The sequence below is a fragment of the Cupressus sempervirens genome, chromosome 6 (genome assembly GCF_028749045.1).
Source record: "Cupressus sempervirens isolate cs-2001-9-10 chromosome 6, ASM2874904v1, whole genome shotgun sequence".
In the NCBI taxonomy this organism is placed as follows: domain Eukaryota; kingdom Viridiplantae; phylum Streptophyta; class Pinopsida; order Cupressales; family Cupressaceae; genus Cupressus; species Cupressus sempervirens.
In genome coordinates, this window is record NC_143123.1 from 289,345,779 (window position 1) to 289,469,339 (window position 123,561).

A 123,561-nucleotide genomic window follows, 5' to 3' on the forward strand; every position below is an offset into this window, starting at 1 on the left:
GATGGGTGTGCGATGACAATGTTGTTGGAGTGACACCCAACCATCGATGGTTTCTGTCATAGTGGCAATGATAATTTTGTCAGGGTGATAGCTACTGTCGGACAAGTCATCACAATTATTTACAAATTTTTGCATGGATTAGTTTTCATGTAATCATAGGTTAATATTGAGCTTCACTTGGTTTCGAGAATAGTTTAATATTCTCCATTAATCAAGGCCAATCATGTGAAGGTGGAAGCTCATCCCCCTCCCCCCCCCCCCCCCCCCCCCCAACATCTAAAATCTTTCAGAAATGATCAATCTTTAAAGTACAAAAAAAATTCCAGACCTGCAAAATTGACATCATTTTCCCATCTTTTGGTGCATGTAATTTTTTTGTCGCATCCAAAATAAGTTTTTGCCACTTAGAATCGAGAATGCACATGTAGCTACATTATGTATGCATGGACAATAGAAGGAGCTAAAAAAACCTAGCATGTTTACATTTTTTTAATAGGTCTATACAAACTTCTAACAAAAATGCAAACTTGTTGTGTTTTGTCAGCTCCACCTGATGTTGTATGCATATGAATTGAGATTGCATATTGAACTATGGTGTCCTTCTGCATTTCTTGAAATCAATAGATCCACAAAATTAGTTGTCATATAACCATAGGTTAATGTTGAGCTTCACTTGGTTTCAAGAATAGTTTAATATTCTCTACTAAGTAGGGCCAACCACGTGAAGGTGGAAGATCATTTGACCCCACCCCCCCACCCCCCAAATCTAAATTCCCCATTAACATAAAAAAATCTTTAAGAAATGATGAATCTTTAAAGTACAAAAAAAGATTGCAAACCTAAAAAAGTGACATCATTTTCCCATCTTCTGGTGCATGTCATTTTTCTATCACATCCAAAATAAGAATATGCCACTCTAAATTGAGAATGCACGTGTACCTATATGCATGGACAATAGGCACAACTGAAAAAATGCAGCATGATTATGTTTATTTAATAGGTGTATTAAGTTTTTAAAATTATAGACCATCATGAACATTAGAACTCTAGTTTCTATTGTTGGAATATTCAAATGGGAAGAGTACTTCTAAGAGGGGGGTGAATCAGAAGTACCACACTTTCAATCTTTTCTAATCCTTTAAAACAAATAACTGAAAGTAAAATGCATACATGTAAACATATCAAATAAACATAAAGTAAACACATACATCAACACACATAACACCAGATTTGGTAACCTGGAAACCCTCTGGGAATAAGAAGGTAAAACTGGGGTGGGGGTGATACCCACAAAATCACTGCAGTAATAATTGTTTGACCACTTTTGATGGTCTGCCCTGTGAAAGGCCTGCCTTGTTAAAGGCTTTACACTGTGTCAATAGTGACCTGATTAAAGGATTTACAAAAACTTTACATGAAGTGTTACCCTGTTAAAATATTTAGTCACCTCTTCAAAGGATCTACAAAATAGCTATTAAGCTAACCTATCAACATAGGGTTTTCCACTATCTAATACAATGGCTAGAGAGTATTGGAAATATTTGACCTGATTGCTTACAATCTTCAATTGCTAATTTCAAGCACTTGATCTGCTCATTCTGATCTTGATCCTTTGAGATCTTATATGTGTTTATATCCCTTGTACTGTTATGATCAACTAGATATGTAATTGTTGCTCAATTCACTAAGTCTTTGATGCCCCTATTGCTTGCCCTGTTTAGTAGTTTTGCTATTTGCTTAGCAACTTCCCTAACTTCTATTTAGCAACATAAAATTGTGGGGTCTAAGCCTTCTTATAAAGACTTTGTAGACTTAGGGTTAGGTATGGATCTACGATCCATATTAAATCTTGAATTCCTACTCATTCCTTGCACTTTTCTCATTGGTTACATGTCTTCTCTCCATTTTTCTGATTGGTTGCATGTTGATTGCATAGGAAATGTAAAATATTCATTCTTATCCTTGTTATCCTTTGAAATCCTTCTATGTCAACTCAAAAAATGGTTTACATCTGAGTTTGTGAAGCCACAAACACATATGTTGATTCTATGTTACTTGGCACATACTGGACTACTGGTTCTCAACACATATACTCTCTTGCTTTACTTAGCACCTATTGCACTTTGTCTTGCTCAGTACATGTATGACTCTAGCGCACTCGACATATGAAGCATTATGACTTGCTCAACATCAACTATGACTCGACACCTATATATCACTCAGCACCTATATAATTCTCGACACCTATTGGAATTTTGGCTCGGCACATACTGTAGCTTAGCATACATAGTGTACTCAGCTTCTATGTAAAAAGTGGTTAAGTGTGTTGACACTCAAATGTCAAACCCAAACTGAGACCAACAATCTCCCCCTTTTACATGAGTGTCAAAAACACTTAACTAGACATTATTCATCTATCCTTATGAGTACCCTATCCAATTTGCTTTGCATATGTACAAAATTTCAAAATTTGTTCAAAATTTTGTAAGGATCAAAATACCTTAAAATTCTTATAACTCCCCCTGAGTTGATTGTGCCATTTTCATTCTTGCAACCAAAATTCTTGTGCTAATGTACTTGATACTCTTTTCCTTTGCCTTGTATCTATAATCTATACCTGTGTGTTGACCTATTATGTCTACTCTAACTCTACTTATACATTTTATTCATATCTCCCTCAAAACATTATTTCTCTCCCATACTATTTACACATTGACTCTTATCTCCCCCTTAGTCATATCTTCCATATTATTATTTCTCCCCCTTTTTGACACTTATGTCAAAGGATTCTAAGGAGTAATACCATATTTAGCCAAAAATGTGATGTTTACCTCCATTATCATTTTCAGAGTTGCATCCCAATTCTCCAAAGCAATGTCTAGTGACTTATGTTGGATGGCAATCTCTGCAGCAAGATGTACAAGTCCATCAAGTGTAGAAAGATTAGGATCTTTCTTTAAGACAGTTTTAGCATGGACTTGCTCTTTGTGGAGGACCTCCAAATGTGGGGTTATGGAGGATTGAATCTGCATTAATTTGGCCTTTATATTGGCCTCTTCACTTGTAAGTGTAGCTAATTCTCTTTGAGTGTGAAGCGATTAGGAAAAATGCTTCTCACTTTGAGCTGGATCTCTTGGTAATTGCATGCTAGAAATCTTCAAATTTCTCTCCAAGCTCATTATCCTTTGGCTTGTCTCTTGTGTGAAGTTGGAAAAGTCACACAACTTTTTGTATAGTGAGAAAATGTTCTCAAGTATAGTTTTGACCTTGTCAGTTTTCTTGGCCAATTCTACTTGTTCAAGTGTTATACCACTTGATATTTTCTCATTCACCTTCCCCTAAAATTTCCTCTCAAACCACTCCATAAGTTTAACATTTGTATCCTAGTCTTCACTAGTCACCTAGTCAACTATATCTAATAATTGTTCAATTATGGGCTTTGACTCATTTGGTGACTGCAAGCTAAAGGCATCCATAAAGATGTCCTTAATTTATATAGTGCTTGCTTTTTTTTATACTCAGTTTCTGAGTATTTCTTGCCTCTTTCTCCTATTTAATGCATCTTGCATTTCTATAATCTGCTCCATTGTGATAGTCTTTGCGTCATAAGTAGGTATTACTATCTCTTCATCTAGCTCAGGGTCTCCATAGTGAAGTACCCTGGTCACCTTTGTAGAGCTCGAGCCTGGTGTTGAGATTTGCAAAGGTATGGCTTCAATGCTCGACTTCTAAAGGGTTTTTGTAGAAGTGCCAATTTTTTGTAGTTCTACCAATGTTTATATAGTGGCCTACTCCTTTTCCTTTGATGTATCCTCATTCTCATCAGACTTCCCTTCCTCTTCAGTTGACTTCTGTGTGGTGTCACCTATTACTATAGGTGGTGGAACATTAAAATTTGAGTGCAAGTAGCTATATAAGAGAAAGGTGGTTCTTGTGGTTTCACCTTGTCTCTTTTTGGTTCTGCTACTACCTTTTGTAGCTCATCTACACTCACCAATACAAGATTTGTGAATAATTGTGCCTATAGAGTGGATTGGTGAAGGATCTTGGAAATATCCTCTGCAGTTAAGGAATTAATGTTCTGAGCAAAAGTGTCAGGAAAATCCTTGATATTTATTTTGTCTATAGGTGTGATGTTTAGATGAGGAGGGCTAGCAAGTGGCATTTGTATGACTTGCACACTCTGTTGCTCTTCTTGTTGTTGTTGTATCTTCTCCCTTTTGTGTCTCTTCCTCCTCACCTTTTTCCTTATCTTCTTCCTCTTTCTTTTCTTCTTCTCCATTCTTTTCCTCATCTCCTTTTGTTGTTGCTTCCTCCTTCTTCTCTTCTACTTGCTTCTCTTCCACTTTCTTTTCGTGTATCTTCTCCTAAGCACTAGCCTCTGCCTTATTTGTTTCTTCATCCTTGTCATCAATTATCTTGTAGATTGTCTTCCACAATTGTGTGGACTTATTCACTACATCCTCAATCTTACTTTTTAGGATGCTGAAGGCTCTATATTTAGGTGCAAATTTTCCACCATGTTTCTTATTAGCCTTTTTTATTTGACCTCTTGTCAATTCATGCATCACTTGTGCTAAGGTAGATTCTTTGATCTCATTTTCCATTTTCAAACAATAATGCCATTTGTTTTCTATTATCTCATATAGCTCTCTAGACAAGAGGTGTATTCCTAAATTCATCCATCATGGCATATATAGATTCTCTATTTTATTTTTCTCTTCTCTATTTAACTTGTTGAAATCAAGTCTTTTCAAATCATTCAAATCTGCATTCCTAACATTTTCATAAATTTTGTCTATAGCAGATTTGGGAGGATGACTTACCACTCTAAATTGGTTGATATCCTCTGAATCTATTCTCTCCTCATCATTATTGTTTGTTTGTGCCACATACTTTCTTCTTTTCTTTGGCACTTCATCAGTTTTTTCACTGGCCTTCTTCTTCTCTTTTGTTTGTTCCTTGGCCTTTTGTGTAGATGCCCTTGTGCTAGCTCTTGTTGCTGGTGATGGCTTGGCTTGTGTAGGCTTGGTTACCTTCTTGGTTTTCGGCTGAGTTGGAGGCTGAGTTTTAGCCTTTCTCTTCTTTTGCTCGGCTTGTGTAGGTGCTTCCTTGGCTTCTTCTTCCTCAGCACCTTCCTCCTTGTCTTCTCCTAAGCCCTGGGTTAACTCCATTGGGCCTTGCCCTTGCTCTTCTTCTTCTTCACTCTCTCCTTCTTCTTCTTCTTCTTCTTCTTCTTCTTCAGCTCCTACTTCTCCTTCAACATTTGCACCAAATTTCTTCTTTATCTTCTTCACTAATTTATCTTTCATCTTAATTACAAAGGTTATCTTCAATTATGTTTCAACTTTGGATTTGACAACATCATATGTGCCAAAATGAGGAGCCTCCTTATCAATCTCTTCTACAAGAAATTTTGTGATTGTTGCTAAGGCTTCATTTACATCAAGTTCATATCCCAATGGCCTTAGCCATCTCACCCTTGGAAATGTTGCTCGGATATCGGTATAGTCAATGTCAACCAAAAAGCATATGTCATTGATATGTTTTTCCACTAGGGAAATTGGTATTCTAACCCTTTGCTTCATGGATTTCTTAAAATCCTCAAAATAGCTTATCATTCGAGCCATCAAATTATCACCCATCTGATCAATGAACTCATTGATTTGTGTGATTGTAGTTTTGTTTGGGTTCCAATTCACCTTTTCAATAGAAAGAAACTCTTCCATGACATAAAAGAAGATACACAAAAGAACTGGACCAAACTTGCATTGAGCACCTTTTGATCTTCTTATTGCTCCTAGGTTCTCATTTATTTGTTCCAAAATTAGTTCTGCTAGATCATATGTATGATCTTTCTTCACAATTTTGTAAGCTACATCAATTGTTGTGCAAGGTATGTTGTTCAATCTGCTGGATTGGTAGAATCTGTGAGATTTTATTCTCACTACAAAATTTAGAAGAGGATCTGTTACAGTATCAATAGTCATACCCCTCTTATTCCACTTAGCTCCTGTATTCTTAGGCCAATCTAGGGTTGGAAAACTTGTAACCCTATGTACTATTCTCTTGGTTATCTTAATTGGTTCTATTTCCAACCATAGACATCCATTGTGAATTCTGCTTAAAAAAACATGTATCCATTATGTTTTGAAGCTTGTAGGGTAAACTAGGGCATGGGTCAAACCCTTCTTCTCAACTATCTAAAATACATCCTTTAGAATTTTATTTTCACATAGTTTGTCACAGGCTTGAAATATTTTAAGGTCTCCTATAGCTCCTATTTTATAGTTATAACACTTTTTCACATCCTGTACCATGACAAATTTTGGTGGAATAATGGACAATGTGCCAGCAAGATCATTTTTATAGGCGACTTCAAGGATTGGCCTAAAATCAGGTTGTTTGACTTCATTACTGACTAGCTGGACCTCATAACTTTCCTTTCCTTTGTGATTTCTTGAACTAGAAGCCATTATACCAAACTAGGGTTTCAAATATATTAAAAACTTCAACATTGCATAGCTCGCTACTTGATAAATGCCTTAGATCGTTGAACTGTACATTGAATCACTATTGAAATTGATGCAAATGGCTTCAAGGTTGTTGTATGATCGCTTCTGCACTCTTCTCATCTTTGATCTATCTTTGAATGGCATAAAAATGATCAAAATTTAACCTTATACCTTTCAAAACCTAGCATTAAATGTTTAGTGCATACAACTATAAATTCGGCACTTGAAGGTTTCAACATGACTCGGCTTCCATTGGATTTTGTTCACTCAGCTTCCACTAGACTTCCACTTCACTCGGCTTCTATTAACATTTCTCAACTCGGCATCAACCATCTCAACTCGGCATCAACCATCTCAACTCAGTATCAACCATCAATTTGATTGCTATTAGCAACTCGGCATCCATTGGAGCTTTACTTGGCATTTGAGAACAGTTTGGCAGTATTTGTAAAAGCTTCAAATTTTGACTTGGCATCTTTGCTCATGTTGATTTCTTCTTTGTAGTACTTCTTTGTCTTGGAACTGATGTATGATATAAATTTGTATACCAGTCTCATACACCTATTCTTGCTTAGTTGGATAAGGTATGATCACTTGACCTCTTGGGTGAAGTGATCCCTCCATTTGATGTGTTGCATTCACCTTTCTTCTTCCAAGTCTTGTTCATTTTCCCTTTGATTTGTTCAATATCAACCTTCTCTTTTCCTTTGTTGACTTCTACCTTGGGTGCTTTTGACTTTGTTGGGTAATTCCTGTTGATGTGACTAGTCTTCAAGCAACTAAAACATGTGGTTTGACTTAACCATCTACTATAGTTCCCTCTAAAATGTGTCCTTATGCAATTTTCAACAATGTGTCCATACTTCTAACAATAGTGATAGCTATACTTGGTATTGTGATCGCAGTTGTAGTGATGTGCATGGTTGTTTCCCTTTGTAGGCTGATTAGGTGTCCACATAGGCTTTGATCTGCACTCAAATGCTATGTCCATACTTCTTGCAGTTGTAGTAGTGACCCTCAAATCTTGGTGTCCTCATGGTCTTGGTTCTACATTCATGTGCTTGATGTCCTTGTTTCTTGTGCTTGTGACAAAAGCTTGCATTTTTAGGCTTATCATGTTGATGACCATCCTTACTCCTACATATATTAGAGGTATGTCCCTTTTTACCATAGAAATGACAAGTAGGTTCAGTGTTCTTACCGTTATTACTCCTTTCTTCTACAGTCTTGGATGATTCTCCTTGTTCAGTGATGGTGTAACCAAGTCCTAAAGTGTCATTACTAGCCCTTGGTGATTTCAATAGCTACTCAAAGTACTTGATAGCCTCATTGGGTTTTTTGAAGCTTGCTACTATCTCCTTCTCTCTTTTCAGGTCATTTTGTAGTTGATCATTTTGTAACTTCAATGTAGAGATCTCAATGTCTTTCATAATCAGCTCATGATGAGCATTCATCATCTAGCTTAAGGTGTCAAGCTACATGTTTGAGATTCTTTCAAACTTAATTGTCTTCTCCTCTAGTCTATTGGTAAGATTCCTCTTGTCATCTTCTATCATGTCCTTGTCTTAAATGGCTTTCTTCTTTTGTTCAGTCACTTCACAAAGCAGTATGGCTTGTGACTCTTGTTCAAGCTTGAGTATTCTTATTTCTTCAGCTTGAGCTCTATTTTTCTCCATCAGCTCTACTATTCCTGCATCAAATTCCTTGAAATCTCCATTTGAAAACACTTGTGTGGTATCAATCTCCTTGTAGTGTATGTCATTTTCAGCTATGGCTATATCCTTCCTTCTTTTTAAGGATTTTCTCAGTTCCTCTTTGGCTTCCTCTAATTTGCGTAGAGCGAGATGCACATCAATCACCTAATTGTCTATGATCTTCCAAAGTTTAAAGACTTCCATCTTTAGATCTTTTCACTAATTTTTTAGGCTTCTCCTTGTGAGAACCTTTTCTCTGATACCAATTTTTGGAATATTCAAATGGGAAGAGTACATTTGAGAGGGGGGGTGAATTAGAAGTACCACAATTTCAATCTTTTCTAATCCTTTAAAACAAATAACTAAAAGTAAAATGTATGCATGTAAAAATATCAAATAAACATAAAGTAAACACATACATCAACACACATAACACTAGATTTGGTAACCTAGAAACCCTCTGAGAATAAGAAGGTAAAAATAGGGTGGGGATGATAGCCACAAAATCACTGTAGCAATAATTGTTTGACCATTTCTGATGATCTGCCTTGTGAAAGTCTTGCCCTATTAAAGGCTTTACACTATGTCAATAGTGACCTAATTAAAGGATTTACAAACACTTTACGTGAAGTGTCACCCTATTAAAGGATTTAGTCACCTCTTCAAATTTACAAAATAGTTGTTAAGCTAACCTATCAACATAGGGTTTTCCACTATCTAATACAATGGCTAGAGAGTATTAGAAATATTTGACCTAATTGCTTAAAATCTTCAATTTTTGATTTTAGGCACTTGATCTACTCATTCTGATCTTGATCCTCTAAGATCTGATATATGTTTGTATCCCTTATACTATTATGATCAACTGGATATTTAATTGTGGCTCAATTCACTAAGTCTTTGATGCCCCTCCTGCTTGCCCTGTTCAGTAGTTTTGTTATCTACTTAGCAACTTCCCTAACTTCTATTTAGCAACATAAAATTGTGGGGTCTAAGCCTTCTTATAAAGACTTCATAGACTTAGGGTTAGGTATGGATCTACTATCCATATTGAATCTTGAATTCCCACTCATTCCTTGCACTTTTCTCATTGGTTGCATGCCTTCTCCATTTTTTTGATTGGTTGCATCTTGATTGCGTAGAAAATGTAAAAGATTCATTCTTATCCTTGTTATCCTTTGAAACCCTTCTATGTCGGCTCAGAAAATAGTTTACGTCTGAGTTTTTGAAGCCACAAACTCATATGTTGATTCTGTATTACTCGAAACATACTGAACTACTGGTGCTCGACACATATACTATCCTGCTTTGCTCGACACCTATACTTTGTCTTGCTTGGCACATGTATGACTCTGGCTCATTTGACATATGAAGTGTTCTAATGTGCTCAACATCAATTGTGACTTAGCACCTGTATATCACTTAGTTCCTGAAGTCACTCGACACCTATTGGAATTCTGGCTCGGCACACACTATAGCTTGGCATACATAGTGTACTCAACTTCTATGTAAAAAGTGGTTAAGTGTGTTGACACTCAAATGTCAAAATCAAACTAAGACCAATAGCTATGGCCAAGAGAATGTTCGTGATGGTATATAACTTGAAATATCTAATTAAGGTCCTCTAAGAAAAATGCAAACCTATTGCATTTTTCAGCTATACCTGATGTCATATGCATATGAATTGAGATTTCATATTTAACTATGGCCTCCTTCTACATTGTTTGAAACCAAGAGATTCACACAGTTAGTTTTCATGCAATCATATAAGGGTAATGTTGAGCTTCACTTGGTTTCAAGAATAGTTTAATATTCTCTACTAAGAAGGGCCAATCTCATAAAAGGGGATATTCATTTGGCCCCACCCCACCACACTCAACATCTAAATTCATCGTTAACATCTAAAATGTTTAAGAAATTATCAATCTTTAAAGTACTTGGAATATCCTCATCGCCTCCTGCTGCTCTCAAGGGAAGTTCATCTTCATTTCTCACAAGCAATTCATCACAATTATTTATTAATTATTGTACATCCAAGAATTTCCTCATTACCTCCTACATAAAATGAATCCAATATTACAAAATACTGCCTAAGAAATAATAGCTCAAGTGAAATAAACACAAGATAAATGAGAGAAAAAAAAAATGAATATACTTACCAATAGACGTTTCCATCACACCTGTGGCCATGCTATGTGTTGAGTGAGTTTTATTGTTCTTTTTTGAGCCAAGATCTCTTTGTTTATATACATACATAGACACACACATATGTGTGTGTATATATATACATATACATATACATATGTATATATATGTATGTATATACATACATACATACATATACAGAGATCACAAGGGCACATACATAGATACATATATATACATACATATATATAAATACATCCATACATACATGTATTATAGAGAGATCATTTTTAAGGTGCTAAGTGACTTACCTCAAGATCCTCCACAAAAATAATGCAAACCAAGAAAAATGGGAAAAGTTCACAAGAAATTTTATAAAAACGTTTCATAGCAGATATTTTTAGAAAGAAACAAGCCATAACCCAGTCAAATGGGTCTAGTTGTTGATTATATAGGTTGATATATACATATATTTTGTTGGCTTATGGCTTCTACAAGGGAATGAGCCTCGTGATTATGGCATTTACATAGAAGTAAAACATGCTTCTTGAACTCCTTACACTCAACTCTTCACTGAAGTTATTCTTCCAACAGTGAGAATAGTTACTACAAATTCCTAGGAGCCAAGGGACCCTAAACCTATGATACTTTTTATGGAGACATGAGAAAAGTTACTACCGGCTTCAATACTTCATAACATTTTGGATCATATAGTGATGCCAAAATTAACAACAGTAGATACTTGGGATCCTTGTAGGGAGAGTGTATTGATACATGCATGGTCACATCCTTGGCTTCCATTGTTGGGCCAATGTATGAGCCTTTATATCCAACCATTCATTGTAAGTTGGGGAATGTGATTCATGTGTTGCATTCAAGTGATGCATTTGCATATGCAATTTTATCACCTTGGAAAATTGTATTTGATCCTACTAGTTGGGAACAACTAATTGTTCATTTTATTGTACCTAATCTGATGATAGTTCTACAAGAATTTTTAATCAACCCAACTAATAAGAAAGTAGACTAATTTAACTCGGTTATGGCTTGGGCATCTATTATTCCCATTTATCATATGGTTTCAATGTTGGAGGCAAAAAAGATTTGCAAAGTGGTAGCAAATTCTATTAAACAAGTGCTTGCACAATCTAGTGATAGATGGGTGATTGCATCATTGGAGTAGCTAGTTGAGATGCACCTTAATCAAATTGGAGGAAATCAATCATAAACCAAACATATAATGAAGAGAAAAACTTGAAAACTTGAATGCTAAAATGTTGAAATGAAAGCTTGAAATAACGAATTTTAATCATCTATCATTATTAGATAAATATAATCCTCTCATTGAATACTCTTCATTCATAAAGCACATGAAAAAAATTCTCTCATCAGTTTTAGTGCATTTCTATCCACTTGTTGGTCAATTGAAGGGAGAATCTCATGGAAAAACACAAGCAATATTCCCTTGTAGGATGCAAACTATGGGCAATGACTAGTAATAATTAAGGTTATTACTAGAGGCAATCCATAGAAATAATGCCAAAATATCTATATTTAAGTATACAAATGATTTCCAGTAGAGATCCAACATATGTTAAAGAGTGACCCATAATAAGACCACACAAAAAAAAATCTACAAGATAATTGACAACATACACATCAAATCATAAAACAAAATCTCTATCTACCTCACCGTACCAAAAGATTTATAATTTACATATGAACCATTTCAACTTGTATGAAACTCATCTCCATTGTTAGATCATCTAGAACTTCTAATCCTTTCATAACCTACACATATGTACCAATTAAAGTTACAATTAAGAAACCCATTGCCATTAGCAAATCATAAACATGAAATCCCTTTACAACCCACACTACCAAAAGCTCTATTGAACCAACAAAATAAATACAATGTACCCACCAATTCAAAATCAGTAAATTAGACAATAAAGAGATTTATGTTTATAACCCACAAAACCAAATGATAATACTCCCATTTTCTAAACATATAATTGTACCCATAGGTTTCATCACCTAATACAAAATGCAATAGGTTCTTATAATAAAATTAATAAAGAATAATGATAACAAGCAAAATGTATATGAAAATTTAATAATGAAAGTCACCTTGAGGAACTTGTGTATGCTCTTGGCAAACATGTTGTCAAAAATGTTCATGACCTTTTTTGCTTCTACATATTTTGCATGGAGCCTTCACACACTTAGTGCTCACAAATATCTACTTAAGAATGTTTTATTATTTGGATTCTGGAATATATATGCTGCTAGATCAATTTTTCTATTGTGCCAAGATCTCTTGGCCTACACACACACACACACACACACACACACACACACATACATAAATATACATAAATAATAGTAATATGTGTATTGTATCTGCATTTTCTTTTCCATTGCTAATAAGAGTATTTCAAGGTTGGGAATAATTTCAACATCCTTTGCATGGTTTAGAGGTAATGTCATTGTGGTAGAGGCTTTTGCAAGGGAATGAGCCTCGTGAGTTAACATATAATGTCTTAAAATAGTTAAGTGCTACCTAACTATGTCCAAGGCATCTGCAAACTAGAGGCATACTCTGCCTACCAAGTTGCCTGCATACCCATATTTACAGGATCAAGACCCTTGAACTACTCACTCTAATGAATATGTAGTTTTGGTTTCTAATTAATTTGATGTAGCTATATTCCTATAACCACTAGTGAGCTTTACTCACCTAATACAACTCTTCGCCATCATACACCCATGTGAGTGAATCGGGTGGTTTTCTATAATTACAATACTGTAATACCCTGGTGCAACCTTTGTGTTGTATTTTACAATCAATGTAAGGTTAACCTATACATGTCCTAATTCACTCCTTATATAGTTATGTTTAAAAGTTGTTTTTGAAGCACACATTCCTTTTATTAAATGTAAGATTGATTACCTGAACATCCATATGTGTATAAGCATAATAAGTTGCCTAGAATATCATGAGATCAATCTTTAAAGTACCTAGAATGTCCTCATTGCCTCTTGCTACTCTCAGGGGAAGTCCATCTTCATTGCTCACGGGCGATTCATCACACGGGTAAATCTAGGAATCTCCTCATCCCCTCCTACATAAAATGAATCCAATATTATAAAATTCCTCCTAAGAAATAATAGTTCAATTGAAATAAACACATGAAAAATGAGAGAGAGAAAGAGGGATCTACTTACCATTAGGCATTGCATTGCATCTGTGGCCATGCTACTTGTTGAGTGAGTTTTATTATTATTTTTTTGTGCCAAGATCTCTCTGTTTATATACATACATACATACATATACACATATATACATATACATATGTATATAAATATATAAATACATATGTACAAACATCACAAGGGAACGACAACAAGATGCATAGATCACATGGGCATGACAACCTATTGAGTGAGTTTTATTGTTTTTATGCTGTGCCAAGATCTCTCCATTTAGCAACATACAAATGGGGAATGATTAATGTCATGTTTTATTTATTTTTTTATTATAATTCGTAATCCACAATCTACAAGATCTCTATAGTGATGCCCAAATTAACTTCAATACCCAGCTAATCAAAAAATAGACCAATTTAATTGGGTTATGGCTTGGGCATGTGCTATTCTCATTTATCATATGGTTGCAATGTTGGAGGAAACATTTTTTCAAAAGTGGCAACAGTTTTTGTATCATTGGCCTAGTTTTAATTAACAAAGTGGTTTTAGGGTGGAAAGGACTGTTTCTCCTCGAGCTTCTTACTAATGAGAGGATTAGAAGTCAGCTAAATGTAGCCCTTGAAATGATAAATCAAGTTGTAGCGTATACGACTATGGAACAACATGGGGCTAGAGAGAATGTAAGCTATCTTAGAGTGATGAAGCAACGCTAATTTGAAGCACTTTGACAAGAACAAGTAGCAGTGGCATATGTTCAACAACAAGGCTCAGCTTCCATGGGCAGTGGCATTCACCTAAATAATTCCATGGGTGCACCTCAGTTGAGTTTGAAGGAAGTGATTGTAATATATGCACAAGAACATGACATCCAATTTTTCCCTACAATGGGATGCACACATGATGGTCTTTAGTTTTATGGCTTTGGAACTCTCAGTATCTATCTAGATTTTGTAAATTAACAAGTGTTTGCATAATTTGGAGATAGATGGGTGATTGCATCATTGGAGTAGCTAGTTGAGATGCATTCTAATCGAACTGGAGGAAATAATTGATAAACCAAACATATAATGAAGAGGAAACTTGAAACCTAAATTTTGAAATGTTGAAATGAAAGCTATCAAAGATCAAACACCTATTGTCAGTGCTATAACACAATGCAAAGTTGATTTTAGATATAAAAAAGAAAAAAGAAAACATGACATAAATCATTCCCAATTTTATGTTCACAACTCAAACATTCTCCCATGGCCTGAGCTAAAACCCTCATTACTGCATCCAAAATTAATGAATAAAATATGATTATGTCCCCAACAGAGAATTGAAATGCAATTTTTTAATATTTCATTTAGCACTATGTCGATAAATTCAAGAAATTCTACTACCATGCAAATTAGCTTACATTGATTCCAAAGCTTAGGCCCTAACAACAGTCGAAAGGTAAATTATTGTCAAAGAATGTGCTAAAATCAAGCAAGAGTACATATTTAGAATGAACATAGATATTGGAAATAATGAAGAAACATATAATCCTCTTATACACAATTAGAATTATGTTAGAGATGAACTTGGGAAATTGAGCAATATAGGAGCTGCTCAATCAGATATTCTAGCCATTTTGGGTGATTTGGCGAGAGGCTTCTGCAAGGGAATGAGCCTCGTGAGTTAACATATAATGTCTTAAAATAGTTAAGTGCTACCTAACTATGTCTAAGGTGTCTGCACACTAGAGGCATACTATGCCTACCAGGCTACCTACATACTCGTATCCACGAGATCAAGACCCTTGAACTACTCACTCTAACAAATATGTAGTTTTAGTTTCTAATTTTTTTGATGTAGTTGTATTCCTATAACCACTAGTGAACTTTACTCACCTAATACAACTCTTTCCCATAATACACCCACTCGGGTGAATCAAATAGTTTTCTATAATTGCAAGACTATAATACCCTCATGCAACCTTTGTTTATAGTTTACAATTAATGTAAGGTTAACCTATATACATCCTAACTCACTCCTTTTATAGTTCAAGTGAAATAAACACATGAAAAATGAGAAAGAAAAAGAGGAATCTACTTACTAATAGGTGTTTCCATTGCATCTATGGTCATGCCACCTATTGAGTGAGCTTTATTACTTTTTTGTTGTGCCAAGATCTCTTTGTTTATATACATACATATAAACATATATATACATATGTATATATATGTATATACATACATACATATATAGAGATCACAAGGGCACATGCATACATACATGCATGCATGCATGCATGCATGTATGTATATACTAAGAGATCCTTTTTAAGGTGCTAAGTGACTTACCTCAACATCCTCCACAAAAATAATGCAGACCAGTAAAAATGGGTAGAGTTCGCAAGAAATTTTACAAAAACATATCATAGCAGATATTTTTAGAGAAAAGCAAGTCATAACCCAATCAAATGGGCCTAGTTGTTAATTATTTGGGTTGATATATACGTATATTTAATTGGGTTATATCTTCTGTAAGGGAATGAGCCTTGTATTTGTGGCATTTACACAAAAGAAGATCTTGCTTCTTCAACTTGTTACACTCAAATCTTCACTGAAGTTATTCTTCCAGGAGTGAGAATAGCTGCTACAAATTCCTAGGAGCCAAGGGACCTTGAACCTATGCTACATTTTTTGGAGACATGGGAGAAGTTATTATCTGCTTCAATACTTTATAACATTCTGGATCATATAATGATGCCCAAATTAACAACAATAGTAGATACTTGGAATGCAGAGATCACAAGGGCACAGCAATGAAATCCTTGATCTCCACATGATACATACATACATACATACATATATGTGTATGCCTAAAATGTGGGCACACTTCTATGAGTCATTATGTCCAAGATTGCTCAAGAATGAGGTCTCGAATGGTGAATCATAGCTCTCTATTCATGGAGTGCAAGGGTTTGTAATGGAGGCCCTCATTTTGACCTAGTTTGTGCCCATGCAAGTACACCATGAAACAAGAGATTCAAGGATTCAATATGCATGCAAATGGAGATGAAAACCAATCTAAATGATAACAATGCAAAACAATGCAAGAAAGGAAATGTAATAACAATGCAATACTAATCTATGAAAATAAATATGGATCTAAACTAATATGAAAATACAAGGATGAAACTCATTATGGAAGCCATGGATGCATGAGAGAAGAAGACAAGAAGATAGAAGTTCTCCACAAAAAAATTTAGTATTCTAACTCCTCCAAAAATTGCTCTTCAAACCTGTAGCATAATAATAGCATAATAATGGATGTCCAAAATGAGGAGAGGGCTCTCCCTTATAAAGGAAAATATGGAGGTGAGAGGCTTCTCACAACCAATATGAGATAATAGAGTTTGATTGATGTGAGACAAAATTTCACCAATGAGAAAAAAGGAATGTTGGAGAGCAAAGTGGAAAGAGAAAAATGATAACTCCCACATTAAGTGTAGAGAAAATAAAAAATAGATTTATTTAATTTTTTATTTGTTTTATTTCCTTTTTCATGTGGGAGAAAAGAGAAGGAAAATTAAATGGAATCCCACTTAGAAAATTTTAAAAATTTTATTTAATTTTTTATTTGTTTTATTTCCTTTTTCATCAAAAAGAGATATTTAAGTGGGATTTTTATTTAATTAAAAGGGAGCAATTTCTTTTAATTAAATAGAAAATATTTAATTAAATTAAAAGAGGGGTTTTTCTCTTAATTAATTAAATGTGGATGAATTATTTAATTAAAAGAGAGGTTTTCTTTTATATTAAATGGGGACTTATTTTATTTAATTAAAAAGGAGATTTTCTTTTAATTAAATAAGACTTAGGATAAAATGATCAACCTTAAAAATAAAAACAATCGAATTTGATCAAGGAAATTGATTTAAATTGATTTAATAAAATATTACAAACAATTGATTTAGGAAATTTGATAAATTGAATAATGGGGGCTCATAGTCTAGGTGACCATTTTAGGGTGCATACAATATGCATACATACATATACATGTATGTGTCTATGTATGTATAAAGAGAGATCTTTTTTATGGTGCTTATTACATATTAGCTACGCACACAAAAAAAATGATCCAACTGCATATATATTCTAGAATCTAAATAATAAAATAATAAAACTCACTCAATCCGTGCTAAGTGACTTAGCTCGAGATCCTGCACAAAAATAATGTTGATTGTTTCTTTTATTGTACCTAATTTGATGACGGTTTTGCAGGGATTTGTAATCAACCCACCTAATCAGCAACTAGACCAAATTAACAGAAGTAGTAGATACTTGGGATTCTCGTTGAGAGAGTGTGCCAATACAATTCAAAACCCACATAATTTAAATCAAGTTATTTAACTGCAATTCTTTTAAACTTTTAATAAGATAGGCATAAAATACCAAGTATGCTAGATCTAGACATTCCAATTAAATTTACTGGGAAACATAGAACAAATAATAACATAGTCCACTAAGTTTCCCAACATGTTCCTACATTGTTAATACCTTGTCTTAGTAATTTTTCCTGAATCTAATTCAAGTCAAATTGGAATTTCAAAAACTCATATTTCTTGAGCACATAGAAAACATAGTTATAATTAAGAGGCGCAAACAAGCAAACATATTTCAAACACCATTGCAAAATAAAACAATCATTAAATACAAATACTCTTTAAAAAGATGAAAAAATTTGCCCTTAACAAAATTAGATATATTCTATGATTCTATACGATATTTCAGCCAAATTTTCTCGTTAGAAATCATGAAATTTGAAAAAAAAAAAAAAAAAACATAGATTTGAAATAAAATTTTGTATTAGCCAAAACCAAATAAAAATAAACTCAATTAGATGCATTCTAGGATTTCTATTAAATAAAGAAACAAGTCTCATCACAAGGCACGGGTCTTATCACCTACCTGATTAGTTTCAAATTTTGTTCTCACCAAACATCATAAATTATAAGAACAATTGTGCCAAAAAGAATCTAAAAAGATTATTATTGTGCACAATCATTTTTTTAGCTCTTTTAGCACAAATGTTGTTACAATTTTTTGGCTCAATCTCTAATTGTTTAGTATGTGTTTTGAAAAATTATTCATGGAGTGTGAGTTAGGAAAAAGAGAAATGTCAAACTTAGAAAAGATGTACATAAATGAAATTAACTTTTCAACTTCAATTTTATAAATTTACAAAAAGAACCATAGAATTATAAGAAACTATTCTGGTTTGTACTATTTCAGAATTATAGTTACAAGTGATAAAGTTAAATACCTTTGATTCAGAGAGCGCAAATATGGAAATGAGTATTGTTGAAGGTGTAAGCTCAACTTCCCCTGCCCCACACCCCCCCCCAACATGTGGATGGCACTGTTAAGTAGAGAATAGTTACATACATGGTCAAGTTCTACCTAACTATGTCCAAGATGTCTGCACACTAGAGGCATACTCTGCCTACCAGGTTACCTGCATACCCATATCCATGGGATCAAGACCCTTGAACTACTCACTCTAATGAATATGTAGTTTTGGTTTCTAATTTTTTTGATTTAGTTGTAATCCTATAAACACTAGTGAGCTTTACTCACTTAATACAGCTCTTCACAATCATACACCCACTCAGGTGAATCAGGCAGTTTTCTATAATTAAAATATTGTAATACCTTGGTGCAACCTCTGTGTTGTAGTTTATAGTTAATGTAAGGTTCACTTATATACGTCCTAACTCGCTTCCTGATATAGTTATATGTAAAAGCTTATGACAATATCCGTGACCATCCTAACTATTTAGTGAGTTTTATTGTTTTTCTATTGTGCCAAGATCTCTTTGTTTATATACATACATACATACATACATACATACATACATGTACACATATATACACACATATGTGTATAGATATGTATTATATACATACATACATATACAAAGATCACAAAGGCATGAAAACGAGATGTAGAGATCACAAAGGCACGATAATGAAATGCAGCAATCATAAGGGCATGACGACAAAATCCTAGATCTACACTGATCTCCACAATCCACAAGATCTCTTTGCATATACATACATACATATATATACACATACATACATGCATACATCTCCATATGAAATTTTATCACCTTGGAAAATTGTATTTGATCCTGCTAGTTGAGAACAAATGATTGTACTTAATTTGATGATAGTTCTACAAGAATTTGTAATCAACCCAATAATCAGCAACTAGAAAAATCTAACAAGGTTATGGCTTTTTTTCTAACAGTATATACTATGATATGTTTTTCTAAAATTTCTTGCCCATTTTTCCTAGTTTGCATTATTTTTGTGCGAGATCTTGAGCTAAGTCAGTTAGCATGGGTTGAGTGAGTTTTATTGTTTTATTATTTGGATTCTAGAATATATATGTTGTTGGATAAAAAAAATTGTTGGAAAGGACTATATAATGAAGAGGAAATTTGAAATTTTGAATGTTGAAATGAAAGCTATCGAGAATCAAACACCTATGGCAGAGTTACAACGCAATGTAAAGTGGATTTTAGATATAAACAAACAAAAAACATGACATAAATCATTCCCCATTTGATTTGATTGTTGAGAGTTGCATGCAAAGAGGGTGGAGAGCTCCAAACATTGGTGGAGATTTCTTTGCTATGCCCTTATGATCTTTGTATTCAATTGTCGTGCCCTTGATGGAGATCAGTGGAGATCAAGGATTTTGTTGTCGTGTGCTTGTGATCTTTGCATTTCATTGTTGTGCCCTTGTGATCTCTGTGCCCTTGCTCTATGATTTCATTGTTGTGTCATGCCCTTGTGATCTTTGTGCCATTTACAACTCACTACAATATTTGGGGTCAAATTGCAATGACAATTTGTGACGGCAGGGTAATTTGTGATGTTCAAAATCAAATGTAGTAGTGCTTTCTATGTGATTTTCTTCAAGAGGAGAAGAGATACCTATGTAAATGTTCTTATCTTTTCCTTCTAAACATGTATCTCTTTGTATTCCCCCCAATAGGTGATTAGAGAAGCTTCTCTTTATGTATATGTATGTGTATATACATACATACATAGACATATGTTTATGTATGTATATATATACATATACATATGAATATATATGTGTGTATGTATGTATACAGAGATCAAAAAGGCATGACAATGAATGCAGAGATACATACATACATACATTCATTCATTCACACATGCATACATCTACATATGCAATTTTATCACCTTGGAAAACTATATTTGATCTTTACTCAATTACCAAGAGATAATATAATTTGTAAGTACAAATTTCTCCATGCTTAGTTTGGTAGGAATTTTTTCAATTGAATTTTTCTAAAGAGAGTGAGTCTACTCATAATGATAATAGGTCCATGTATTGGGTCTTTAGAGGAGAGAGACTTATAGAAGATTAGATGTTTTTTATGGATATGGAATAATTCGTTTGTGTGAATGGCTGATTAGGCAAGTTGTAAAAAATTAGGGTGTTAAATTCAAGTAGTTTCACTAATCAGATAAGGGAATCAACTTTGAAAGTGGGATGATCAAAATTGGCATGTTCGTCCTTATGATAGATGTCTCTTTCTCATAATAAAAAATTACCTCAAATGAGAAGTGACAAATTATTAAATATATAGAAAATCAAAAGAACATTCACCTATAGTATTTTTGAAGGACAAAAATATAATAAAAATATAATTTGGTGGAAAAAGCCATGAGCTATGTGGCTCCACATTGTGGCTATTCCACTGTCCAATATTGGAAACTCTTCAAGTTAAATATGAAGATCTTGAAATTAAAAAAGATAATTATTAGAGATCTATATTTGTGTTTTAGTGATAAAAAATATACAATCTAATTTAAAGAAAAATAATAGTCTTAAATGTATATGATAAAATAAAATAAACAAGAGTACTAGCTTTAGTTATATAATTCTACTATTACTAATTATATTAAACAAAATGTTCAATAAAACAAGTATAAAGTAACATAAATGGATCATCTACTCAATCCTATTATGACTTAATGTGAATGCATCCGATCATTACTTGGACAATATTATGCATGAGATCTTTACTCAATCACCAAGAGATAATATAATATGTAAGTACAAATTTCTGCATACTTAGTTTGGTATGAATAATTTTGATTGAATGCAAGGATAATTGCTTGTGTGATGAATGATTAATTTAATTTAGCACAAGTAATATGCAATTGTGTATGTATGCATGTAAAGTAGTTCACTAGTGAATTGATTTACATACATACATGCACATATGCATACAATCATCATAATCAATTATCCTTGAATCTGACCAAAGCTATTATATAAGAACAAAAGATACATATTTAGAAAGAAAAGAAAATAGCATTTACATAGGTACCTCTTCTCTCCTTGAAGAAAATTGCAGAGCAAGGGCACGAAGATCACAAGTAAACGACAATAAAATTTAGATCTCCACTAATCCCCACTAACATTTAGAGCTCTCCACCCTCATTTGGAGCTTTCCACCCTCTTTCACATGCAACTCTCCATAATAAATCAAAACAAATGGAGAATGATTAATGTCATGTTTTCTTTTCATTTTTATTTATAATCCATAATCCACAATCCACAATCTCTCTCTCTCTCTCTCTCTCTCTCTCTCTCTCTCTCTCTCTCTCTCTCTATATATATATATATATATATATATATACATACATGAAAACATTAATGTACTTTCTAAAAGTTTACAATTGTTCAACAAAATTAATGTTTTACAAGAAAATGCATCTAAAGAAGTGTTAGCCTAGAAGCAAGAACATGGTGTTGAGATAATACAAAAATTGTTTCACATGAGAGGTCCACAAGTGAGGGTGTTGACCAATCTTAAAATGAAAGCTATCGATGATCAAACACCTATGCTAGAATTACAACACACTGTGAAGTTGATTTTAAATAAGGTAGTGACTAAAGGAGAAAGAGAGGTTGTAGAAAGAGAATGAGAAGGAGCAGCTTTAGAAAGAGATTACATGATAGAAACAACAGCTAGACAACATAGAGGATATTATGAGAGCCATTGGATAGAATCTAAGAAAGTGTTGCAGTAGATACTATGAAATTGAAATCGCTTGCAAGTGTCTTTGAGATTTTACAGTCCAAATATCAAATGCTTATAAGAGTGTTTCTAAGTATTGGCACAATCTCCTTGCAATGATCCCAAGTATCAAATGCTTATAAGAGTGTTTCAAGGTTGGGAACCACTTTAACATCCTTTGCAAGGTTTAGAGGTAATGTCATTATGGAAAAGGCTTCTGCAAGGGAATAATCCTCATGATTATGGCTAGTTTCTTTCTCAAAATATCTTCTATGATATGTTTTTGTAAAAAAATTTACAAACTCTGCTCATTTTTCCTAGTTTGCATTATTTTTGTGGAGGATCTTGAGGTAATTCAGTTAGCAAGGGTTGAGTGAGCTTTTTTTTTGTTTTTGGATTCTGGAATATGTATGCAACTAGATCAATTTTTCTGTTGTGTAGCTAATATATAATAAGGACCTTAAAAAATATCTCTAGATATGCATGTTCAAAAGGAGATATAAAGAGATAACTATTTAGAAGGAAAAGAAACCAACATTTACATACCCTTGAAGCAAATCACAGAGCTAGGGCATGGCAACAAAATCATAGAGCAAGGGCACAATACGGCAACAAAATCGCAAAGCAAGGGCATAACAATGAAACATAGAGATCACAAGGGCATGACACCCAAATCATAGAGCAAGGGCACAAAAATGAAATGCAGAGATAAATCACAGGAAACAAATGCACCAAACACATATGCATAATCAAGAGGCTCATTCCCTTGCAGATGCCATAACCCAATTAAATATATGCATATATCAACTGAACTAATCAACAACTAGACCCATTTAATTGGTTATGGCTTATTTCTTTCTACAAATATTTGCTATGATGTGTTTTTGTAAAATTTATTACAAACTCAGCCCATTTTTCATGGTTTGCATTATTTTTGTGCAGGATCTTGAGGTAAGTCACTTAGCACGGGTTGAGTGAGTTTTATTGTTTATTATTTGAATTATGGAATATGTATGTAGCCAGATCATATATGTAATAAGCACTCTCTCTAAATATATAAAGAGATACATGTTTAATTAGAAGGAAATATAAAGACACATCTTTACAAGGAAAAGACAAAAAAATTTACATATGTACCCCTTCTCACCCTTGAAAAAAATTGCAGAGCTAGAGCATGTAGATCACAAGGACACAACATGGCAATGAAATCACAAAGCAAGGGCATGACACGACAATGAAATCACAAAGCAAGGGCATGACACGATAATGAAATCACAAAGCAAGGGAATGACAATGAAATATAGAGATCACGAGAGCAGAACAACCAAATGCACCGATCACAAGAGCGCCATGACAATGTTCATACCTCTCCACTTCTTTTGCACATAGCCTCTCCAAAATCAAAACAAATAGAAAATAATTGTCGTGTTTCTTTTTTTCTATTTTATGCTTGTGAGGGTGTCGCAATTACAATGCCAACATCAATATTACGACATCATCGGAGACAATTGCAAAAAAAAAAAAAAAAACCATAAAAATGACCACAAATTACACTGTCATCGCAAATTGTTGTCATAATTTGACCCCAAATGTTGTAGTGAGAGTAGTTTACATAGTGAACTGATATGCATACATGCATGCACATATGCATACAATCATCATAATCAGTTATCCTTGAATGTGACCAAAGCTATTATATGTGAACAAGAGATACATGTTTAGAAGGGAAAAAAATAGAACATTTACATAGGTATCTCTTCTCCCCTTGAAGAAAATTGCAAAGCAAGGACATGGAGATCACAAGGGCACAACACGACAACGAAATACAGCGATCACAATGGAATGACAACAAAATCCTATATCTCCACTGATCTCCACCAAAATTTAGAGCTCTTCACCCTCATTTGAAGCTCTCTGCCCTCTTTTGCTCGCAGCTCTCCACAATCAATCAAAATAAATGACAAATGATCAATTTTATATTTTCTTTTATTTTTTGTTTATAATCCATAATCTATAATCCACAAGATCTCTCTATATATACAAAAATACACATATATACATACACACATATACACATACATACAAGAAAACAACAATGCACTTTCTAAGAGTTTACAATTGTTCAACAAAATTAATGTTTTACAAGATAATGAACCTAAAGAACTATTAGCTTAGAACAAAGAACATGGTGTTGAAATAGTACAAAAAGTGCTTGACTTATCAAAGAGCAGATATTCAGAAGTTTGATAATCAAAATTTAAGGTAGGAGAGCGAAAGAGAAGGAGTGGCTTTAGAAAGAGAAGGAAAAAGGAGCGGCTTTAGAAAGATACTACACGACAAAAACAACAAGTAGACAACATAGAAAATATTATGGGAGCCACTGGATGGAATCCAGGAAAGTTTTGCAGTAGATGTTATGACATTGGAAACATCAATTGATTACTTCATTACTATATGATCTAATGGTAATGTTAGTTATTATTTTGACATACATGAAAACATTATTATTCATTATTATATATACATAGATACATGAAAGCAACAATGCACTTTCTAAGAGTTTACAATTATTCAACGAAATTAATGTTTTATAAGAAAATGCACCTCAAGAACTATTAGCTCAAAAGTAAGAACATGGTGTTGAAATAGTACAGAAAGTGCTTGACATGAGAGGTCCGCAAGTGAGGATGTTAACCTAATCTAATGACAGTTCTACAAGAATTTGTAATCAACCCATATAATCAACAACTAGACCCATTTAACTGGGTTGTGGCTAGTTTCCTTCTAAAAATGTCTACTACGATATGTTTTTGTAAAATTTCTTGTGAACTCTACCCATTTTTCCTAGTTTGCATTATTTTTGTGAAGGATCTTGAGGTAAGTCACTTAGCACGGGTTGAGTGAGTTTTATTGTTTTATTATTTGGATTCTGGAATATGGATGCAGTTGGATGAATTTTTCTATTGTGCTAAGATGTAATAAAAACCTTTTAAAAGATCTCTAAATATACATGTTTAGAAGGAAATACAAAGAGATGTCTATTTAGAAGGAAAAGAAACCAACATTTGCATAGCTCCCTTGAAGAAAATTGCAGAGCTAGAGCACAACAACAAAATCACAGAGCAAGGGCATGACATGGCAACAAAATTGCAAAGAAAAGGCACGACGACAAAATTGCAAAGCAAGGGTACGACAACCAAATCATAGAGAAAGGGTACAACAATGAAATTGAAAAGCAAGGGAAGGGAAATGAAATGCAAGGATACACAAAAACAAAATGCACCAATGACAAGGGCATGACAACATTCAGAGCTCTCCAACCTCATTTGAAGCTCTTCACCCTCTTTCGCATGCAACTCTCCACAATCAAAACAAATGGGAAATGGTTTATGTCGTGTTTTCTTCTTTTTTTATATGCTCACATGGACATTGCAATTATGACATAGAAATTGGTTTTGCAATGGCATTGAGGATAATTACGAAAAACAAAAAATGAAAATCACCATAAATTACACTGTTGTCACAAATTGTCATTACAATTTGATCCCAAATGTTGTAGTGGAATGCTCCAAGTCTTTAAAGCTCCAAAAGGATCTAGAACTTTTGTAGCATAACGTTAGTATAAAGTATAAATTTGGAGAATGAGGAGAGAATGTCATGTCCCCTTTTCAAATAATTAAAAAATAATAATCTTTGCTAAGGCAGGCAGGCCCAAGAAAGTGAAGTTTCGGAAAAAGGGGGTTAATCTTTGGAAACTGTTGGACTAATAAATGAAAATTATTATTAAAATATGTTTCATTAACCTCTCTTGGACATGATTTACAGTTATGCCCTCTTTTAAGGGGTTTTGGAGGCATTTTGGGCTCATTCCAGAACTTGATTTTTGCTCATTCTTTGTTATTCTTCAGAGGCTACCAAACCTGTGGAGAAGGAGACCCAAGAATGGGAGTTTGCAGGTTTCCAGGGAGACCCAAGAATGGGAGTTTGCAAGTTTCCAGGAAGGCTAAGGATGGGATTTTGAAGCCATTCCATGTGCATGCTCATACAGAGTTTGCCTTTGTGCTGAATAGTGCAGATTTGTGAGTTTTCGGGTGTATTTTTGTATGAGTTTGGTGTTTACAGTTGAGTATTTCATATCAGTTTGGGTTGCTGCTGTATATCAAACTTTTAAATGTTAAAATAGAGCTGAATATATATATTGGGACGTGATTAAACTTCTGAGATAGATTATTAGTGTTTTTGTGGTGTTTCCGGGCATATTTTGTGCTATTTCGGGAGCCCGATGAGCATAGTTTTGGTCCTACATTTTTGAGCTGTTGTGTAAAGGCTATACGGATCTAGAAATGTCAATTTTTAGGATTTTATGCTGCTGAAGGTTCTTTAAAAATTTCCATTTTCAGATTTATTAATAATTTGTGAAGTTGTGAAGCTTTTAGCACTATTTTCAGCATACCCAATTTGGGGTTTCTTGAGGAATTTGGTGGATCTTTGGGATATTAGTTGTTTGATCTTAAAGATATGATTAAAGGTTGAAAATATCATATAAAATCAGAGAAAGGGACATTTCAGAGAACCCTCTTTTTTAAAGATAAATGGACTATTGAGATTAAAAGGAAAGAAAGGTCTAATCAAGGGTGGAGAATGCATCTTGAGTGATCCATGTGGGCAAGAATCTCACCTAATTAAGATCAATGGTTGACTTCAAGAGACAAAATATTTGTGAAGGAGAATTAAAGTTATTTTAAAAATAGAAGATTCATCTCACATAGAAAAGTGTGCCACTTATTTGAAACTTTTTCTTTTATTTTTAAAGTAGGAATAATTCTTTATGTGTGCACACTTAGGATAAGGGAATTTTGGGGACTTTATTTAATTAAAAGGGTGAAAGTTATTTCAATTAAATAAAAAGACTTAGGATAAGGTGCTCAAATCATAGGTTATAATCAAATAAATAGAAAAGTAATAATTTGATCAAGAATAAGAAATAGATAGACTATGCAAAATTGTTAAGGGGGGACTTGTAGTCTAAATGACCATTTTTTGGGTGATTACATTTGCACCTCTTTGAGTAATGTGTGATCAGTTTGGGAACACATTACATCAAAGAATGAAGAAGCCAAACAAGAAATAGATAGAGAAATATGACTCTGAAGAAAGAATCATAGAGAGATAGTAGATCTTGAATGCACAGTTAGTTAGCAGCGAAACTGGGCATTAGGAGAGAGCAGTAAACAACAACAATACCCAATATGGGCACTAATATATGAATCCAAGTAGCCAAAGCAAGTAGATAAATAAAGAGAAAATAGATAGCCATAGAAAAAAAGTAATTACCAACAATGATAGAATATTACTGCCCCCTCGAAATCAAAATCAAAATGAGATAAAAGAGATGCAGCAATGAGTTGGATTTGATCAAATTGAGATAAAGAAAAGTCAAAGATGCCAGATAAGTGATTAAGACCATAGATTGACCACCAAGAAATGAATGCATGCCCCAATTTGACTAAGTTTGACCAAAAGATAAAGCATGAGCATTAGGTCAAAGCATGAAGAAAGGTGAAATGAAATGGAATGGAATGAATAAGAAGATATATGGAAGAGAGAAGAAATGATGAATACATGAAGAAATTATGAATGCCATAGAAGGATTTGAAGATTCAATCCTTAGAAAGTCATCCCATTGCATAGAATTAGAAAGAAACATTTTAAAATGCAATTTTGACTAGCAAGATGAACCCCGATTTTGATTTTGATCCCAAAAATGGATCCTAGACATCTAAATTAGGTATTAGTGCAATTTTTGCACAAATCTAAGGAGTTCAAGAATTAGGTCAAAAATGGGTCAAGAGGAGTCCAAAAGGGTAGATAGATGTGATGATAAGACTAAACCATTTTTATGACAAGGAAAGAAGAGAGTGATGAGATAAAAATACCAAAAGAAGATGAAGTGATGATCAAGAAAAATCAGGGAGATGAATGCGGTTGACTGACATGTCCATACAAGATAAAGAAGACCCTCTCAACATTCAAATGGAAAGCTAAGCTAAAATGAACCCTAAGATGCAAACTAGTATTTATGTAAGTAGGTCCGAGTTTTTATCATTGATCCTTATTAGGGACATTGTAAGATCATACAATCATTACTAGCATAAACTATGAGGATATGAATATGATCTATATCAAATAGGAATGCGAGAATCCAACATATGAATCAAATCCATAAAGGTCAAGGTGATTAGTGCAGTTAGTTTTGATAGTTTTAATGTAGCAAGATTATACTTGCATCGAGACACAAAATGTCAAGATGACCATAAACACACACTTGCATAAAAGAGACAAGGATGATATATCGAAGAGCCTAAGTGTCAAGTGGGACAAGCAAGATGCTCAAGTCACCTAAGATCAACAACGTATACCCATAGGCAAAAAACCAAGAAAACATGCCCCATGCCCCCAGTCTTCTAGTCTGTGACATCCTCAAGAGACTATTAGGGAGGGAACACTCAACAAAGAAATCATCATAGACAACACACAAAAAAATAAGTCAACAAGTCTCAACAAGTTTTAGTGTTTAAGTGGGTGTGTGTAAGTCACACGACTATCTCTTTAGGACTCAAGTTTGTCGATGAGAAGCATCACAACATACTAGACTATGGCCAAAGAATCTGATAAGCATTGAGAAAGACTCTATGTCAAGTGGAAAGTGTTGAAAAAATTTGTTTAAGAGCTACCAAAGAAACACCAATGCAAGAAGGTGACCCTAATAAGAATAAGCGCTATGTTCCCCCTAAACATAGAAAAGAGTTAGTTCCAAGCTAGGCAAGGCAAAGCAATATAGGATGAATGGTTCAGAGCGCAAAGAGAGATGTTGATAGATGTAAGTGCAAGAGTCTCAGGTAGTGCCAGTTTCTAGGTTTTCACCACTTGGAAGGATTAAATAGCTCATAAGAAAGATCATAGCATTTATTCTAGTGTTAAGCAAGGTATAAGATATGATGGAGTAGCAAGTTGATGAATAAGAAAAGATGGATGAAGCAAGATGAATGCAACAAGTAAAAGTGATCCTCAAGAGTACCCATGCTAGGGAAAGAGTAAAATAGCCATATGAAGCGTGTTTTGGACAAGTTAAGAAAGCTAAGAAAGGAGATAGCATGTAGAATAAGCAGTGAAAGTCAATAAGATAGATACCATTTAGGATAAGCAATGGAAGCTAATAAGTGAGATAGAAGATAGGATAAGTAGTGGGGGCCACTAAGAGAGATAGCATATAAGATAAGTAAAGAAAGTTAATAAGTGAGATAACATAAGGATAAATGACTTGATTCCAAAAAAGTGTATATCCCAAAAGAGTGGGTATGTCAAGAGGCTTATCAGAACCATGTTTTTCTTTGTGTGATCAAGACCAAGAGGTCAACTATAGGGATAATAATTAGATAGATCAATAAGGATGAATCTAAGTATGAAAGCTATGAGTGAATGAGAAAGATTATGATAGGGAAGTTGATGGATAAGATAGAAAATGCTCGAGGATGGCTCAATATTGTCAAGATCAAAGAGAGAAGAGGAAATAAATGGATGATGGAAAATTACACATGACGCTTGTTTTCCATCTTTTCACCATGGTACTTATCCAAGGCGCCACAAGAAGTGGTTTTCACCATAGGAAAAAATTATTTCTCTTTAATTTTTCTACCAAGGTGCATGTTTACTAGGTTTTCACCAAGACATTTTTTCTTTTTCTTTTTTCTTCTTTTTTGAATTTTCTTTTCTATTTGGGATTTTAGAGAGAGTTCAAGCCTTTTTTCTCTTTTTATAAGGCTCCTCTTGGAAGGATAAAGCATGATAAACCAAGACCATAAAAAGGTATGCCCAAAGATGGTGATAGGGTGATGGAAGAGAGGTGATAGTGGAAAATGTATATGGAGGATAAGATTCATGCCTTGGAAAGCTAGAAGAAGTATGGATAGAAGGCAAGTGTAGGCTTAGAATAGTTGCATAAGGGTAGGTGCAAAAGTGGGAAAGATTAACATTAACACATATCTTGAAGGGTGATGTAATGATATAGTAATAATGGATGAAATTGCTTGAGGTTTTGATATATAAGATGGCAGGAGACTTTTGGAAGAAAATGGAGTGGAATCCTTTAGAATATTTTGAGGAAGATGTTTGGAAGAAAATGAAGTGGAAGCTTTTGGAAGCTTGAATGTCAACTTTGATTTGTTTTCAAGATTCAAGTCTTTTAAAAGAGACTTGGGAATCCATATAGATTTTGACTTTTCATTTCCTTTGGATGCTTTCACTACAACATTTCGAGTCAAATTAAAATGGTAATTTGCAATGACAGTGTAATTTGTGGTGATTTTCTTCTTCTTTTTTTTGCAATTTTCCCCAACACCATCGCAATACTAATGCAAGTGTCGTAATTGCAATGCCCACATAAGTATAAACAAAAAGAAAGAAAACATGACATAAATCATTCTCCATTTGTTTTGATTGTGGAGAGATATGTGTGAAAGAAGTTGGAGGAGCTTTGAACATCATCATTTCCTTGTCCTTAGTGCATTTCATTCTTGTGATATATCTTTGCATTTCATTGTCGTGTACTTGCTCTACAATTTCGTTGTTGTGATCTCTGCATTTCGTTGTCATGCCTTTGCTCTGTGATTCATTTCTCATGCCCTTTTGATCTATTTTTTTCATTGTCGTGCCATTTCTCTGTGATTTTGATGTCATTCCCTTACTCTACGATTTTTTTGGCATGTTGTGTCCTTGCTCTGTGATTTTGTTGTCATGTTGTGCCCTTACTCTATGATTTCATTGCCATGCCCTACCTCTACAATTTTCTTCAAGGGTATGTAAATGTTGGCTTATTTTCCTTCTAAATAGGCATATATTTATATCTCCTTCTGAACATGTATATTTAGAGATCTTTTTTAAGGTGCTTATTACATCTTACCTATACAACAGAAAATTAATCTTACTCCATACACATTCTAGAATCCAAATAATAATAATAAAACTCACTCAACCTGTGTTAAGTGACTTACCTCAAGATCCTCCACAAAAATAATGTAGACAAGGAAAAATGGGCAGAGTTGACAAGAAGTTTTACAAAAACATATCATAGCAGATATTTTAAGAAAGAACCAAGCCATAACCAGTTAAATGGGTCTGGTTGTTGATTAGTTGGGTTGATATATATGTATATTTAACTAGGTTATGGCTTCTACAAGGTTATGAGCCTCGTGATTATGCATATCTGCTTGGCGCATTTCATTCTTGTGATATATCTTTCCATTTCATTGTCATGCCCTTGCTCTGCAATTTTTCTTTGTGATTTGGTTGTAATGCCCTTGTGATCTCTGTGTTTTATTGTCAAGCCCTTGCTCTGTGATTTTGGTGTCATGCCCTTGCTCTGCGATTTTTTTGCCATTTCATGCCCTTGCTCTACGATTTTTTTGTCATGTTGTGCACTTGCTCTACAATTTCATTTCCATGCCCTAGCTCTGTGATTTCTTCAAGGGTATGTAAATATTGGTTTCTTTTCCTTCTAAATAGGTATCTCTTTATATCTCCTTTTGAACATGTATATTTAGAGATCTTTTTTAAGGTGCTTATTGCATCTTAGCTACACAACATAAAAATTGATTTAGTTGCATACATATTTCAGAATCCAAATAATAATGAAATAAAACTCACTCAACCCGTGCTAAGTGATTTACCTCAAGATCCTCCACAAAAATATTGCACACTAGGAAAAATGGGTAGAGTTCACAAGAAAATTTACAAAAACATATCATAGCATATATTTCTAGAAAGAAAATTATCCATAACCAGTTAAATGGATCTAGTTGTTGATTAGTTGGGTTGATTACTGTTAGTGTAGTTTTTTATTTTTCTTATTTTGCGAAGTTTTTCCTACACTTTTAATAATCTCACTTAGGTTAATAAAGCATCTCTTATTTTTGCATCCTCTTAATGTTATTTTTCTTCCAACATTTACATTACTCTCTTGGAGACTAACTCTATGATGCTATTTTGATTTTGTATCATTTGCATTCATAGTTTAGATATTTACTCTTTGCACTAGTTTTTTGGGTTATTAATCTTTTCAGATTCTAACATGGTATCAGAGCTTTTCTATGTGCAAGAGTAGATTTTAGTTTCCTTATTTGAGAGATTCCGGGGGGGGGGGGGGGGGGGGCACTAATAAACTTTATTGTAGTTTTTTGAAAAATGAATTATGCTCTTCTCTTGCATCTTTGGATGATCCTGAGAATCAGAAAAGTTTTGACAAAAATAATTTTTCTCTGGGGTTTCAATCTCAAATCTGACAACCAACTTGCATATTTGGAATTTTCAAACAATATTGTAGGTTCCAGCATGCCATTGATGGACTTAGGAAGCTGATCCAGCATTTGCATGTCATATTTTGGTTGCTGGGGTCAGTTTTTGATTGTTAGAGCTATTTTTTACTGTTAAAAGTGTCTAATTTACACTACAGCAACATCTTTTGTACATCAGAAAGAAAAATGCTTTTTGAGTTTTGTTCGCAGCCCCGAAAAACCATTTGGGTATCTTTTAGATTTTGCATGCAAGCTATATATTTTGTAGAATCGAGCATGCAAAGCTACAGCCATACCCCTCTCCATTGGCAATCGCAGATTTGAATGCAGTTTTCAAATGCCTCGTTCTTGCTCATACGGACTCCAATTTTGATGATTCTTGTTATGAACTTGGCTATTTTTTTGTGCTCTATCCACTAGTGGAGTTGTTTTTTGATTTTCATGCATTAATTCTTCAAAAATTGTAGATTCTCGTCCATGACTGTGTACGGTTCTCATTTTGGAAACTTCGAAGGATCATAACTTTCTCATATGACCTCGTATCAAGGCGATTTTTTTTTTTGAAAGTGCATGATTTTTCGAGTAGATCATAGTGGTGCTATTTGTTTCCTTGATTATTGTGCCTAAATTTTACTTTCAAGATATGCTCTTCATGAGAGTTTGTAATGCATTGAAATCAAGACCACTAAGTATTTCTTTTTAGTGGTAGTTGTAAACGCACTAAAATAAAGTGCCAAATCATATTTCTTTGGGGGGGTTTCTTTGATTGAGTAAAAAGGGGGGGCATTGTCGTGGTTGGGTTCTCTTCTTTTTAGCATTTCTTTGCATTTCTTCATCATGGATCAAAAAAATATGCCCATCCTAACTCCATACAATTACTTTGAGTGGAAATCACACATGACAATTCACTTAAGGAAAGTTGGATTAAATAGGATAACTATGGGACTTGAAACTGAACCTGCTAAAGATGAAGACAAGCCTAAGTGGTTTAACAAATGTGATGAGGCATATGGAACATTATGTTTGTCTGTTTCTCCTAACTTTTTATTTCACATTGAGTCTTTGGATACACCAAATGAAGTATGGACAAAGCTAGAAACACTATTTGGCACACAAGATTCAATGAGGGGTCATATGTTGGAAAATGAATTAATTAGTTTGAGTCCAGGCGATTTCAACACAATCCAAGATTTCTTCACCAAATTAAAATCACTAAGGTTGTAGTTAAAACAATGTGGAATTGAAAAGAAAGATGAACAACTGATTCTTAGCATTCTCTCTAAGCTAAGTTCAGAATATTTTGTGTTTGTCTCCACCTTCTATGCTACTAAGGGTGCACTTGGTACTCAATTCACCATGCCATCTTTAGATGATTTTACTGTCAATCTCACTCGAGAATAGGACAAGCTAATCTAGATGGGCATTCTTAAGTCCTCTAAGTCACATGCCTTGGCTGCCAACCAAGGCACAAAAGAACAACAAGGACAAAGTAGTAACAACAATAGTAAGGACAAGAAACAAAAGAATAGCGAGGAGAAGAAAGATCAGATACCAGTTTCTTCAAAAGAAACTAATGATACACCATCTCCCAAGGAAAATAAGCCTAAGAAAGAAAAGGTCAAATGTGCCTATTGTAAAAGACCTGGTCATGATGAACATAAATGTTTGCAGAAACAACTTGATCACTTGACATACATTCTTGAGAAGAATAATATCAGTGTTCCTGAGTCTATCAAACAAAGTTCTAATGAAGGGTCTAACAAAGAAAAAGAAAATAGCAAGGGGAAAGGAAAGGGAAAGGCTCTTTTTGCAGTTGCTTCCTCACCATCCACTTGGGTTCTTGATTCAGCTACTTCACACAACATGGCTTCATCTAAGGAAGAAATTGCATCCTTAGAGCCATGTACTATGCCTTCTATGTTGATGGGTGATAAGACTCCTGTTGAGGTGTGTGGGAGAGGGTCTATTGATGTGGGGGATGGGACATTCCATGATGTTCCTTGTGTACCCTCAATGTCAACTAATCTCCTATCGGTATACCAAATCACTCACACAAGTTTAAGCAAGCATGTTGAGTTCACTCCTAGTTCAGTGGAGATATGTGAGGTTCACAATGATTCTACAGTTGTAGTTGGGAGAGCAGATCATCAGTCATGACTCTATATATTTTCTCACTTTGTTCTTGATCCTCCTTTGACTAATTTTCTCACTCACTTTAATGATATGAGCAGATTATGGCATGAGTGGTTTGGCCATCTTAACTTCCACTACTTGCATCAGCTTAACCAGCAAAGCATGGTCACAGGGTTGCCTTCTACTTTGACATTGGAGTCACTTGAAAAACATGATAGATCTAATGGGTCAGATTCACTTGAGCAGTATTCTACTTCCACTTCTGATGCACAGAGTGATTCAGAGGACTCACCTCCTTTCTCTCCTAGTCATCATTCACAGGTTGATGATTCTCCTCTAGATTCTCCATCTTCTGGTCCACTTTGGGCTAGATAGACCTTGAAGTTTGCAGGTGATTGGGTTGGGGATCCATCAGACACCAAGCAGACTCGTTCACAATTCTAGGATGCTCTGCATATCTTCATTGCTACTGCCTCAAATCCACAGTCCTTTCATGAGGCTTCTGATATTTCTAAGTGGGATACAGCTATGCAGGAAGAGTATAGTTTCTTGATGAGGAACCACACTTGGGATCTTGTCCCTTTTCCTAAGGGAACAAAACTTGTTTGATGTAAGTGGATCTACCAGAGAAAATTTGCAAGCTTTGTTGGGGGTGCGGGATGCTTCATCTTTTGGGGGGGCCTCTTCCTCTCACTTGGAGTCCTAATTTTCTTTGGGGAGTCTCTTTTCTCTCTCTTTTGGGGGAATTTTATGTACATGGGTACCTCATCAGGCTTGACTTTTCGGGACCCATTTCTACATCCACCTAAGCTTCGCTTATGGGGGGGTGTTAGTGTAGTTTTTTATTTTTCCTATTTTGCTAGGTTTTTCCTACACTTTTAATAATCTCACTTAGGTTAATAAAGCATCTCTTATTTTTACATCCTCTTAATGCTATTTTGCTTCCAGCATTTGCATTACTCTCTTGGAGACTAACTCTATGATGCTATTTTGATTTTGTATCATTTGCATTCATAGTTTAGATATTTACTCTTTGCACTAGTTTTTTGGGTTATCAATCTTTTCAGATTCTAACAATTACAAATTCCTATAGAACTGTCATTGGATTAGGTACAATAAAATGAAAAATTAGTTGTTCCCAACTAGCGGGATCAAATACAGTTTTCCAAGGTGATAAAATTGCATATGCAAGAAATTGAAGAATAACTTCAGTGAAGAGTTGAGTAAAAGGAGTTAAAGAAGCAAGTTCTACTTTTGTGTAAATGCTATAATCACGAAGCTCATTCCCTTGAAGAAGCCTCTACCACAATGACATTACATCTAAGCCATGCAAAGGATGTTGAAGTGGTTCCCAACCTTGAAACACTCTTATAAGCATTGGATACTTGGGATCATTGCAAGGAGACTGTTCCAATACTTGAAACACTCTTATAAGTATTTAATATTTGGACTATAAATTCTCAAATACACTTGCAAGTGATTCCAATTTCATAGTACCTACCGCAACACTTTTCTAGATTTTATCCATTGGCTCCCATAATATCCTCTATGTTGTCTAGCTATTGTTTCTGTCATGTAGTCTCTTTCTAAGGCCGCTCCTTCTCATTCTCTTTCTAAACCCACTCCTTCTCCTTTGCTCTTGTGCCTTAAATTTTGATTATCAAATTTCTAAATATTTGTCTCTATCTTATCTAAAATCAACTTCACAGTCTGTTGTTACTCTAGCACAGGTGCTTGATCATCAATAGCTTTCATTTCAGCATTCAAATTTTCAAGATTGGTCAACACCCTCACTTACGGACCTCTCATGTCAAGTAATTTTTTTACTGTTTCAACACCATGTTCTTGCTTCTAAGCAAACAGTTCTTCAGTTGCATTTTCTTGTAAAACATTAATTTTCTTGAAAAATTGTAAACTCTTAGAAAGTACATTATTGTTTTCGTGTGTGTATGTATGTATGTATGTATGTCTATGTGTGTGTATGTATATTTATGTATGTATGTATATATGTGTGTACATGTATGTATGTATTTATACAGAGAGATCTTGTGGATTCTGGATTATGGATTATAAACAAAAAAGAAAATAAAACATGACATTAATCATTCCACATTTGTTTTGATTGATTGTGGAGAGTTGTGCATGAAAGAGGGTGGAAAGCTTTGAATGAGGGTGGAGAACTTTCAACGTTGGTGGAGATCAGTGGATATATAGGATTTTGTTCTTATTCCCTTGTGATCTTTGTTCCCTTACTCTTTGATTTTCTTCAAGGGGAGAAGAGGTACCTATTTAAATGTTCTTTTCTTTTCCTTCTAAACATGTATCTCTTGTTCATATATTATAGCTTTGGTCAAGTTCAAGGATAACTGATTATGATGATTGTATGCATCTGTGCATGTATGGATGTAAATTAGTTCACTATGTGAATTGTTTTACATGCATACATACACATTTTCATAGTACTTGTGCTAAATTAAATTAATCATTCATGTCTTGAATTCACACAAGCAATTATCCTTGCATTCAATTGAATGTATTCATACCAAACTAAGTATGCATAAATCGATCTTACTAATTATATTATCTCTTGGTGGTTGAGTAAAGATCTTGTGCATAATATTGTCCAGGTAATGATCAAATGCATTCACATTAAGTCATAATAGGATCAAGCAGATGGTCCATTTATGTTACTTCATACTTGTTTGATTGAACATTTTGTTTAGCATAATTAGTAATACTAGAATTATACAGCTACAACTAGTACTCTTGTTTATTTTATTTTATCATATACATTTAAGACTATTATTTTTCTTAAAAATTAGACTGGATATTTGTTATCACTAAGACACAAATATAAATCTCTGATAGTTATCTTTTTTAATTTCAAGATCTTCATATTTAACATGAAGAGTTTCCACTACTGGACAGTGGAATAGCCACATAGCTCATGGCTTTTTCCACAAAATTATATTTTTGTCCTTCAAAAATGTTATAGGTGAATGTTCCTCTAATTTTTCATATATTTAATAATTTGTCGCTTGTTGCTTGAGGCAATTTTCTATTATGAGATAGAGACATCTATAATAAGGATGGACATGACAATTTTGATCATCCTGCTTTCAAAGTTGATTCCCTTATCAAATTAATGAAACTACTTGTAATTGACACCCTAGTTTCCTACAACTTGCCCGATTAGCCATTCACACAAACGAATCATCCCATATCCATAAACAACATATAATCTTATGTAAGTCTCTCTCCTCTAAAGACCCAATACTTGGAGCCATTATCATCATGAATAGACTCACTCTCCTCAGACGAATTCAATCGAAATTATTCATACCGAACTAAGTATGCAAAAATCTGTAATCACAAATTATATTATCTCTTGGTGATTGAATAAAGATCAAATATAGTTTTCCAAGGTGATAAAATTACATATGCAGATGTATGCATACATGCATGTATGTATGTGTGTATGTATATATGTATGTATGCATCTATGTATGTATGTATCTCTGCATCTAATTATCATGCCCTTGTGATCTCTGTATAAGTATGTATATGCATATATATACATATGTATATATATATATATATGTGTGTGTGTATATATACATACACACACACATGTGTGTGTGTGTGTATATATACACATGTATATACATGAAAAGAAGCTTCTCTAATCACCTGTTGGGGGGAATATAAAGTGTTAGTGTAGTTTTTTATTTTTTCTATTTTGCTAGGTTTTTCCTACACTTTTAATAGTCTCGCTTAGGTTAATAAAGCATGTCTTATTAGGTGAATGGTTGTGAGGTGTCACCTTCCTACATGTGAGCATCCATTAGCTATCTTGGGAAGATACTTTGCTATCTTTAGTCCGATAGATGGTTGCTCCTCATTGGTTGGTGTTGCCACCTCCTCCCTCTTCTTAGCCTATATAAGCATGTTGCCTGGCTTGTATTTGTATCTCTTGTTTTTGCATCCTCTTAATGCTATTTTGCTTCCAGCATTTGCATTACTCTCTTGGAGACTAACTCTATGATGCTATTTTGATTTTGTATCATTTGCATTCATAGTTTAGATATTTACTCTTTGCACTAGTTTTCTGGGTTATTAATCTTTTCAGATTCTAACATGGTATTAGAGCTTTTCTATGTGCAAGAGTAGATTTTAGTTTCCTTATTTGAGAGATTCGGGGGGGGCAAATAAACTTTATTGTAGTTTTTTGAAAAAAGAAGTATGCTCTTCTCTTGCATCTTTGGATGATCCTGAGAATCAAAAAATTTTTGACAAAAAACACTTTTTGGGTTTTGTTCGCAGCCCCGAAAAATCATCTGGGTATCTTTTAGATTTTTCATGCAAGCTGTATATTTTTCAGAATCAAGCATGCAAAGCTATAGCCATACCCCTCTCCGTTGGCGGTCGCAGATTTGAATGCAATTTTTCTTCAAATCAGAGGATCAGCAAATTTTTGGAGCACTTTCAGCCCAAACGGACATCACCATTGGATCCGGAAGGTCGTTTGCAGTCAAGATTCATATAAAACTTGTCATTTTTGGAGACAGAGCTCCACGAGGCAAATTTTTTTTACCCGCAGGCCCTTCCGTACGGTCGTACGGACGATCTCGGCATTTTTTTTTTAAATATTTATTTATTTTCGACGCTTCGCCGGGCGGCCACCGGCGCACCACCCAGCGGCCGTCGCCGCGCAGCTCGCCGGCCGCTGCGGCTCGGCACCGCCCGCGGGCCACTCCGATGCCACCTTTCCGCCCTCCTCCACCGGTTCCGCCGCCTCCGCTCCGACAGTCTGCAGCATTCTGCCGCATCAGCGCCACTGCCAGCGTGACATGTGGCAGGCGTGCCACATGGCACATTGCCACGTGGCCCCTGCCACGTCATCTGCCCGCCACGTGGTGTCCACGTGGCACTGCCACATGGCCTTTTTTGCTGCAATGGCTGACGGGCCGTCAAATTTTTTCCCGTCAAATGCTGATGTCAACGATCTGTCATCATCCTTGCTTGCACTCTCCTTCTATTTGGTTTTGGACCTACTTGTGGTTTTTTGGCCATAACTTTTGCATACGGAGGTATTTTTCCAATCTGAAAGAAGCGCCAAAAAACTGGTTCTAAGACGGAGATGCTGGTATAGGTGTGTTTGATTTTTGATGCAATTTGGTTGCCTGTTATGGCAGTCAAAGCTGAATGTTCTATTTTGCACTCCGGGAGGCATATCTTGAGCTTCCGATCTCTGATTTTGGACTTCTTTATATCGTTGGAAAGCTCTTTCTGTGCTCTTTCCAGTGATGCTGGTTGTTATTCCAAATTCTATTCCAGACACATCCTATTCAGTCTTTTGCATTTTAGCATTCTGGTAGATATTCTGTTTGTTTCAGGTCCGAAGATCGATTTTGTTGCTTCAGTTGCTTCGTTTTGGGCTTTACCTTCTGTTGTTTTAGCCTTATGTTTTTTTTTATCATTGTTGATATTCACTGTAAGCATCTTTATGCAACGCACTGAGATAAAGTGCCACTCTTGCGATTCGGGATCCTTTTCATCATTGTGATTCATTGTACTCGCACTATTATATAAAGTGCCATGGGGGGGATAGTTTTTTGCCACTTATAGGCCCTCTTTCTCTAATTCCTCATGTAGTGTCGATGACACATGCCTTTATTTGTGTTTGTACCTCAGTCTCGATGTGTTTGGCTCCTGTGTTGTAGGAGATTTTTGGCCCATCTTTTCAGTTGCCTGTCACCTCACCTACCTTAAGGGGAGGTTATATTGTTGTTCTATGCTTCTTTGGTTGATGGTTCGTGCCTTCTATTTCCATGGAGGTTCCTTTGGTTGATGGTTTGTGCCTTCTATTTCCATGGGGGTTCTACAGATCAGCATTTTGACAGAGTTTTGCGGTTCTTCATGCTTCAGTGATGCTGCTTCTTCATGATCACTCCTTGTTCCTGTTTTAGGGGACAATTTCCCTAGTGGGAGACTTCTTCAGTTCTTCACTAGGTTCTTACCTCTTTTTGGGGGAGGGTTTTTCCCTTGTGGTTTTCTCTCTTTTCCCACTTTCAGAGGTTGCATCTTCTTGCATTGTACTTGGGTACCTAACATGGCCTCGTTGTCGGGACCCATTTCTACATCCACCTAAGCTTCGCTTATGGGGGGGTGTTAGTGTAGGTTTTTATTTTTTCTATTTTGCTAGGTTTTTTCTACACTTTTAATAATCTCGCTTAGGTTAATAAAGCATGTCTTATTAGGTGAATGGTTGTGAGGTGTCACCTTCCTACATGTGAGCATCCATTAGCTATCTTGGGAAGATACTTTGCTATCTTTAGTCCAATAGATGGTTGCTCCTCATTGGTTGGTGTTGCCACCTCCTCCCTCTTCTTAGCCTATATAAGCATGTTTCCTGGCTTGTATTTGTATCTCTTGTTTTTGCATCCTCTTAATGCTATTTTGCTTTCAGCATTTGCATTACTCTCTTGGAGACTAACTCTATGATGCTATTTTGATTTTGTATCATTTGCATTCATAGTTTAGATATTTACTCTTTGCACTAGTTTTCTGGGTTATTAATCTTTTCAGATTCTAACATAAAGAGATACATGTTTAGAAGGAAAAGAAAAAAATATTTACATAAGCACCTCTTCCCCCCTTGAAGAAAATTACAGAGAAAGCACTACTACATTTGGGCCCAAACACCACAAGTTACACCGTCGTCGCAAATTGCTTTCACAATTTAACCCCAAATGTTGTAGTGTTGCAAAGGGCACAAAGATCATAAGAGCACAAAACGACAATGAAATCATAGAGCAAGGGCATAGAGATCACAAGGGCACGACAATGAAATGCAAAGATCACAAGGGCATGGCAACAAAATCCTAAATCTCCACTGATCTCCACCAAGGACATGGCAATGAAATTCAAAGATCATAAAGGCACGGCAACAAAATGCGGTGATCACAAGGGCACAGAAATGAAATCTCCACCCATGTTTGGAGCTCTCCACCCTCTGTCACACGTAGCTCTCCACAATCAAAACAAATGGGGAATGATTTATGTCGTGTTTTCTTTTTTTGTTTATATCTAAAACTATCTTCATATTGTGTTGTAACTTTTCCATAGGTGTTTAATCCTCGATAGCTTTCATTTTAACATTTCAACATTCAATTTTTCAAGTTTCCTCTTCATTATATATTCCTTTCCACCCTAAAAACCAATTTCTTCATTAAAATTAGGACTTGAATAAAGCCAATGATAAAACAAAGCCCATATTCCATAATCCAAATAATAAAACAATAAAACTCACTCAACCCATGCTAAGTGACTTAGCTCAAGATCATTCACAAAAATAATGTAGATCAAGAAAAATGGGCAAGAAATTTTAGAAAAATATATCATAGCAGATATTTTTAGAAAGAAACAAGCCATAATCTAGTTAAATTTGTCTAGTTGTTGATTAGTTGGATTGATTACAAATTCGTGTAGAATTGTCATTAGATTGGGTACAATAAAACGAACTATTAGTTGTTCCCAATTAACAAAATCAAATACAGTTTTCCAAAGTGATAAAATTGCATATGCAGATGTATGTATGTATGTATGTATGTATGTATGTATGTATGTGTATATATATGTATGTATGTATATGTATGTTTGTATGTATGTATGTATGTATGTATAAAGAGAGATCTTGTGGATTGTGGAGATTAGTAGAGATCTAGGATTTCATTTTCGTGCCCTTGTGATCGTTGCATTTCATGATGAGCACACCAAGAAAAAGACCTTGTGATGAAGGATTATATGATTTTCTACATATTTCACCACATAGCAGTGCATTGTAGGTTCACATACATTCTTAAGTAGACATTTGTGAACACTAGGTGTGCAAAGGCTCCATGCAAAAACATGTAGAAGCAAAAAAGGTCATGGTGAACATTTTCGATGACATGTTTGCCAAGAGCATACACAAGTTCCTCGAGGTGACTTCACATTATTAAATTTTCATGTTTGCCAACACCATTGCTCTTCCTCCATATCCTGCACAAATAAAATATGTTGCATCCAACATTCCAACCATATGCTAAATGCAAATAGCACATCCTTGAGCCATAACCTAGTTAAATTGGTCTAGTTGCTAATTACTTGGGGTTGATTACAAATTCTTGTAGAATTGTCATCAAATTAGGTACAATAAAACAAACAATCAATTGTTCCTAGCTAGCAAGATCAAATACATCTTTGCAAGGTGATAAAATTGCATATGTAGATGCATCACATGAATGCTAGGCATGAAGTGCATTCCCCAATTTATAGTGAATGGTTGGATATAAAGGCTCCATACTTTGGCCCAACAATGGAATCTAAGGATGTAACCATGCATGTATTAGCACGCTCTCCCTACAAAGATTCCAGGTATCTATTGTTGTTAATTTGGGCATCACTATATGATCTAGAATGTAATGAAGTATTCAAGCCGATAGTAACTTCTCCCATGTCTCCAAAAAATGTAGCATAGGTTCAAGGTCCCTTGGCTCCTAGGAATTTGTAGCAGCTATTCTCACTGTTAGAAGAATAACTTCAGTTAAGAGTTGAGTGTAAGGAGTAGAAGAAGCAAGTTTTTCTTTTGTGTAAATGTCATAATCGTGGGGCTTGTTCCCTTGTAGAAGCCATAACCCAGTTAAATATACATATATAAACAAGCCATAACCCAATTAAATGGGTCTAGTTGCTAATTACCTGGGTTGATTACAAATTCTTGTAGAATTGTCATCATATTAGATACAATATAAGGAACAATCGACATTATTTTTGTACGGGATCTTGAGCTAAGTCACTTAGCATGGGTTGAGTGAGTTTTATTATTTAGTTATTTGGATTCTAGAATATGTATGCAATTAAATCAATTTTTTTGTTGTGCTAAGATGTAATAAACACATTAAAAAATATCTCTCTATATACATACATACATACATGTATATGTATGTACTTATATATGTATGTATGTATGTATGTATGTATGTGTATGTATGTATATGCATGTATATGTATGTACATATGTATCTATGTGTGTTGTATGTATATATCATGTGGAGATCTAGGATTTCATTGTCATGCCCTTGTGATTGTTGCATTTCATTGTCGTGCCCTTGTGGTCTTTGCATCTTGTTGTCGTGCCCTTCTAATCTCTGCATCTCATTTATTTTATTGTACCTAATATGATGAGAGTTCTATAGGGATTTTTTGTTGTGTCATTAATCTCTACATCCCAAGTATCTACTATTGTTGTTAATTTGGGCATCACTATATGATCCAGAATGTTATGAAGTATTGAAGTCGATAGTAACTTCTCCCATGTTACCAAAAAATGTAGCATAGATTCAGGGTCCCTTGGCTCCTTGGAATTTGTAGTAGCTATTCTCACTGCTAGAAGAATAACTTCAGTGAAGAGTTGAGTGTAAGGAGTTGAAGAAGCAAGTTTTACTTCTGTGTAAATGCCATAATCATGAGTCTCGTTCTCTTGCAGGAGTCATAACCCAGTTAAATATATGTATATATCAACACAGCTAACCAATAACTAGACCCATTTAACTGGGTTATGGCTAGTTTCTTTCGAAAAATATCTGCTATGATATGTTTTTGTAAAATTTCTTGCGAACTCTGCCAAGTTTTCCTAGTTTGCATTATTTTTGTGGAGGATCTTGAGGTAAGTCACTTAGCACCTTAAAAAAGATCTCTCTCTCTCTCTCTCTCTCTCTCTCTCTCTCTCTCTCTACATATATATATATATATATATATATATGTATGTATGTATGTATGTATGTATGTATGTATGTATGTATGTACCCTTGTGATCTTTGTATATGTATGTATGTATGTATGTATATGTGTATACATATGTGTGTGTGTGTGTGTGTGTATTCATATAAATAGAGAGATATTGGCACAATAGAAAGAAAACAAAACAAAAAAACTCACTAAACAAGTAGCATGGCCATAGATGCGATGGCAACACCTATTGATAAGTAGATTCCTCTTTTCCTCTCTCATTTTTCATGTGTTTATTTCACTTGCACTATTATTTCTTAGGGGGCATTTTCTAATATTGGGTTCATTTAATGCAAGAGGTGATGAGGACATTCCTAGATGTACCTGTGTGATAAATTTCTCATGAGCAATGAAGATAGACTTCCCCTGAGAGTAGCATGAGGCGATGAAGATATTCCAAGTAATTTAAAGATTCATCCTTTCTTAAAGATGTTAGATGTTAACAAGGAATTTAGATATTCAAGGGGGGCAAATGAGCTTCCACCTTCACGTAGTTGGCCATGATTAGTAGAGAATATTAAACTATTCTCAAAACCAAGTGAAGCTCAAAAATAACCTATGACTGTATGACAACTAATTGTGTGAATCTCTTGGTTTCAAGCAATGCAAGAGGACACCATAGTTCAATATGCAATGTCAATTTATATGCATATGACATCAAGCAGATCTAAAAAATACAGTAGGTTTGCATTTTTTTTAGAGGTCTTTAATTAGGTATTTTAAGTTATAGACCATCATGAACATTGTTCATGATGATGGTCTATAATTTTAAAAACTTAATAGACCTATTAAATAAATGTAATTGTGTTTTTTTTTATCAACTACACCTATTGTTCATGCATTTGAACTCAGTTGTGAGTGCATTCTCGATTCAGAGTGACAGAATCTTATTTTGGATGCGATGGAAAAATGACATGCACCAGAAGATGGAAAAATGATGTCACTTTTGCAGGTCTTGAACCTTTTTCTGTACATTAAAGATTGATCCTTTCTTAAATATTTTAGATGTTAATGGGAAATTTAGATTTTAAGGGGGAGAAAATGAGCTTCCACCTTCATGTGGTTGGCCCTACTTAGTAGAGAATATTAAACTATTCTCGAAACCAAGTGAAGTTCAACACTAAACTATGATTGTATGACAACTAACTGTGTGAATCTATTGGTTTCAGGGAATGCAGAAGGATGCCATAGTTCAATATGCAATCTGAATTCATATGCATATGGCATCAGGTGGAGCTAAAAAAACCAAACAAGTTTGCATTTTTGTTAGAGGTTTGCATAGACCTATTAAATAAATATAAATGTGTTGGTTTTTTTCATCTCCTATTTTCCATGCATATAGAATTCAGTTGCACGTGCATTCTCAATTCAGAGTGGCAGAATCTTATTTTGGATGTGACGAAAAAATGACATGCACTAGGAGATGGGAAAATGATGTCAATTTTGTAGGTTTGGAACTTTTTTTTGTACTTTAAACACTGATCATTTCTTAAAGATTTTAGATGTTAATGGGAAATTTAAATGTTTGGGGGGGAGGGTGGGCCAAATGAGCTTCCACATTCACATGGTTGGCCCTGATTAGTAGAGACTATTAAACTATTCTCAAAACCAAGTAAAGCTCAATATTAACCTATGATTGCATTATATCTATTTAATGTTTTCTACCAATTTTTTTAAATTAATACAGCACATTGTCGCGATTGCTACAGTTGGTCATTGATCCCACAACATTCCTACCACATGCTCGTCCCAATTGTGACAGATGTTTTGGACGGCTTGCCATGGGGCCCATAGCATTTATGTCCCATAGACATAAATGCGACAGTGTATTCAAAAAAAATTTGTCGCAATTGTTATGGTAAAAGTTAACAGTTTGCTAGAATAGTAGCTCAATTTACGACACTTTTGGTCATCGCAATTGCAACGGTAACCCTTTCCGTTGCAACTTGCGACAGAAAAAGTTTGATGCCCGTCCAATAGGAGCCAATTTCGATTGATGTCGATTGGGCAACGGGTTACCGTTGTAAATGCGATGGCCTGCCATCGCAATTCGAGCCCAAATGTAGTAGTGTTTAGAACATATTTCTTCAATAATGGATTTAGGAACCCATATTTTCTTTGATTTAGCTCTTTTGATAGTGGACCTTTGTGGTCTCTTGAATATTTTTTATTTCTTTGCATTCATATGGGGATCTTAGTTTTTCAATGGATTCTTACATTTATTCTTATGTTGATCATCCAAATTGATTACAAAAGACTTGAGATTTGTAGATCAATAAGACTGATATGACTGGTTGAGATGGAAAGGTGGATAAATATTTTTCAAGGACAAGTGCCTTTGTTGATCTTGAGGTATTATGGGATAAGTAGGTGATGAGCAAGGAGGAGAAGTAGGAGATGGAGGAACATAAGGTCCAAATATGGATGGAAGGTTTGAAGCCTTTAGCTTAGATAGATAAGGAGAAATAATAGATTCAGAAGATGCAAAAGGATAGTGAGTAGGGATATCAACATCTTTAGAGTGAGCAATGTGATCAAGGCCATCAATAAACTTATGAGTAACTATGATTGGATCAACACTTTTGATAGGAGCATTTGAAGCTTGCGCATAGTTTGGACTAGATATGGAGAAGTAGAACAAGATGGGATACTTTGATCTTGACAAGTTTCTTTGGATAGCATTAACAATGTTCTTTTCTTGATCTTCAAAAGCTCGATGAAAGTGGTACTTCATCATTCTCGGGAGGTGGAAAAGACATAGGATATTGAAAGGTGATATCTTGAATGAGAGGAAAGGGTTACTAGTCTTGATCTTTCTTGAAATGTATATCTTTTAGCTTTTTGAGAGTCCTCTTCACATGGAGCCACTTTTAAGGACAAGGGAGAATGTGAGGTTTGCATGATAGGATCTTGAAGAGATAGTCAAGGACTAGTTAAAGTAGGCATAACATTGCATGAAGGTTGAGAATCTTTAGCCTTAGTAGTATGGAAAAGGTTTGCAACCAAGTGAAGATTAGCTTGAGTTTCTTTTAGAGGTAGCCCTTGACGGTAAGTAGAGTCCATACGAAAAGCATTAGGTTCTTTGTTTGATGGAGGCATGTTGGAGAGATTTGAAGTTTTTGGGAGACACATGAGTGTGGGAAGAAGTGGAGGTTCCAAGAAGACCATCACTAGACATAGGTTCATCAATATGATCTTGCTCAAGATAAGTATTCTCACTACATGGATCTGTAGAGTTTTCAATGTCAACTATCTTGTCATCAATAAAATCTTGGACTTATATGTTTTAGCACCATGCAATCTGACGTACTATGATCATTATGTCTATGATAAGCACAATACACTTTTAAATGGGTTTCCATATTACCTAAATTTAGAAAATGTGAGAACCTTGTTATCAAGAAGTATTTGCAAAATGGCATCATAAGAACCTTCCAAGGGAGTAAAAGTTCTCTTAATAGTATGCCTAGGCTCTTCAAGTGCATAGTGTGCGTCCATGTCTTCATCATAGCGGTCAAATATAGGTTTATCATGAAATTTTGACATAGATTCTTGATCAAAGGTTAGACCACTTTTTTTCTCTCTAAAGATGTCTTTGAATCTAGAAAATTAAGATAATTGATGTCTTCAAGTAGAATATGTAGACCTTGAAGAAGATGACTCACATGCATGTAAAGGTCTTAAAAGGAAGATTCATGTGAGAATGTGACTCTTTCCTCTAACCTTTTCCCAAGTTTAAACTTCATTTCTATTATGTTCCTAGTGAGACGAAGGTAAGCAAGACTATGTCTTTTCTAGCTCTTTGCATTGAGCATATAAGTCTTGAAACTCCTTAACAACATAGAGGAAATCACAATCATCTATACTTGGTTGAGGTTTGGTAGAAGATGGTTTGAAGCCCTAGTGGTAGATAGAAATTAGTCAAGCATAAGGAAGACTATAGAAAGCTGATAAGGTGACACAAGATAACCTGATGTCCAAACTAGAGAGGTTGCAATGAAAGAGTGACTTGTCAAGCGAAGTATCCAAGAAAATTACAACACCAATGACTCAAGTAAAGAGCTAGGCAAGAAGCCAAATAGCCAAATAGATAGAGAAATCAAGTTGACAAGTGAAGAACCTTCCAAATCAAAGAGTGTAGCCAAGAGATCAAAATAACCATTTCAGCAAAAAGAAGGCCCTACTATGTTGACATATATGAAAAAGATGGAAAAGATCATGAGTGCTAAGACCAAAGAGTTATTTTAAGCAAGTTCAAGCACTAGAGACATAGCAAAGAAAAGTCAAATGATGAAACTCTCCCTAGCAAGGGACATAAGAAAAATGTTTTGACTTGGGGCAAAATATTTTTTGATTTTTTTTTTGAAGTTTTATGATTTTTTTGGGAATTTTGAATAAAAACACACAATAAAAGCATGAAAAAGAGAAAAGCTTCCTAAGGTTCAATTTGGTTGATGTCTTCCTTTTTTATTCCAAGTGGGGAAGGTTATAAACATTCAAGCACATCAAACACACCAACCTATTCAAATTTCTACAAGGATGTACAAGCTCAACTAGGGGATGTCCTTGATATACACAAGGTACATAAGGCCCAAATCTATAGATGAAAGAGAATACTACCAAATTGTCAAAAGGAAACGGTTACCCAATGTCCACCTTCACTTTCCAAAGGTATAAAGTTCTTTGGGGCTTAGCCAAGATTGAAAATATTGCTACTTCCAAGAGGCTCATCTTTCGATTCAAGCCCCACTATTTAGAGTCCACCGGAACATGGAAGTTGAGGTCATTCCCTAGAGTAATCACTTCTTTAGGTCAACCCCTAAAATATAAAAAGTCAATCCCTTATTTATGTTCCCCTCAAACCCCTTAACAAGGATGTAAGAAGAAAACATAAATAAGAAAAATTGGGGATTAAAAGACAAAGGAGTTTATTTTAAGCCCAAATCCAAGTGTGAATGATTGATTTTAAGCCATTTTTTCAATATTGGGAATACACACCAAACAAGTTGACCAAAAGAAAGAAATGATTTTACAATGAAAAATGAATAAAATGATCACTTTTTACAAATTCAAATAAGAAGGTTTGGAACAATGCACCTTGATTTCACGCTTTCCAATTTTTTTTTCATTTTTTTTGCTTCTTTGACCTCCAAGTTGCCTTCACAAACTTTAATCAAGTGCATTAAATCATGAAGAAATAGGAAAATTCAAATAAAATACATTGAAATAGTTGATTCCATACAACATGACAACTCATATCATGCATTGAACCATGTGCAAATAAAGTGCAAGCTAATCACCAAATGTCCTTTTTTTTTTGTTTTTTGTTTATTTTAAACTGGTCAACAAGAGTGTATCTTTATGCTATGATTTCAACCCCAAAAAAGAAAGTGCAAAGAAGAGACATATAGTAAAAATTAGAGAGCTTTCCAAAAATGCAAGAATTTTAGTAATATCTCTTAAAATTGTCCCCTAGGGACCAATTTTCTCAAAACAGATTAGTTTTTACAAAGCAAGTTGTTGAGTCATAATATGACATCTAAATTCAAAACACAAAGAACTAACCCCCTTTATTATTCAGCAACCTTTCCAAAAGTGTATTTTTTCCAAAAAAAATTGTTGTTTTGCGACAAAAAAAACATTTTTCCATGAAAGACAGAGAAAAATTATAACTCGTGCAAATCGGCTCAAAAAACTCCGAATTTCAGATTGAGTCGTCTCTTATCCATCACCAACCTGCAAAATACATTCAGATCTGAATACCAAGTCATTTAGAATATATGATTAAATCTTTCAAAAGGTAGGGTTTTGGTCTTCAACTCAACTTGCACAAGGGTTAGCCTTAAAAATCAAAGTGAAAACGTTGCAAACCACTTGATTAGATCCAATAAGTGGTTGTGAAAAACTAGAAGTGAGAAATACAACTAAAATGCAAACTTAAATTACTAAACTAAAAAAATGCAAGAAAATGGAGCTACAGACTTGGTTCTAGCTACGCGGTGGGCACCAAAAAAATGTATACCAAAAATGTAGCACACTTCTATAAACTCTTATTCTCAAGAATACTCATGAAAGAGAGCATCTCAAGAGGCATCTTATAGCTCTCTATCTATGATGTGCAAATGTGAAAATAGAAGTATGGTGACTCTTAAATGAACCTAGCCATGCAACCCTTACAAGGTGCACCATAGAACGAGAGTTTCAAACATGGGAGCAAGAATGCTAGCATCCAAGAATCACAATGCAAGTGCAATGCAATGCAAGCTATACTAATATGAAATGCAAGATGCATGCTAAGTTAATCAAAATATGAAGAATTATAAGTCTTCGTACTTAAGCTACATGAGCTACTCTAGAACATAAAGAAAGCTAAGCTAAGAATGTCATAATCCAAGTAGAATGAGAGCTAGGCTAAAATGCAAGAGTGCATGAATCCTCCAAGTCTTCAAAGCTCCAAAAGCACCTAGGAATCATGCAGCATAACGTTAGTATAAAACATAAAGTTGGGGAATGAGGAGTGAGCCATCCTTTTCAAAGATAAATGGATGGTCGAGATTAAGAAGCAAGAGAGGTCTAATCAAGGGTGAAGAATGCATCTTGAGTGATCCATGCGCATAAGCATCTCATCCAATCAAATCAACAATTGACTTTAAAATGAAAGATTTGTGGATGAGAATTAAAGCTATTTTGAAAATAAAAGACTCCTCTCACATAGAAAAGTGTCTCTCATGTGAGACCAAAAAAAAACTTTTATTTTTAAAATAGGAATAATCTTTTATGTGTATGCACTTAGGATAAGGGAATTTTGGGGACTATTTAATTAAAAGATGGCAAGTTCTTTTAATTAAATACAAAGACTAAGTTGGTCAAATCATAGGTTATAATCGACTAAATGGTGAAGTGATGATTTGATCAAGAATAAGCAATAGATAAATTATGCAAAATTGCTAGAGGGCTAATATTCTAGATGACCATTTTGGGGTGATTACAGTAGTCCTATGACTAGTAGAAAAGCATTGTTGTCCAAACTTGTGAAAAGATGTATTTCAATCTTCAATTGTCAATTTGCTTGGATATAAGGAAGTTAGTGATGACTTGGAAGTTCCCCTCAATTTTAGTAGTATGAACTTTATGAGAGACTCCAAAACAAATTATTGTTTTCTTGTATAATCAACAACCTAACAAGGGGGTGGACCTTAGGCAACCACAAGTGCGAGGACATCTATGAGAACACCACTACTAAAACATGGGTGTTGGCTTTTATAGACCATCAACAAATTATTAACAACACACAAACAAAACAAGTATCATCAAAGACAAATGCACAATAAATAGTACACTAGAACGAGGGCTAGTAACCCTCCTATTTGGAGGGTCACTTATAGATTGTGTAATAATCATGTTGGCTCACCGAAGACTATGCTAAATAGGTATTTCAATTTTTAAATGTTTTTGCAATTTCTTTTGGTTTTGAGTAGATATGCTTTTTGAAATTTCCAAAATGTAAAGAAGTTACAAGTGATATAAAATTCAATCTACTGTGAATGCTAGCATAAATTTTCAATTATGTTGTATGCAATGACAAACACTAGTAATGATGTCGCTTAGCTATGGATTAATTATCAGACTTGTAGGCGTCCAATTGCAGGAATAATTGTTGCTCGAATGCTTAAAAAATGCACACCAAAATGCAAATACAAATAGCACTAAAAATTAGAATTCCCCAAACCAAAATCTCCAAAAATGCAAATCTCCTTAGCTACTATTGATACAATAGGAGGAATGACAAATCGTATACCTCAACATAAGTTGCCAAGCAATCTCAAAATAATTCTCTGAATTGAATCTACATACTTTAGTTATATATGCCAAACCCTTATACTTCAGCAAGGACACATAAAATTATAACTTCAGGAAAACGTCATAAAGCCGATAAAGAAAAATAACATGATCAAATGATCATATGTTTTTCTCATTTAATGGGCTCATATTTATAATCTCCCCATGGCATAAGTTTCCCAAACGTAACTCCACTTAAGAAGCATCCTCAACACAACTTCATGTTATAACGTGCCATATCATATAATTTATTAATTTCCTTTTGGCTCCTAAAAATGACCTTTTCAATCATATCCTGATATTCTTACACGCGAGGCCATTGTTTCTTGTGCCCAAGATTTAAAACTTTTCAACCTAATTTTAATGAGCTATGAAACTGAGGCCACCAACATACAATACCAAAAAAATATAGCAAGCTCAGCATATTTAGTTGAATAATAATAATAATAATTCACCCATATTGCGAAAACGATTGAAGAAGCATCAGAATCGAAATCTGACAACACCGGAGTGATCTTGATGAAGAAATATGACAAATAAACTTGTCGGGCTGACTTACTAAAAATAGATGCTCCCTCCAAGATTCTTGTAGCCCAAATCAAAAGTCTAAAAAAAACTGAGAGCAACACTCAACTTCTCTAATTGAACTGAGCTCATCGGAACCAACAATTAAATTACTATAAATAGTAAGTCCCTCAAAATGGAGCCAAAACTCACCATAGGCCACCGAAAAGCCTAATAACTCCATAATTGAGACAGTCAAATCCCACTATCAGCTTACGAGGCTCGCAATGATGAATAGACCAAGCCAACTGTCAGAACCTGCTAAAAATGGGGAGATTATAGTCCTCCCTAAAATTGCTTGTCCCAAAGCAATCCCAGAGCAATATCTCTGATGCATACAACTGACTCCAGTAGCATCAGCACCCAAATAACGAATAACAATAGCAGGAATCGTCTAAAAACTAATTGTAGGCGCTACTACAAGCGACAACCCATTCGAACTCAACCCAAATGAAATACCATGTCACCAATTGAGTTCCTGTCAAACTAACACTCACACCCAACTGCAATGTGGAGATGTAACAACCATAGGTACCTAAAACACTACCACCAACTCCAACCTCTACTAATTTTTATTGGGTGTGTCGAGACTACAAGTGGTCTAACTTGCAGTTGTGTATCCCATCTCCAAACGATGGTGCTAATGCATCCCATAATGGATGGTATCAAATTGGAGCCAACACACACCAATGTGAAACAAAATCCTCTGCACGTGGGTCAAAACAAAAGTGGTGAGCACTCCTCACAATGCAATGCTAGCAAAAATCCCCAATCTCTATCAAGGCTCGTAAATATCAGATTGGGAAGCAAGAGACAACTCCCATCTCTAACTCCAAACTACTGGTTGGGTAGGATTTTGGGCAACCCTCTCAACAAACCCAACCTCAAAATCCCTATAGGGGAGCATTATAGCCAAGGTCTCTAAAATCTTCTCCACTAATTGTTGTATAGCATGAGAGCCCCAAATGAGCGTACCCTTAAACACTATCTATGAATCCTCTTGCAAACTCGAACTCTCAAGTAAATATTCCATGAATAACTCAGTGCAATAGAAATTGTATGTGGAAACATCAATCCTGCTTCCCTGCAACCCACAATTGATCCCTCTAAAAATGTAGCACAACCAACAGTCCAATGCTACCAGTAGTATGAGATGAAGAAATAGATTTGCTTCCAACAAAAGGAAGCAAATCACCATGAGATCTTGTCTCCACTTATGCTCTCAACTCCTCCATACTTGTGCCCATATCTTGGACAGATGTGTAGGCCACATCATCATGTCCATCATCCCCACTTGCGGAAGCAACCTCACCACCAACCACCACAATGTGAAGTTAAACTAGATCTAGGGCTGGTGTGGACCGAACATGCTCCAACTACACAACCACCTCATCCAACTGTGATTGTGACTCCTAGAAAGCCAACTGGGTACACTACAGTGATTCCAGAGTCACCTCAAGTTCATGGGTGAGCTCAACGACCTCCTTCTCTTTCCTTAATAATGTCTAATAACAAGTGCTACCCCACTCTAGAAGGTAATCCCTATCAGCAACTAACTATGAATAATTATGCTTCAAGATCCTAACAGCCTCTTTCAGTGCATGAAACTCCGATGGGGAAAGACTACTATCATAGTGCTCATCTGGCATAGGAGCACCAACCAAATGCGGCCAACATTTGACGAATAGCATCGTAATGCTCAAGCGATGAAGATATGTCTCTATTGCTCACCTTTGGCTGACTAGACACATGATGCCTTTGTAATCCCTGCATCCCATACAAGCTCTCTATCCCACTAACCGCACTATGATAGAAAATTAAATCAGAGATACTCACTACATATGTGTCATCGTCCTCGCACACATCTGCAACCGAGATACAACTACTTGATATCTCAACTAACTCTTCATCCGAAGAAGTGGAAGCCCTCACACTATTAAACTCCTCACAAGTCTCAGCATCCACCTCAATAGTAAGATCTCGTAGACACCAAGCCTAGAACCCATCGCAAACCTCCTCGGAGTCATCACCTAATATTTGGCAAGGGATATCATGCCCACTACAACTCATAGCATCCTCAAATGGATCATCAAATGTGCCCACACTATATGCATTCACATCTCTTAACCGAGCATCAATTGTTGTCACCTAACTTTGCACACAACTCTATGTCGTGTTGTGAATCAACAATGCTAGAGCCTAAACCAACATTCGCCGACTCCGTTGTAACACCTAGATTACTAATATCATAGCTGGATGACTTCATGTTCTTGTTTATCCCACCTGAGAAAGATGTTGCCTCCTGCACCGGAGGAACACTACAACAACTGACATATAAATATCTAATAACAATCCCCTCCTTGAGATAGTCTAAACAATCAGTGGTAACTAGTGCCCCAATAGCATCTACACTATCTACAACAACTCTAGATCCCTCAACCTGTTGAAGCTTTGTGTTGTTGTCCATCAACGGCATTGACACATCTACATCTCTGAGAAACAAGTCCATCATCAACACTATGGATCGGACTAGTGGGTATCATACTAAACAGAGGTAAATCTACATCATGATCACCTATCACGGAAAACTCAAGCCTCCTTCCTTGCATACTTAGTGCTCGGCTATTAGAAGAAACCATGTATCTCGCTACCTTATCCACCATCGCTAGATCTGACAGCCTTGCCGCCAACCTCTTCTAATGTAGCTTAATTTTTTCCATATTGTTGCTACCTTCCTCACTACTCCACCAGCTCCTAGACTTACTAGTCCTCATGTGTCTACCCATAATTGCAAAATGCTAGAGTGTTGGCCACTCTAAATACAACAACAAATCTAAAATGATAAATATTTCCTACCCCACAGGATGGAAAGAAACCACTCTAATACCACTATAATAACCCCACTTGCTCATCCAAGACTATGTTGAATAGATAGTCTAGTTTTTGAATGTTTTGGCAATTTCTTTTGGTTTTGAGTAGATATGTTTTTTGAAATTCTCAAACTCTAAAAAAATTACAAATGATATAAAATTCAAACTACCATGAATGCTTGCATAAATTTTCAATTTCTAATTATGTTGTATGCAATTACTACAATCATACACATATAGAGAAGCAACAATTTAAAGAACTTGTGTATGTATTTGTTGTCGGTAGATTGCAACAATAAAACATCTAACACTAACTCCACAACTGAAATTCTCACACCCAAAAATAAATGCAAGATCTATGGAAATAAACATGGTCTCTTGATATGTGATCGCAACCTTCAAAGAAATCACATGTAGGGTAATTCAAATCCTTAGAATGCAATGCCAAACACTAGTAATGATATCGCCCAACTATGGATTAATTATCAAACTTGTAGGAATCCAATTGCAGGAATAATTGTTGCCCAAGTGCTAAGAATGTGCATGCCAAAATGCAGTTACAAATGGTGCTAAGAATTAGAATTCCCCGAACCAAAATCTCCAACAATGCAAATATCCTTAGCTACAATTAATACAGTAGGAGGAATGACAAATTGTATACCTCAGCACAATTTGCCAAGCAATCTCAGAATAATTCTCTAATTGAATCTACAATACTTCATTTGTATATCCCAAGCCTTGATACTTCAACGAGTGCACAAAAATTCAAAACTTCAAGAAAACGTCACAAAGACACCAAATCAAAATAAGATAATCAAATTATCGAGATGTTTTTCTTATCAAATGGGCTCATATTTATAATCTCCCAATGGAACAAGTTTCTCAAACGTAACTCCACTTAAGAAGCTTCCTCAACACATCATTTTATAATGTGTCATATAATATTATTTATTAATTTCCTTTTGGCTCCCAAAAATGAACTTTTCGACAATATCTCGATATTCTTACATGAGAGACCATTGTTTCTTATGCCCAAGATTTAAAACATTTACTTCCAAGCAAGATGAATACAAAAATGGAAGATTCAATATCTTAGATTCAAACCCTTTTACTTCAACAAGGGAATTAAATAATCAGAACTTAGAAAATGTCACAAAGACAACAAGAGCAAATAGATAAATTGGATAATCAAATATTTGTCTCGTCAAATGAGCTCATATTTATAATCTCTTAATGACACAAGTTTCCTGAACATAACTCCAATTAGGAAGCTTCCTCAACACAACATCATTTTATTATGTGTCATATAATATAATTTATTAATTTTCAAAATGACCTTTTCAACCATATGATATTCTAACTTGCAAGGCCATTGTTTCTTGTACCCAAGATTTAAAACTTTTCAATCTAATTCTAATGAAGTATGAAATTGAGGTTGCCAACATACAATACCAACAAAAATAGTGAACTCGGCATATTTAGTTGAATAATAATAATAATAATTCACCTATCTTGTGAAAACGTTTGGAGTGTCATAATCAAAATCTGGCATCACAGGACTAATCATGATGAAGAAATACGATAAACAAACTTGTCGAGGTGACTTACTAAAAATAGACACTCCCTCCAAGATTCTTGAAGCCCAAATCAGAAGTCAAAAATAAAAAATAAGAGCAACACTCAACTCCTCTAACTCAACTAAGCTCATTGGAACCAATAGTTAAATTACTATAAGAAAAAATGGAGCCAAAACTCACCATAGGCCATCAGAAAGCCTAATAACTCCATAACTACGACCCTCAAATCCCACTAAGCTCACAAAGGTTGCAATGATGAATTGACCAAGCCAATTGTTGGACCCTGCTAAAATTAGGGACATTACATTGTGGAGAAGAGTGAATTTGAAGTATTTTCCTTGCTTCATCGGACAAATGTCTCGGCTATGTTGTCCTTGGGATCCCCACTACAAGGGTGTGCAACTAATGAAACTCCATTTGGGCATTTGTCAACACAATGACCAAAGTGTTAAGAAAGTTGAACATTGTCGACAGAAGCTTGGAGCAGAGAAGCAACATGTGAGGAATGGTCCACATGGCTAGAGAAGGCTGCACTAATATGAGACAAGTATTATCCACAATGTTTCCTAAAGGGGTAGCACCTAGATTAGCAAAGAAGAATAATCTAGATTCACAAGAGCCTCACCCAAATTTATCACTGGAACTTCATCCTCATTGTCAACCTATGAGTCCTTGAAGGAAAACTGGAAACTCAAACAATCAAATGATCATCATTTGTATCCTTCCACCAAGTAGCAATGCCTTTACGATGCAAAAGAGAATAGTTTGTAGTCCTATGACTAGTAGAGAAGCATCATCGACATCAAATCGAAATGTTTTCATAATCTAGTGATCAAATCCAAGGCCTCTCCCAACCATGAGCACCACATCCTATGGAAGCAGTGTGGAGATATCCATGTAAATCAAAATGCAACCAAAAGTAGAGCGATCCAATGAGGTTGTAAGTTCATCCACCATCAAAAATCAACCAATAGAGTTTCCTATGGCCTCAAAGCAAGAACTCTTCAAAAAATAGAGTGTAAGATAGGGAAGATGAATCCATACTAAGAACACATTGAGTGGTTCAGTAAAAGGTTGAAGTAGATTGTCCAAGTTTTGGTAGAAAGAGAGTGATTCCCCCAACTGCACGACTTGCTCAATATCCAATCACGGTCTTTGAAAGGAAATGTAGCAACAAAGAACCCTTTTACACAAGGGAAAAGCTTTCGTTGGGAACTAGTTACCCAACAATGCAAATCTAGAAGAGGATCACATACCTTTGAATCTATGGACTAATCCACAACAATGGTAGAAATAAACATTATCAACCACATTTGGGCCACACAACCATGGGGAGGCCTTGGCACAAGCAATTGATCAAGTTTTCACCTTTGAAGGAATAGTAGCACTAAATTTGGCAGCACGGGCATAGTTCCATCCACCACCAGCAATGAAACATATTTAACAAAAAAAAAATTGTCCCACCAAGGATTGTAGTAACCCGCTGCACCACAGATGCAGGAGCAGAAGACTGAGTGGCTCCAAGTACCACCGCAGGAAGCCCCAGCCCAGGGGCAACACCCAATGCCGAGAGCTATATTGACCAGTTCCATGGTTCAAAACACAGCAGGAAGTCATTGGAGACTATTTTTTTCCTCTTAAATAAACTATTGTTGAGTATCAATCTCACATACCATACATAGAATTTTTCTCTCAAATGAACTATTATTGCCAATCAATCCCATTTAATATTGTTTCACCCATGTAAGTTAATTCCCAATATTTTTCGCCACTAAGAAGAATGAAAATAAATTATTACAGAATCGAATCACAACAGAGCAACTCTTCTCAGATTGCATATGATAAGGTATATTACATCCCCACTGGTCTTGGGGCAGAAAATGTAATGGCTAACTAATAATCTACATGGTATGAGCAAATCTACAAATGCAATTCTACCCACAAAAAAATAGATTAGGAACATGATCCAAGATCCAGAAATGTTAAGCTGATGACATCTTGCTTTAAATGAGAAATATGTTTTCCAGAGAAAAAATGCACACATACTGAATTTGTGCATGTTAACTTGCACAAGAAGAATCTTCATAAAAATAAATAAAGATGAAATGACACTGATAGATAAAATCTTGCTAGAACGTTCTATGGAAGAGCCTTCAGCAATTAAACCCATATAGGAAAGAAGCCGAGTCCACAGGTGTAACTAATGACAGTGGAAGGAAAATATAACTGAATATACATCTAACACCGAAACAACTCTGCACCAGTTGACTCTTAGAAATTGTCTTTCAATTTATGCGGCTCCAAGTTGAGAATTATTCACTGTGCGGGAATAATTTCTCAAGAATGTTATTTGAAAGAATGTGATTTGGATCTAATTCTGTCTGAGCTCTTTTGTATGCATCCACTGGAAACCTCTTTTTAATTCGTTCACGCAGCCACAACAGTTCCTCATCATTTTCTGGAATCTGAAGTACAACAAATTGCTCAAACATAAGTGAGAAGGTTCATAAATACAATTCAGGATACTATTTCTTTATTAAAGGAAACATTACTTGGTTATAAAATGTCTTACTTCTATTTTTGCCCAATGTTCATAAGCAGAATATTTATCCCATAACTGTTTTTGGGCAGCACGTCTATACTTAAAGAATTCACTTGTTATCAATTTCCGCTGATCGGAATCCATGGTTGGCATGTACATGATTATTCCAACCTGGACCACAGTAAAATATAAAGCAAATTTGAACTCTATTTTGCATATATATCTTTTAATGAATAAAAAAACACAATTGCAGAAACTGCAATGTACTCACCTGTGCCCATGACAAATAATTGTGTTATTCATACAGTAATTCATGGATCTAGCAGAAAAACAAATTAAAGTTATCAATTCAATATTTTTATAAATTACCCAAGAAAACAGAGCATCTGAAACTGAGGATGAAGCTGGACTCATTAAACTTCTGCTGCTAGCTGTCCATCGCTGTTCAATGGGAGCAGGTGCTGGTATCTTCTCATTTTTTATCAGCTTAATAGCCTCTTCCAAATAACTGATGTCTTTCAAATTGGGATTTCTCAATGTGCCAACAGGAAAGCAAACCTCAGAAACCCATTGTTGTCCACCACAGTCAAAACCCAAGATCTCATCACTCCACCCAACTCTATATCCTTCAGACTTCTTCCAATACTCAGCCTCAGCTAAGTTCACTTTCATGACATGATCTTTATTCAAAGGATTCAATGAAAGAAGCTTGTCTCTGAATTCTGCAAAAGAAAGTTCATTAACATCCATCTGTGCACCATTTGAGACTTGGACACCTGATTTATTATCATTGTTTTCCACAGTGCTTGTCTCTTCAACCCTACATCCATTTTATTCAACAAAACCATTGTTATCATGTCTAGTACAAAACAAAACTAAATTTACTGTGCAAAAAGCTCTTCTTTTCTAATGCTGCTAAATGAATGTGAATGTGAGTTTCAAAATCAAGCAAATCGACAGAATAGCATTAATGTAAGTGAGCATGTGCACATTTGTTTACCTGTATTCAAGTTCTTTGTATAAGTCACGAAAATGCTTAAGAGCCTCATCCTTTCCATATTTTGCAGAAAATCTAGGAGGATCTTCTCCATCTGGAAGAGGATTACACTGCACCACAACTATGGTGTCTGTGTAAGGAATCCACATGTATCTTAGATGCTTATTCTCTGATAGCCATTTCCTGCAAGAAATCATGACAGTAGATACTGAGTTACTTTTGTAAAGGACTACCTTTGGAACATTGCTATAGCAGGACTGAAAAATTCGGAATCTACAGAAACACAAAGGATTTCATAAATGCCCAAAATATTTGCAGCATCCTTGTTCATTACTGCAATCTGATCACAAAAACATAAGGAATATTAAATGAACAGAGAGTATTATACGTTTGATTAATTACAAAATTTGAATATTACAAACTTGAGACAATACAGACTAAGCATATCCTATGTAAAAATAAAAATGCGTCTCACTTATTGACTGAAACTGCCATGAAATCGAGTTCAATGAAACCATATATAGAACTTTCTCTAGTCTGCAATCTAATAACGTTATATATATATAACCATCCTTGACTCAAAAAATTCAAATTAAAAAATTATATGATGGATCAACTTGGATTTTTTATTTTACAATCTCGCCCAAATAATTCATACATATGAAGTCAGCAACTTGCAGACTACAATTTAAAAATGTACAGAGAACTACAAATATTAAATCCCATGCAGAACAAAAGCCCAAATTCACAGTTTAGAGCCATGCTCACTCATAAGCTTGGAACTACCTATAATGCGCCCAAATAAATGATAGCCCCTTTCTGGAGATGGACCCAAGAATAGTACAAATAACACCCTTAACAAACTTGAACAACTAATAGTATTGTTGCTTTGCATTGCTTCAGGTCAATGTATGATTAAAAAATAATCTGAACAAAACCTTCATGGAGAATAGTAAAAGAATTATGCAATTGTATTAAAACCATATGAAACATTTACAAAGAGCCTTATGTTAAAGTTTGTAGCTGCGATAGAGATCTTTATCTCTTAAAACTTGGACGTTATTATCGTTATTGTCATCTTCAGCTGAAAAGGACACTTCAAGTTTAATTTGTAATGTAAATGACATGTGTCATTCACATACATTGAGGCATGAGTATTTGAAGTCATAATTAATTAATTTGGAGTTATGAGAATCTCAAGAGACCTTCGGTTATAATGTGAAAAGTCTCTCCTATTGTTATATATTTGCGTCAAGCAAAGGATATTGTACACTTGAACTTTTATAATTAATAAAGATATATTTTGTTGTGTGTTTGGGCTTTTCCCTTCATTCTCGAAGGGTTTTCCCAAGATATTTGCGGTGTTCTTTGTTTCAGTTTTTCTTTTCTTATTGCTGGTTATTATCTTTGATTCCTGGGCTATAGATTTAACATGGTATCAAAGCCAAAAAAATTCTAAGGGACAAACTCATCTAGTCCATGGCCAGTGTCAGTAATCTTTGCTCTCAGCTGAACATTCAAAGTTCACAGGAGATATCTGCATACCTTAATCAAATCTTCAGGTGAACACGTTGTGTGTATATGATGCTGCTTATATTCACTGCTTTTATTTTTATTGTTTCATTTCTATGGTGTCATATCTTTATGGAAAATGGAATGATTCATGTCCAGGTTGTGATTTGGTTTATTACGATAACAACAGAGCTTGTATGTCTTGGGAATTTTGCCATCGTGTTAATCCTGGACTTCTATTTCATTTTATTTTTTTAAATTTTGTGGTGTTTCTCTATTATATTGGGCATTATTCATTATTGATAAATGTTTATGTGTGACCATAGCATACTGATTTTATATCGAGGAAAATAGACGGGTCATCATTTTTTTCTTGATTTCTTTGTATTACTGTGGTAGTGCTGACGCTCAAGCGGTATATGCATTGTTTATTCAATGGTGATCTTTGCTGTTATTATTCTGCCAGTCAAAGAGAGAAAACCCTCTATTTTTCGTGGTCTCTTGGTTTTCACCGGACACTACAATTGATTTAGCAAGCATAATTCTGTGTTGCCCAGTTTAACATTAGATTTTTTATTTTATTTTTTTTCTGCCTCTCAGTCTCTTGGATTAGCATCGATCTCTTTTCAATAAAGTGCAGAGGTATATTTTTTTTATCGTCTATAGTTATTTTTATTTTTTTTGGCAACATTGGCAATGAAGCAGAAGCAATATTGTTTTCATCTTTCCGGTGGTCATCTGCCCTGTCATTTTTGATGAAGCTGGCTCTGTTGTGCCAACTCTGCATACAATATGAACTTCAATGGCGATGCCTAGGTGGCATTCAAGCTAGTCAAAACTGCCAGTATTAAATATCCAAAGCTGTTATGAACTCTTTTTCTTCTCAAATTCAGTGGTAACTGAAAAGGTCAAGAGCGTTTATGAGGGTGGTACTATAGGTCTTCAACGCTAGAATTCAAAATGTGTGCCAATCTTGGAATATTAGAAGTTAACGTCTCAAGGAATAGCGATTCGAGTGGATAACTTACCATCTCATATGTGATATTAAATTCCTTGTCTAGACGTTACCCAAGTTGCCTAAATCTTGCCTGTAAATTGTTTCAGCCAGAGTGTCAGACGTGTAGTTCAATTATGGTATTAATAAAAAATAAATAGAATTTAAGGTTGAATTATTGGAGAAGGGAAAGCTTAGAGTGGTCTTAGCCGTGAGTAGTTATGTGAGGCTGGAAATTTGTTCCAGTCAGTAGTGCCGTATGATGGGAGATTCTGGCAGTCGACACAATTGGTTCAAACATAGCGATGAATATATGAGCACTTGTGTGTGTATCAAGCTAGAAAGATCACCCGCACTGGAGTCAATCAAAAGGCTACTATGGCTTTTTTTTTTATAGTAAATCATCTTGAGGTCATAAGTCGATCTCTTGTTGGATATAGATCTCAAAAGACATAAGTATATTTTTTGAGTATTTCTCAGAAATCTGTATAATGTTAGTTTTTAATTTTATAATGGATGATGTTATCAGCTTTTAATATTTGTTACAATTGCAAGATGCGACAAGAAGTAATAAGATAATGATGTTGCCTAATTGATTCATTTAGAGAGATATGCTCAATCTTAGAGGGAGGACACAAAAAAACAATGATTTTTAGACGGAGAAAGTTCAGCTTCAGAGGAAGTTGTTCTTTGTTGAGAGAGAGTCTTTCTAGTATCCCTTCCTCTCTTATACATGTTTTTAATGTTTGTGTTTTTGCGACTCGTATTGGAAAAGAGTTTCAATTGTGATTTTATGAGTTATTATTTATGTGAAATCAATAAAATGAGATTGTAAGATCAGCTATGATAACTCTTTCACTATGTGATAGTGAACATCACGTTGAGAGAGCCCATGAACATAATGTTGAAAGAGTCCATGATGTCATCATGTTGAGAGATTCTATGATGAGAGTTGGAGGTCATGTTGAGAGATTCCATGACAGTTCACGTTGAGAGAGTCCGTGAACAAAGGCTTAGCTGTAAGTCTTGCAGATTTTTTCATGTTGAGTAATTCCGTGAATATGATTGATTGTTACAGGTTTTCATGTTGAGTGATTCCGTGAATATGATTCATTGATATAGGTGTCCATGTTGAGTAACTCCATGAATTATGTTTTGAATTCATATGATCAGAATAAGTCATTGACATTTTTGGTTGCAGCTTTATGTGATTGTTCAGCTAAAGATCTTTCTTTTGCTAAAAGGGAGTGTTAAAGTTTGCAGCTGCAATAGAGACCTTTATCTCTCAAAAGTTGGACATCATTATCGTTATTGTCATCTTCAGCTGAAAAGGACACTTGAAGTTTAATTTGTAATGTAAATGACATGTGTCATTCACATGCATTGAGGCATATGAATATTTGAAGAGTCATAATTAATTAATTTGGAGTTATGAGAATCTCAAGAGACCTTCGGTTATAATGCGAAAAGTCTCTCCTATTGTTATATATTTGTGTCAAGCAAAGGATATTGTACACTTGAACTTTTATAATCAATAAAGATATATTTTGTTGTGTGGCTAGGCTTTTCTCTTCATTTTTGAAGGGTTTTCCCAGGATATTTCTGTGGTTCTTTGTTTCAATTTTTCTTTTCTTATTGCTGGTTATTATCTTTGATTCTTGGGCTATAGATTTAACACCTTCTACATTTGAATTGTAAACTGAAATTTCGTTATCCCACAATTACAACAGTTGTAACGGAGCGATAATTATTAAATCTCTTTGCCTGACAGTTTTCCTAACCAAATTTTATCAAACTTATTGGATATAATTAGATCTAATCTATGCTCCACGGAGTTTCCGGGAAGGAGATGTTTTAGGGGACGGAAATGTGTTTCAGGTACGGGTACGGGTCGAAGCCAAAATTTAGGGGACGGCTATAAAATATAGGGAATTTTAAAAAATTTATATATAGAGAATTAGACTTATTTAGAGATATATTTCCAATATGCATATCATAACAATGATAACATTGATAAACCATTCACCATAGAATACATGGAAATTGAAAACTATCAAGATTAAAATCGAAATGAGAATATGATATTATGATATATCCAAATATCGCATACAATTAGCAAAAATGCCCAAAGGCTCCAAGTATCAATGTATCATCATCATGCATGAAATCAAAATGACATAATGAAAGTAAATACTGTAAGTGTAAATGAGATGTCCAACTCCATAATAATCAAAAGCAATAATGTATCTGAGTATCTGCAAAGTGGAAAGCCAAATATATGGCTGTCCTCTAGGAATCTAAATCAAGAGCATCGTCAATCTCTTCCTCTGAATCACTAGCAGGGGTAGGCAGAGGGTCCTCATCCAATGGAACACCAAGCAGCCCTGGAGATGTGTTATCCTCATCAATCTGCAATGCATCCTTAGGATTAACATCCCAACGTAGTGCTAGAGTCTGTCGATACTCAAACTCTGTCGCTCCGGTAGTCGCAATACACTATGAACAGCCACCAGCTTCTCTGATCGTCTAGAGGTAAGGTTGTTCCTCTTGACCAATTGGATGAAACTATATGTAGACCAATTCCTCTCTACATTAGAGGAACTTGCAACCTGTGAGAGAAGACGAATGGCAAGGCCTTTCAGCTCAAGTGTGTCTCTACCATGCCATGTCCACCATCCAATCGGGTCCCTTTGAGCTAATGTAGCTCTATCAGTCCTCGCCTCTGGTCTACCAAATGTTGGACCACGAAGATTAGCAAAGTCAATCCACTACCCTCGAATTTTTGCAGTATCCTCTGCACTATACATTTTTGAAAGGGCCTTGAAGAAGCCCTCCTTCACCTATATTGAACAAACAAAAATTAAGAAGTTAAGAGTTTATAAACTTTACAAATAAAATAAAAAAATTAAAAACGTATTATAAAATCAGAAATCTTTAACATAATTAAACTCACCTCCTCATCACTAGATGGAGGCACTCTCCCAGGCCTTGGTGCATACCATTTCGAATTGACTGCATAGGCTGCTATATGAAGTGGGGTGTTCATAGTGTTCCACCTTTTCGTTACAATGGGCTTAAGATGCTCCTCATAGAACTCCAAAATAAGTTCCTTCTCTTTAATAGCCTGCTTGATTTGCCCAAGCATGTTATCAAAAGTCTCATAAATCTCTCCAAGGCTAGGAGAGTCAGTATCAACATATCTAATGACCTGCACAATAGGGTCAATGAAGGAGCAAATGTATCTGCAAATGAAAGAAAATTGCAAATGAGAAACATCATATGTTAAAAAAATCAGCAAGTGCTCAAATTAGAAATTTTTTTATTAAATAAGCTATAACAATTATGATGTCAATTATTTAAGTTTCTTACCTCATTGTGGTCCACCAGTTCTCATCCAGGATTCTTCATTTGACGAGTCTTCCATCCGAGGTGCTTGATTCATGCCATCTATTTCACTCTGCATTGACCACCATGGATTGTAAGGCCTCTTGGACCTCAAGCATCCTCTCCAACCAAATGAAGTAGCTAGCATATCGAGTTTCCATAGGCTTGAGGAATTCTTTTTTGGAAAATATTCTAAGTAATGCAAGAGATGTGTGATGATTGCAAATAAACATTTGCATGTGGCTAACCTCAGACACCATAGTCTTTATCCAATTAATTTTCCCAAAGTCCTTCAAGGTGTTATTCAATGCATGTACACAACATGGGGTCCAAAAAATGTGCTTATAGGTGCTCTCTACAATCTAGCTGATTTACACACCCGGGCTGAATTAGTAACTACTTGCACAACATTTGAAGCCCCTACCTCTTCTATAGCATCCTTCAAAATCTGAAATTGGAAGGATGCACCTTTTTTTTTCCTGAACAATCGATGTCTCTAAGAAAATAGGCCCCTGTTGTACTAGTGACAATAAGATTGATGAGTGGCCGATGTTTGATATCGTTCCAACCATCCATGATGATAGAACATCCATCACTCATCCATGTTTGTCTCATATCCTCCATCAAAATGTTTACTTTTGAGTACTCTTTGTCAAGGATAGTGGTGCATAATTTAGTTTATCCTGGTGGTACAAATGAGGGACCAGCAGCATAAATATCTTTGCACATTTGTTTATAGAATGAGGAATGAGAAACATGGTATGGTATGCCATGAGCAACAAGAAATCTGCCAATGGACTCTTCTACTCTCTCTTTTGCTTGTATGTTAAATAAATCAGCCACATTGGTATCTCTCTTGGCTTTTCCCTTCCCTTTACTAGTAGTGCTAGTGGGAGTGAGTGTGAGAGTGAATGACAGTGTGGGTGTGCAACCTGTAGGACCCTCGGATTTCAATAACTCCCCCTCCACATACAACTTATTGGCCTCAAGTTTTTCATCATCCTTAATTTTATTGCAGCCTTCCACCTCTTGCCCACCTATCCATAAAAGATGACAATACACTCTTGTGTAGCTCCCAAAATAATGATTCTTACATATATGACACTCCCATTCCCTACTACTCCCCGAATTTTTCTTCTTATTGTTGTCTACTTTTGTGGCAAATTGTAGGAGAGGTTTCTTAGGGTTGAATGGGCCTTTGGCATATTTTTTTAGGGCTTTGGAAGGGCACTCAAATGAATTAGGCATTGCATCTTCCATAGGGACATCTATATTAGACTCATCATCCATGGCTACCCTAGGTCTTTTTCCTGGTCTTCGTAAATGTGACACTTGAGTTTCTTGCATGGAAACATCCATGCTATCACTACTTCCCTAACTCTCACTGCTGCTCATGTTTTTGCCTTTAGATTTTACAATGTTTTATACTGCTGCAAGTTATGGAAAGAAAAAAAATTTCAATGTTCCATTCAACATGCTCTCTCTATGTCATTGGAAAAAATGAAAAATGACAACAAACAACAATAAAGTCTGAATGAAACCAAAAAAAAATGAAAAACATACCTGGAATGAAGTAGAAATGAAGGTAAAACCTCCTCTTGCACCTCCAAAACGCACTCCTCTTTTGTTGTTGTTGTTTTCCTCTTCCTCTTCCCAACTTGCAAACAACTCCAAATGAACAATGCTCTTTTAGTATTTACCTCTTGTTATTTGAAGCCACATTAGGGTTCCCTTATTTTAGAAACCTCCAATGTCCATGTGGGGCCCGGGCAAAGTTGAAAAAATAAAAACATAAAAAAAATTTTGGGCTTTTAACTTAGCTGTCACCAGCTGGGAAAAAGGGGATGGCATTAGCAAAAGGGGACGGTCAAGGGATAGGAATGGAGTCCCCGCTACGGGATTTCATACCCTCATTTCCTAGCAAAAAAATTTGGGAGTTTCGGGGATGGTACCCTTTTTCCCCAATTGGGGAAGTTGTAAGGGACGGCAGAAATAGGTACCCACACGTCTCCATTTCGTACCCGATACAGGGACAAGCATAAAAGGGCTGGAAAGGCGTCCCCGTGGAGCATAGGATCTAATTTATTTGAAGTTGTAGCAATATAAGGAGGAAACAAACAGATGTTAATTCACATCAATAACACACAAATCATGCATGTCTCAAACTCTCTACACGGGAAACCAAATGGATATGCTGTTGTATCAACACCTACTTTCTTCATTGCTATCAACAGATGTCGAAAAAGTTTAAAATCAACAAGGGAATCAAAGGCAGATTGACCTCTCTGCCCCTTCTTTACAGTCAAGAAAGAAACTGTTTTCTACACTTTCGGAATCTATCAGAAATGAAATTTTCATAGATTGCATGCAGTGGATGAAGGATTAAGTATATCGTATCAATTTGTGGATGGGATTCTTTTATGTTCTACTCTCCCACTAAAGCCATATTAAATCAAACACTAAATGTGACCAACAAGTTGTGGGCCATCAAATAAAATAAAATAAATCTACAATAGTTTTTACTAATATAACATAAGGTAAGCATTGGGACATACTTGATATATTAAGATACAAAGAAAAATAATAAACACTGGCATATCTGAAGTTTCATGTTCATTGGAAAGCCACTAAGGACCAACTGGAAATGATTATTAGCAGAGGGCAAGCCAAGAACAAAGAACCGGCTTTTAAAAGGCTTTCACTCAAGGCTAACAGCATACTTATAGAGCTGTCCTCTAAGCATTTCACTGTACCACCTCTCTCAAATACCAATCCTAATAGGTGCTGAAAATAGATGCACCAAATAAACAAATAAATCTTATGTCAAGGCAACTAACGAGAACTAAACTATCCACTTGTGGTTATGATATTCATCACAAGAAAAAAGTGGAGAATTAAATACCAGTACAATTAACAAATTAAACCTTTAAGTTGTGATGTGGCTTCCTTAGAGACCAAAAGGGCACTCCATCCTCCTCTGACTATTCGTCATCGATGTGAAACATCTTAAATGATTCTTTAGCTGATCTACTTATATCAATTTGTATCCTATAATATACCACTTCAAATTTAGGTCAACTCCTTTAAATTATTTTGTATGCATTTGGACTTGTTCATTTTGTGTTTTCAATTATGCTTATCAGGAAAATAAGCATTGGGCCCATATAAGCTAAGTAATAGAGAGAGGTATTACATAGTTCCTGGTAGAGTTTAGGAGAAGTAAATCCACATATTTATGTTTACTCATTGATTATAGAAGAAAACTTATTAGCTATGTTCTACAGTGTTTCTGGGACAAGGAATGTAGAATCGTTAAGGTGACAAAAGAATATGTACTAACTACTGTGGTCCCTAACTAATAATAACTAACATTTGAAATAGAAGAAATGAAAATATGGCATGCCCCATTCAGTATATTACCCTGCAATCAAATTGTTCTGATCATGAATGTAATATCACCATGTTTCTTACTTTGGAACACAATGAGAAAAACACTGTTAGACTGTGAGTATATTACCCAATGGCACATTATTTGGGAAGCATCAAAACATATCAAGCAAACTATGACATGCATCTTTCCTTAGGTGCCTTTGGAGCTTAGTTATTGGGCTAGGCCCCTGAATGTTCAGTCCTTTAAGCATATAATTCTATGATGGTATGATCATGATGCTATAATTACAAATTTACAGTGTCTTTGTTATTTATATGATACTATTTGACAGTCTAATCTTGATTCATGCTTCTAGGATGCATGCATACATATAATTTTAACATTGTTTTTGTAATAGTGAACCCAAACCCCATTTCAAAATTTTGCCGTACTAGCAAACCAGATTCTTGAATCTGAACCAGCAACTTCTCAAATCTGAACCAGCAACTTAGCTTTGGAGCACTTTGTAGACTTTTAGAAAAGTTGTTATACTTTCTTTCAAATACTATATTTTTTAACTTCCATGGCTTCAATCCATGAGTTTCAGTTGTCTAAGGAATTTGAATATTCACGGGTGACTCATCATAAATTATTCATACTCCCTCCCTATTTTCAAATTCACAGATTCATATAAAATTTTGATTTTGTTGATCATCAGTAACAATGCCAATATGTGAGTGGTAACATATATTGTGTTTAAATTTCCAAAAAGGTTGTGTTGGCTCTGCAACCTAGGGTTTGATTATCGAGGAGGCCCTTCCAGAGGTGGAAGGACCCCTCGCATTTATTTCTGTCAGCCATCCAGGCTGTACCAACTTTATATGGGCTCAAACAATAAAGACCATGGCTCAACAAAGAAGAAAACGACGGCGTTGCATCCTGCTCAAACTCCTCGAGGCGATTTGGCAAAAATCAAATCCTTCAAAGAAATTGTGCGGAACAAGATTGCCCTCCCTGATGGAGCAGGCTTCTACCACCAACCGGCAGGGGATCCCATTCAACCAGAATCAGAGGTGAATCGAAGTAAGATTTCTAATGCCAGAACTTTGATTATCAAACCAGATGTTTCCATTCAATTAACTATTAATTCGGAGAAGGGTAGGCTTAGGGATGCTGCGATATTTTTGGTTGCTCAAGATATCAACAATCTCCCCTCTAGGAAATTCATGAATGACTGGACTCAAAAGGTTTGGGTCAAGAAATTTGGTTTTCAATTCTCATATTTCAGATTTGTTCAAAAAGGGTTGTTTTTGGTTATTTTCTGCAGCCCCAAGCATCAAAAAGATGCGGAAGATAGGCAATATTGGAAAATAGGGCATAGCATTTTCTGGGCAATTTCTTGGTCGCCTGATGCAGCACTCGAAGAAATTGTGGCTCTTTCATGCCCTAGATGGATTATGGTGGGGAAAATCCCACCTTTCCTTTGGAATTTCTTACTGCAGGCCCTAACCCCAATTGGCAATGTTACTAGAATTGACCAAATTAACTCCATTTTGCCCCACATGGATGCCCGCATACACATTGCTATTAATCCCAGCATGAATATTCCAGATGTTTTAACCTTTGACATTGGCAATCAATTGTTTTCTTGTCCTGTCACCTTCCTTGGAGAGTTTAACGAGTGTTTCTCGTGCAAGAAGGGCCATAGGAGAAGAAATTGCCCGGTTATCAAACCTAATCTTAAGATGAGATGCCCACCGATGCCTTAAAAAAAGCTTTCCCCATCTTCTAATCAGCAAATCCAAAATGAATTGGATGCTCTACAAGGAAAATTTCTACGTAAAAATAAAGAGAATAATTTTGTTGTGGACCCTCAGCCCCCGATTATTACAAGGCTTCCAGACATTGATACTATTGATTTTGGCTTGGAAAAACCCCAACCCAAACCTAAACACAGAACTGCTATTGCCCAGCAACTTGCTTGTCAGAAAATTAGGAGACTCTCTTCCACCAGATCTAGACCAAAGTCTGTCATCTACGGTAGCATCAGGTCAGAGGAAAAGGCTGAACAGTGGGAGAGAGAGTGTAGTAACACATATGGATGTTCCCCCAGAAGCAGGGGATGCGAGTGCCTTAGGCAATTTGGGGTGTTCCAAGAGTTGTGGTAATAGCCTTTTAGAACTCGAAGATAACTATGAAGGACTTGATAGGCTTTCTGATTTTGAAGTGATTGTAATCCCTGCTAAGTCTGCAATTCAATCACCGGAGGAGCATCCACCAGCGGATTGCAGTGTCTCCACTACTGTTCCCTCCCCATCAAGTGTTGATGATGTTATCAATCCTTTTGCTGATAGAAATAAAGAGGAAGGAATGATCATTGATGAGCTTCTCATTAAAGAAGAGAGTACTAGAAAGGAAAGTATCCCATTGAATTGTGACGAGAACCAAGCAGAAGGGGATAAACTGGAAAAATTATCCAGGAAAAGAGGAAGACCTCGGGGCTCCACTAATATCCCTAAGGAGTGCAACAAGCAGAAATCTCAGCTTCCTAGCTGTTTTAAAGGCTTTAAAGCCCCAGGAGATCACTACTAATGCTAGTATATAATGAAGTTCCAATTAGCTTCTTGGAATCTGAGGGGGTTAGAATCCCAAGACAGGAAATATGTTATCAAAAGATTCTTGAAGGCTAATAGAGGAATTGACATCCTGATGATACAAGAGGTGAGAGCAATTGGTTTTGGACTTGATATTGCCCTCAAATGCATCTGGAGAGATGATGATGCATTCTCCACCACTCATCCAAAAGGTAAGGAAGGAGCCTCCATTTTAGTTGGCCCTAACTGGAGCAAGAAATTTTAGAGTGGGCAACCTCACCTTGCAATAGGGCAGTTTGAATTAAATTTACTAATAAGGGCAAGGGAATTTAGATTTTTAATGTATATGCTCCAAATGATTACAAGGATAGGATTGAACTTTGGAACTGGCTGAGTGAATTGCCTAATGTACCTTGGATAATGGGAGGTGACTTTAACATGGTTATAGCAGCCTATTATAAATTGGGGGGTAACAAATTTGAATGGAAAAGAAATGAAGATTTCTATTGGAATATGATGATTAACAAGCTTAGACTCTTTGATCCTCTTTAAGGCTCTAAAGGTGAACACACGGTATTTGGTTCACATGGTCCAACTTCCAGAATGGTGGGAAGAGAATATTTTGTAGATTGGATAGAATCTATGCAAATAAAGACGTATTTAGATTTGATTTGGGCCCTCATGATATTCCTATTATTGTTACCCCTTATTCTATGTCAGATCATCATCCAATTCTTGCCAGAATTCCTACTATAGGGGACCCTCCTAAATGCCAAAGTAAGAGTGACAGCTTCTGCCTAAATATCTCTATATTAGAGGATGATGGTGTTGGTCAAGCAATAAAAATCATCAATTGGTTCAATAATAAATAGGAATGTAAAGGGGATGCTATACAATCCTGGAACAACAAGAATAGATCTTGGAGGAATCTATTCCAAATAGTAGGTAAAAAAGAGCTATGAATGGGAGGAAAGGAGAACTTAATTTGCAGCATAAGCTCCCCATGCTAGAAAAAGAGGTCCAGAGTAGCCCGGAAAATGAAAATCTTACTTAAGGAAACAACATTAACTAGATATGCAATGAGAAAGAAGGCTTCAACAGTGCAAAATCCTAGGTACCAGAACTAGAGCTAGACTCAATTACGTCAGGCGATAGAGGATCCAAATGCTTCTTTAACATTCTCAATGCAAAAAAAGCTAGAGTTAGGGTTGATCAGATTCAAGATAATGGCAAAGATACCCATGACCAAGATGGAATCCTTCAGGCATTTGCAGAATTTTATAAGAATTTGTTCACATCTGAAGACACTGGAGAGGCTATGAAAACTGACAGGGACGAAGTGTCTAAACTCATTCCTAAGAAACTTGATCTTGAAGACACTTTAGAACTGGATAAAATAATCTCAGAAGCTGAAATTAGGAAAACTCTACAGAGTATAAATAATGACAAGGCTCCTGGCCCAGATGGGATTCCTATTGAATTCTATAAACAGAATATTGATTGGATTTGCAAGGGATTACAGAAGGTATACAAAGAGGCATTTGCAAAAGGAACATTGGGAAAAAGTACTAAAGCAAGTGTGATTAAACTTATTCCAAAAGGAGACAGAAGGTTGATAAAAAATTGGAGGCCCATTACGCTCCTAAACATATCTTATAAAGTTCTTGCAAAAATATTAGCCTCTAGGCTGGAGAGCATGTTACCTAAGATTATCACTGAAGCCAAAACTGGTTTTGTGAAAGGGAGATACATTCTAGAAAATCTAATAACCTGCTGGGAGGCTTTGGATTGGGCAGAGGAGACCAATCAACAAGCATGTTTCTCCTTGATTATGAAAAAGCATATGATAGAATTAAATGGGGCTTTATAAAAATGATGATGAAACAGTTAGGATTCCCAGAGTTTTAATGTATTATGGTTCAGACATTGTTCAAGGACTCCAATGCTTGTATGGAAATCAATGGTAGAAGGTCTCAGCCATTTTGTTTATCCAAGTTTATCAAACAGGGTTGCCCTTTAGGGTGCGGTCCCATGAGGGAGGTTTAAGCTCTATTTTCTAGGAAGTGGGTGGTCTCATGAACAAAATATAATTTTGCTACGGGATTATTTAGAATCTTCTCCTGAAAAGTAGAAGCCCTGGATTTTTAGGAACTGGGTGAAAAAGGGGTGGGGCTAGAAATAGCCCCACCAGCTTAGGAATGCTTTTTGCCATTTGTCAATAATCTAAATTTTAGGTTTTTGTTAAAATGTAGTTTTAGAGGGAATTTTTTTTTCAACTAATTTTAAATGCATATCTTCCTTAAATTTCGGAGCTATAATTTTGAGCAGCATAAATCATGGGACTGCTAGCTTTTAAAATATTTCCTAAAAAATAGCAAGCGGCTTCTACTCTATTTTATAGGAAGCCCCCTTTCATGGGACCCCAGCCTTAGTCCCTGCCTTATTTGTGATTGTTGCAAATGCATGGGCTATATATTAAGAGATAGTTTATTGCCACCGTGTGTGAAAGGTATCACACTCCCCAGTAGTGAGGATGTCATTAATATCCAGTTTGCAGATGACACTGCTATGAACTTGGCTCAGAAGAAAGTAATATTAAGAATTTAATGATAAAATTGGATTTGTTTTGCTCAGCTTCTGGCAGTAGAATCCCCATCCCTAAATCCATCAAGCTTCATTATGGTTTTGCCTGGGGAGGTCCTAACCACATAGTAAGATATTTAGGGGTTCCATTTTCAGTTGACCCTAATCTATCAGATATGTGGATATGGGTGAAGAATAAGATTGATAAGAAGTTCAACAAATGGAATGTGAGGTACCTTTCCTTAGCGGGCAGATCGCAAGTGTGTGAGAAAATCCTCTCCTCCTATACTATTTACTATGCATTTGCTTGGACGTTTAACCAGAGCCATATCAACTACGTTAAAGAACTTATTAGGAATTTTTTGTGGTCGGATGGAAAAGGAAAAAGGAAAGCCTGTGCTGTCAAGTGGCAATGGTGTACTCTGAATAAATTGATGGGAGGACCTCAGCTTAAAGACCTTAGATTACAAGGTGTTGCTCTATCTGTAAAATGGGTCACTAAAGCAACTAAGTAGATGAGCCTTGGAAAATTACTGATCCGTAATAATATTAGTAGGGGTCATCTTGCTAAAGCCTCTTATTGGAAAAATCTATATCTTGGCAAACTCTTTTCAATTAGATTTCCTGTGAAAGTGAAGGACTCTTGTGTCTTTAAATCAATATAAAAGTCCTCGGAATCAGTGAGATCTTTTGTTAAAACCAGTGATTCTATCTGCAAAATTAGTTATATCAATGGTGATTTGTCTATTTGGTGAAATTTATATATTGCAGAGAAGCCCTTAGCATTGATGCAAGGGTGCTCAGCCAAAAGCTGGGATAGTAGAGGTATCTGTTATTGCAAAGATATCTTGGTGGATGGATTGCTATCTAGTTGGGAGAGTCTGTGCTCAAATTTAACCTCCTCATTACTCAAAAAAGGACATGCTATGCTAGAGAAGGCCTGTAGGCACGTGCTTCCCTATTATCCTGTTGCTAATGCAGGTGGCAGCCTGTTGGATCTTGCCTGGCAAGATGGAACTCTTTTTTCTAATACTAAGGCTAAATTGATTTACCATTTTCTTACCTCCAGTTCTGTCATTTTTGAACATCTGAACAGTACAGCCTGGCAGCTGGCGCTCACTTCTAAAGAGTGGGAAAACATTCATGCTGATTTGGGGCATAGGCCTAATGAACCAAAGAAGCTATGCTTTCTGTGGAGACTCCTCTTGCACAAGTTACCCATTCTTAAACCAGATGGGGATTTCAATATTTCCTCCTATTGCAGGAAACCAGAAACCGTCTACCACATCTTTTTTGAATTCTTCTTTGCTAAGGAAGTCTGGGCCATATTTGGAATTTTTCTTGACCAGAATTTCAACATACATAATATCATTTCTGTGAGATTTTTGAGTAACAATAAATGCTGTAATCTCTTTTGGTCTATTCTTTCTAACTGAAATTTTATGGCTTTTATGTTAAAAAAGGAATGATAACTTATTCTCTGGCAATATTAGAAATCTTATTGGGTCTCTAAGGAGACTTATGATTTATGACATTTCAAAGCAGATTACTGTGATTTTGAAGATTGAAGAGGAGAAGTTTCAAGAGCTTCTTCAGAATGGATCAACCACTATGTTAAAGGAGGTCAAGTATGGTTATATGACAGAGATTGATAAAGGAGAACCTTCCACATTCATCAATACTCTAAAGAAAGCTAGAACTATGATCCCAGAGAAGAAAGTGACTCCTATTGTGGCTGAACCAGTGGCCTTTCTACCTCCACCAGCAGTAACTGTGACACTCCCAAGTTCAATGGGATGGACTACTGTAGTCCCTAGAAGTGCAATACTTGAGAAAATGTACCTGCTTCAGAAAGCTTGTTTTGTTGTATATATGTTTATGGTCTTTTTGTTAAACACTTCTCAATGAGTCCTTTATACTGGATATGTAATATTTGATATTACAGTCGATATAAGTCAGACTGCTATAACGGTTGCAGAGCTGTACCTTTTTTTGATATCTTATACTCAATAAAAAAAGTGTTAGGGCTTGCGAGCCACCACATGTTTATTTTCTAGCTTATTTTTTCTCTTTTAATTTTTTTGTTGACAGAATGTTTCCTAGCTTTCCACAGTGGGCAAGGGACAGCCAGGGTGTATCCCGTCATCCACACCTCTCAGGTTCAGGATTAGGGATACAGACATGAGGCTGAAGACATATTCCCACGTATCCTAGTTCACAGGCAGATAACAAAAGAAAGTTATAGAACATAATAATTTTATCATGGCACCCAAAGCCAATTCCCCTCAATAAAGATATGAAGCATATCCAAGAAAGTAATAGATAATTACTGATCCATCAATATGGCTAGAAACAAAACTCAAGCTTTGCTAGAAAATAGAGGAATATATTTATAAGAATACAAAAGAAAGATGCTCATAGGGTAACTTCATACTTATGATTTTTTCGTACTCCTTTGATATTTGACACAAATGTATGCTCCACAAGACGATGTCTTGGGACACACTGAAGAGTTAGTTCAGCTACAATCCCAAGCCCACCTAACCCACAACGGGACAGATAAAACAGCTCAGGATCCTTTTCTGCAGAAAGATCTATTGTTCCTTTAGCCGGAGTAACCAGTTTTAAACTGACTACCTGCTCATCAACAGGTGGTAACCTTGCTCCAGTTCCATGAGCTCCAACCTGCATAATAGACAAAGCATTGTAATTTCCATATCAAGGCTTACAGAAGCACTATTTCACCCATACAAATTAAAAACAATTAAATATATCCATTTCTCTCCATGGCAATAAAGCTACTCTCAGAAAACTCTGCAGGCATCTTGCTTTCCTCTAAAAATTGTAAAACTAAAGACCAAAATGAAGAAATAACTATATGCTTATTTATTTATATCACAGAAAAAGCACAAGCATATGCCACCTATCTGCATGTTAGTAAAGAGCCAGTAGTTCCCTTCCACTATGTTCTATAGCATTTCTAGGATGCTCATGGTAGTTCAACTTTCACAAGGCCTTTGTTTGGGAGGGCAGCATATAAAATTATATTTATGGAATTCAATTTTTAACGACTTTAGCTGTACATGGCATCAAGTTCAAGTTTGGACATTCACATAAAGCATCAAATTCAAGATTCGAAGTTCAATATTCGATGCTTCAAGTATAGAAGCTATTAGTAAGTTTTAAAAATCACAGATTCCAGCCATTTAAAAAAAAAATCACTCGTTTTCTCTGACCCTAAAAAGAGTGGACATCAGATCTCCACAAGGTATGTTTAAGGACAAGTCACGCCAATCGTCAGGGCAAGCAAAATGCATGGGGAAAAGGGAGAATGGGCAGGAGGACAATAGGGGCTAGGGGAAGCCACATGAACTAGCCCCACATAGTAGAGAAGACACTAGATGTTTCCTATGTGTTCCAACTTCCTCCATCCCTAAAGACAACATATGTTGATCTTCACAGTAATGATTGTATTGAATTTTACAACCACATATGAGCTGTTTAATCACCAGAGGTATCCATGATGTTATTAAGAGATTTTCAGCTGAGCTGTCTCCTGGCTATTGGTGCAACAAGGTGTTAGTCGAGAAAACTTATGGCCCAATAACCAATGTGAGGCTCAGTTGGGTTAACTCACCAATAAGTTGTTGTAAATTACATCACACCAAGGAATTTCTAAATTCAGGGCAAGGGAAATTTCAATATAGCAAAAGCTCACCATGCAAGAAATCACAGAGACAGATGTAATTCAATGATCAAGAATAGTTTGTCCAGAAGCACAGTTTCCATCCAAGAGAATGTAAGAAAAAAAGTTGTGACAGGGACTGTTACCTATGCCAAGAGAGGAAAGATGCCAATACAGAATTTGCAGTTAATTCCCACTAGTAACCCATGCCTGAGACATATGTTGAGGGCAATTCCAATGAAAATACACTTATGTCATATCCGTGAGCCATCCATTACAGTCCATCTGGATATTTTATAAGCTTTGCAGATATTTGACTGTATAATGTGTTAAGTTTTCAGATTTTAGGGCAGAGAAGAGATATAGTGCAACAGTGGTGAATAATTACTTGCACATTATGTTTTGGTGTGTTCCTTATTCACCACCCAACACATAATATATATATATAAGATGAAGAGGTGCATCTTCCAAAAGACATGACACTTCAAATGGGGCCAATTAAGCTTTCCCACTTAATTGAATTATTATATAATAAAATAATATATTTCATATTATTATTATTATATTGCTATTAAATATGTAGCCACTCTTGGCTTACTTTTGCATATTTAATTATTTATTGTTGATCTTTGCTGTAAAGGTCACAAACATTAACATAATGTCTAGAACATATTTGATACTCCATCGAGATTTAAGAAATTTACAAAAATATAGATAACAATGAGCAGAATTGTTTGTCTGCAGCATTGCAAGCAAAAAAAAGCTAGAACACAAGGGTGGCACATAGAGATATCCATTACCAGCCTACACTATGCTCCCATCTTTGGACTAACAGCAAAAAAAATGACTTTTTAAATATTCTATTCAGACAGATGTTAACTCCTTGGAAATTGTAAATATAGGGACTCGGGAATACACAGAAAATCATTTTGTCCTAGCAAGGTTGGCACACACATATTATATCAGTTTTAAACTTCGGTTAACTACACACTCTACAAGAGTTTTAGCAGAGCTTTTTTTCCAGAATTCCTTTGTCAATTTTACGTTGAGAAGTCTGCAATTAATTCTTCCTAAGTTATGTAACCAAACTTAGAAACTAACACAGATATAGGATATGGTTGGTAAATAATGAAAACCATGGTGCTGTGTGGAAATGCCATATAGGGATTCTGTCACTCATGAAAACCCAAATCTGTTTAGATTCTTAAATGTCATTTAAAATTGCTTCATTTGACTCCAACTTGTTTTAAAAAATTACTGTAAATGTCTCTATATATTATTGAAAACCCCTTTAACAATCCAAAAAAAGTTGTCCAGATAAAAGAGTGCATGCTTCCTAATAGAAACTCTAATTATGATATAAATAGCTTAATTTGGCTCCAATCTCTTGGAAATTGTTATAGTCGACACCTTACTATATTCTTGAAAAACCTGCAAATATTGGGAAAATTTTCACAAAATGTATAAGAGATGCACTTTACAGAATGAACCCCAAAAATTAAAAATGACTTGCCTTCGCAAATGCCAAGATCATGCTCTAATACTGCTTGCGATGAAATAACTTGCACAAGAGAAGAATATAATATGAAATATACTGCAAATATTGGATAATACTATGCCACTTAGAGGGGCAACCTCCTAATCCACTTTGCGGGTGGTAACTCCAATAGTCTTTAACAAGATCATAAGACTTAACATAATGATATATGTACAATAATCATGCCAAGGATATCATCCAGGCTGGCAATATATAGGCCCCAGACTGACCTAAATAGCTAAATAACAATAAAAATGATTCCTATAAGAAAAAATCATTTGTGGAATAAATCAGCAAACCATAGGAGTAGGATTTTTTGAAAAACTCTAGAAAAATTGGCAAAAATTAGGGAAAATTATCGGATTTACAAAGGACCATGAAAAATTGAAGGAAAACAGTCAATAACTATTTTTTTTTTTAAATTAAAGGACATTTTCATAGCACTTGCACAACCTCCTCCTAATATATTTTTAACTTCGAAGACTCAGAGTTTTAACATTGTTTCTGTTTGCATAAATGTCAATCAAGCTATGATTGGAAGTGGTGTCAAAATATGATGTGGGCTCTCTTATTTTTCAAAATCATAATGAAGTTTTCTTTGCAAAATATTGTCAATAAAAGAAAACCTTCATATTCATAAAAGTAGAATTCATTTTCTAGAATTCTTTCAAGTTCCTCTTATTTAAATATACTTGAACAATTATATAGAAAGTTGGTATGATATACACATTTTTTAACTTGGAAGACTCAGAGTTTTAACATTGAATCTGTTTGTATAAATGTCAATCAAGCTATGATTGGAAGTGGTGCAAAAATATGATGTGGGCTCTCTTATTTTTCAAAATCATAATAAAGTTTTCTTTGCAAAATATTGTCAATAAAAGAAAACCTTCATATTCATATAAGTAGAATTCATTCAAGTTCCTTTTATTTATATATGCTCAAACAATTATATACAAAGTTGGTATGATATACACGTGTGAAGTGATATATACACATGTATGTACCAAAACAGCTTTATATTATTGAACTTAGAAACTGATTTGCATGAATTGTTTAATTTAATTGTGAGTAAAATTTTAAGTATCTAGCCACAGTTGGAAAAATTGGACTCAGCAATAAATACTAGGCTGGCCCAAAAAATTCAAAAACTTAAGACTCGCCAAAAACTTGGCGAAAAGAACAGCAATAAATAGGCACATTTGTCAAACATTTGGAAATATATAAATTCTTAAATTATTCTTTAGAACACACATATACACTAGATTTGAAAATCTTACACTAATTTAATTTGTCTTACATAAATTTAAGAATATTAAAATATAAATATGTTTAGATTTTTTAAATTGAATATTATGCATACTAAATATGTTCAATCAAATATATTAACAAATCATTTAAATCAACTATTTTAATAATAAATACTTAACACACAAATTGTTACATCCCAAACTTTTCCTAATTTAAAAATGTTCTTATAGCCATTGAGATTTCATGTGAAGTGAGTTGACTAGTAAAATTAGTTAAACAAAATGATCATGTGAAATGGAAATATGGTTGTTATAATTTCATATGAAGATGACATGTTAGTTATTCGTTATGATATTATTATGATTATTTCTTATCTTGAAAAATTGGTTACTTGTTATAAATTCATGGCAAGTGAAACGATGGATTGTCATTATGATGTTTTATAAAATGATAACTTGTTATAGTAACTTTGATTTATATTGAGGAATTGTTATTATCGTGGAAAATTCCCTCTTGGAGGAGCACGTTGAAGGTGAGAAGCATTGCCAGAGAGAGAATTGGGTAAGGGACACCAATCCACCTATGGGTTGACAAGTATGAATTCTAACCACCAAGGCTATGGGCTAAATGGCTAGGCAAGCAAGACTATACTATGGATTACCATGAGCTAACCGGTCAATAAATATGCATTATTAAAGAAAAGATCACTAAGCATTAAATTAAAAACTAAGAACTAACGTGTTACCTTATAAATTGGATAATCTCAGAGCTTCCTATGATATTTGTCATATCTTAATATAACAATACACAAGTACAGGTAGGTATAGTGAGGTATTTTTATATTGAGATATTAGCATGAGTTATTATTACACCTTGGCAATACTTTCATTATTTTATCTTGAGTGGCCATATATCTATATTATTTCATTGGGCCTTATAATGTTTGGCCTCCATTTTAATATTATTGTCACATTTGTCCCAATGGCTTTTGTTTGTAACTCCCTGCCACCTTCACACTTCTTGCTCATAACTGGGCATGCAGCAAAGAAGGCAAAGATTTATTTGTGTGATGGTTCATATTACCACACATCATCAGCAGAATGATTACCATCTCATACGACCTGCATTGTTTCTTCACATTAATTCACATATTCTCTATGAATCCTACACAGTTTCCTACAATCGCATACTAGCTGCTATCACCTTCTTTTTGTGGATAATACTTCCGCCTTAATCAGGTGTCACTTATTCATATTTTCTATACGATGCTGGACTTTTTCGACGAGGCATCTAGAATTACTTGTAACACTATCTGCTCTACAATTGGCAGCATTGGTCCTATTTTACCAAGGTTGTTTAAGACCAACCGAGCATTTCAAGAAGTGACATTACGGTTAGGTCATGAAAACATTTTTGCTTAATTTATGCTTTTAAATTTGATATAATGAGGCTCGTAGTTTTAGCCTAGAATTAGAAGGCAATGTTAACATTGATAGCGCCTTGATCTAAAATAATCTAGTCCTTATTTCATTTGTCTAAGAATTGTAAAAATGCTCCAAATCAAGCAAAAGTGTGGTACACTGCATATATTCATTCTCTTTTCAAAATTATATTTAACTAAAGTAATATCCAAAAGTGTGAGCTTATATAGAAGTGTCTAATATATACTCTCTGAGATAAGAGACAGCACCATTATGAAGTCAAGAAAAAATTGCAAGAATTATAAGTCATGCCATAGGCCCAACTCGAGCAGAATGTAATGGCTGTGATTATATAATGTTTATGCAATCACCCCAAAAATTCATCAAGACCAGCATGGTCGAGATGAAGGATGTAAATTGATAACCATTGAACCATGGGTTATCCCTACATGATAAGAGAAGGAATAATCATTAACAAATAAGCAAGTATTAAAAGATGTTTTAAACCAAGTCAGTTCATGGTAGTCCATTGTATAAGTCTTGTTGTCAAGTCGAGCGGTGGGGGATCGAGTAAATAGTGCCCACACAAATCCTTGGCCAAAGTAGGTTAGTGGCATGCTTGCTGCTGTGATCACTAGAGGTCAGGGTTGCTAGCAGTTGGCAGATAGGTGCACAAAAGGTATCCTAAGCCTGGCTGGTTATCTAGCAAGCACTCTAACACCAGGATGCTCAATGGTTGGACAATGGCGTCCCAAGCCTAATCCCAAGGTAGGGAGGACCTTTCTAAGTAGAGATTGTATGGGGATACTCAAGGGTCCATGGTAGGGAGGTTAAGCCCTTAGCAATGCTTCTCCTCTCTTCCAAAAGCCAAGGCATGCACAACTCAAGGATAAGATCTGCATGCACGATAACTACATTTCAAGTATTTTACTTTTATATTTTCCAAATTTTAAATTATGTACTATAGATTATTATTATAGTTAAGATTAGTTTCTCTTCATTGGATTAAAAAATTGTTAAATATGTTATTCATTTTCTTGAATATATAAATGAGATGAAACAGTATTTCATGCGTAAAAGATACTATGGTTAATATAACTGTTCTTCTTGTAAATTTGAAAGGAAGTGTTATTTTGTTGTTTTAATCTTTTAAAATAGGTTGGAAAATTTAGCATGTTACATATGGTATCAAAGCATTGGGTTTCGTACTAAACCTTGGGCTCATCACTATCTTAGCTTAAAAACTAAAATATTAAATGAGAAACAGGTTGTACATCTAAATTACTCCTTGAAAGAAACCATGTCACTCTGTATTCTTCTATTGATTTAGAACATGCCAAAGTATGACTACTCTCTCTACTCCGTACCCAAGGTGATGAAACTTCAGCCCATGCTTTGCTCCAAATTAAGGAAAGAGTTAGATGGACCCCTGCCAAGAAGGCAATTTTGAGAACCAAACTCATTGAGGCATTGAATGCAAAGCAAACAAATCCACTCATGATCTATCATAAACCTTGTAAGGGAAGGTTACAACCAAGGAAATGAACTGAATACCTAGGAATAGGGTGTCCAATTTCCTATGTTAAGCTATTTTGTTATATCCTCAAAACAGGAAAATTTTGTAAATGTGATTAATTGAAATTGCAACAAGAGAAATATTTCTATTGATGATGAGAACAAATGGCATTTATATTTAATTTATTTTGAGAAAATAGTTGTATCTTATTTGTTGTCCTAAGCATATGTACAAACACATAATATTGAGAAAGGAACCAATTGTATATTTCGGGAAAACAAACACCATGGCAAACAACGAGAACAATTTAGAGAATGAGATGTTCAGTGGGACCATTCCTTACGATTTTGTCCCTCAGAATTTCATTCCCCAGAACTTCACTCTTCCAAACCCCACAAACTTGTAGGTCCAAGTATTGCAGGAAACCCAAACTAGTATAAAGAACATGGAAAAACAATGAATGCCCTAGCGGCTCAACTTGGTCAAGGACAAGAGGATTACCCACTCCTCTCCCCCTTCTAGAATTGAGCAAGAGTTATCTACTCATAGTGCACAAGAAACCTAACCTCCTAAAAGTCAGTCTGAAAAGAAAAAGAAACAGGATATAGTCATTGATCGGTCAACTGACATTCAGAAAATGAAACCCCCCAGATTTTTCGGTCTGAATCCGGTGAAGCCGTTGAGGCTTGGTTAACCGAGGTGGAGCAATACTTCGAGATCAAAAGTTTCTCTGAAACCTCCAAAGCAATTTGGGGAGTTTATCACCTCTCAAGAGAGGCAGCCACCTGGTAGGGAAACACCAAAATAGAACTAAATATGAAGATTGTCGATGTTACCTAGTATAGGTGTGTCTCTAATTTTAAGAGCAGATGGATACCCCGAACTTTTTATGACGAAAAGCTGCTAGACTTCCAAAACCTTAAGCAAGGAGATTTGACAATACACAGGTACTGGGAGAAGTTCACTCAACTACTAAAAGTATGTTCCTCCATATTAACAAGATAGGAACTTAAAGGTTAGGAAATTTGTCATGGCATTAAACAACAGGATTGGGGAGCAATTGATGTTCTCGCCCTACGAACCATGGAGGAAGCTCTTGAGAGGGTCATCCAACATGAACACAAAGGTAAAAGGAATGAATCCATCTGTGATAATAGACGGAAGGCAAATTGGATTACCAACAGTCGTGACATTGGGGCACACAAAAGAGTTTCAAAAACTTTAAGCCCAACAAAATTGAATACAAGGGGAATAATAAAAAAGAGTTTAAAGGTAACTCCAGCAACGGCAATGGCAACAATGGAAGTGAGAGGAAAGGATCGCCTAAGGGTTGTTTCACATGTGGCAGAAACCACTACGCCAACCAATGTCATAATAAAGGCATCTCTACCCAACAACCTCAACCTGCTTTACCTCCTCAATAGGCTGTCTTTCAGCAGAAGATGCATGCAACCTTGGATAACCGGCACACAGAGCAATAGTTGGGCCTTATAGAAACCCCTAGTAAGATTTATGGAAACCCCATCTCTATTTTAATTGATACTGGAGCCACCAAATGTTTCATCTCCCCAAAATTATTAAGTAGATTTCCTAAAAGAGCAAGATTTCTAGCTAAACCTTGGACTATTGAATATGCAAATCAGTCAAACGCTCAAGTAGATCAATGTTTGTTTGAGGCTCAAGTAGACTTCCCAAAAAAAAATTATCAAGGTTAATTTGTACATAGCACCGCTACGGTCCTATGACATCATGGGGATAAATTGGCTTAGTGAGCACAAAGTCAAAGTAGATTGTGTTGCAAAGACAATAGAATGCCTAGACGACCACGGGAACCCAACAAGCTTTCAAGGAATAATGCATGAAGTAAAACCTCGTCAGATCTCAGCCATGCAACTTATGAGATGCAAAAGAAAAGGGTGTCAAATCTTTGTGATAAAGAGAGAAGACCTGAGGGAACCCTTGGAGACCGCCTATCAGGATGTAGGATGGGGAGATTAGAGAAAGGGCGAAAGAATCCTTCGAGGAAAAGCATCCATGTCTTAAGAATTTTCAAGACGTATTTCCAAAGGAACTTTGTAGCCTACCCCCTTCTAGGGTATATGATTTTATCTACGTACCCCCGAGACGTGTCCCTTCCCAAAAAAGTCAAGGTTTCCAAGACGAGGATGTCCCTAGGATGGGGGAACGGGTATGGGATGTCCCCCTGCTGTCCCCAATTAGGCAAAAAATGTAGGGGACGTCCCCGGTGCCAGGGGACTTTTGGGAGGGGAAAAAAGGATGGTTGACCATCCCGAGTACATAAAGGCGACATCTAGAAATCCCCTAACTGTACCGAGGACGGCCGGCTGTCCCTGTTTTTTGTGAAGCTTTAAAAAAAAAAATTAAAACAAAAAACTTTATTTTGTTTGTCCCTACTTGGGCATCCAGTGGACTCTGCCCTCCAAATTCCCTAAAAGGTCAAAAAAGACCACATTGTGGTTGTTTTGTCATTTGTTTGGTTTTGCCTATGAAGTTGGAGTGTGTTGCAGCTAGCTAGGGTTATCATTTTGCAAGAAGTATTTTTTTGCTTCCAAGAGCTTGAGCAACAATCTGCTTCATTTTTCTATGTTGAACTTGAACATGATGATGAAACTTTATGGCAGCCTTCTAGCCTTTGGGCATATTCATATTTAGATTTCTAGATTTTTATGATATTGTTCACTGCTAAACTTATATTTAAATATTTTTGTTCACATATTGATAGGCATATTGAAAATGAAGTGCTGAAATCGGTTATTATTTCCTAGATGGCATTCAAATGGTGTATGTTAAGGTTCTATAATGTTTAAATGACATGCTTTCTGCTTAGTTTCATATGAATGACATGTATATTTGCAAACTTCAATGTATATTTTAAGATTTCCCTATATATATAGTCATCCCCAAAGTCGCCAAAAAATATTGTCGTCCGAGAAACCCATCCCCCACTATCCTCATCTCGGATACTTAGGGGAACGTAGGATTTTACAATAGACTTGGTACCCAAGGTAGCCCATATCAAGAGCACCTACCAAATGACCACTACTGAACTAATGGAATTACATGTGCAGTTTCAGGATTTATTAGACAAGAAACTTATTTGACCGAGTTCTTTGCCTTGGGGAGCCCCAATTCTATTTGTCAAGAAAAACGATGGAGCTATGAGGTTGTGCATAGATTATAGAATGCTTAACAAAATCACCATCAAGAATAGATATCCACTCCCCAGGATTGATGATATATTCGATCAAATGAGGGGCACAATGGAATTTTCAAAATCGACCTAAGATCAGGTTATCACCAGATTCGGATTAAGGAAGAGGATATTCACAAAACCACTTTCAGAACCTACCATGGGCACTATGAGTTCACAGTTTTACCCTATCGACTAACTAATGCCCCTACAGCTTTTATGAATCTCATGAATAGCATATTCCAGGACTGTTTAGACAAGTTTGTGCTACTTTTATTTAGATATTCTCATCTATTCTCGGAATAAGGAAGAGCACCAGAAACATCTTGAGATAGTATTGCAAAGACTACGTGAACACAAGTTGTACAAAAAGTTATCTGAGTGTTCTTTTTACCAGAAGGAAATCCAATATTTAGGGCACACTATATCAGCCAAGGGGATAGCAGTAGATCCCACCAAGATCGAGGCAATCAAGAATGGTCGGTGCCTAGGAATGTGTCAGAAGTCAGAAGCTTCATGGCTTTGGCAGGTTTTGATAGGAATTTTTTAGGGCTTTCTCTAGGATAGCACATCCCATCACCACCCTACAAAGTTAAGGGAAGAAGTTTAATTGGTCTGGAAAATGTCAAGCAGCCTGTAAATACTTAAAGGATTAGTTGATTTTTGCTCTGATACTTAGGGTACCAGATCTTGAGGGTCATTTTGTGGTTATAACAGATGCTTCGGGAGGAGTAGAAAGTACTTGATACAAGAGGATTAGGTCATTGCTTATGAATCTCGGAAGTTGAGAAGCTATGAACAAAATTATGCACCACACGACTTGGAGCTAACAGTCATTGTCCATGCTCTGCAAATGAGGAGAAATTATCTAATTGGGAAACCATTTGAACTCAGATCAAACCATCATGGATTGAAGTACCTATTCACTTGACCCAACCTTAATGCTCGCCAAAGAAGATGGGTAGAACTCTTAGCACATTATGATTTTGAAATTGACTACATCAAGGGAAAAAAGAATGTAGTTGATGCCTTAAGTCAGCGAAGACATATTTCAGCCATTGTAGCAATAAATACTCGGCTTAGAGAACAAGTACTGTAGTGTTTGCCAAGAGAAAACTTTTACAATGAGGTTCATCAAGCACTCCATAGGGATCCTCAAGATCCCCAGTATGAAGGATACCAACTGGAAAGAGATGGACCCTTAAGATATAAAGGTGGGATGTACATACCAAAGAAATCAAAAGATGATTTTGGGGGAGACTCATGCCGCCCCTTCCTCAAGACACCCTGGAGTAACCAAGATGTTGGATGGCATAAAACCTTTGTACTTTTGGAAAGGCATGAAGAAGGAAACAACTGAATATGTGGCAAGATGCCTCGAATGCCAAAGGGTTAAGGTAGAACACCAATACCTAACTGGACTGTTACATCCCAATGAGGTTCCCGAATGGAAATGGCAAATAATCACTATGGATCTTATCCATGGGTTACCCATGTCATGAAAGAGGCATAATACCACCCTGGTACTTGTGGATCAACTAAGGTAGCACATTTCATCTCTAGAAATTTAACAAATGGGGCGCCAAAAATAGCTCACAAGTTTGTGAGAGAGATTTTCCGACTTCACAAAGTCCCAAAAAGATCATATCTAACAGAGATGCTAGGATGACATCCAGATTTTGGCAAACTTTATTCTCAGCTTTAGGAACAAAGCTAAAAATCAGCTCAACTTACCATTCAGAGACTGATGAACGAACTGAAAGGACAAACCAAGTTCTTGAAGGTCTCTTAAGAGTGTATGCATGGATCAACAATATTAGTGGGAGATGTATCTTCCCTCCATTGAATTTGCCTATAACAAATCATATCAATTTGCTATTAAGATGGCACCTTTTGAGGCCCTATAGGGACGTAAGTGTAGAACCCCTGTGAGTTGGAACAGAATTGAGGAATGAATAATCGTCATGCCCAAGATGCTTCTAGAGATGGAGGAACAGGTAGTTCAAATCCGTCAAAGGCTGAAGGAGGCAAATGACTGACAGAAATGTTATGCAAATGCAAAGAGGATTCCTAGGGAATTCGCACTGGGAGAAAAGGTACTCTTGAAAGTTAAACAACAGAAAAGTACTATCAAGTTTGGTAGGAATGTCAAATTAGACCCAAGTTATGTGGAACCCTTTGAGGTGTTTGAACTCGTAAAACCTATAGCCTATAGAATTGCCCTACCTCTAGCCCTTGCCAGAATGCATAATGTATTTCATGTTTCTTATCTTAAGAAATACGTAACCAGCCATGAACATGTTATTGATTGGAATCTCTTGCAAGTGCGAGAGCCAAGGGTGGTGGAAATAGAGCCACTCAGAATATTCAAGGTGTGTAAGCTTCTCTTGCGGAATCAAGATATCACCGAGTGCAAGTTTCAATGGGTCCAGTACACTGAAGAGAATGCTACTTGGGAAGATTAAAAAGAAATCTTTTAGAAATTTCCACATCTTTTTCCAAAAACTTGAATTATGAATACAAAATTTATTCAAGACTAATACAATAATAAAATTGTTTTAAATGGAGTACTTTTTTCATTGTGTTTGGAAAATTCATCGAGGACGATGTAACACAAGAGGGAGGGTATGTTACATCTCAAATTTCCTAATTTAAAAATGTTCTTATAGCCGTTGAGATTTCATGTGAAGTCAATTGACTGATAAAATTAGTTAAACAATATGACCATGTGAAATGGAAATATGGTTATTCGTTATAATTTCATATGAAGATGACATGTTAGTTAATCGTAATGATATTATTATGATTATTTCTTATCTTGAAAAGTTGGTTACTCATTATAAATTCATGGCAAGCGAAATGGTGGATTGTTGTTATGACGTTTTATAAAATGGTAACTTGTTATATTAACTTTGATTTATATTGAGGAATATGTTATTATCGTGGAAAATTCTCTTCTACAAGAGCATGTCAAAGGGGAGGAAGCATTGCCAAATAGGGCATTGGGTAAGGAACACTAATCTGCCTATGGGTTGACAGGTATGAATTCTAACCACCAAGGCTAACGAGTAAACGGCTAAGAAAGCAAGACTATAACATGGATTACCATGACCTAACTAGTCAATAAATATGCATTATTAAAGAAAAGATCACTAACCATTAAATAAAAACTAAGAACTAATGTGTTACCTTATAAATTGAATGATCTCAGAGCTTCATGTGATATTTGTCATATCTTAATATCACAATACACAAGTAAAGGTAGGTATAGTATGATATTTTTATATTGAGATTTTAGCATAAGTTATTATTACTCCTTGGCAATATTTTCATTATTTTATCTTAAGCAGACATATTTCTATATTATTTCATCGAGCCTTATAATGTTTGGTGGCCATTTTAATATTATTGCCACATTTGTGCCGATGGCTTTTATTTGTAACTCCCTACCACCTTCACACTTCTTGCTCGTAACCAGGCATGCAACTAAGAAGGCAAAGATTTATTTGTGCTATGGTTCATATTGAGTAACACACATCATCGATAGAGTGATTACCATCTCATAGGGCTTGCATTATTTTTTTCACACTACTTCACATATTCTCTACAAGTCCTACACATTTTCTTATAGTTGCATACTAGATGCTATCACCTTCTTGTCGTCGGTAGTTCTTCCACCTTAATCAGGCATCACTTATTCATATTTGCATGTTGGACTTTCTGCACCAAGCATCCGAAATTACTTGCAACACTATATGCTCTACGATTGGCAGCTTTGGTTTTTTTTCACCAACATTGTTTAAGACCAACCGAGCATTTCAAGAACCGACATTATAGTTAGGTCATGAGAACATTTATGCTTAATTTATCCTTTTAAATTTGATATAATGAGGCTCGTAGTTTTAGCCTAGAATTAAAAGGCAATGTTTACATTGATAGACCCTTGATCTAAAATGATCTAATGTTTATTTCATTTGTAGAAGAGTTCTAAAAATGCTCCTAATCAAGCAAAACTATGGTACACTGCATATATTCATTCTCTATTCAAAATTATATTTAATTGAAGTAATATCCAAAAGTGTGAGCTTATACAAAGGTATCTGCTATATACTCTCTAATATAAGAGACACCACCATTATGAAGTCAAGAATAAATTGCAAGAATTATGAATCTTTAGTAATGCCATAAGCCCAAGTCGGGCAGAACGTAATGGCTGTGATTATATAATGCTTATGTAATCACCCCAGAAATTCCTCAAGGAAGGCCAACATGGTTGAGATGAAGTGTGTGAATTGATAACCATTGAACCATGGGTTATCCCTGCATGATAAGAGAAGGAATAATCGGTAACAAATAAGCAAGTAATAAAAGATGTTTTAAACTAAGACAGCTCGTGGTAGTCCATTGTATAAGTCTTGTTGTCAAGTTGAGCGGTGGGTGATCGGGTACATAGTGCCCACACAAATCCTTGGCCAAGGTAGGTTAGTGGCATGCTTGTTGTTGTTATCACTCAACGCCATGGTTGCTAGCAATTGGCGCATAGGTGCATGGAAGGTATCCTAAGCCTAGCTGGTTATCTAGCCAACACTCTAACACCAGAATGCTCAATGGTTGGACAATGGTGTCCCAAGCCTAATCCCAAGGTAGGGAAGGCCTTTCTCAGTAGAGTTGTGTGCGGATAAGGGTCTGCGGTTGCAAGGTTAAGCCCTCGGCAATGCTTCTCCTATCTTCCGGAAGCCAAGGCATGCACAACTCAAGGATAAGATTTCCATGCAAGATAACTACATTTTGGGTATTTTACTTTTATATTTTCCACATTTCAAATTATGTATTGTAGATGGTTACTATAGTTAAGATTAGTTTCTCTTTCATTGGACTACAAAGTAGTTAAATCTATTAATCCTTTTCTTGAATATATAAATTGAGATGAGATGAAAAAGTATTTCATGTGTAAATGAAACTATGGTTAATATAGCTATCCTTCTTGCAAATCTGAAAGGAAGTATTATTTTGTTATTTTAATCCATTAAAATAGGTTGGAAAAGTTAGCATGTTACATAAATCATAATTTAAATGCCTATAATTAATTTCATATAGATATCAAAAATTATATGGTATAATTTTTTAATAATGATCATATATATTTAGTAAAATATTCCAATTAATATATTGCTAATTATTATTAATATTTTAATGTATATTTAAAAAACTAAAACAATAATAAAAACTTAAAGAAAAGAACAAATGATATCATTATAAACAACTGAAAATAAAATAAACAATAGTTAACATGTCAAATGAAGAGGTTATTCTTCACTTATTTTTGCATCGTGCGGATAAAGTGAGCTTTGTCAAGGGTAAACAAAGGGTAAAACCTAGTAAAATTTGGGTTTGACCACATTTCTAACCAGATTTTGGCATTCATTCACAACAATATTCTATAAACTTGATCACGATATTTTTGGTGATATACTCCTAGGGGAAAATGGTGCACAACATCTAGTGTTATAACTGCAAATTGTTCAACTATGTATCTAACAATTTGATCAATCATAAGAACTTATATGTCATATTTGATTGGCCTAAATATATTTATAATGATTATTCGGGGTTTTTGTCTTCTCTGTAGTAAATAAGGCAAAACTTGATTACCCTACTCTTTTAAATCGTATTGCAACAAATAAATAAAGTCACTTTGTTTTCAATTTTGGAAAAAATAGGTTTTGAAGGGACATGAAACCCTAACATATTATTAAAGGAAATCAAATATATCAGTAAGGCTCCAACAACCAAAATAAAACACAAGAAGCTGCAAGACAGATACCTGGGAAAAGTGGCAGCCAAAAGATAGCAAGAAATCACAGAACACAGAAAAAAATCAAAGAAGGGGAACACAAGCTACGCCAAGTTCTTAAGGTCTCAGCAACCTCTGCTTCCAGATGGCTCATATTCAAATTCACCTTCCTCAATTCCTATGGATGAAGAGAGGGGTTTAGGGCCTAGTTATGACATTAGCCCTGATTCTTTTTTTGTGCCAAGAATCTCCTTGACCTTTGTCTTTTTTGGCATCAATGTCCACAATTGTCTTCTCTTTTTGCGTTAAGAATTTCTACCATGATATTCATCGTCTCCTGTAATGTCCCTCACCTAACTCAACTATCAAACTAGCAATATGAATGAAATCTTATCTTTGTTTCTGCTAATTCCTTGTCAATGTTATGAATATTCAGATTTATATGTGCCCCTTGCGTTCTTGTTGCTAGTAATTTCAATATACCATTTAACACCAATTCCTTGCAAAGATAGTTATTTTGAAAATATATATGATGCACCAAAGAAATACTGAATTTCACATTTATTTGATGAAATGTGAAAATACAATTGAAGGAAATATCAAATTGGACAATTGATACTGAAATTCCACCATGCAATTTTATTGAACTTCTAGAAAAACTGAAATTTACAACTGCAACTAATGGCACCTGATTTTTATAGCATATGCACTCTTCTCTTTCACTGATCGCTGCTCAATTCTATGGTAATGGCAGCCTTTGGCAAACCGCTGGCTCCAAAACATCAGATCACAAGCTTATAATGTAGACCAAGACCCTCAGACTGAAAATGCAGACCTGTCATAACAGTTCGCAATGCAAAGAAATATGGCACGCAAGCCTTGTGCTGTGCATTTCCAGCCCTTAATAATTAGCAGCCTCCTGAATATGAATCGCAGGCACTAAAGAAATAACACCCCTCCCCCAAGATTGATATCTCAGCTTTGGCAACGGTTGTAGACGTTAGCAATACCCAAACGTGGCCTCTAGATGAAAAATGACAAGCTGAAATATGCCCAGATTGATCCTCCAATATGCAGATGCAAGCTGGTGTAGAAGACTCTAATGGATCTTCTCACAAATGCAAACAATAACCTTCAGCAATGCAGATCTCCTTAGATACAGTTAGAACAGTAGGAGAAATTAGCATATAATTTTACCTCAACAACTATTTGCAAAGCAATCCCAGAATTAAATCTCAGTTTCAAGTCTACAATACTTTAGCTGTAGATCCAATGAAACAACTCAGAATTCAGACCCTTATACTTCAGCAAGGGCATGAAAATCAAAACTCAGAAAAAGCCACAAAGGCAACAAAAGTAAATAAATAATCAAGCATGTTTTTCTCAACAAATGGACTTGTATTTATAACCTCCAAATTCCCTTTTGTTGCCAAAATGTAACTTCACTTAGGAAGCTTCACCGCACAACATTAATTAGAAGCTTTCATTAGATTCTCTCATTTGACTTGGCTTAACTAATTAATAAATGACACTTTCCGCTAATAACTCAACCTTCAACTTAAGTGAAATTATAAAGTTAAATTATAACTTTATAATAAGCCATTTAATTCTTTAATAATAATTTGGCCACTAAAAATATAATAACTCTCAAATTACTCATTATTTAAATATGTCGTCAGAAATAGGAGTCATACCGATTATTTCGCCATGTGACCAAACGCACTTTCCAAAAATACAAAGGGTCCATCTCGATCAACACCAACTTACCAGAAATAGTAAGTACACAAAACTAAGCCCAATGAAGTCAAATCTAAGCCAAACGAAGACCAACCTATAGCTTACTGAACTGTGGAGAAGATAAGACCCTCCCAAGTCAAGCCACTACCTCAAAAGACCCTCTATCCACAATAATTAGCCTATGAGGATAATATTAATAGGCTAATCCATGAAACTTTGATACTAACAGAAATGGGGACATTACGGTCCTTCCTCCCCGAGATTGCTCGTCCTTAAGCAATCCGCAACATAGTGAACTCCAACCTCCACCTAGATCCCAAATGAAGTGTGTGACATCCCTGTCAACACTGAACCAACTGCAAACTAGCATCATCAAGACCAACCACATGTCTTGCAGCATAGCACCTAAAACTTGTGCTAATGAGGTAGAAGTCAAAATGTCACCAGAAGGCAACTCCATAGAAGATCTATGCATTCTCTTCTTCCCTATTTCCACCCACATAATATATATTGGACTAGAATCCTGATCATCACCAACAATCCCTGAAAAAGACATAGCTACAAGAGAACCATATGCACTCATGCCAATTGTATCAACAATAGGTGTTGCCACATCAAAATATGTTGTCACACGAACATCACCAACTGCTGCAATAGAAAAGTGAACTGAATCTGTAGATGGTCGGATTACCAAGGCTTGGAGAGGGATGTTAAACCACTTCCAAGCCCTTCATAACATTTTTATTGTTATCCTTCCCAGGTTTCTAAAAAACCTACAAGGAGAGAATCAAACTTACCTACTCCCTCTGTGTTAGGAGAACTAGAACTAGAAGAGACCACAATCTCTTTCTTTGCCTTCCCCTTGGCTACGAGCTTAGGTTATGTTCTGACAATCCTTTTAGATTTATTCGAGGGGGTAAACTCTTCTTTCTCTGAAATAGAATGCTCTCCATCCTTAGACTCACCACTAGACCCTCCTACATTGGTGTCCTAAATTAGAAGGGGTGAGGAAAGCTCTAAAGTGATCAAAAGTCAACACAAGAAAGCCCTCATGCAACACCGGATACTTGTCTAGATTCTCCCCATGATTATTAATACTAGCACTAAGAGAGAACAACTAGTAGTATGGAAAAGAAACCCTAGTGTGATGCTTAAAATGATTCAACAAAACAAAATGGTGGTTAATCGCCCTAGTAGACTGGCTATCTAGGGTAATGTATTCCATGATTACCTTTAAAACCTTTCCCCAAATTGGCTTGATGACCACAATATAAATACATTTCAAATTATGCTCATGCGCCTCCTATTACTTCTCAAACTTTGGGAACCTTTGCACAGTCAACTCAAAATATCTCCTATCCCTATAGAATTTCATACCCTCTATAGATAACCTCATCACCTTCGCAATCCGATTCTCATCAATGGGAACCTTCCTACCATGCAAGGTAATGCAGTCATCTTTCCAATGATCAGCAAAATACTCAACTACATTCTTGTTCCACCCATGAAATCTCTCCAAGTAGGGAACAAGCCCTCCCTTCTTCAAAATCTGCCAAATTGTCAGCTTATTCTTCCACTTTTCACAATCCATAGGCTCAACACAACACCCATCTTTGTCCATATTCAACTCTTCCAAAACATAGGGCTTGCTCAAAGCATAAATGTTTGAAAAAGCTAGGAGTAGATGAAAAGCAAGGAAAAGTCCCAAAATGTCAACAAAGCATGTGAGGCATAATGACTTGATCCAACCTTAAATCCATCATTATGTACAGAAGTATTGGCAAAGGAATCCTTCGTAAAGAAAAATCCACAATGCCTACTAATAATACGAAGACTCATCATTATTTGTTAAAATCACAAGTACCTCTCTCTTGGGTTCTGTCATAATGAAGGAAGCTGATGATGTCAGCATCCAACCTAACCCACCTACTCCGCGTAAGACACTCCTTACCGCAAACCCCTTTATTTGCAAAGTAATCAGTAACCATATTCGCTTCACAGTAAGCATGGGAAATTGTGCATTTCTCAAACGTGGCAATAATATCCTTTGACCTATTCATCCAATTTTGGTCCAAGAGGGCTTGTAGCTTCCATTTAGGTATTGAATTATATTCTTTGAATCCCTTTCAAGCATCAAATATTTTAAATATAGTTGGCAGGCTAAGTTTAGACCCTAGAAAGCTCCTATGGCTTTGGTCACAAGGTTAGTCCAGCTACCCAAGGGGAGTGCCACCATTGAAATTAACACGCCATTATTTCATCCCTTATTACTCCCCCACACCCAGCTGGCCTAGGATTACCCTTAGTCGCCCCATCAAAGTTAATTTTCACCCAACCAGCAGGCAATCAGATCCGAACGCTACTATTTCTACACTTCTTTATTGTGTTCAGAGCTATAGTAATATCCAATTTAACCTGCCAAGCTTCAACCAACCTGTGATCATAATCTTTACATTCACCTTTCCCTTGGCCCCCACAAGAACATTGATAATATTGATATTTTCCTTTATAGCTCTGAAATTTTCTAGGAGAGAATATCAAATGAAAGATACTTTTCTCTGAAAACTCGCTTATTGTGTCCTTTCCATATCCCCCATGCCATATGCAGGAAGATATATGACAACGGCAACTTTAAAACAAGATCAAAAGGCGATCTCTACTGCAAGAAAAACTCCAAAACTGACCCAGGGCAAGCCCAGCTCAGGTTCCATAATTGAAAAACATGACTCCAAATATCTGAAACAAAAGGGCAATGAAGGAAAAGATAAGCAACAAGTTCCGATCAACAAGACAGAGGTAACATCTGTTGGAAATAGAAAAGTGCCTCTGGCATGATTGTCACTGGTGATAATTTTGTTTTAAAGCAAAAAGCCAGAGAAAGATGTTAACTTTAGGGATAAAGTTTCTAATCTAGACAAAACAACAGAAGCCACAAAAAAGGCTAGACGAAGAACCTCTCCAAACTAACTCATCATCAGCTCTACTATGATCCAGAGAAAAGGAATTTCAAGAAATCTGAAATCTGCAAAGGAATAAGAAAAGGATTAACAAGGATCATGTTGGCCCATTTACCATTTACCTAGTAATTAGAGACAGAACATCCAAATCTACTAATGTAATCATTCTTAAAGGGTCCAAAAACATTGTCATTGGCTAAGGAATCCTTGTGAAACCAACATCCCAAAAAAGGGCAATCCTGTCATTTCCAACTTTCCAGCAAGGCCCCTTAAGAGCGACCTCTCTAGCTTTAATGACACCATTACAGAGAGCCGATCCTGTTGGTAGATTAGGGGAAAGAAGAAAATCCTTGAGGGTTTGAGTGTTGCGAAGATATTCTTTATGCCATATAGAGTTCTATTCACTCCTACCATAAGTTCTGTGAACCTGCTTGGCCAAGAGGGTATTGAGAATTATAATTTCTGGATTTGATTGTGTAAAGTCTTTTTATCATCAACATTTCGGATCATACTACATGATCCATCAGCAGGATGCAAGAGGACAAGAAGAACAAAAAATGGGTATTGTTAAAAGTCTTAAAGCTCCTCAACCAAGCCTGCCATCTTTCTTCAGTTTGCAAATAGTCTCCCAGACCACTAAAGGAATTCTTTTTCTTTCCTCTGCTGCAGAACAAAGAAAACACTTATGGATATTCTCAATAATCTAGGAAAATTTATAACGAATTTTAAATAAGCTCAAAATCATAGACAGGCAGATTCTGAAGGGAGGAATTTAGAAGTTGAGCCTTACCAGCCTGACAAAGCAAGGCTCCTTTCCAACCAGCTAATTTTCTATTGAACCTCTCAATCAGCCAGATCCAAAAAAAATCTGGAGGTTTAATTCAAAGAGGAAGGCCCACATAGAGAAAGGGAGAGACTCAATGGAACATCCCAAAAATATCTGCATGCTTTTTGTTTGGCCTTAGGAGTGTTGAGAAAAAACAGAGAGCTTTTAGTCCTATTCACCATCTGACCAGAGGCACTCTCATAAACGTTTAAACATACTTGATAGCCTTGGCTTCTCCTATAGTAGAACTCACCATCATAATAATATCGTCCACAAATTGTTGATGTGAACAGGTCAAGTTAACCGAGGACGGTTTGAGACCTTTCAAAGAACCATCAGCTCTAAAGGGCAAATTCTTGACATTAGTGTCAAATAACAAAGGCAATCTGTGGGCTCATTTTGTTCCTTTTGGAAGTGTTAAAGGCATTCAAACTACTCATAAGAACAATTAATAAGTAGTTTCATGTGATTATCATGCAGTTCTTTGTCTGCACAATTATCATGTGATTAACAAATTCCAATCACTAAATATGAGTTGATCTTAAGTTTCATACATGCTTACACCTTGTATGCTCACCATTATGGCCCCTACGTGTTTATCTAGCACAAGCTTGCTCAAGATAATCATTCTTGAAACAATGAGCTTATACAAGAAATTCTAAATGTATGAAATTCCAAATTTCCATGCATCTCATTCGAGTCTAAATCCCTTAGGTATGGCAAGAATAATAATGCTAGTTTGTGCATGTAAGTAGAATAGGAAGACAAACTATAGCATAAAAGAAAACCAATTTTTAAAGAGATCAATTGACAAACAACTTGATGAATGGTGTCAGATCCATTGGCAAACAAAGACATAACATACAAGAATGGAAGAGAGCCATATGGGACTGCAATGGAATCAAAAACACAACAAAATATTGCACATCATATCAACATAGCAATCCATGTGAAATCAACAATACCCACATGCAATAACGACACCATTACAAAAAGGGTTTGCATTGTAGTATAAAGTTGTGACAATAATCAATTCCTTACATCAAGCAAAGAAAATTTGGCAAAAGAGAACCAACAACTAAGTTTAAAGGCTCCCTTGAAATATTACATAGTACCATCGGGACAAATGATAACACAACTACCCAGCCCAACTACACTTTCCTACAACACAAACAAAAACATTGGCTCAATGACCAACAAACATGACATCTTACAAACATGCATATATAGCATTACATTCCATCTTGCAAGCCAAGCAAGAAAGACAAAGTGTTCAATGGATATACAAGTTGCCCATGTCCATTGTATCATCTTCACAGGACCAAGCATTTTTGAAATCATACCCCATATATCATCAACCATGTCCATTTGTACATAAACAATATCTCGAAGGGCCCCATAGGTACTTTGACGCATTATGAGCCACCCCATGTGTTATTGTAATGCCCCTTCTAAGAAAACCTTGGAATATGAATATTTAATAAGGTCATGAAAGTATTTATTTTTATTATTAAATATTTGTCATAATCAATATAAGGGTAAATATTATATAATCAATTCAATAAATTGTCTTTGGACATGTAGTGTTGTGGTTTAAACACTTCGTTGTTGAAGCAACCACCAAGGTTCAAATCCTTGCTAGGTCATTGTGCTCACATGCCTTGTGCCTTTGCATATATAGCATTACATTCCATCTTGCAAGCCAAGCAAGAAAGACAAAGTGTTCAATGGATATACAAGCTGCCCATGTCCATTGTATCATCTTCACAGGACCAAGCATTTTTGAAATCATACCCCATATATCATCAACCATGTCCATTTGTACATAAACAATATCTCGAAGGGCCCCATAGGTACTTTGACGCATTATGAGCCACCCCATGTGTTATTGTAATGCCCCCTTCTAAGAAGACCTTGGAATATGAATATTTAATAAGGTCATGAAAGTATTTATTTTTATTATTAAATATTTGTCATAATCAATATAAGGGTAAATATTATATAATCAATTCAATAAATTGTCTTTGGACATGTAGTGTTGTGGTTTAAACACTTCGTTGTTGAAGCAACCACCAAGGTTCAAATCCTTGCTAGGTCATTGTGCTCACATGCCTTGTGCCTTTGCTAGGTCGTTGAGCTTGCGGGTTTGAATAAGTGAAGTGTGAGGAAGAGGTCCCCTATGCGTGGCCTCAACAGTTTATAGCTCTGGGTCAAAAATGTTTCACATTGAGCCAGAGAGCGTGTCAAGTTTACCAGGCATTAATTTTTTTTTAAATAACAATTTAATAAGTATTGCAGTGACTTCAATGGTGTATTAAATGAGTTTTTTTTGGAGTCACTTTACTATTATTTTCCTAAGTTCAAAATGAATTAAAAGAGGAGAGATAAAAAGACAAAAGAAAGGAAAATGAAGAGGCGACCAAAGGGAAAATCAAAAATCTCTACAGTGAGATATAAGAGAAAAATGAGAGGCTCATTCAGATTATGCTTGCTTTATCCATTCCTTTTGGAAGATGGAGAAGTTGTGTGGGGGGATATGCCAAAAACATGCAGCAAGAAATCTCACACAACTCACAAGCATATCAACAATTATTTGAATACGACAACACACTGAAACTTAAATCACAACCTATGAAACATGAAGAAATGTTTTACCTCTGAAAATAACTCAATGTTTTGCCTCCAAAACAACAACCTTTTCAATGGAATTTGAACACATATATATACGTGAATAGCCAAGATGAAGAAAGTGAATGTTTTTCAAAGTTACATTGAGGAGTTCGAAAGAAATCCAACAACCACAAAAAATTCTAATTTAATTTCTATTTTTTTATTTTCGATTTCAATGCATTGGCTATGTTGGACAACTTGCAACAGCTCTTGATTGCTTTGGATCACTCTTGATGGCTCCCAACAACTCCAGAGAATATAACTATGAAAATGCTCCAAATTGTATCTGGATCATTGCTCCTAATGACTCCTGACAACTCCTGAAAGTCTTGATGGCTCCTTATTGCTCTTGAAGACTGAATCCAAACAAAACCAAAACTGTAACCAGCTTGGTGACTCTTTACTGCACCTGATACCTTCTGATTACTCTAGACAGCTCCTCATTGCTCCTGATGACTGAATCCAAACAAAACCAAAACTATAACCAACTCTAAACTTTATTTTTATGATAAGGAATGCCCATACACCTGGATGCTCCAGCGTCAAAAACCCCATATAGAAAAATAATTCATGAGAATTGAGTAGTGATCATTTGGGCTGATTTGGAATTGGAATTCCATACTTAGCCAACCCATTTGCATTCAACCATGATGCCTCCTTAGCTGGTTTATCCTTCCATTTAACCAGATACTCCATGTATTCCTTTCCTCGAGTTTTCTTTGCAACTCTAGAATCAACAATAACATCCACATTCTCAGCTTACTTTTTAGGCAACTAATCAATCCATGTTGGTTTATGATCTGTTTATGCTGGTAGATGTGTTATTGTACTACTCTCTCCCTTATAATGTTTATACAAAACACTAATATTGAATATAGGTGAGATATCAATGTCCTCCGGAAGGTCAACTTCATAGGCACTAGCTCAAAACTTCCACAAGATCCAACATGGACCCATCTTCTTCCATTTTAATTTATTCTAGGTTCCCTGTCAAAACCTTTCTCTTACTCAAATGAACACATACCAACTCACCAACATTAAATTCCTGCTCTCTTCTATGCATATCAGCATAGTTTTTGTACTTGGCAGTAATCTTCTCCAATTTCTCCTTCACTTCTTTGTGCAAATCTCTAAATATATTTTGCAAAATTCTCATCTACAGCAGTTTTCCTCACTAGATCTGCACTATCTCTAAGTTCATATATGCCCCATGGGTTGTATCCATAAAAACACTGAATGGACTCTTTCCCACACTTCTATTAACTGAATTATTATAAGAAAACTCAGCATATGCCAATGTTAAATCCCACTGATTTGGTTTTTTGCCAACTAAACATCAGAGTAAATTTCCCAAACTTTTGTTACAACTTTAATCTGGCCTTCCGCTTGTGGATGGTATGCTGAACTAAAACCCAACTGTGTGCCTAACTTCTTCCACATTGTATGCCAAAAGTGGAAAACAAACTTTGCATCCTGATATAAAACAATGCTTTTAGGAAAACCATGCAACCAAACAAAAATAACCATTAAATCTCTGTGTTCAACAACCCAAAACAAAATACATACTAATATGTTCTTGTGGCATCTCTAGCAGTGGTAGTGATTGATAATACCTAGTGTTTTGTTTCACCCCTTTTGCATGCTGGCATATTGTCCATCCTTGAACCATCTTCTTCGGGTCAGTGTTCATCAGAGGACAGTAATAACAATCAATCAACAGAGCTATGGTTTTATCCATGCCGAAGTGTCCTCCCAATCTATCATTGTGTCTCTCTTATCAAATTATCCCTCATGAAACCTTGAGGCATGCACAATCTCTTTCCTTTGAACAGAAAATTATCTTGAAAAAAAATATTCCAACCATGGACTTTGATCCACTTCAATGGGATTCTTACGCGTTACCCATGCTTCTTTAAAATGTTGATCTTGTTCATACAACTCACTCAAAGAATCAAATCCAAACATTAACTTTCAGCTCATTTAACGACAATCTCCTACTTAGCGCATCAACAACTCTATTGGATTTGCGATATTGTTAACAGGATTTAGCTGTGTGATTTTAAGTAAAACTCATTGACCCATGTTTCATGAGTAGTGATTCAACATGAATCCATCTCTCATGAGAATAAATGGAACACTTAGCACTCATTGGATCTAGGTGATGCTCACAGGGGTGAAGCATCCAGACTTCCCGGGAGGTCACCCATCCCAGTACTACTCCAGCCTGAGCGCACTTAACTATGGAGTTTCCTCCATTGTTAAACCCAAAGCTTGCAACCCCATTTGCAAAACCTTCACCAAGTGTTGTGCCTTATGAACCATTCATTAGAAAGCCCCTTAAGCTCATCAATTGATAAGTAGGAGATAATTTCCATAGCAAGTCAAATTGTGATACTGCTATCAGGATTCAATTGTGTGATTTTGAATCAAACTCATTGACCCATGTTTCATGAGTAGTGATTCAACATGAATCCATCTCTCATGAGAATAAATGGAACACTTAGCACTCATTCGATCTAGGTGATGCTCACAGGGGTGAAGCACCAGGACTTCCAGGAGGACACCCATCCCAGTACTACTCCAGCCTGAGCGCACTTAACTATGGAGTTTCCCCCATTGTTAAACCCAAAGCTTGCAACCTCATTTGCAAAACCTTCACCAAGTGTTGTGCCTTATGAACCATTCATTAGAAAGCCCCTTAAGCCCCATCTATTGGATTTACCACTTTTATGTTTTACAACCAAAAAACAGCTTTGAAGAAATTCAACCCATTTCATTTGCCTTCGGTTTATCTTAACTTGGTTGCTAATGAATTGCAATGTCTAATGATTTGTGTATAGCATGAACCCTACAGATAACATCTCCACTTTTTGAATGCTTGCACAATTGCATAAAATTCTTGATTGTATAAATTTTTTATTTTTTTTGCTTCATTCAACTTCTTAGTGAAATATTTTATTGGTCTGTCCTCTGCTTGAGAGATCCTATTGTTGTCCCACTTGCATCACAATCAATTTGGAATACTTTTCCAAGTCTGGTAGTGCCAACACTAACTGCTCTGCCACTTTGTTCTTCAGCAACTGAGAACTCTTCTCTGTTGCTGCTGTCCACTTGAATTTTTCCTCACTCCATTGTTTCTATAATGGGAGCACATGTCCCACTGAAATTTCCTATGAACTTCCTGTAGAAGCTCACCAACCCATGAAAAATTCAAGCTTCAAACAAACTTTTTGGAGATGGCCTTCACTTTTTCCAGATCCACTTTTAGCCTTTTCTTCAATAACTACAAACCCCAAATGAACTAATTTCTTTCTCATGAAAGTACACTTGTTCAGAGTTAACATTAGTTTATCACCTTTAAATTTTTGCAATACCATCCTAATATGCTCCAATTGTTCTTCCTTGATTTTGTTGAAAATTAAAATATCATCAAGAATACAATAACAAACTTACCAAGATAAGGTTTCAACACGTGATTCATCAATCCCATGAATGTGCTGGGTGCATTTGTGGATTTGAATGCCATGACCAACCACTCATACAATCCATCTTTTGCCTTGAATGTAGTTTTTCATTCATCTCCTTCAGAGTTCTAATTTGATGGTATCCACCTTGAAAATCAATTTTTGTAAAATACCTTGACTCACTCAAACAATCCATTAATTCATCCATTTTGGGCACTGAAAATCAATATTTAATGGTGATCTTATTAATTGCTTTGGAATTAGTGCATGTCCTCCATTCACCTCCTTTCTTTGGCACCAATACTGCTAGTACACTGCATGGACTAAGACTCTCTCTAATTAGACCTTTGACCAACAACTCTTATACTTGTCTATTTATCTCTTCGTTTTCCTGAGGCGTCCTTCTCTATGGTGCCTTGTTTGGCAAACTTGAGCCTAGAATTAAATCCACATAATGACTTATTTCTCTTACTAGTGGAAATCCATCTAATAATTCTTTCATCATTATCTCTGCATAATCATCAATCAGCACTTGAATTTCTATGAGCAAATTTTCCTCTTCGCTGCTTGTCCCATTTTGCATTAGTTGGGAAATGAAAGCAAAACAAACTCCCTCTTTCTTCAAATTCTTCAAGAAATTTTTTCCTGGAAACCAAATGAACTCTTGAACTTCCTTCAACGTCTTCTTTATTCTTCAAGGGGTTTTAAAAATAAATTGTCCATCTTTCTTGATAGTATATGTATTATTTTTTCCATCATGAATCGTCTACCTGTCATATTGTCATAGCATACCCAACAAGACATGACATGCATCTATGGGCATCATATCACATTATATTTCATTTATAGTTAACAATCTGAAATTTAATCAAACATTGTTCTCTACAAGCAATTTATGCTCCTTTTGCACCCTAGAAACTTTGTATGGGCTGGTATGTTTCAATTTTTTCAGCTTCAACTTCCTTACCATCTCTTTGGATGCTATATTGTCCGGGATACCACTCTAGCATTTTCCACTAGACTTACATCTTGTCGTAAACGAATTCTCCTTTGAACTGTTTCATCTTCTACCTTCTATAGATTAAACAAAATCCATCTCATCATTAAAGATTCTCCATCCTCCATATTCTCTCCATGTCTTGAAGTTTCTACAATTTCATCCTTTGTGTGGGCCACATGAACTCTTGCCTCTTTTCCTTTACCTCCACCTTTTATATATGGGCATTCAAAAGATCTAATTCCAATTTTCCCAGTGGTAGCATGTACCACTGATGTTTCTTCCTCTTCCAAAATTTCCATGTCCTTTGAAGGACTCCCCCCTCTTCTCTGAAATTTCCTCTACCTCTCATTTCTTGAGTGTATGAAATCGCCTAAAAGGCACCAACTTTATCTTGTTTAGTAGAATTTCCTCTTCCACCACTATTCTGACCTCTACCATGTACATTTATGCCTCTTCCTCTATTATTATTTTGTTGTTTTTTATTCAATTTTTCTTCAGCCTTCAAAGCATATTGATAGGCCTCTCCAATATTATGCAGCTTTAATAGACTTATTTCATCTTGCATTGACATACGCAAACCATTCAAATAACTTGTAACTTGCCCTACATCATCTTCAGCGTGACATACTCATATTCTCAATTGATAGAATTCTTTTGTGTACTCCTTGCCACTTCTTTCCTTTGTTTCAAATTCTACAATTTTCAAAATAGACTTATATGGTAGCCTACTGGCAGAAATTTTGCCTTCAACTTTGTTACCATTATATCCCACAATTTTTTTTATCTTTTTATTTTCGTTGTCTAGCGGTTAAGAAAAGATTCCACCAAAGGGATGCATGAACTTTCAACTTTGAACGTATAAACTTGAGTGAGTAGACTGCACTAAAGATAACTGAGGCTACAGGACATCATTGCGAAGCCACAAGGCCTCCTAAAGATAAAGTGTCAAACACCGCTAATCTATGTACCTAAAGAATGACAAGAGGGATATGCACTCTCTGAACATGCAGTGAAACCTCCTTCTGATCTCATAGAAAACAAGGCAGTGAAAAATAAAGTGGGTCTCAGTCTCCACCTCCCCAAGCTAGCAGAGACAACAAATCCTCTCCTGTCTATCAATCTGATGATCAGTTTGGATTTTTAGCCAATGAGAACCCACTCTGAAAGAGCCTAAAGAGATGCAGTAAGTATGTGTCCAACGATGAGTGGCGTACCAAGAACACACAATAATCCCATCCTAGATATCCATAAAGTGCTCAATATAGAAAGCCATCCTCAGCCGAAGACCCCCTGGAGGGTTGCTCCAAGTCCTAATAATATATTGTCTGTAGATGTCAATCTTGATGTGTTCATTCAACTCTTGCTAAGAGGAGAAGAGGTGAGTGGGCGCATCTAGAGAAAACTGAAAGGGGGGAAGATGGTCCATCGAGATCCCAATCGAGCCAAGAAGAGCAAAAGCCTAGGCGAACTAGCAACGGACCTTGCCAACAGGGTCAGACCTAGCAACTCTCTCAGAAGAGAAGTAGGCCAAGTAGGAGTATCTGTAACGACCTTTAGAAGAGTCTACGAAGCCCCGAAGTCAATGGAGAAACCAAACCAGATTGAAGATGGTCCCAAGCCAAAAAGGATGAGAACCAAACTCAGCCAAGATAATATTGAGAGGGATGGTCTAGTGACATCTGATAATATGCCGAAGGAGGGTCTGAACCTGCTCCACATAAGTCCAATCCAACTCAAGGAGAAAGGACCCCACATAATGGAACTGTAAAAGACAATCAATCTAACCAAAGAGTTCAAAAGGGACATCTTGGTTGTGGTATTCTAAAAGTGATGTTTGAAGCACTATCTCTCAAGCATAGCAAGGGTGTCGAGCCCCTTGTTCACACAAGCCTGCATAGCAAGTCTGACTCAATCAAGGCCCCAAGAGCTTAACCCCCAAGTATGTACAGGAGGAAGTGATCTCAATCTCCTCACCCTGAAAGTAAAAATGCAAGTGTGAGGTCTTCAAGCAAGTGAAGATCATTGGCCCAAGAACTGAACCCCTAAGTATGTAGAGGAGGAAGTGATCTCAATCTCCTCACATTGAAAGTAAAAATGTAGGTGTAAGGTCTACAAGCACTTGAAGACCATCACCCGAGTCTTGCTTGGGTTCGCAATTAACTGTCGCAAGGCACAAAAGGAGGCCAACCCATCAAGGAGTCGTTCGAGTCCCTCAGGGGAGGAAGCCAAGAGAACCACATCATCCACAAAGAGCAAGATGGAGATCAGAACATGGTGCAAAAAGCAATCATCACCAAGGAGCAAGAAGTCACAGAGGAAGATCTCCAACTCATCAATGCAAATACCAAAGAGAGTAGGAGAGAGAGGAGAACTCTGCCTCACCTCAGTGGTGCTATGAATGTTGTCTAAAACCACTGAGGGGTTATGAACCTACCCACCACACATCATATGATCTCATGATAGCCGTCAAGAGGACCTTTGAAATCCCAATATTCCTAAGCCTTTGGAAGAAGCTCATCCTAGGAACAAGATTATCAAAAGCTTTGCAAAAGTCTACAAAGCAGTGGTAGACTTTCATTGAGCGAGGTCGAGCCTCCTCAATGAAAGTCCACAAAGTGAGTATATGATCCATGGTTTGCTAATCAATCCAAAAACCATCCTGCCCTTGGTCGGACAATGTCGATGGTCAAGCTCCCTGGATAAGATAGTGTTTAGAATTGAGGCGTGCAACTTGGCAAACATATGCCCAATTATGATGGCTTGTACTTGTCGAGGTCCAAGACTGACCCGGTCTTATTATTGCGTAGATGATGTGTCGTGACCAAGAGTCAAAAAATCCAGTACAAACCATTACGTTAAAGAGCACTGTGAGATAGGACTCTAAGACACTAATTGCAAGCTTGAAGAGCTCTGCTTGGTACCCCTCCTCATTCATGGTACTGCTATTGTTCATACATCAAACTATCTCACAGATGTTAGTGAACGTGAAAAGGTGACAGGGAGTCAAGGGATTGAGATGGAGGGGGAGCTAGCCAACGATCTCATTAAGAGTGGAGATGTGAGAGACAAGGGAGCTATAGTCAAGGGTGGAAAGTGGGGGGATGGCCAGGAAAAATGGTATGCCAAAAGAGCTCAGTGGACTGCAAAAGAGAGGTGCAAAGGGATCTATACTACAACAAGGTAAACATTTTCTTAAGGTAATCAAGTCTCAGTTGAGCAAAAAAGGGGGAACAAGTGGAGAAGGCAGAGTGAACCAAGCGATGGGACTTGCATTCCTCGTCAAACTACTGATTCATGGGACACGAGAGCCTATGCAAAGGGCTACGAGGGAGAGGGAAGGTGTAGTAGGGGATGGAAAGCAGGGCAGACTCTCGTAACGCAACAGCAAGCGACATCAAACATGCGGGGGGCATCCCTACATTCAGTGAAGGAATCCTAGGGAGGAGTTATCTAAGGTGATGGTGGAAGAGGTCACAATCACCCTTATTGAAGTGAAAGGAGGTACGGGTGGGGAAGAAGGTCGGGGGAGGAGCATCGGGCGAATGGGCAGGGGAGGCAGATGGAAGAGGGGGGTGGGATGAGTCCTGGAGGGTGAGGCTGAGGAGGCTGTGATTAGCCAATGGGAGGTGGAGATGGTGAAGCAGCTAACTAAGGGGATGAGGGAGGCATAGAATATGATGTAATCCACAACACTTGTGTCACCACAGTGGGGCCAGTAGGTGAAAAGATTGGAGCCCAGGAAGCTAGAAAGCTCGTTCAAGAGCACCAAGACCAAAGACTCACACAAATGCAACAGATGATGTTTGTATCTAGTAAGGGGTCCTTGGTTGTCCTTTGAAACATGCTGCAAGCCCAAAGCATCTGGATCAAACTCAGTGGTGCAAACATGTAGGTCGTTTTTGGTAGATCTTTTGAGTTGGTTGACGATATGGCAATGACATGGAAGAAAAGAAATTTGAACGACCGGTTATACATTGAAGATTATGATGGAATTTCTTGGAACTGTGTTTGTTCATTGGAAAAAGTGAAAAGGACAAATGTGTGATGTTAGATCAATGCGCAATGGACGATGTTGGTTGTATGGTAACTAGATAATGATGGATTAGAGTTGTGTAACACGTTTTGGTCAAACGTAGTTGGATTTCCATAGGCAACACATTTAGGGTTAGGGTTACCTAATGATGAAAAGTGTATATATTTATGGCAGAGAGTTATTTTGCAAGAGTAGTGAAGAGTTGTGATCCACAAGGCTTTTGCAATCAACTTGGTAGCTAAATGTTTGAGAGGAAATGTAGATGGTGAGTTAAAAAGGATTCGTACAAGCAAATGTGAAGTGTTAATTCCATATCGTTTCTGCTTGGTTAATCCTAACAGGTTGACAAGTTAAAAGCCTCTAACAAGGTGAGCAAGATCTTTAATAGGATGTGAAGTCAATTCTTTTAACTGGGCGGCTCATTAATTTGAGTTAGAATATCATTTCATAAGTTTACTCCTAGTAGGGTAAAGCTCCTAATATGGCTAGAGGTAAATCCCTTGACCAGGTGACTCCTAACAGGGTTTGTTCTTAATAGGACATTATTCCAATCTCTTAACAGGACTAAGCTCTTAACTAGACACATTTCAAAAGAGTGCAAAATACATGTCAGTATCATTTCCCGTCATGGTTTTTCCCTCTAATCAAGGGTTTCCATGATAAAAATCTGGGTATTATTGTGTTACTTGTGTGGATGTTTTTTATAAGTTGTTTTATGATTAAGTTTCACAAGTTAACATGAATGGATGCATGAATGAATAGATGCTAGGTTCAATTTTGGTTAACCAATCTGATAAGTTGTTATTTGAGTTTGAAGTTGGTGAGTACTAACTCACGCCCCACCCTGGGGGCCCTCCTCTCCCTCTTAGTGATCTAGGGCCTTGGATATATTAACAAACCCTTGACACTAGCCAAATTTCAAACTTCAAGGTTGAAAATCATGTTCTGAGCTAGGTTTTGGCATTAATTTTAGACTTATCTCAAATCAAAAAGATTCAAAAATTGTTTTCTAGAGTTTGCATGCACATTGGTACCTTTTTTCCTACAATTTATTCCAAATCACCATTATACCATCTTGTGGGTTATATTGCATTATCCATACAGCCTTTAGAGACCATAACAGCCATTTTGTCATCTTTCTATATTGTGTACCAACATCAAGGAGGGTTTGCTCAAACTTGAGGAGTTGTACAAGCATTATATGTTGTTGCGCATCTACTCTTTAGAACATTTTTTTGGCATAGATATGGTGTATTACATTTTGTACACTGTTATTCAGCTATGTATACAAAAGTACGTTTCTTATCCCTAAGGGACTCGTTTCCATCCGCAACACATTTTGAGGGTAGTGGGATGAAAAGGAAACATCCCCAATTTCAAAGAAAAACTGGAAACCATAGGAAATGTCCCCTAACATTTGGGGATGGCAACCCATCCCCAAAACACCTAGGGGACACCCGAAACATCCTCGATCTGTCCCTTAAAACAAAAAAGCGTCCCCGAAATATTGATTTTTAGCATTAAAGATCAAATAAGAATGCTTTTTTTATAAAAAATTGCCAAATCGATAAGGTGGGGGCCCAAAAAATTCAAATTTGTGCTTGTGGACAATAAAATTCGTGATTAAATATGTTGAAAATTATAAATCTAATATTTAATTTTAGATCTGTAATATTCATCATAATAAACATATGTTAAAAAAATCAATTAACTAAAAACATATTCTAATTCAAAATTTACTTTGATAGCTTTTAAATATTTTATTATTAGAGAACTAAAGACAATTCAAGTACAAGTAATATTGTTTAATTTTATATATATATATATATAAACTTTAAGACCATTGAATTTAAAATATAAACATTCATTGGATGATCCATTTTTGCCAAATGGAGATAGTGACTCAGATGATTTGCATATATTTATTATTATGAATATTAAAAAACTTAAATTTGTTAAGTTTGTAACCAGATAATCTACAAGTCTAAATGTGCAGACCGCACTTGATCTTCTCCATCTTAAATATCATATGAATGGCATTAAGTATATTCCTATACTCCTCTTGTGAAGAGGTGACTTCTTAAAGGGTTATTTTATATTCAATACTAATCTAACACATTGTTTTAGTTAGTAATTAATATTAATTATCTTGCAGATTGCCGATTTCTAGGAGAGGTTATATGTGCCAACTTAGGAAGGGACATGTCCCTTTGAGGGACATGCCCTTTAGTCATGATATTTAGGGAGGTTATTGTTGTAGTTTTGAGGACACACAAATACATTTAAGTCTGCTTCCTCAAGCAACAATATCCAATCAATTTATTGCAGAGATAAAACTACTTTAAGATCAGAATTAAGGTTGACAACTACTTCATTCTTCAAAATTTATGAAGTTCATTCTTCAGCAATAAAGGATAGATTTACAAGTCTGATCAAAGGCACAGAATTTGTAGAAACTTTACATGGTATCAGAGCTCTGGTAGTCGAACCTAGGCTCTGCAAAATTCAGTAATCAGATTTTATATATATCTAGCAACTATCTCCTATCTTCAATGGCATACACAATTAAACCCGAGGACAGGTTTGATGGGAAAAAAACTTTTGACACTTAGAAATTCAAAATCATGATGATTCTTGAAGAGAATGATGTAAAACAATTTATTGATAGAGCATCCAAATAACCTCCAATTGAACCTCATAAATCTATTTGGAGCAGAGGAAATAGAAAAGCCATTCAAATGATATTAGATGGAGTAAAAAATGATATCGTACCCATGCTTACAAAACATCAAACTGCATTTGATATGATGAAAGCATTATGAAATGCATATGAGGTCAACAATGCAACTAGGATTCTCGCACTAAAAAGACAACTAAATCACATTTAGATAAAGAAAGGAGAATCAATGAATTCTTACTTCCTAAGGGTTGTCGGTATTAGAGATGAACTGTCAAGTATGGGAATCATTATTAGTGACACGGAATTAACACCAATGGCTATAGCTGGATTACCAGATTCATGGGAGACTTTTGCACAAGGAATAAGTGCCAAAGATAATCTTCCTGACTTCAACAGACTTAAGATCAATTGTCTTCAAGAAGAATCTGAAAAACTAAAGAAATGAGGGAAACTGAAAACAGAAGATGAAGAACTACATGTCCTTAATACAAACTCCTATAAGGGCAAGAAGAAGCATTTCAAGAAGAAAAAGGGAAATCAAAAGAATGGGAAACCCAAGAAAGGTCTATCTAAGATAAAATATTTGAGATGTGAAAAGTTTGGACACTAAGATCTAATTGTCCTCAAAATGCTAAACAACAAGCAAACTGTACAAATGTTACTAGGGAAAGATACCTATGACCCTGAGAATCGTGTATTGTATTCATCACTATCAAATGAAATCTCAAATAAAGCATAGGTAATTGATAGTGGATCTTCTAGACATATAACGGGATACAAAGAAGCACTAGACTCTTTATCAGAAAAGGTTAATGGCGAAGTTACCATTGGTAATAATTCAGCACATTTCGTCAAAAGAATTGGAAATTGCACCTTGAAGCTAAAATCTAGAAATTCTCTTCTTCTCAAAGGTGTACTCTATGTACCAAAAATTAAAAGAAATCTAATCTCAACTACAGCACTAGAAGATGATGGGCATAATGTTGCATTCGTGGATGGCCAAGTAGTAACTTGGGCAAAGAACTCCTCAATCAAAAAAGTGAAGTTGATTGGTCAGAGAAAAGGATATTTGTATGAATTGAATACAGAACCTAGTCGACCTATTCAAGCCTTAATTCATGAAGCTGCAGACATCAATGAAATATGGCACAAAAAATTGGGGCATCTAAATTTCAAAACTTTATCAACTATGGAGAAGATGGTTACTAGGTTACCTAAACTAAACAAAGACCACTCAAGCATATGCAAAGGGTGTGCTTTGGGTATGAACACAAAAAGTCCATTTCATGATAGCACTAGAAAAACAAATAATGTTTTGGAATTAATTCATTCAGATCTATGTCGACCTATGTATATTCCTTCTCTTGGAGGATTCTAGTATTATATTTTGTTCATAGATGACTTCTCTAGGAAAACATGGATTTATTTTTTTTAATGTGAAGAATCAGAAGAAATTCTAAAGAGATTTAAAGAATTCAAAACATTAACTGAAAATTTATCAGGACATAAAATTAAAACCCTTAGAATTGATAACGGAGGGGACTACACCTCAGATTTGTTTCGTAATAGAAACATTATCTTTAAAATCCTATATAAGAACTTTTCATCTTTTCTATTTGATACAACATGGATCTACCATAACATGGTATCAGAGCGGGTCGATGGGATTTCATATAAAATTTGGTGAATATATAAGAAAATATTTGAGCCTCTTTTTATCGGAAAATTTTTTTAGAAATTTGTTTTAGATTTTTTAAAATAAACAATTGTTCTCGGTATAATCTGAAAATTTTGTGCTTTATCTTTTAAGTTTTTGGCTGAAAATCATGAGCCTGGTCGAGGCTTTTGATCATGCAATTTCATAGTTTCAGCAAAAGTCTCAGATTTACAAAGGCTGCATTTTCTTGCAGTGCATTTTGTGAGTCGCGAGTGCTTGCATTTTGCTAGCATGTGTTATTTTACCACACGAAATCTCGTGTTTTGCTGCATGAGAGTTTCTCTAATGGGTTTTCATAATTTTTTCATTTCCTCTATTTAATACATCATCGATTTACCATAATATATGACCACAGTGCAAAATCTGTATTTAGTAAAGAGTTCTTCCCAGCATCCAACCATGCTGAAATGATGTAAGTTAAACTTCTCTTGGATTGCTAAATTTTCTTTCCTAGGATAGTTTTCCATTAGCTGTTTTGTTGAACTTGAAGCCATTGGACAATCATCAAAAACTCCAAATCATATCTCATTCCCTTAGGCCATTGTCAAAAGCTCCAAATCATAGATCAATCCTTCTTTCAATTATCTAGTATTAGATGATTCATGCAATACGATGAAAAGAGTCAACGATTTAAAGAAGTGCAATAATTTCGAGCGTTGTTAAATGTTTAGTAGTTCCAAAATTTATACAAGAGGTTGCGAGCCCAAAAAACCCTCTTAGCATCATGATCTAGCGATTCAATGCAATTCGAATTAGTTTTATGAATTTCAGAAAATACCAAAAAATATATATTTTTTCTCAGATGTGTCAATTCAGTAATTTATATTCTTACTATTGGTGCTTGGGAAACTGCAGTTCAAAATATTAATATAATTGTTGAGTATCTTGTGGATGGGTTTATCATGTTCTCAATGGACTTTCAAATATTTTTGTTTGGACTTTTAGAGCCATCTTTGTTACACGTGATGAGGCCTTTGAAAACGCACATGGTTGTGCTATCAGAGAGATTAATAAGACATTGAATGGGTAAAGTGTAACTGGGTCACTTTGGAGGTTGATGGCATCAGAGAATAAAATAATTTTCACCATCTCAAGCTACCTTCTCATTTTTAGATGGTGCTTTTCATGAGAAGTAATTTTAGGTTAAGTTTCTCAATTTATTTCAAATTTCCTTTCTGATGCTGACAGTTTTGAAAGAATGCATGCATTGTGAAGATTGATTTTGGAGACAAGTTCATGATTTGTCGTTGAGCTCAATATGAATTGTTGTTTAGTGAGTTTCGAAGCATATGATCAATAATTATACCCCTTCATGGTCATCAAATAATGAGAGTGCTCTAATGTAGCTCTTAGGGATTGTTGTTGAATAATTCAAGACTTTGTGATTGAAGAGCTAAAACTTAAGAGAGTTGTAGAATGCAATTCAAATGTATACCTTTCCAAGGGTCAAGAGACAGCTTGATGGAGCCTCACTTGCTTTAGGATCTGTGTCTTTAGGAGATCTTAAACTCTATGCTATGCTTGGGAAACTGCACTTCAAAATATTAATATAATTGTTGAGTATCTTGTGGATGGGTTTATCATGTTCTCAATGGACTTCCAAATATTTGTGTTTGGACTTTTAGAGCCATCTTTGTTACACGTGATTGAGGCCTTCAAAAACGCACATGGTTGTGCTATCAAAGAGATTAATGAGACATTGAATGGATAAAGTGTAACTGGGTCACTTTGAAGGTTGATGGCATCAGAGAATAAAATAATTTTCACCATCTCATTTTTAGATGGTGCTTTTCATGTGAAGTAATTTTGGGTCAAGTTTCTCACTTTATTTCAAATTTCCTTTCTGATGCTGATAGTTTTTGAAGAATGCATGCATTGTGAAGATTGATTTTGGAGACAAGTTCATGATTTGTTGTTGAGCTCAATATGAATTGTTGTCTAGCGAGTTTCAAAGCATATGATCAATAATTATACCCTTTCATGGTCATCAACTAATGGCAGTGCTCTAATGTAGCTCTTAGGGATTGTTGTTGAACAATTCAAGACTTTGTGATTGAAGAGTTAAAACTTAAGAGAGTTGTAGAACGCAACTCAAATCTGTACCTTTCCAAGGGTCAAGAGACAGCTTGATGGAGCCTCACTTGCTTTAGGATCTGTGTCTTTAGGTGATCTTAAACTCTATGCTATGCTTGGGAAACTGTAGTTCAAAATAATAATATAATTGTTGAGTACCTTGTGGATGGGTTTATCATGTTCTCAATGGACTTTCAAATATTTTTGTTTGGACTTTTAGAGCTATCTTTGTTACACGTGATGAGGCCTTCAAAAACGCACATGGTTGTGCTATCAGAGAGATTAATGAAACATTATATGGGTAAAGTGTAACTGGGTCACTTTGGAGGTTGATGGCATCAGAGAATAAAATAATTTTCACCATCTCAAGCTACCTTCTTATTTTTAGATGGTGCTTTTCATGAGAAGAAATATTGGGTTAAGTTTTTCGCTTTATTTCAAATTTCCTTTCTGATGCTGACAGCTTTTGAAGAATGCATGCATTGTGAAGATTGATTTTGGAGACAAGTTCATGATTTGTTGTTTAAGCTCAATATGAATTGTTGTCTAGCGAGTTTCAAAGCATATGATCAATAATTATACCCTTTCATGGTCATCAAATGACAGTGCTCTATTGTACCACTTGGGGATTGTTGAATAATTCAAGACTTTGTGATTGAAGAGTTAAGAGAGTTGTCAAACACAACTCAAATCTAGACCTTAATAAGGGTCAAGAGACAGCTTGATGGAGCCTCACTTGCTTTAGGATCTGTGTCTTTAGGAGATCTTAAACTCTATGCTACATGGGGATGTATACCCTGGCTTTTTGGACCCACCCTGTCCCAAGTCCAAACCAAGGAGGTGGGGGAAAAAATTGCCGTACCTTGAAGCGTACCCAATATGTCAAATTCAGGTACTGTCCCCAAAATGGTCATTTGCAACTAAGATGGAATATATGGGGGGTGAAAAACTTTGTATAGGGGATGGCATTGTCATCCCTCATATGTCCCTAGGACATAATCCCATCCCTACAACCTAGCCATATTATGTGGCTGCCGAACATTGAAAGGTTAATTTTTTATTTTTTATTTTGGCTTTGTGTAGGCCCTGCCAAGGATAAAAAGATTAATAAAATATTTTGCGCCCTAAATAGAGAGATAAGACATTGAAAGGTAAGTTATTTTATTCATTTCATCATTTGGCAGGTAGAAGTGTGGAGCAGCAAATAGAAAGGAGATTTTTGGAGTTACAAGAGGAGGGTTTCCCATAAAAACTTCTTCATTCCAAGTATGTTTTTCATCTTCCATTTACTTATGTCCAATTTTTTCATTTTTCATTTGTTTTTGCATTGTGCAACATATAGGGAGCGGGTTTTCAGATCATTTTTCTTTTCTTTTCAACTTGCAGCACTATTTAACATTTCAATTTTCAACATATGAGCAGCAATGAGAGTGAGGGAAGTAGTGAATGTCATAGCATAGATATTGCAATGCAAGAAACACAAACATCACAAAGAAAAAGACCTAGTACTAGGGCAGCTATAGGGGGGTCTTTAACTGATGTGAATGAAAATGTGAGAGAGGCGGCAACTTTTAGCCCATTTGTGCCCTTACCAAGCCCTCAAAAAGTTTGCAAAAGGCCCATTCAACCCCAAGAAACTTCTCCTCCAATTTGGACAATAGTAGACAAGGACAAGAAAAATATTTGTGGGATGGTAGGGAATGGGAGTGCCATTTGTAATGAAATCTGAAAATTCATTCTCATTTGGCCTAATATTCATACGAATAAGGGCTCATCATTTGTGCACATTTTGGATTAGATTTTTTATTGACGGAGCTCCATTATGTTTCCATAGTATATGCAACAAAAGTTTGAAAACGTTTTATACAAAAAATAGTATTTTGAATGTGATTAATCAATATAAAGAAACATATGCTAAAGTATCTGAATTCCCATCTGCTTCAAAAAGAGAGGTCATCAACCCTACTTTAGAAATGGTACCTGCAAACGGATAGCCCAGCCAACTTTGCCACAGATAATTGGATAAATCAAGGAACAAACCCCAATCAAGTAGAGATACCTCTGCCATTCAACTAAATAACTTTTCCATGTAATTTTAAAAGCATGATTAGGCTGAGAAGCTCTTCCCCAGTCTAGTCCCTACTCTTTTAATATTTTTGAAAAAAAATTATAAATATTATTTAATATCTTTATATTTTATTGTTTAAAAATAATGGATTTTCATATGTTTATTATTTAATATATGAAATTTAATTTATGTATTATTTATATATTAAAAATATTTATATTATAGGTAAAAGCCTACAACACATCGGTAAATTGTGAGCTTCTTATTGAAGAGGTTTGGGTTCGAATCTACTCATACTTAACAAATAATAATAAACATAATAATTAATCTTGGCTTCTGCCTCTCATCCATCAAAAAAAAAAACAAAAAAAATTATATTATAATATTTTTAATTTCTTGTAATATATTTGAATTTAATATAGAATAATTTTGCTTCTTAAGATTTATTACTTATATTTTTTAGATTTTTTTTTAAAGGTAAATTTAATTGAATTTTTTTAATTTTTTTTAATTTTCATCTGAGTTCTAGTGTTGTGTTGTGGACCATGAATACTCCAACCTCACGACATAGCTATGGAAGTTCAGGTTGAGATGTGTTCCTTCATGTGATACAAAGAATCTGTAGAGTCGTGACATCCTCTGATACAGTCAATTAAGAAGTGCATAGAATGAATCAAAGAATAACACTCTAGTGGTCAGTCCATGCCATGTTCCATCCTTTATTCAACCTAATGTAATAAAGAGAAAAGTGGGAAATTATATTAAATATTTAATGTACATAATGTAGATTACGATAACGGACAAACAAATAAAACAAGTGCTAGCTTTCAGAATTTTATATGCACAATTGGGTTCGACACTTGATATGACAGTGGTTCTCAGAAATAGTTTTCCAATCATATACAAATTCTTTTTTAAATCATCATTCCTAAACAAAATCAATAAAACAAAACATTGTATTTATGTATGACAATAATTTAATCTGATCTTTCTTTTTGACCTCTTGCCATTGTCAACAGAGAGAATGAATGAAGCATACCTGAGTGAAGCCACCAATCTGCTGCTCCCTAATGGAAGCAAAGTTCTGCAAGGTGAGGCCGTAGGGGCGCAGGTAATCGACGAGGTTGGAGACGGTGACACCGGGCTGCAGGCGTACTGTGTTGTTTTGGGTGTCAACATGGAGCACCTTATCCATGAGTGCCAAATTCACCATCCCCTGAGCATTCAACCCTATTCCGTTGGGCGACAGCCCCGAGCCCAAGGGCCGCAGCTTCCTTCCCTGGCGATCGGCTTCCCTCACCATCCTCTCCAGCTCTTCCAAACTCTCGGGCTGCAAATAATTCTCGCTCTGCACTTCCACTTCATGAGTTCCGCTCCAATTACTCACAGAAACACTCTGCGGCTCACTCTCTTCAACGGCTCGCCCCCCTCTTTCTTCAGGATATGGGAATGTGTAGTATGTGGCAGCTCCGCACCCCACCAGCAGCACCACATAACCTGCATACTTTTTCCACTCCGAAAGCTCTGCCCTTTCTCTCGCCACTGAGCAAAATGGACGCCCTAACAAAACCCCCTTTGGCGCTGAAACAGCTGCAATGTTGTGGTTTTGGAATGTGAACGCCAATGCCTTGTAATGTCGGCACAAGCGGCGCCCGGCTCTTGTGAGAGCTGAGGCCATAGCCAAGCAGCCTACGGACAGATGAATGCTTCAGGTTCTACCAGCAATGCGCGTTTCGTCTGCTCTTTACTGCCACAGCTTCTAGGCCCGGTCATGTTCAAGCATTACCTAGCCTACTTCCAAAAACAGATTTTAACTCCATCAAGCAATCCGCTTTCTTGGAATGATTTCAATTGCTAGTCATCCGTATCTCACTATGAATTATGAATTCTTTTTCCTGATTTGTGACCCTCGTAAATCGACGTTTTGTCCTCTTTTGGATTGACCAGAGGTGATGCAGTGGCACGAAGCACCCCATTAGGTAGTAGAAAGAGATCTCTTGGCCATTTTTCACGCTCGCTTAATTAAGATATTGGGCATTCACTGATTCATGTGCTATCACCTTTACACATTATTTTATGTTTTAGTAGAGCATCACCATGTCATGTTTATTGTTTTTTTTTTTTAGGGTGGATGAAGCTCTTCAATTTTTTTTGAATGAAGTTGGAAAAAAAATTTTAAAATAATGAAATTAAAAAGAATCATTTTTTTTTTTAATTAATGGAACTGAAATTTTTTTTTAATTAAATAGAAAACTATTATTTTTTAATGTAATTAAAAATTATTATTTTTCGAATTGTTTGTTTGAGGATAATAAAGTTGTGTTTATAAATATATGTTGAGATGTATTATTAATTTTTTGAGGATTTTTTTCCTCTAAACAAGTTGGACCATCAAGGTTTGAGTAATGACAAAGAGAGGAATCTATCGATAAAATGGCAACAAGGTCCTAGCCAAGTTTCCAACTTCAACATAATAGACGGAGAAGGTGGTGAAACATGAGTCACATGTTTCAATGAAGTTGTCAACGCCATGTAGGACAAGTATATACACTATCAGAACAAACAGTAAATATGCAAATCGAACTTGCAACAAGCTTAACAATGGTCTTGTTATCTTGTTAGTAGTCGGATCCAAAATCATACCTTGCAATTGTTAAATATTTATAGATCGTTATTGGTGGAGACTAACTAAACTATATTTTCAGAATAATATAATGATCAAAGCAATGTTCAACTCTGTTTCTGATTTATTTTCTTGCTATATATCTCTTGTACTAGTAACAATAACTATGTTTTGATGTGTGCAGATTTTCTTGTCAACTAGGTTGAAGGAATATAGTAGATCGAACTTATGACATATATATATATAGACACGCATTAAAACATGTCCATGTAGGGGCATGACCCCTATGTGGCTCATGCCACGTAGAGTGTAATGTCCCCATCTTTTTAGCAACTCAGTGGAGTTATTAGCCTTTTACGTTCTCCAAAGGCTAAGTGAAGAAATAAGAAATTGATTAAATTAATTTCTTATAAAGTTATTAAATAAATTAAAATTAAAAGGTGACTTTATATTTAATTAATTTAATTTTCTAGAAGCACAATTAATTATTGTATTGCAAGGAGAAGCTTCTAGATAGTGCATTAATTATTGGAAAAGGGGAAGCCTCTAGTAATTTAATTTTCTAGAAGCACAATTAATTATTGTATTGCTGCAAGGGAGGAGTTTCTAAATAGTGTATTAATTATAGGAAGGGGGAAGCTTCTAGTAAATGCAATTGATTAATATTTTATTTCCTTCTAGAAGGGTGAAGAAAAAGTATAAATAGAGGTGGGAGCTTTATTGTTTAGGATTGGATTATTGTGAATTGCATTTGATAAGAGCTTGGAGGTGTGAGTTAGAGAATTGTTCTTGGCATTAGAGGACATATATCCTCTCTTGTGACATTCTAGATGCCATTCCCTTGGGGTTTGGCCTTTGGAATTCATTGTGATATATTTGATTTTATTAGTTTGAGAACTAATATTATTTCAGCAGTGGTTCAATCTTCAGTTTGCATAAATTTCTTCTTGTTCATGTTGTGTGGTTTTAAATATATGCAAAGACATTAAAATCTCTTTCAGCAGATGGTTCAGTTCTTGGGCATTTCCAAAGTGATCATTATAGTGGTATCAAAGCTATAAGTCTTGCCATCCTATTGAGGTCTTATAGGAAATTTGGGATAGCCGAATAGAGGGAAAAGTGTTTGACAAAAAGTATATCGACCCAGATTAGGATGTGATAGTATAAATAGAGGTGGGAGCTTCATTGTTTAGGATTGGATTATTGTGAATTGCATTTGATAAGAGCTTGGAGGTGTGAGTTACAGAATTGTTCTTGGCATTAGAGGACATATATCCTCTCTTGTGACATTCTAGATGTCATTCCCTTAAGGTTTGGCCTTTGGAATTCATTGCGATATATTTGATTTTATTAGTTTGAGAACTAATATTATTTTAGCAGTGGTTCAATCTTCAGTTTGCATAAATTCTTTCTTGTTCATGTTATGTGATTTTAAGTCTATGCAAAGACATTAAAATCTCTTTCAGCAGATGGTTCAATTCTTGGGCAT

The 123,561-nt window shown here is 35.7% G+C and overlaps 2 protein-coding genes across 2 annotated transcripts; both read right to left on the bottom strand.

The window, feature by feature from the left end:
- Positions 1-59,637: 59,637 nt before the first annotated feature.
- GLDH (L-galactono-1,4-lactone dehydrogenase) lies at positions 59,638-121,527 on the bottom strand. The gene is made up of 6 exons (XM_089787884.1): positions 120,489-121,527; positions 78,244-78,494; positions 61,376-61,555; positions 60,745-61,195; positions 60,406-60,546; positions 59,638-60,298 (listed from the first exon to the last, which is right to left on the bottom strand). Exons 1-6 carry the CDS (start codon positions 121,125-121,127, stop codon positions 60,146-60,148), a joined length of 1,815 nt encoding a protein of 604 aa, XP_089644010.1. The 5' UTR covers positions 121,128-121,527; the 3' UTR covers positions 59,638-60,145.
- LOC149552349 (uncharacterized) lies at positions 66,052-69,588 on the bottom strand. The gene is made up of 3 exons (XM_089787885.1): positions 67,248-69,588; positions 66,832-67,120; positions 66,052-66,718 (listed from the first exon to the last, which is right to left on the bottom strand). Exons 1-3 carry the CDS (start codon positions 67,250-67,252, stop codon positions 66,647-66,649), a joined length of 366 nt encoding a protein of 121 aa, XP_089644011.1. The 5' UTR covers positions 67,253-69,588; the 3' UTR covers positions 66,052-66,646.
- Positions 121,528-123,561: the final 2,034 nt, after the last annotated feature.

Coding starts and splice junctions, on each gene's coding strand:
- LOC149552349 (XM_089787885.1), bottom strand. Junction 66,719..66,831: donor CTCCATCTAGTGATGAGGAG/GTGAGTTTAATT, acceptor TGTTCAATATAG/GTGAAGGAGGGCTTCTTCAA.
- GLDH (XM_089787884.1), bottom strand. CDS start 121,127: ATGGCCTCAGCTCTCACAAGAGCCGGGCGCCGCTTGTGCCGACATTAC. Junction 78,495..120,488: donor AGATTGGTGGCTTCACTCAG/GTATGCTTCATT, acceptor TCTATTATGCAG/GTTGGAGCTCATGGAACTGG. Junction 61,556..78,243: donor GGAGTACGAAAAAATCATAA/GTATGAAGTTAC, acceptor GATTTCTTGCAG/GAAATGGCTATCAGAGAATA.